Here is a 144,179-nt window from a genome sequence, read left to right on the forward strand (position 1 = left end):
TTCACAAAACACATCCCAAATTTATTGTTTTTCGTGATCAAGCAATAGTTTCAAGATCTTTCAATACTAAACTGTCTATTCTACTAACTAGTTCAAATGTACACTTGGCACAACAACAAAAAACCTGGTTGAATATAGTGGAATTCGATTGAAGTACGCAATAAATTGCATGCTTATGTTTGTAATTTCTAATGTGTAGACTTTCTGCCCTATATACATCTTTGTCACATAATCTAATTAAGAAAATAATTCACACACCAACCTAAATGGGCATTTAAATAGTCAAAATGCGAATAAGTATGCAGTCACACTATTTCAGTTCTATTTTTAGTAGTAACAAACCATAGAACTATGTCAATTGAACCTGCTCATTGCACTTGAATTTGCCCTTCACGCCCCTTCATGATAACACAATAAACAGCAGTATATTATGTCCATTTATTCTCGATAGATCTGATTTTTTTCCTCAAGATATACACTATGTACGCAGGAGTGTTACATGTACGTGTATATGAAAGTATTTAAAAAAAATGACGACTATGATGTTTTCAAAACAAATATTTTTCAGTCATTGATACATTTTCATTTGTTATGTATATAACTGTAGTAAAATACCAACTATTTACATGATATACATGTACAGTTTATAAGGCAACATCTAGGACGACGACAAAGTATATATTCATTTATTAGGACCCCTATTTTAAAAACGATTACTTTAACAATGTTCCTGTCCGAATGTATGTAATGTGAATACTGCTGTTCATTTAGAAATTAATGCATGATAAGATATTAATCTCAGTAGGATGTAGAATAATATGAAAAATCCGAAGATGGTGAGTTTTTGTAGGCTCCGATTTTTAAAATCGCCATTTAATTCTACATTACTAAAATCGTAATCCACAATTCTTAGTTATTATATATAATGAGACAAAATCCGCTTTCCTGATACTAGGGACAATACTACGGTATTTGTGTTAAAAATATGAAAGCCACACTTGATACATGTTACAGCTGACGTGAAATAATCTAAACTTGTGCTAAGGAACATAAGCACGATCGCATTACAAAAAAAGATTTACCAAAATATACACTCGGTTGTCCGACTGACAGCTTCCTTATCCTAAATTTGTTTGTGGGCAGTTATCAATTTTGTTATCTTTTTTTGATGACATAAGGTATGTGATAGCTATTTTAATAGTTTGTATATACTATAAGCTTTATATTTTGACCTTCCCGTGATTGAAATCAGTTTGCTGTTTTATAATCAAATATGTAGGACGCTGAGTTCTTTATTTGTTTGAAAACGAAGATTTTATTGTATTCTCTTACGGTAAGTTCTTAATTATATACTCGTACTACACCTGAGTTATGTAACAACTGTTCGTAGCGTTTGAACCCACCATTTATTCTTATTCAGTAAAAAAAAGCTTATTTTCTCCACACCTAAAACAAGAGATTTACATATTCATATTATGGACGAAAGATCATTTCATAAAAAGTAAAATCACAAAAATACTGAACTCAGAGGAAAATCAATTTGGAAAGTCCATAATCACATGGCAAAATCAAAAAACAAAACGCATCAAAAACGAATGGACAAGAACTGTCATATTCCTGACTTGGTACTAGCATTTTCAAATGAAGAAAATGGTGGATTAAATGACAATTGATAAAATCCATGCACTTGCCATCGCCTTGATCTCATATTATTGTTTAAAACATTACCACATGCGCCTGATACATTTACATAAAATGTTCAAGAATTTTACCATATACTTCCGATTATGAACCTGATAATTCCATTCCAAAACTGGAGCATAAGTTTCGTCTTATTTCTCTGGACATGTAACTGACTTCTCTTGTCTCAAGTTTAAATAACATTTTATATTCGCCTTTTTGTATGCACATTTACAAAAAAATATATATTATATTTCTCTATGTATTCACGATTTATCCTTTGCCTGCTCTGTTGATTATTTTTTTATCAACGTGTGGCTTGTGCGATTTCAGTTCGTCATTGGTCAAAATTCGATTAAGTCTAATTTTCTTGCTTTCTTCTGAAATTCCTATTGATAAGGTATGAAAAAGGCGACCATACTTGATGATTTCATAAAGAAAGAATACATCTTTTTGCAGATTATTTTAAAAGAAGAATTGTATTTGTTTGCATATTGTTTAAACATTATCAGAGAAACAGTTTCAATCACCGTATAGAAGATATTTATCCACTCTCGACAGTTGAATTACAAATATTTAAAACGCTTGGCAAGCTTCGCGTTTTAAAATTGAAAATAACAATTAACTGACATGAGTGGTAAAATTTCGTATCGCAGTCGAGGGGGTGACCGTGATATTAGGGAATAGAATTTCCATCGTTTCACTTTTCGTGTATTTAGAAAATAATCATATTTTTCAGTGTACATGTACATGTATCTCTTCTAAATAAATTTCTAAGTATAAAAATAAGTATGAAAACGAATGTGTAAATATAATTTATATTTTATTTGATATGATATGCACGAACCCACGTCAAATGAGATGTTTTTGTATGAGGGATTACCCGGGTGTTCATGTATTCCTAATTCTTTTACAAGCCATTCGCAGTAATAAGATTTAGATACAAAGACAATTGTATTTGTAGCAGGGTCCATAGAAACAACAATATACTTATCATGAAGAAATGAGACCAGACACAAGCGTCATGCACAGGCAATTGATGTAGTTGTTGTGATTGCAAGTTTATTAACCATATTTGTAATATAGAAGTGTTTACAGGTGTATTTTAAAGTTTATTATGAGTTGATTATGATGACTCCTCAAATTATCATTTTGAAATGTCTTAAAAACATACTTTAGACCATGTTCTCGTTAAATATCTACTCAATGATTAAAATTCTACCGTAAGTAATTACTGTGTAGTATCTCTCCATCTGATAATGGGTAACACATTTGTATGATAAAATCACATTAAAAACAACAATACCGCTTAATTATATCGAACATACATGCCATTAATGTGTACTTTACATTAATGTGTACTATTGTTTTTCTGTTTCTCTTTTTCATTTTTAGCCATGGCGTTGTCAGTTTCTTTTAGATTTGTGAGTTTGACTGTCCCTTTGGTATCTTTCGTCCCTCTTCTTTTACAGCAACTATCGCATGTTTTCTATAACACGACGTTAAAACTCTATCAATTTACACTCAAATCAAACTGGGCTTAACTGCGCATGCTTTTTTAAAACAAACTGTATGAACGATCTTCACCTTTTTACTACATACCCATTAAATCATATTTATTCATCAAATTTTGCAAGTTATAAATCTCGCAGAGAATCCAAGCTTCTCATGATATTCCCTGTTCTCTGTCCGTATACACAAATTGATATAGTGTAGATATAAAAATTCAGTAACGATATAAGTTTATTCGAAGAGTCATATTAACCTTTTTGATTTTATAAGTATTCAGGGTTTCAACGAAAGAGGGGGCGACAAAAATATTGATCCAGTGGAATCCCTAGATTTGTTATTTTAAAAAATGAACGACGAAATAAAATTAGCCCTTTCACGTTCCCATCGGTACTCCCGTACTCTCGTATCGATATGCTAGGTTTTGGGGCATGTAGCATGCGTCAAGTTTTGAATCTTTAGAATATGTTCATATACAGCATTGCTTGAGTGCTAAAATCAATACTCTTAATCCAATGTAATCACATTTTTGTGATTCATTATACCGTACACGTCTACCAAGTACATTTTCTATCAAATTGCAATTTTTTACAAGACTTTTTCCTGTGAAACCTTTTTTTTCAAAAATTTGAACACAATATTTCCATAGAGTATACTGTTGATTACCGGTGTTATATGCTTTTTTAGCTCACCTGGCCTAAAGGCCAAGTGAGCTTTTCCCATCGCTTGGCGTCCGTCGTCCGTCGTCCGTCGTCATCGTCCTGCGTCCGTCGTCGTTAACTTTTACAAAAATCTTCTCCTCTGAAACTACTGGGCCAAATTAATCCAAACTTGGCCACAATCATCATTGATGTATCTTGTTTAAAGTTTGTGTTTAATTACCCGGCCAACCATCCAAGATGGCCGCCATGGCTAAAAATAGAACATAGGGGTAAAATGCAGTATTCGGCTTATAACTCAAAAACCAAAGAATTGAGAGCAAATCTGACATGGGTAAAATTGTTTATCAGGCCAAGATCTATCTGCCCTGAAATTTTCAGATGAATCAGACAACCCATTGTTGGGTTGCTGCCCCTAAATTGGTAATTTTAAGGAAATTTTACTGTTTTTGGTTATTATCTTGAATATTATTATAGATGGAGATAAACTGTAAACAGCAATAATGTTCAGCAAAGTAAGATTTACAAATAAGTCAAATGACCAAAATGGTCAGTTGACCCCTTTAGGAGTTATTGCCCTTTATATTTAATTTTTAACCATTTTTCGTAAATATCCATGATCTTTTACAAAAATCTTCTCCTCTGAAACTACCGGGCCAAATTAATCCAAACTTGGCCACATCATCATTGATGTATTTAGTTTAAAGTTTGTGTTTAATTACCCGGCCAACCATGCAAGATGGCCGCCATGGCTAAAAATATAACATAGTGGTAAAATGCATTTTTTGGCTTATAACTCAAAAACCAAAGCATTTAGAGCAAATCTGACATGGGGTAAAATTGTTTATCAAGTTCATTATAGATAGAGATAATTGTCAGCAGCAAGAATATTTAGTAAAGTAAGATGTACAAACACATCACAATCACCTAAACACAATTTTGTCATGAACTGTCTGCTTCCTTTGTTTAATTCACATATACCAAGGTGAGCGACACAGGCTCTTTAGAGCCTCTAGTTTTTATCAACTAGGCCGTATATTTTGGGAGAATACTATTCTAATTATGGTTTAACTTGTACACAAGTTAAATAACTGATTTAAAGTGTGCCAACGCAATCATAAACTGAAAATGCAACTAAATCTGTGGTAGAATTTTACTAAATAAATTGAAAAAGTGACAAAAATCCGAAAAATAAAATGTATTTGTTTCGTAAGTGCCTGGTTATGCGGAAACACATTTGTTGAAAGAACAGGTATAAATATTAAAACGAAAGGCAGACTAAGGTTTGATTTCCTCCTACTTTTGCTTTAAAATTTCGATATGTTGTCATCTATTTCAGTGGTGCAGTTGCACGCTGTGCTAATTCTCTTACGAAAGCTGGAAGTGAATGTCACTTCGCATAACTTTACTCTCAATTTCGAAAAAAGAATCCTTTATATATGCAAAATACAAATCAAAAACAATTTGTGTTTGTTTTTAAAGAATTTTATGTCGTAACTGCACTCACTTCCCTCAGTCCTGTATGGGCCACAACATCAAGCTATGAGCGTTAATTCATGAAATCTTTATTTTTAAAGACAAGTTGATAATTGCTGCTTGAAGGCATATGATTTAGCCGATATCAGTGTCAGAGTTTAGATTTAGACGGAAAAAAACTGCTGAAATCCATTAGTTTTCATAGTTCGGGCATCAACTTTGCGGGACATATAGCACGTATTTCCTCTGCCTTTACCAAATTTGCAACTTTTATTTTTCTATCAGACTATAAGCTTAAAATGACATTTTTTTTGGAAAACGTGAAATTTTATGCCATATAAAATCAAATATCTTTCATATGGATACAAAATGACTTTTGACAGTGCTTAGATTCGAATGTAATATTCGATTTTATTTCGAAAGTGTCTTTTTTTTCTCAGTAAAGGTTTGGCGAAACGTGAAAGAATTAGTAGTTTCTGCCAGAATAGGTAAAATATGGATAAGGCTGTAGAGACACTATCATAACAAAGAAGATACTTTCTAATATTTTTTCTCTGTTTTAAAAAAAAAAATGTTATTATCCTCAACATTATAGGAGCAATGTTTGAAGCATAAAATGCAACAAATGTTAAAATTTACGTAGGATTGTTGCCTTTAAAACGTCTTGTGTCGTTTTACCATACATCTCTTTTAGGTCAAATACTATCGAGGTTATTTCACATATGCAAATTGAAAACTAAAGTATCAGGAACATATCTATCATGAATAATAACAATACACGTGAGCTGAGCATGTAAAGGTGCTAGTTTGGAGATTTGCGCTTTTGTACCAGATAAGTGCTTTCTGCATCATGATTAATTGAAATATAAGTACATTGAGTTAAGCCGTGTTCACACCAAACACCATGTACAGTAAACATGGTTACAATTATAAATTTACAGTGGTTTCACATTAAATTCGTTCACATCTATACAGCTTGTGTAATTACCTATACATAAGATTTGTTCACACTTTAAACTGTATATCATTTTAAGGTTTAATTCGTAGAACTGTATGCACATTTTTCGGACAACTTTACCTGCAGTTATGGAACGACAATTAAAAAGGGGTATCGATGATTCCTTGAAAAAATATTCTGACTCCCAGTTTGAGAAAAACAAAATGTTCTGGTTAAACTGATGAAAAAAAATATATTCGGAATCAAATGTCTCCATTCATTAAATGTGTTAAGTATTGAAAAAAAATATTTGATTGCTTACATAGAAAAAAAAGAATAAAATCGTTTGCACGAAACAAATTCTGACTCAGTTCGGAAAAAAAACTACCCCCCCCCTTTCTGAACTTAAAGTGCATTGTTGCTCCTTCATAAAAGGAATTTTGATGGTTTGCAGTAGTTTTTCAAGATTGCTAAATATGTCGCGATTACGCATTAGAAAACACAGGCTGCAACAGCGTGCTTACAGACGAAGAAAAATCATTTAGATGTTAAGGATCACTACATTTCTCGTTTTTTTTTATTTGGTTCCAATGATATTTCTTCTCTCTAAGGAGTATTTAGCAAAGGGAGGGGGTAATGTTTTTTGGTGTTTTTTTAAGTGTATTTTAATGAACTGAGATACTATCTGAGACCGGTCAGTGGCAAATATTTCCGTGTACGTGCAGTTGATTCGGGAAAACCTTTTCAAATAAATTATGTAGTCAGCAATGATGATGCTTGCTTTGAGTCTTGATAAGGGGTTAATTTAGCTATTTATAACAAATAAATATATCAAGTTTAAACAAATATTTTTGTGTAAAGAACTGTATTTATACTTGTTATAAATATCAATGTTATTGAAAATTCCTTTTTTCCCTAAATGTCTTGTTTTGTGAACACTTTACATACTCAAGGCCTACATTGACTATCGACTGCATGTAGACAAAATATGATTTACCCTGCATGTACAAATGGAGTTTTATAGTAGGAACGTAATTGTGTTTAGTTTACATGTAAATTACACTAACACAACACCGAGTTTATGTCAATGTGAACACAGCCTTATTATTGTATACTTTCAGTTAACATGTCCGCAAAAGCATTAGCCGTACCTGTTTTTGACCTCTGTGACAACCAACAAACGAAATGTCTATGGAAACACGTGTGGTTAACATTCGGAGAGTCAATTCAAAAGGATTTAACTATAAAGAAAATAAGAGTTGTAATGGAACATGCGTCTTCCGATCCGATAGCGATTTGTAACCTTAGTTATGTAATTGATGAGATGCGAACATGTATTAGACAAACATTTACTGAATTAATAAAAGAAAAGAATTTACAAATAAGACATGTTCTCTATCTCTCAAAAGAGGAGTTGGATGAAATTTCTAAACAATTTTCAGTGCAAGACGTGGGAATTTATTACAAAAAGGATTGCAAGAACTCAATATGGATAGTAGGACCCTCACTTATAACAGGTCGAGTTTTACAATCTTTTGAAGACAAATTCGAAAATTCAAAACTAACTGCTAATGGCAAAAGCAATTGTCCAGGTAAAAATGCAGAAATAAAGTTTTATGTTGATTTGTCGGAAAAAGATCTTGCTATTATTTGGATTCATGACTTATTCAAGCTAGAATGTTTCACAAATGGCAAAATTGAATTAGATCCCCATAATTGTGGATTCAAAATATCAGTACCTGATTTAATTTCAACAATATTGATTAAAATTGAGATTAGAAGTACAATTGCATCTAAAAACTTGACTGTTACAATGAAAAATCACGTCAGCAAGTCGTTGTATCATATGTTTCTCTTAGAATCGGAATTTCAAAAATCAAAATCAAAGATAAAACAAGATCTACGAAAACATAACTGTATATGGTTTAAACACAACCCGAACACAATCACCCTATATGCAGAAAACCATCATATACTTGAAATGGCAGGTTGTGTTATCAAAAAGGCTGTTACGAATAACATTGTCAAAGAAAACGGATGTTTAACCTCAATGGACGTTTTTATACCGAGAAGAAAACTGAAAATATGTAAAATGTTATTGCAGGACAGTAAGTCATCCATTGAAAATAAATACTCAGTAAAAATATACGAGAACAATTCAACAAGTAAATGGTTTAATTTATGGAGTGTTCAAGGAGAATATCCACTTATATATGCTGCTTGTTTTGAATTACTGAAGATGAAAAGGGCGATAGCTAAAGAAAAGACGTACTTAATTAATAAACCATTGGATTATTTGCGATTCCAGGTAAAGCGAATTGCTGATAAAAGAAGTTGTTCTTTCAATGTTACTTGTACGCCAACACAACAAAATACTGCAAATCATGTCGACCTGCGAACAGAAGTTAAATGTCGCAGTTTAACAGTGAATAATGGATTTACTGTGAAGCTTTACAAGTGTAGTTTATCAGAAAACCCTTCGTTAGGTCATAATACATTAATTGTTAATGTTGTACACAGAGATGGGTCCGATTACTTTCAATGTAATTGATTAAATTACAATTACTTTGTAAATTGTACGATTAAATTAAATTAATGATTACATCATTTCTGAAAGTGTCTGATTAAATTAATGATTACATTGGCAAAGTAATCATGATTACATCTGATTACAATGAATTAAAAAAAAAACATTTTGCATGATGTGAATAAATAAACGTTTAATATATAACTATAGCATTTTTAGAAAGTATTGTGTTTGCTATATATAACATGATAACTTCAAACTTCATCTATTTAATAAACCTTAAAAGTTCACTTCATACATACATGAACATTGTGTCACTGGTTACAACCCATTGCACTTTATCATCATTAATCTCTGAATTATTTTGATTTCAATTGGATATAGCTTTATAAAAAGCATTTAGTGTTTGTCTTCTGACATATTCTAGACTTTAATTTATATTTGTTTCAAGGTACAGTTTATGGGAGTTAAACTATGGGAAATGGTACCAGATTAATCAAATTTTAAACAAAATACAAGTGCTAAAAATCATTGCATTTTACATGTCCAGTCCAAATACATACAAAAATTAGCTTATTTTAAACAAGATATTTGTCCAACTTTTAATCAATTTTGTGCTAATTGGATAAATTATCACTTGTCTGATTTATCTTTTACCATATATATTGTCCTACAGCTATACTCAGTTGGTAATTGCAATAAAAACAAACCTTAATTGGTTTCCTACCTGTCAATTCAAAGATGACAAAAATCACAACATTAACAAAAGATTATAATTAAGGGTTAAAGAAAAGTATTACTTGAATATAACAGTTATTATCAAATATATATGTACATCTTTAAATTGTGAATATATGTACATTATCTTTTACTAAGGCCAGAAACATATAATTGTATTATATGTCTCTTCTTAGGCTATTGATGACGTTTCAATACTGTAACAGTTTATTGTTTACTGAAGTATACAAACCAATTGTCATGTTTTATAAAAAATATTGTAAACCAAACTATCTTAAAATGTTCAATATACATGATATAAACTGAATAAGAATAACAAAAAGTTTCCTTTATTGACCATAAACACAGTTTTAAGATTTTTTTCATTGTAATCAGAATGTAATCATAAAGTAATCAGGATTACAGGGTGTTTTGAAAAGTAATTGATTAAATTAAATTACATGTAATCAGATTTTATGTTGATTAATGATTACAATGATTACTTGAAGAATTGTAATCAATTACAGCTGATTAACGATTACAATTACAATTACCCCAACTCTGGTTGTACACAGCTCTGGTACTTGTAAGTATATGAATACAACAAAATAGTTTCCTTTTTTTGTTTCACTAATGTTACTTCTACTAAAAAAATGTTTTTGATTCACTTCGTGTTCATAAAAGTTCATAATACTACATTTATCGCAAAAGAGAATAAATATCCTTTTGACTTCATCGCTTCTCTTTTTAAATATATTGATAATTCGCCTGGTCCTTACTAATTTGTTTTTTATATTGTTTCAGCTGACAATTTTCAAAACATCAAAGTTACAAAAGAATTAGGCAAACCCTACCAAACCACAATATGCTTGCCTAACTGGCCATGGGCAAAGGCAAACGAAAAGAGATACCTGCAAAAACTAATGTCAGAAATGAAGGATCATTCATTTTCTCTTCCTGTGTCCATTGATTTGGCTGATGTTGAAAAAGTTAACTGGCCTACAAAAACGTTTCTGGGAACCATGTTGCTTTCATTTACATGTAACAGACCATCGCACGGTCCTTGTCTATCCCAAATTCATGTATTTGGTTTCATGTTATATTTGTTATTCTCTGTTGTTTTGTCTGATGCTTGGTCCGTTTCTGTGTGTGTTGCGTTTCGGTGTTGTGTTGTTGTTCTCCTCTTATATTTAATGCGTTTCCCTCGGTTTTAGTTTGTTACCCCGATTTTTGTTTTTTGTCAACGGATTTATGAGTTTTGAACAGCGGTATACTACTGTTGCCTTTGTTTATGTAGGCGGAACGCGCGTCTGGCGTATTAAATTATTATCCTGGTACCTTTGATAACTATTTACACCACTGGGTCGATGCCACTGCTGGTGAACGTTTCGTCTCAGAGGGTATCACCAGCCCAGTAGTCAGCACTTCAGTGTTGACATGAATATCAATTATATGGTCATTTTTATAAATTTTCTGTTTACAAAACGTTGAATTTTTCGAAAAACTGAGGATTTTCTTACGCCCAGGAGTAGACTACTTAAGCCGTATTTGGCACAACTGTTTGAATTTTGGGTCCTCATTGCTCTTCAACTTTGTATTTGTTTGGCTTTTTAACTGTTTTGATCTCAGCGTCACTGATGAGTCTTATGTAGACGAAACGCGCGTCTGGCGTATTGAATTATAATCCTGGTACCTTTGATAACTATTTACACCACTGGATCGATGCCACTGCTGGTGGACGTTTCGTTCCCGAGGGTATCACCAGCTCAGTAGTCAGCACTTCGGTGTTGACATGAATATCAATTATATGATCATTTTTATAAATTTTCTGTTTACAAAACTTTGAAGGTTTCGAGAAAAAAAAGGATTTTCTTCCGCCCAGGAGTAGATTACCTTAGCCGTATTTGACACAACTTTTTGGAATTTTGTGTCCTCAATGCTCTTCAACTTTGTATTTGTTCGGATTTTTAACTTTTTTGATTTAAGCGTCACTGATGAGTCTTATGTAACCGAAAAGCGCGTCTGGCGTATTAAATTATAATCCTGGTACCTTTGATAACTAATTAGAGTTAATGTAATCATATACTGCTGCTTTTGTTGATTTTTAATTTTCAGCATTATGAAGCTTTCGTCAGAAATTGCATTAAGAAGTCAGCTGAGCTAGACATTAGAAGCATTGCATTTCCTGCTATAGGGACAGGAAAACTCCGGTATCCTCCAAAGATTGCAGCCTCTAAAATGTTTCAAGCTGTAGAGGAGGTTGCTGCTAACTCTTACTTAAGATATTTGACGGAAGTTTACTTTGTCATATTTCCAACGGACGAAAATGTGTTGCAGGTATTTATTTTTCACGCAAGATATAAACTGGGTCGTATCTCATTTAATGTGTCGTACTTGTGTTAACATTACTCATCAACTAAAAATGTATGAAATAACTAAGGACAAACACAACAGTCGTGATTTAAGTAAGACTAATGACTTGGTAATTTAGACATGTTAGCTAAATAACTATTGTTCACAATTGAGAATCGAGAGTCTATAGTTGAGACATTTAAATTAAGGGCCATCTAAAAAAAAATTAGTTGTTATTGATTTACACGTTACAAAAACAACATGTTTCATTGCTATCTAAGCGCGTATCCAGCCAATTTAATCAGGGGAATCTAAAACCTGGAACACCAAGAAACGTTCACATAGTTAAATAATTTTTAACAAAAATTGGAAAAAGAGGAAGTTCTTACTACTAAAATACCCCCATCCAGGGTCCGCTAATGCTACCTCACTCGATGATAATGTCTTGCATTTCAGAAAAAAAACCTCAAAGTACATATCATTTATTTGAACGTCTGTTTTATATCTGTATATTTTTTTATGACATAGCGACATATTCACAAAAACAAACAGGTCAAATACTTGTACAAAATGTATACTTTGTCTATTTTCATTAAAATCTGAATCAGATTCTGAGTCAATGCCTTAAGTCTTTAAAATCTTTGGCACTTGCTTCCTTGTGAATCGGTCTTAAGCTAACTGTTTTTTTCCGGACAAGTTCCATGGTGCTTGTCTTCATTATTTGACGTTTCTTCATTTACTGTGTTACATATAATTGCTGGTATAGTACTGTTTTTATGGAAGATATTTTCCCCATTTGATTGGCCGTCGAATAACGAGTGGTTGTCCTTGCAAGGTGGATGGCTATGATTGCTGAACGTAGTCGAGGCACTATATGATACATCTCATGTGATTTTTCGTCCGCAAACCGAGCCACAGGAACAGTTTTATTCCGAACAGACATATGCACTGTATACACAACAAGGTTTTGATCACATACGACTAGTACACAGCGGTTTCTTTGACAACCAAAATGATGAACAAAAACTCAACTCGATGCAGATATACAATACGGACTACAACTTGATTTCCAAGAGAACTTTTCATATTAGTGGATAAAATTCATGCTTACCGCTATCCATTAATGACGCCTTACAAAAGAAAGCAACTGCGACATACAACAAAAAGAGACCGTGCAAAATGCAAGAAACTAAATTTTCGCATGGGAGAATTCAAAGTTGATGTCGAACATTCCATTCACAGACTCAAAGGTTATAAAGTACTCTATGCAATGTGACGTCATCAGGACTAGAACTTTAAAATGTTTCATTTCGGTTAACGTAATGAATTATAATAAATTATGTAATCAATAGAAAAAAATCATTACTTCTTTTGAGACGACCCCTTTGAAATGTTTACTGTCTTTGGAGTCTCGTTTGTTGTTTGTCAAAAGTATTCATATGTCTAACACGTCTATTAGAGCTTTCTTACAAATTGACGAAAGGTACGAACGAACGTAAGGGGAGCACGTATTTCATTTCCATAATAACAATTAAAAGAACTTTTGCTTTATCCAGTAAAACAGCATTCTTTTCTAAATCAAGTTTATTTTTCAAAAATAATAATATCGTAAATAATACACAATTTTAGTATAATCAAACAGAGAAAAACAGTGTCAAAAACACTTACGTCCGATACGTTACTTACGTAAACCACGAGTGCACACATTTCCGCGGGAATTTTTTAAGCACGAGTTTCACGATTAACATTTCAATGACATTATTGAAGTACGTTAGTTAAAATTTAACATTTTACATTTATTTTTATTTTCTATAGTACACTTTCAGCAAATTGTCAAAGTGGTATATCGAGATTTGCTAAAAAAAATATGATGCTACAATGTTTGTAAAAAGTAATGTTCAGTAAATCTAGAAAAAAACAGATTTTGTATATCAAGAAAATAAATCTACAATTTTGCACCATATATATTGTCGGTTTTATAATGACGATTTAACAGTACACATGTTTGGAAGATAGACGCGAAGTTGTCACTTATCATCCAGTGGCTAATATTTCATGAATGTTCAGGACTATAGGCAAAACGTAATTATACGCTTAAAAAAAACCTTCCATTGCTCTGGTGTATCATATATACACATTAAGAGGGGCAATGAATATAACCAGGGGAGTGGCGACGATTAAAAAGTTATTAAACGACCACCAGCATATGACATGTTATGAAGATCATCTTTTTTTCTTCATTTTCATTTCATCATTTTAAGCGTTGTAAATTTTTAATCAAGGAAGAATTTGTGTTTTGATTTTTCTTATTTTTCTGTAAGGGAAGAACACAATGTATTTGTTTTGACATTTGTTTAAGCAGTGCAACATTGTAATATTGAAGAGTGGGAGAGGGGTCGGTTTTAAGTCTATTACGGGATAAAAAAAAATCGTCTGACTACTGTATATTTAGGATATTTTGAAGTGTTATCTCCTCCGACCTGGTGGTATCATATTGTAACCTATCGTACGTCCCGAAATCTTAAATATATCTCAAGAAAAATCTAATTTATTAAGTGTCGTCTCATGTATGATAATTGTCCGAAGTTCCACGACTATTATTTAAATATTTCAAAATAAAGGATCCCTAAAACGATTCTTACGTATGATTCGTCAAGCATACGTACCTTTCGTCAATTTGTAAGAAAGCTCTATTAGAACAATTTCGAATAATATACTGATGTTTATAAATTAATTTCATACGATAGCTTTACGAAATCTGTTATTAGTTACTAAGGTCCGTACCTGAGATTATACTTTCGACAAATCAATATTTCGATACAAATGTTTCATTCTTCTAAGGACTTATATTGTTATGTTTCATCACATCTTATTTGTTTGCTTCCAAACTTTTGGTCCCTAGACAATCTGATAAAAGCTATTCGATACGCATGTGTTGTGCACACAAAAACATGTCAAATGATTATTTGACTTTGAACGGTATCTTTACAACTTCACATTGAGTCTTCGGTGATATCATTAGGCAACAATTGGAGTAACGGTTTACATAAATGATACAATTATACGTAAATTATAATTTTTTAACTATTCTAATGTGCTGAAAAGGGAAAACACTTACCTAGTCAATGTCAATCTGTATTTTATTTATATGGCCGATAGCTGGATTTGCGTTGAAGGATTATTCTTAAGTTGTATAAGTAGTGTTTTGTAGACGTGTTCGTCTTTTGTGCAATGACATTACCAGAATGTTTTCGACTGGGTGTTTGAACATTATTTTTCTGTGTTTTGAAAAGTTTTTGCGTAACGCCATTTGAGTCATTATGTATAAATGTGAAATGATATGTAAAATATATTATTTATAATTTTTATTATTATAATTATGTCCTAATTATTCCTGCTTTCCATTTCATTGCATGCATAATAGGCATTTAAAGCTGAAGAACAGTCCAGAAATTCATCAGGTGAGATTATATAACGCGATAACAACAAATAAACAATGCGTTTTTTTTTCCTTTACAATTATCAAAAAGGTGCTGAAAACCAAAGTACCACACATAATTCTCAAAGCGATAACCTGACAGGTTGTCATCTCTTTATCCGCAATGATAATACCCCTTCATTCCATAGGTAGTTCAACGGTCACTTCGTTAGACAAGGTTTAAACGGAATTTATTTTTATTCTGGCCCTCAGTGTCCCCATTATCCTATTTTTTTTATTTAAATGATTAACAGTATAGAGAGGTATAATTATATGTAAAATATTTATATACTTTATAGGTTTTCAAAAAAAACCCGAGTAGTTAAATTTTGAAAGCAGTCATATATATAAGTCGTCCTTTTCGTTGAAAGTTTTACCAAGATGACGATATATATATATATGTCAATAATGTACTCTCTTAAATATCCAAAATAGGAAAATCGACTAAATTATATTTCACCAAATCTCGCATATACTCATTTATATTCAATCCCCTCTAGTAAATAAACTGTATGAATTCAAGACGGGAAAGTCTTTTCGACTTCAAGTTGTAGTTGATTGATTATGACATATGATATAGCACTGGATGACGATACCATAAACATGGCAATTTTAATTTTCAGTTACCATTGATAGTGTACCTATAGCATCAACCCTAAAACTGTATGAAGATTCCTTCGTAGCTAGTCCGACTTTTAAAACATGCATTATTGAGATTGTGGGTCTAACAGATGAGGTAGTTCAAGAAACCTTCAAACAGATAGAAGAAGTAATAAAAGGGATCGACAAAAGACATGAGGTATAAATATGTCTAAATTCTGCTTATATATAAAGGGAGTGAAAATAAACATGAGGTATGCACATATGTGTCTATTCAGAAAAAAAACCACATACAGTTGTATATCCTAAACTTTCCGTAGAGCCTGTTATTCACCGGTTCTGGGTGGGTTGCTCAATCTGTAGTTTTTTGTGTTTTGTTTTGTTTACTGTCAGTCTGTCGATTTCTTTTGGGGGGTCTTTTTGTTTTTGGCCTTTACTTTGTATGTTAGTTTTCAACACATAACTTTAAGAACCCCTTACTATTCTTTTAGTTTTGTTTTGCTACATGGAAATTTAAATTTTCCATCTAAAAGCTAAAGTGCGCTTCTATCTTGTTTTTTTTTCTTTCAAAAAAAAAAACAGTGTCAAAAAATGGAATTTGATGCGACTGTCGTACAAGTGAAGGGTTAAACGCTATAAAACCATGTTCTATCTACAATTTTCTGCATTTCAAAATGTCTTTACCAAGTCAGGAATATGAAAGTTGTTTTCCATTCGTTAGAAGTATTTTATTATTTGATTTTGCCATTTGACTTGGGACTTTCCGTTTTAAATTTTCCTCGGAGTTCAGTATTTTTGTGATTTTACTGTTTACTGTCAATTACAAGATGAAAGTTAAGATATGAGATGGTCTAAACTGTTTAAATTTTATCCATTAACTATTATTAATGTAATAAAACCGTTCAACGTACTCAATAAACTAATTACGGTATTTTAAGAGAACATTATCTATATTAGTATATAGCGGATATTATAAAGATACCTAGTTTTTATCCTGCCTCTATATATATATTATGACTGCATTTTTTTAATAGAAGAGGGGCATAAAAGGTCCCATGAGTACTCTCCAACACTAACAGTCTGCTAGTAAGACATCGTATAGGAACAGTTTAATAGATGACTTTTAGTTTTGAACGGCGCCATTATTTAATGTGTTGATCGTGAAATTGTTTGTGCTAGATACCGATGAGTACCGATGATTTCCACTTGATAAGAAGGCGTAGATATAAATACATCTTATAATCCCGGAATAACTTATTCTTCCTTACCACTTTAATTTTTACTCAATTATTTACGTTATTCGTGTTGCTCTATCTTTGGGTTTGTGTGTCATGTTTTATCCTATTTATCTTTCCGACGTATTTATATAAGTCTAATTGCTGAGCTGTTCAAAGCTGTTTCTATTTTTCCCGTTGGTACTTTTTTTTTCTGATTATTATACATACTGAAGCTAACATGTACAGGTAAGATTTATTGTAACAGGGAAATAACTAGCGTGTACTTTTCTACATTGGTTAGAGGTATAGGGCGAGGGTTGAAATCTCAAAAACATGTTTAACGCCGCCGCATTTTTGCGCCTGTCCCAAGTCAGGAACCTCTGGCCTTTGTTAGTCTTGTATTATTTTAATTTTAGTTTCTTGTGTACAATTTGGAAATTATTATGACATCCAATATCACTGAACTAGTATATATTTGTTTAGGGGCCAGTTGAAGGACGACTCCGGGTGCGGGAAATTCTCGCTACATTGAAGACCTGTTGGTGACCTTCTGCTGTTGGTTTTTTTATTTGGTCGGGTTGTTATCTCTTTGACACATTCGCCATTTCCATTCTCAATTTTATTGAATTAGTGAGGAATTCTGTAACTATACTTGTTCAAAATTTTTAGAGAAATATACATTAATATAGATATTAGATAGTAGAAACAGGGCTTTTGTTATTCTTTCAATATTTTAAACACCTGATATCATCAAATACTTAAAACAAATCAACGTTATCTCATCAATTGATTCAACAAATGTCTTCGAAGTACATTTTGATGTGTCGCTTTTAACAAATCAAATATATTTTCTTTTAAGTTCGTATTTTTTTTATTATCCAAGGATTACCACAGTGAGTAACGTACAATTTCAAGGTCCTAAGTACACAAAAATGGTAATTTAATTTGTACATGTAGTTAACATGGTTAACAAAGCGATAAACATTAATAGTTTAAGCAGGTAAAATGATTGTTTATTTCAGGAAACTCAACGTGACGGATTAGATACAGCAAAATCCAATCATAAACAGAGGGGCCCAGACAATGAAGGTTCCGTAAACTACAGTATTTATATATCTGAAAACATTATCCTTTAGGAATGAGTAATATTACCTAATTTGTCGAAATATCTGAAAAAAAAACATAACATATGTCATCAAGTTTAGCTTAAAACACGTAATGTTCCCGCTTTGTCATACTTTTATATCTGCAAATAAGTTTAAATAATGACAATGTGATAACGGTTAAACACATAACCTATATGTAAACATTTTTGCAATTTTATAGTCACATTTTTTTCTTTTAAAGGGGAAATACTATATCTACAGCATATCTGGAATACAATTGAGAATTCAAATTCTGATGCATTTACTAGTCGGAAGGACGTAGGTCATTTATCAAACACGTTTCCTTTCAAAGAAAGACCACAAAATGTATCTGTTTTGGAATCTATGCAAGATAGACCACATATTCGTCACAAAACAAAAGATGAGACGGCCATCAAAGACAGTTCGAAAATTATCTTTGAACCAAACGATGACTCGTTAATCCAAAAGAAGATATATACTTTCAATGAACAGAAAGGACAGTTGATAACTCAAAATAACAGTAACGTTTTTCGCAATCAAAACAAAGACTTGACAATAACAGAGAGATCTACAGTCCTTCAAACTCAAGAAGAATCGATAACACAAGAGACGTTAAAACCGTACCCGAAACTAAATGCAGATTTGATTACCCAGGAAGTTCCTAAAATCAGTTGCAATCTCATCGAAGAAACGAAAATACAAGAGAAATATAAAGTCTGCAGCCCTCCAAACTATGACCTGATATTCAATACTAGGCTTAAAACCCCTTACAAACCAAACGAACCCGCGATAATAGACGATAATTCTAAATTCATCGACAAACCAGAAATTGATTCTATAATGCAAGACAGGACTAACATTCTCCACAAACCAAAAAAGACATATACTCCCAACATGCCCAATGAACAGAAAGAACAGTTGATAACTCAAAAGAATACTAACGTTTTCTGCAATGAAAACAAAGACTTGAAGATAACAGAGAGATCAACAATCCTTCAAACTCGGAAAAAAGAAACGATAACACAAGAGACGTTAAAATCGTACCCGAAACTAAAAGTTCCTAAAATCAAATTCAATCGCATCGAAGAAACGAAAATACAAGAGAAATATAAAGTCTGCAGCCCTCCAAACTATGACCTGATATTCGATACTAGGCCTAAAACCCCTTACAAATCAAAAGAAGCCTCGATAATCGACGATAATTCTAAATTCATCGATAGAACAGATATTGGTTCTATATTAATGCAAGACAGGACAAACATTCTCCACAAACCAAAAGATGATTCGATTAGTTTGATAACAAAAGAAGGAATTAAAGTATTTGTCTATAAAGCAAACATCTGTTATTTTAATAATATAGACTGCATAGTAAACATATCCAATAGTCAAATGATGGATATGACTGGTTCAGCGAACGTAATCGTAGAAGCTGGAGATAAAACGAAACAGGAATATTTACAATACATAAAAGATCATGGGCAATTGGGAGAAAAGTGTATATGTAGCACGACGGCTGGAAACTTATTTCATTACAAAAAAATATTTCATGTTAATTGTAATGCCCTAAGGTATCCAAGTTTTGATATAAAAAAAAATTCAGATAATCTCTCTGCAGTTATAAAGATTTGCTTAACACAAGCCAACACCGATAATATGTCTTCAATAGCTCTTCCACCCATTATCCCATTAGGTAAGTTTGTACAAAACGGGTACACATGGATGCTCGGTTGTCAACTGTTCGACAAATATTGAAAAAACACAATTTTGTATGTAAACTTATTGCAAAAAAATAAGATTATTTCGAATTATAGGCAAAAACAACATCTTTTATGCCATAAAGGAACATAAACATCAAAATCTTTTTTGTTAAATACGAAATAATTGATAGAACTTTTGTAAATATCTCTATTTTGATATTTTCTTTAAAAATGACTGTCAACGAATAGTTTTTCAAGGAATACATACTTATACTGGCGTATTGATGATACTTTTGTATTTAACATGCCATGCTATGTAAATTACCGTCTAGATGTATCATATAATACTTCTATTCAGCGTTTTTTTGTGGTGGTTACTAGAACTTTTAAACCCATTTCAAATTGTAGATTTGTCCAAGTAGACTGATTATGATAATTATTTCAATTGTAGAACTGTATGCCATTTGGAAAAGATCGTTTGTGGGGACATATCCAGAAAGCGTTATGAAATTTAGCGAAGAAGTTGGAATGAAATCAAAAGTAAAAGAAATCCACTTTGTTGATACGAACCCAGCAGTGGTCGATTGTTTACAAGTGACATTTTTGCAAACCATCTCTGATAGCCATCAATCAAAAAAAGGGAACAATTCAGGAATTGGAAAAGGATTGTCTGATTTGAAAAAGTTCCATTCTTTTAACACTTACAATCACACAATGAAATCTTTGTTTAGTGAAATAAACGAAAAGAAAATCGACAAGGCCGTGAAATGTCAGTCATTGCGAGAGTCGGGTTTGTATAGTATTAAAATGTTAAGTTTCACCCATTAATGACGTTATGTTTCGAAGTTGTGAGTACCCTAGATTTTTATGTTATGCATGGCGTGAGTAGAGAAATTGAACATCATAGTGTAAAGTTATCGTCAACCGTTTATGTCGAGGTGACTGTGACATCACAAAATTTTGAAAAGTCATTTAATGGCTGTGCATTCTCAATTTTTAGTTGATTTACTGATGACAAATGGCATAACACTATCGCGTGGTTTAGTTAATGTTTGAAATAGATGTGGACATACCAAGATTCATTCGGAGCCTATGAGTAGAAAGACATTTCAAGCTTTGTTGAAAGCAAGACATTTTTATATACAAATGTATAATAATCTGGAAATTCGAAAAATTCTCCATATTCGGCGCGATCACTGCTGGAATATTGCTACAAAGAAATGGGAAATTGAAAATAGGAAATCTTAACATATATGTGTCGTACAGTTTTGTTCTCAATTGACATGTATTGTCAACTTATTCATCAGTGACGCTCATATCAAAATATTTTTAAAGACAAACAAGTACAAAGTTGAAGAGCATTGAGGATCCAAAATTCCTAAAAAGTTGTGTCAAATACGGCTAAGGCAATCTATGCCTGGGATAAGAAAATCCTTAGTTTTTTGAAAAATTCAAAGTTTTATAAACAGGAACATTATAACAATTCCAACATTATTGATTTTTATGTCAACACCGAAGTGTAGTTAAATGTGTTATGGGACAGCTATATTTCATGTCAACACGAAAGTAGTTAAATGTGTAACTATATTTGGTATAAAGATGACTTACCCATTGTAGCAGATTTACCTGAACATATCTGGATGTTGGTATTTAGTCAAATCTTAATTTGTGATAATTTTAAAATTTCCAAGATGAGTTTTAATGTGAACAAAAAGAAAATAATTTGGCTTTTAAGAAAATAAATATTTTTGGTAAGTTGATGCAAGCAAACGAGGCCATATTGAATTTTATATTGTTATAGATTGATAATGTTTAACCCACATAATTTATCAATGTGTAAACATGTTAATTTTAAGCTATTGAAAACAAGTAGTTTGTCCATTTTTCCGAGTAGGTTTTAAAAATTGTAAACAAATGTATTTCACTGTGGGTTAGCAATTATAAGTAGTCGCTATATTATAGATTTACAACTGTTGTTCATCATGATAATTTAGAATCGTCATTGAAGGTGGCGCACGAATTCGTGTTTAATAATTATTTTGATGTATCATGTGTATGCAAGACTTGCATTCCTTTAAACCATTCAATTCCCAAAAAGTCAATGTTGATTGTCTACCTTGAACTGGTCATAATTCAATCTTTACGTCTTGCGTTGCGTGGGATGTATATCCATTCAAGGTCGTTAAACCCTTCCATTATCGAAATATATTATCTCCCCCTAATGGAAGAATGATTTGGAAAATTGAACAGAAATATCTTACATTAATTACAGAGAGGGTTTAGCAAACACATTTTTATTTTACCTTACGAAACGTTAAAACAATGTTCTACTAAAAATAAATGTTACTTTATTCCAATATAAGCACTTCGCTAGCTAAATTTACTAAATTTACTAATTTTATTAGATATTGTGATTTTTAAGACATAGATAAACATGATACACATTGTGAATCAGACGAACCAATTCACGTCGGTAAATAATTCGTCTCAGTGATCATTTGTTGAGTTTAATTATAATCTGTATTTGTCATAGGAGTAACATTATACTGGTGACATAAACAAAAGTAACAACAATAAAACAACTGAGGCCATGTTCAGATTGACCTAAACTCAGTGTTGTGTTAGTGTAACTCACATATAACCTAAACATAATCACGTTCCCATTGATAAAACTCAATGTTTACATGTAGTTTAAATCATGGTTTGTCTACATGCAGTCGATAGTCGAGGTAGGCCTTGTGTAGGTTGAGTGCACACAAAACTAGGCATTCATAACTTTAATTTTCCCATGTATATCTAAAAAAGAAACATTTTTTATATAAAATTGATACTTACAACACTTATTTATAAAGTTGTTTATAGAAATACTTGTCTAAACTTGATACATTTATTTGTTATAAAAACACTTTACGTAGCCTTATTAACCCCTAATCAAGACTCATCCATCGTCATTGCCGAACACAAATAATTTATTTGAAAATGTCTTCCCGAATCGATTGGACGTACACGCTGACAGAAACATTTGCCCTTACTCTACTTTACTTAAAAAAGGGGGGTCTGGGTAAGATTTTTTCTAGAGCGAAAGTTTATAATTAGTGATTTTTTCGATGGTACCAATTCAATATTTAACACTATAATGTATGGGGAAACTTTGTATTCAGAATAAATTGTTCATTTGAATAATCCGATTTGTTTTAAATCAATTTGTGGGAAAACCCATCCCCCTTTTTTTAAGTCAAATGGTCGTTCCTTCACTCCTAAAAAAAGCATTCCAAACGTTTGAATTCGGTTGTACGTAATGAACATTTAAATAACATATAGTATACAAGTATGAACAAATCTTATGTACAGGTAACTAAAAAAGGTGTCAAGATGTGAACAAATTTAATGTGAAACTAGTGTTCATTACACTAAACTAATTGTAAACATGTTTACTGTACACGGCGTTTGGTGTGAACACGGCCTGAGTTAAACACACATCAATATATATACAAATTATACTAACTGTCCTCAGCTCTAAAGACTATTTTATAAAGGAACCTGTGTTTGTCACTTGGTTTATATTAGAAGGATTTAGTAGGACTACTAGTTTTTCAGTATCATATAGATTTGGTCACATTGGATTATCTATTGCCATGTCATTTAAAGTTTTATACGTAAAGCATTATTAATTTGACAGTAGAGGAGAAAGTGATTTTCATCTTCAAAGGTTTTATAAGTTTGACATGTTCTATTGTCTCGATGTATTTTCATATATCTGCCCTTCTAAATGAGAAAATTATGGTCACTAATTCTTTTTTTTGTAATTAAACGTCTAGTTTCAAAATTTAGATATCTTAGATATAATTCTTGGTCTTGTTTGACTTTGATAATTTTGAAAAGAAAAAGTTTTCTATTTTCGTTTAAACTGTTTATTTCATTTTTCAGTAATTCTGACTAAAAGTTGCTTGTAATGATAAGATCAATTTTTATGAAAGGAAATAAAAATACCAGTTATGATTGGTTTACAGAACGTTTATGCATGTGACCTGCCATGTCTTATCTGAACCGAACCTAGTATCATGCTAACCGCAATCAGATTCTCAGATACACTAAATAATATATCAACTGTCATTAGATAACGATATGTTTGTCATTTCAAAACAAAACGGAGTAAAATAACATCCTACTTGGCACTTGTTAGAACCAAAATGGTAGAGACACAAAACAGACACCTTCAAAACATGATTATCGTATAAAAGTATCAATTGAAGTACGTCTGGAAATATTAATAAAACATATAAATTTCTTAAGATTTTACTTCTTTTCTGCATATAGATAGAGAAATAAATGTTCCTTCAAATTGGACACAAATGGATGCAAAAGAAATGATCACAACAGTCGTGTTACAACCAAACGATCAGGAATACAAAGATGTTGTAGATAAATTCAAACACGGATCTGGTGTAAAATGTGACATTATTCGGGTATAACATTATTACCTATTTACTATATAATAAAAGACGATATAAAATATATAAGAGACGATGTGGTGTGATTGCCAATGAGTCAACTCTTCACATGAGACAAAATGATACAAAAATTAATAGATATATGTCACCGTATGTCCTTCAACAGTGAGCAAAGTCCAAAGCGCATTGTCAGCTATAAAAGGCACAAAACAATTAACGAAAACAATACGAAAAATCACAACTAACGACAACAACCTAATTCAGGCTCCTGATTTCGACAGGCACATATATAAACGCATTTGTCGAAGAGAAATAAAAACCGAACGAAGAAAAAACAACCATTTTAGTCTACAAAAAACTACACAAAAACTAAGGATGAGCAACACGAACCCAACCAAAATTTCGAAGATCCTGTCTCATGCATTAGATGTTGTAAAGTGAACTATCAACATCAGTTTCAAGTTTCATCTTTAGGTTTTGAAACCATGTAAATTAGAAGCAAGTAATGTGTTAAACATAAATGAAATACAAGTCTTAATTATTAACTACATCAAATCCACGGTAGGTGAAATTTGTGGTGCTTCTTTGAAATCAATATCTTCGGTTAACATCATAAAGGACAATCAGATATTTTGTTTGTGCATTTTGTTCGAAGTGATACATCTAATTCAGGTGATTTTGATATTACTTAAGTTATTTAAGTACTAAAAGAGGGTCCAAACATACCAAAGGGAAGTTCAAACTCATATACTAAAAAAATAAACTGACAACGCCATGGCTAAAAATAAAAATAAATCAGATGAACACAAGAACACTAAAACATAAGACCCAACGACTGAGCATCACGAACCCAACCAATACCATAATATGTTTCTTGTTTATTTGAAAGATTGAACGAATTCAGAACAGAGCTTTGTATATGCAATACGTTGCCAGAAAGAAGTTAATGGATTCAATAAACCCATCAGGGTGCCAAAATGAACGTTTGCTATGGCATGGTACTGCATCGGAGGCCGTAGATGGTATTAACACATATGGCTTCAATAGAAGCTATTCCGGAAAAAACGGTATAGTAGTTTGACACAGAGGTTTGTCCAGATAGTTCCTAATGCATTATTTTGTCAAGCACAACAAAACAAGAAAACAAGTCGGATCTTTAAAAATATATTTGTTTACCCAACCAAAAAACTACTTATGCCTTGTGTCTCAAAAACTGAGCTTCCTGATATATGGCTACAAACCTTATAAGGGCATTATATACAAATATTCCGTATAAAAAGAATTGTTTCTTATCCTTGGCACATTTGACTTCTGTGTACCCAACCATTTTAATATGTTTTCTAAATGGCAATGTTAAAATTGTGGTTAAATTTTATTCCACACTTAAAGTAAATTTTCCCGAAGATTTGTGTCAAGTTTAAGTTAAATTAGACATGTTTGAAGGTTTAATATGTTTTATATTCATTAAGCATCGATTGCTTCTTAACTGAATACTCATACCGTATTATCAACTTGAACAAAACCTCACATTACATATTATTTCATAATGCAACTAGAAAAAAAACAAACAGAGGAGATAATACTAGTTCCAGAAACATTTGTTGTCCATTTACATCTCTATTGAATTGAATGCCTCTTTTTTTTAATTCATTGTCATGTAAAAGCGTTAATGAATTATTCGGGATTGCTGTTAGCCAATCAAAATCACGTAAAGTAATGTAATTATGTCACTGTAAATAATTAACAGCATCTCTACAGTCCTGTTGATCTTTTTTATTTCTTTGTAGCTGCACTCTATGGCAACGGAGTGTACTTTGCAGAATATCCATCGTATTCGTCCAATAAACAATACGCACAACCTGATCAAAGTAGTAATAAAAGAGTATACCTATGCAAAGTGCTTGTCGGCGAATATGTCAAAGGAGAACGAAACATGAAAGTTCCTCCACAAAAACCTGGAGCGTCAGGATCACACATTTTATACGACAGTGTTGTTGACAATCAATCATCTCCAAAGATATTTGTTATATTTCACGACACGCAAGCTTACCCTGATTATCTTATAGTGTTTAAATAGTGAATAATTGTAATCATTATAAATCATAATACAAACTTTAAAAGAGTCAACAACATCCTGGTTACTGCAAGGAAATCCGTGTACTTTGTCACCTTAATTTATCACTTAGATTGGCGTCTAGATAAATATACATTTAAAACAAAAACCAAAGTAAATGACATGAAGTATGATAACAGAAGTTAAAAGCAAGTGACGCCACAATATACGTAACGATTGGGTACATTCAAGAGACAGTGAAAGGAAAAATAAATGATAGATTATGAGTATTCCTAAATCAACAAAAACATTTACTGGTTGTTTCTTTTTCTTCTAACAAGCTTTACTCGGAAGGAGGTACTTCAAATGCGACCAAATATATTGAGATGAAGAAAAGTCTCATATTTTTTTAATAACACTAAAAAACAATATATTCATGAAGATTTATTAAAACCGCAAAATAGTTCGTCATCCATCCTAAATACTTTACCATTCTCTGCTCCTTTAGAAGGTTTTTATTTTACTCTTTAATTGAAGCAAGTGCCAACTTGCCTTTAATTTGTATGTTTCAATAATCATGTTTTGTGATAGATATAAAATACTGAATTCAATACTATATAATATATATATATGTAAATATGTTCAAACTAAAAGCATCTGATGTATATTTGATTAAAGAAAGTCATTAAAAATTAGTAATGATTGTACATGTATGTTTTACAAAGGTTAAAAAATCCAATTTATTGTCAATAAATAAAAAATCACTGGGGACGTTAGTACGCTTTCTATTTTGTTGTGTTCATTTCATTTTCACCGTCAAAAGAGTTAATAAGTCTAAGTATGATCATTTGGTATCTTGCTGGTACATGTCGTTGTCAAATTATGAATTGAAAAACCATTGAGTTTCATTTCAGTTATCGTACTTAATGTATTTGAACACCAATCGCTAACTTTATATCAGTCAAATAGAATATTCAATATGTTCTATACATGTATTTTTATTAAACGTATACTAAATGTATTGTGCTACAATTTCTCTTTCTTTTAAATGTTTTTACATTTACATCGTTGAATACAATACTATTAAAATATTTTAGACAGACATAAGTACATGTAGCAATTATTTTAAAATATAAACCACTTTTATTGATGCAAATGTAAACATAAAATCCACAAAAATCCGAGATCCCGAAAATACAAGACACTGAAGAATTTTTCTAGTTATAGACAGACACTATACATATATGTTTATATAGCCGACGTAGACTGTCGTTTTGATATCTATCTCACTGTTCACTAATAGACGAAATCGCCACAGAAATATTAAAAACAATTTTAACTAACGTATATCCTAACTCGTCGACTGTATCACAGTGAGATAATTCTATTTTCTGAATACTATTCAAGCGGTGGATATTTTGCATAGTTGTTTTGAAATATTTTTCAAATTCCTATACATGTTATTACAATAAAAAATATATTAAGAAACATATACTTGCACACACGTGCATTTTTTTTAATCTTTGTTCTATATAATCTATGTTCGAAATATTTCAACTTTAAACCTACATATACGGATTAAATTCTAATATTGAAATGTTGTAATTTGCTAGAATCTAATACTATAAATATTGTGTCAAAGAACAACCTATACTTGAAAGTAAGTGAACTACAAAACTGAAGCGTAAAAACTTCTAGTTGTATCTTGGTCTGTCTTCAAAATGCAGAATTAAGTATGGATCATGACAGTTGTTGTCTATTTTTTACACCCAAGGATCACTCTCATTCCAACTCCAAATCATTTACCCACTGTAACTCTCATTCATTCCTACTCTCATTTACCTTTTCACTCTTTCTCATTCATTCGTGCTCTATCTCCTCTCTCATTCACCCAAAATCACCCTATCACTTCCACTCACCTGTCATTTTCATTCACCCTCTCCCATTCACACACTCTCTGTCATTCTATTTCTCATTCAACCACTCTCTATCTCTCATTCACCCAGTCTCTGTCATTCTATTTCTCATTCAACTACTTTCTATCTCTCATTCACCCACTGTCTCTTACCCACTCTCTCTCACCCACCTTCTCTGTCACTCACTTTCTCATTCACCCAAAATCACCCCTTCACCTCCACTCACCTGTCATTCTCATTCACCCTCTCCCATTCATCCACTATCTCTCTCACACCAACACTCTCTCACTCTCATTCTGTCATTCAGTCTCTCATTCTCTCACACACTTTGTCTCTCATTCACTCTCTGTCTCTCATTCAGCCTTTGTCTCTCATTCACTCTCTGTCATTCTATTTTTCATTCAAACACTCTCTATCTCTCATTCACCCAGTCTCTGTCATTCAACTACTCTCTATCTCTCATTCACCCACTGTCTCTCCCCTACTTTCTCTCATCCACCTTCTCTTTCACTCACTTTTTCATTCACCCAAATTCACCCTTTCACTTCCACTCACCTGTCATTCTCATTCGCCCTCTCCCATTCATCCACTATCTCTCTCACACCAACACTCTCTCACACACTCTGCCTCTCATTCACTCTCTGTCTCTCATTCACTCTCTTTCACTCTATTTCTCATTCACCCACCCTCTCTCTCTCTCTCATTATATTTCTCATCACTCACTGTCTTTCACTCACTGTCTCTCACCCACTATCTCTCACCCACTATCTCTTCTCTTTCACTCACTTTCTCATTCACCCACATTCTCGCGTTGACCGACCCTGGCCCTTTCGCGTTAACCAACCCTCTCACGTTGACCGACCCTCTCGCGTTAACCGACCCTCTCGCGATAACCCGCGTTGACCGACCGATCCTCTCCCATTGACCGACCCTCTCGCGTTGACCCGCGTTGGCCGACCCTCTCGCATTGATCAATCTCTCGCGTTGACCCTCGTTGACCGACCGACCTGTCGCGTTCACCGACCCTTGACCGACCCTTGACCGACCCTCTCGTGTACCCTTTCGCGTTGACCGACACTCTCGCGTTAACCGACCCTCTCTCGCGTTGTCCGACCAACTCGCTTTGACTGACACTCTCGCGCTGACCCTCTCGCGTTGACCGACCCTCTCGCGTTGACCGACCCCTCTCGCGTTGACCGACCCTCTCGCGGTAGCCGACCCTCTCTCGCGTTGACCGAACAACTCGCGTTGACTGACACTCTCGCGCTGACCTTTTTGCGTTGACCGGCTCTCTGGCTCACATCGACCCACTCGCGTTGACCGACCGATTCACGTTGACCCACGCACTAGCACTCTCCCAATGAGTTCTCTTCAATGTCTTACCATCCCAGATATGAGCTCTTTGCCCGTTCGGGTGCAAGGATAGAGAATTCCAATGAATGTGACAGTATAGGGTTCTACTCCCTCGGGGCTGTGGATACCACAGTCCATTGGGGACAACTCCACTGCATTTCATTATATGGGAAAGGTTGATACCCTTACCTTCAGTTTTCCTTCATTAGGTAAGCGCACAAATTCAATAGTAAACACAGACACTATATTGTATATTTCTATAAATAACAGGTTAAACGGTGTTTTAACATTTTACATTTTGCAATTCAATTGTAAAGGAGAATCTATTTCATTTTCTTTTCGCTTAAATTTTAATTGTTGCGAATCCTATTATAATTGTTGTTCAATTTGTTATATTGTTCTCAGTATTTTGTATTATTTAAAAACATCTAACGGGGTGAAATAAAGGGTGATAACTACGATCCTCTTCTATATATACAACTCGTCAATAAAACAAATATATAGCTTCTAGCATATTAGTATAGTAAATGAGTTCACTTGTAATCGGTGAAGTGTTAAAATGTCAACATAAGGCATGCTGAAATTTATTTAACTGTTAGTAATTTCAAATAGATTTTACACAGTGATCTTCGTTTTGTGGTCTCCCTCAGTTGACGGCGAACTTCTAGACTTCCACAAAAAAGTAATTAGGGAGGAATCTTTGCCAACAAAACAGAGACAGATCATTTGATATATAATTCAAATCGGAAAATAAATAACTGAAATACTGATCAGAACTATACTGCACATTCAGGCGCGGATCCAGAGGGGGGTTCCGGGCGTTAGACTCCTTTTTTTTATGATCAATTCATTTGAATAGGGACATGAAGTTGGACCCCTCCCCCCCTTTTGTCCTGGGTAAGGAAAACCCCCTTTTTTGAATGGCTTGATCCGCCCCTGACATTGCACACAAATTGCAACTAACTTACTACTCTAGTATTCAAAATACAGCATGCAGAATTCAATTGCAAGTATAACAAAATCAACAAAAAAATTAATTCATCAAAGGCTTATTCTTTACAGGTTTCATGCACCAGTTTTTAAGGGATAACATTCCCTATTATTCTCCCACCCATCACCTCCATTTGAATCCATCATCAGTGTATGACCAAGCAAAAATAACTTCAACTGTTCTACTGTTATTTTTGTGCATTTTAATTGATCTTTGGTACGTATTAATGATACCTGAATCCCAGATCTCTGGTACGTATTAATGATACCTGAATCCCAGATCTCTGGTACGTATTTGTGATACCTGAATCCCAGATCTCTGGTACGTATTTATGATACATGACTCCCAGATCTCTGGTACGTATTAATGATACCTGAATCCCAGATCTCTGGTACGTATTTGTGATACCTGAATCCCAGATCTCTGGTACGTATTAATGATACCTGAATCCCAGGTCTCTGGTACGTATTAATGATACCTGAATCCCAGATCTCTGGTACGTATTAATGATACCTGACTCCCAGATCTCTGGTACGTATTAATGATACCTAAATCCCAGATCTCTGGTACGTATTTGTGATACCTGAATCCCAGATCTCTGGTACGTATTAATGATACCTGAATCCCAGATCTCTGGTACGTATTAATGATACCTGAATCCCAGATCTCTGGTACGTATTGATGATACCTGACTCCCAGATCTCTGGTACGTATTAATGATACCTGAATCCCAGATCTCTGGTACGTATTAATGATACCTGACTCCCAGATCTCTGGTACGTATTAATGATACCTGAATCCCAGATCTCTGATACGTATTAATGATACATGACTCCCAGATCTCTGGTACGTATTAATGATACCTGAATCCCAGATCTCTGGTACGTATTAATGATACCTGACTCCCAGATATCTGGTACGTATTAATGATACCTGAATCCCAGATCTCTGGTACGTATTAATGATACCTGACCCCAGATATCTGGTACGTATTAATGATACCTGAATCCCAGATCTCTGGTACGTATTTGTGATACCTGAATCCCAGATCTCAGCTGGTACGTATTAATGATACCTGACTCCCAGATATCTGGTACGTATTAATGATACCTGAATCCCAGATCACTGGTACGTATTTGTGATACCTGAATCCCAGATCTCTGGTACGTATTTATAATACCTGACTCCCAGATCTCTGGTACGTATTTGTGATACCTTATTGCCACCCCTTTCACGTCCTATTGTTTATAGCTAGATATGTTTGTCTTCACTTTAATGTTGATTTTGTAGATGCTGTTAGTCTCTTAGTTGTTTTTCTTTTTTTCACTGATTTTGTCTGTCTGGTACACGAGTTTGTATCGTCTCTTTTGGTATCGGCCGCCTCTAATTTATCTCAGTGTATCATTATATCACAACTTTATGCAGTGTTAACATACACAAGTGAACTTGTTTTTATATTTTGCTTGCCTTTATTGAACCTAAGTAAGCTATATATATATACCTTTGGATATACTAAAAGATATGTGTACTGTTTCTTAATGCTTTGTACCGGCAAATTCAATTCGTAGAGTGAAAATGTATTTTGTGTATTTTAATATTTATCTTGCTTTCTGTACATCTATCTCTGTCTATGAATATAAAGTTTGTATATTCGAAATATAAATGGTATGAGGGTCTGCATGGGAAGTCCTTCATTCCTGAATTCTTTTTTCTAAAAACAATTTGTCTATGTTTTATGCTCATTAATCTATTCTTCATATCTGTATGTCCCATTATACTCTATTATTTAGTTGGCTATTTTTTCACTTTAAGTCTGTTCTTTGTTCAGCCGATATGTCTGTAGATTTAGTCCATTATTCTCTTACAATTCTGTAATTCTTCTCTAGACCCTACATGTATATGGGGGTATCATATCACTACATTTGAATATAGCATTAATCATTATGCATGAACAAAATTAATGAAACAGTTGGATTTTATTTGTCTTAATAATCTAAAAGTTACAAAGGGTCGATCACGCTTCATCTGTGCATTGAACAATAGTGTGGTATTCCATATTGGGGGTAGAGGGGGGGGGGGGGGTGCAACCATTTATTTTTAGGCGGAGGTTTTCTGGGTTTTTTTGTCTGAGTTCGGAAAATATATATTTAGTTATTGAACGCTTTCAATCAATTTTTTTTTTCTGGATTCAAATAATGTTTTCATCGAATTTGCAATTGGGATTAGAATATCTTTTTATGAAAAAAACATAACACCCCCTCGCCTCTTGATGTGAGATGAGTTTGTTCCCTAAATGAAGCCGGATTTTAACAAATTTAACGGTCAAATCAAAAATAGCTATTTTTTATTTTTCATCTTTTGAAACTCCTACCTTTATCTACAATACCAAAATGCCTGTCTATACACACAAGTCAAGTATAGTGCCTGTCTGGTTGCAGTGACAAGATTATGCGGGGTAGACAAATTCTGCCGCTAGATAATATATTGAGTTTTAATTGTACCGTAATAGATAGATAGATAGATACTTTATTCTCTAAAAACTAGATACAAGTTAACAGAGAAACATACAATATAAATACAGACACAATAGATAAGGTAGACAAATACAGTTATTATGATGACATACATGTTTGGTAACATGTACATGTAATGTAAGGATATAGATAATAAAGTAAACATACATCACCAGTTATTGTAAATGTCATTTTCATGTATTTCTTCATCTGATGCAAAGTGTTCTACATAGATATAGGAAGATGTGGTGTGAGTGCCAATGAGACAACGTTCCATCCAAAAAATTGGGGGGTCACTGCACCTTTCCTAATGAATACATTACTAACTTGGCTACCCTAGAAAAAGATTATATTCATATCAAATACATTACCTGTATGTACATGTATGTAATGCCAGGAAGGCTTCGAGCCCCTTTTAAATTCCGGCCTCTTGACCCGATAATGCGACCTGCTAATTTGGAGGGTATACTGAAACTTTCAGAATAATCCTACAAAAAAAGGTATTTACTTAATATTTACAATCATGATGGTTTTGGGTTTTTCATTTCTTTAATCTTTTTAATTTTATCTCTATTATTTCGAACAGCTTCCAAATTCCATCCTGCAAAACACAGTACAAAAAAGAATCATATTTTCCAAGAACTATTACCGACTGGAACAAACTACCGGATGACATTGTAAATTGCACTTCAGTAGACTCTTTCAAATCTTCAATCTCAAAGCATCAATACTAATTACAACATCTTACTTTATTATACAATTTTTTTTTTTACATTTTTAATTTTTCTTATTTTTAAAAAAACTTGTACATTTTTTCAATCTATGTCTTGTTGTAAGTTACCTCCTGTGACATTATCTTCAATTTGTTGAAGGCGGTCACTATTTGGTAGAAGTAGAAGATTACATCTACTTTTTTATATTTATATTGAAATCAGTTCGAATTAAATGTTTGCGTGAACGAGGCATTATATTTTTATGTTCTTTCGAGTTAATAAACCGGAAATTAATGATTTTGATATACAATGTTTATAAAAAAAAAAACAATAGAAAAACGTTTACCACCTAGCTTTATATTCTATGATCTAACTAATATGCTTATTTGATATACATGTTCAGCCGGTTAAAACATCAATGGTAACGAAAATACTGCGTTTTTTCGTTGTGACAAGATGGCTATACTTTTAGAATTCATTGCAATAGAAAAATACACATTGTTTCCGGCAAAAAAACATCATAAACCAGAAGATGAGCAAAACAAAATTTCAAAATATTATATATGTTTTTCCTCTCAGCTTTTCCAATTTCACATTATAAATGCGTAAACCCAATTTATGCGCACCTTGCATATGCTTGGACCTTTTTCAGACTGTTTTCAAAAATAACATGTTCCGGTTTACGGTTTCAGTGACATAGCCATACTCTTGTGAAGTTTACGATGATCGGCAAAAAATACCGTTTTCATTATAATTACTCCTTTTTTTGTCTTTTCGTGACTTATTCCTTATTCGATACCTTTTCGTTAACTATTCCTCATTTCTTATTTTTTCCCCTTTATATAGCTTTTAATATTGCCCCCTCTTTTTTAATTCTTCTGTTCGTTTCTTTTCTTAACTGCTGTGTATGATAGGTTCGAGGAGATGAAATTCCCCTGCAGCTAGCAAGAATGTACCCATAAAGGAGTAGGTTCAGTAAGACCCCTTTTTGGCCCCAAAATATAGCAGTTTTACAAAATTGTTAAAATGTAAATTGTTAGTTATTTATTGGACAGTAGAATGCTTCTGCTACATAAATATGGACTGTTTTTAAAGTCATGCTAAATTACTGAAATCTTCACAATTCTAGCATTTTAGTTAAATTTTACACGGTTTTCGTGTGAAACGAAAGAGGCCGCATTCGTGTTCATCCTTAATATTAAAATGTAAGTTGTATTTTTTGATAATACATAACATATATAAAGATTGTGGATGAACACGGATGCGGACACTTTCATTTTTTACGAAAACCATCTGAAAAGTGACATTTTTTGGCATATTTGGTAGATTTTTCATATTTGATCTTGAATCTGGTCGTTTTTAATGACAAAATCAGTTAAAATCTTTCCCATAAAGTAATTGATTCAAATGAAATAGGCACTTAAGTGTTTAAAAAGTGGTCAAAATCTTTCGTCAGATGAACCTGAAATGTGAGGCCAAAATCGGTCCTTACCGGACCTACTCCTTTATGCGCTTGATTGATACATTGTTATCTTTTTGCTACTTATTCGTTCCTTTTAATCCTTTAATATTTTCCATCTGGTTTTGATTTCTTTTCTTTACTTTCTGTTTGTCTCTGCGCAGTTGTACTCGTTTCCGCGATCTACTGATTCTCTGTTTATTCGTTCTTTATTCGCTTTTATAAGTTCAAACTTATTAATACTTTCTTTTCTTTTAATGTCCATAGTGCTATGAGTTTGGTGAGTTGAAATTACCTTGTTAGAGCATATTGTACAGTCTTCTTGAACAACTGATCCCGTAAAATAATTTATTCGCTATATATATTTTAAAGGAATAAGAAACGAATAAGGAAAAGGGATTAAGGAATTAACTTATGTATCCATAGATATATTTCAGTCTTGCTTCTGGTTTAGAGGAGTCCCGCCCAATTTTTTTTTTTATTGGAATTATCTTTCGGCCTTTTGTTATAAATGCAGGTTTTGTGTTGAAATAATCTGTCGGCTTTGTGTAATAAAGCGGGTTTTGTGTTGAAATTATTTTTCGGTCTAGTGTAAAAGGCGGGGGTTTGTGTAATAATAATTTGTCGGCTTTGTGAAAAAAAATCTGCGGCTGTCTCAAAAAGAATTGAGAAATATAAATCTGCGGGTTGGAATAATAATAATATGCGGGCGGAATTGATAATAACCTGCGGACGAGATTGATTAAAATATTCGGGCGGGAATTAAGATAATTTGCGGGCTGGAATTTGAAGTGTGCCGAATACATTTCTAATGGGAAAATTTAAAAAATCGGGTGTTCACTGCGCGCGGCTTTCCTAATTTATAAATTTTACTAACTTGGCTACCTTAGAAATAGATTATATTTATATCAAATTACATTACCATTATGGTTATGTCCATCTTGTATGATGTAAATCAAAATCTGCATAATTTATACATATCAACACAGATTTGGGCGTCAATCCTAAATCCGTGCTACTAGCATGTAAACACTCATTAGACAAGATCGACCCCAGTTTTTTCGTGGGGTTCAAGTTATGTGTTTAGTGTTCTTTTTTATGTGTTTTAAAAGACTATTGCATGTCTTCTTGTCGTTTTTGTTATGGCGTTCTTAGTTTGTCTTAGACTATATTCCTTTAATATCTTCAGCTTTTTGTTAAAATAAACCAAATGATCTTTATTTTTTTCGACTGTTACATGTAGTATGAATTTCAGCAGGCTCTTATAAAGTTCCAATAGTTCTTATATTGAGTGCAATATTATCATGTAACGTGATCTTACTGTTAGTGACGTCAAAAGTAGCTTATCGATGACGTCAAAGTTGACTGTACTGCTTGCTTCTTCGCCGTATCCAGTACTACCTGCATGATCCTTCGATAATCAATTATGGTGAGTTTTGAACATAGAATGTTTTAAATATTTTGCAAAACAGAATATGCCTAGTGTAAAAATATTTTGCACACACACTATCAATACTTTTGAAACGACTTGTGTGCTTCTTGCGGGTTTGATGGTAGAGTGGGGCGCTCATATTCGCCGGGAACACCTTTTCGCCATTTTATGATTTCGAGGTCTAACGATAGGTAAAATAGGAGAAGTACAATGTATGCAGCTTAATTTTAATATTATAATTACATTAATGATTATTTTTTAAACTTATACAACATTTCGGCACTTACCGCAAAGAACCGAAAAACAGACAACGATTTTCGGCCAATTTCCTGAATGAAAAAATGATTTCAAAGAAGTATGTATTAGTAATGCTTTGACTGATTGCACTAAATTTTAGTTCTTTTCACCCATGAAATTTCTGCTATCTATCTATGATAAAATTGTTGCGATAAATTTTGTAAAAACGGCAAATATGTGTCCCCCTTTGACAAAACATCAGAAAATTTCAAATACTAGTAGCCTGTAATCTAACTTTGCAGATGATTTTTTTCCCAAAGAAACACATTTTCAAGCTAAAAATATTTTGTTTTTGATGTAATAAAAAAATATCAGTATACTTCAAAAACAAAAACACCTGCACATAAAAGAGGGACGAAAGATACTGTACCAAAGGGACAGTCAAACTCGTAAATCTAAAACAAACTGACAACGCCATGGCTAAAAATGAAAAAGACAAACAGAAAAACAATAGTACACATGACACAACATAGAAAACTAAAGAATAAACAACACGAACCCCACCAAAAACTAGGGGTGATCTCAGGTGCTCCGGAAAGGTAAGCAGATCCTGCTCCACATGCGGCACCCGTCGTGTTGCTTATGTGATTACAAATCCGGTAAATAGTCTAATTCGGTAGGTCAAATTCATGAAAGGGAAGGGGATTGTAGTTACGACGTAAGGAACATATCCGCTATCATTTGTGAAACGGTTATTCCATAACGGTCAACCAACTCGTGATGGCGTCCGTAAAATTTACGAAGGGATGATTTCAACTTCACCATTTGGAACTCTTGGTTTAATAGCTTCCTTGTGAGCAGTAACCCTCTATCAAGAAAATCATGATAGGAAATGCAAGCACGGGAATATCGTATCAATTGGGAGATACATACCCCGTATGCAGGTGCTGCTGGAATGTTGCTACTTAGAAATGGAAAGTTCACAATTGGAAAGCTGAAATCATCTCTTTTGTCGTAAAGTTTTGTCTTCAATAAACTGCAGAAAACATGAAAAGTTATGGGGAAAATGAGCATCCCACTTTCTATAAATATTGGGGAAACAAATCTACCTTAAAATACTTTTTAAAAGAGTTCTACTGGCGTATTGATGTTGTTTTTTTCCACATAAGTATTGTTCTAGTCTTGACTTGTATGCATTTTCAATTTTAGTTATATGTATAGCCATTTTACATATTAATTCAGTTACAAGCGAAATAATTCTCTATTCAATTTATTTTGATTCTATTGTCAATGTCTCTAACTTGTTAAATATTTATTTTATAGATTGACAAATTAACAGTGGAGCAAATAAAAGGTAAGTTACCAAAACAACTTGTTTGTACACAGATACTGGTAAATTAGTAGGTGACAAGAACTACAAAAGTCATAAAATATTTCAAACTTTCTTTTTCCATGTATAACAAAATAAATACACATTTCCTAGATATATACATTTAACTGACAATTATGAGCTAAATAAGCACCACTTTAACTGGAAATTCTCTTCACTACCAACACGTTTCTTGCATGGACTAAAATATAGCTTTTAATTTTAGACTAGCTGTCAGAGTTTGGTCTTTTTCTAGTATGTTTGGTTTTAGTTTCATTGTTATTTTACTAGCAGGTGCCCTCTACATCTCGGTATAATAGGCGAAGTGTTGAAATACATAGAGTTTTTAAATACTGTGGGCAGAAGTGACCTGAGCTTGCGAAAGCGTATATGACACGGATCAATAACTCTTCGAATTGGAATATTTGCGAATTTGGATATTTCCTTAAAATTTTGCGTTTTCTGTTGAAAGAAAAACTGTTTCAAATTTTGAAAAAAAAATTAAGGTAGTACAAAACACTGCATTTATATACGTCATATCACAAACATTTTTGACTTAGTATGGTTGTGCAGCTCAATGAAATCGATCTCTCCTTTACACTCCATATAAATATAAAATAATTTATTTTCAGTAGTTTATGCACTTTTATAATTTCCCTTACTTTCGTATTTTCAGAATGTAAGGCAGCTTTCCGTCTGTTTGATAAAGATGGTGACGGTACTATTACAACACATGAGATAGGGGTTGTCATGAGATCATTAGGGAAACATCCAACAGATGAAGAACTGAAAAAAATTGTAGATGAGATAGATATAGATGGTAAAACCTATAAAATAGATACATGTATGAGAAGGTGTGGTACATTGTATTTTGCGCCAATAAGATAAATCTCCACCCAAGTCACAATTTGTAAAAGTAAACCATTGAAGGTCAAAGTCTGGTCTCCAACTATCATGGTCCCCTTTTATTACATATAGATATAAGAAGATGTGGCATACGTGCCAATAAGGCAACTCTCCATCCATGTCACAGTTTGTGAAAGAAAAGCAATTTAGGTCAAGGTACTGCAGTCGTCAACACGGAGCATTGGTCCACACCGTGCAGCAAGCTACTCAGGGCCCAAAAAATCACTAGGCTAAGTGTAAAACCATTCAAAAGGGAACGCAAACCGTCTATTATATATATATATATATATATATATATATATAAATTTGCGAAAGCAAATTTACAGATCTAACATTGTTGGGTTGATGTTTAGACGAGTTGTATATACATTATGTACACAGCCATGTATCACCATCATTGATGGCGATCCGATGGATACATCTGTTGTAGGGTTGTCACTGACTCAGACGTACTTATGAATATAATTATTTTCTGTGACTGTATCTTACATTAATTTGTAGGATCCTTTACTATAGATAATTTAGCTGATCTGTAACAATAACATCTTCATGCCTTATATATCATGTACTGTAGTACGCCGCTAGATTAAAACTGACGTGGAATGGTAACACATGGCCAGCGAAAGCTCTTTTTTTGAGAGCCCAGGTGGTCGTGTGGTCTAGCGGGACAGCTGCAGTGCAGGCGATTTGGTGTCAAGATATCACAGTAGCATGGGTTCTAATCCCGGCGAGGGAAGAACCATAAAATTTGCGAAAGCAAATTTACAGATCTAGCATTGTTGGGTTGATGTTTAGACGAGTTGTATATATCTATAATACTAAAATTACGAAGTCCAATTTGTCAGCCGTCATCACGTAAAAACGACGAATCAAAGAATTCAACTTTATATATCACTAATATAGTACAAAGGTGTAGATTGAAAATTACACCACTCCAGGCCCTTTTGTTTTCCACGTAATTAATATTGCCAATAATTGAGAAGTTCCGGGTCGATTCTGATACCGATACCAATAGTATATTCACCTGTTACCTATTACCTAATCTGTACGTTCCGCATCTGACAGGTGCACCACCAAACGGTGTATTCAGGGTTAATATGCTATATACACGGGTCATAATCACAGGGTTGATACTACTAAATTGTCAAATAGCTACCTATTGTAGTATTTTAATCCGTAAGACTTTCTAAGATAACAAGACTAAAAATGAGGAACAGTTTTCAATTTGTTAGTGGGCATACATGACGTAAAAAAGCGAATCAAAGAATTCATCTTTATTTATAACTAATATTAGACAATGTTGTTGATTAAAAAATACTCCATTCCAGGACCTTTTGTTTTCCAAATAATTAATATTACCAATATTGATAAGTTCCAGTTCGACGGAAAGAAAGATTTGAAAGCAGAGAAATACTGTGTATCTTATAATCGGCATGACTTTATCAGATGACAATACTAATATTAAAATAAGGCTTAATTCAGTCGCGGACCGGCGATATCACGGGTGTGTTCTAGTAATATATATATATATACATATAATATAATTTTTTATAAGATAATTAAATATGTAATCGTTAATCTTTAGATGAAATTATTTTAAAACTTAGAATATATATTTTATTCTTTTTAACTTATTTCCATACTTTTTTTAACAATATTCATTTCGGATTTTTTTTTTTGCTCAAGTATATAATGCTTTTAAATGCATAAACACGTTTTAACTTTTTTGATGATAATTTTATGAATTTTACCGTTAAACTATATTAATAATGTATATAACATGTGTTAAGTGTCTCATAAGTCAAAATAATGACTGGGTATTGATTGTTTTATTGTAAACTGTGATTTGTAAATATTGTCAATCAATATGTGACACTATAATAAAATATATATTTATTTATACAAAACACACACGAGAAACACTTATGAATCACATCAACAAACTACAACTACTGAAAATCATGTTCTTCTGAAAAAAGATGTACTGAATAAAGTATTACCAAATGTATTCAAATGATGATTGTTAGTGAAAGAACAAAAAAAGAAAAGATAAATTAAAAAAAAAATGAATAATGAAGACGAGATAAAAAAAAAAGTCATTGGTAAACAACTGTAGGGACAGGAAATCAAAAGCCAGCATCTTTCAAATAAAATAAAATAATTTGACATAGTTGTAATGGTCCCGGAAAAAGAAAAGCTATTGTTGAAAGCAGATCAATTTATAGCATTTAAATGACTTTGTTATATATAATTTAAAATATATTCTGAGGGTTATTTTTCTACTTATGTATCAAAATGAAAGAGTGGTATGATTTCCATGAGAACACGCCGGTTTCTTGAAACAATAATATTTCATTATTATTTTTGATTAATTGTTCTACTTTCGCACAGTTTCAATCTCATCAAAATCATATTTTCTCTTAGCTCCATCATGTACGGACACGGAGAAAATATCTAGTTTCAAAGAGAGTGTTAAATACCATTTGCATGGTAAAAAAGTTAAAAAAAAAAATAACTGGAACATGGCTGATATTTTTCTTTCACTGTATTTGCACTTTCAAGTAAAGTCACCTGTAATTCGCTCTCATGTTGAAAACGGCATTTCTAATATTTCTGTTTATACAGGTAAAACTTTATTTTTAGTGTCCTCATTGCTGTCCGCGTTCAACTACTTAAATAAAGTCTAGTATATAGATTACTTTGAGGGGAAAAATAACTTAAACAGAAAAATATTTAAAAAAACAAATTCAACATATTTTTAAGGAGATGGAACAGCGACTTTTGAGGAATTTTTGGTTATAATGACAAAACAGTTATGCTCGAAGGAAACTGCTACAGATATTCGAGAGGCCTTTAGGGTTTTCGATAAAGAAGGAAAGGGTTATCTCACAGTATCAGAGTTTCAGCACATCATGGGAAATCTTGGAGAGAAAATGACCTGGGAAGAAACGGAGGAGATGGTAGAACTGGTTGACGGGGATGGTGATGGCAAAATCTCTTGTGACGGTACATATATGTATTTGTGTAATAGACTAGTCAAAATAGCATTCGACCTCAAAAAAATTGCAACAGAATATGCTTTTTGCATTTTTCGATTCCAAATGGCTTTCTCTGTAACATACTAAAAGTCTACTAAGATATCTGAGTGGGAACATGGATTTTTTTGGGTGAAAAATTGCATTTTTTTTCAAAAATAGCGAAAAACTGGGAAAAGCTTGTTTAACATTAATTTTTTATGATAATCATTTCAAATCAAAAGTTTTACAAAAGTTTATACAGTGTTTATGAAATTAAATAATAAAAAGTTTTTTTTTTTTAATAAACATGGAGTTTTAGGTGAAAACATCCGATTTTTGTTGGAGTTTGAGATTCACATAGCGTGAATTGATTACCAAAACAGACATGAAAAAGATTAAAAATGTTAAAAGTAGTTCATTTGATTTTTCAATAAAGACAAACACCATTATTTTAATCATTCCAAAACTTTACAGCAATTTCTTATTGTGAAAATGATGATTTTGGGTAAAATATAGCAAAATCAATCAAAAATCGTAAAAAACTGGAAATACAACAATTTGGAGTTTTAACTGCTTTTGAATTACTTCAAAATAGAAAAATGGAAATCTTGATATAATTATTATTAGATCAAACAAAATGCATTGTAAAACAAATAGTTTAATAACTGATTTTAGGTGAAAACAGCTAAATTTGTCTAATAATCGTAAAAAAAATGAAAAAACTACTATTCATATTTTTCAGAAACCATTTTTTTCGACAGACTCATGGTTTGGTGTAGTTTTGTTTATAGTTGCATCTACTAATGTTAAGAAGCTTATCAGATCTGTGGAAGTGCCATCAAAATTGAATTAAGTTTTCCATTTTCGATTTCCCAACCATAATCTGTAGGATGTATGTCAACTTCTTCAGATAATACACTCGAAGACTTTGAAATTGACCTGTATCTGATGTTGGTGGTAAACTTTTCACCTGAACCAATGTGTTTCCAGTAATTACTATGGATTTTTCTCCAGACAACAATTTCAATCCCTCCCTATAAACATGTTAGCACTTCTTCTTCTGCTTAGATGTATCTGCTTAAATGAACCTTGATCTTGATATTTGTGATTAAGTTTTTTTAATGGAAGTCCTTTGCCTATTCCAAAAAGTCTAGAAGATGAGTAACAACCTATTGTAAAATGCAAAAAGAGCAACAAATTACAAACATCCTCCCAAAGAATCCTTTAGACTGTTCTTTGTTCAATATTTTCATTATTTCATATTTAAAAGTACCTAGCCTGTTTGCACTGTTGATTAACATAGTCCAAGACAGTGTTGACAGTGGTTACTTGCCAATTAAGGAACAACAGTACTGTAGTTGAAGAGTTGCCACCGTCAATTGTAGATTCTAATGCAATTTGGATGTAACAATTTTTTTCATTGGCTAAAAGTTGCCGTCAAATCCACAGTTGACCAGGCGTAACTAAGGAGGGACCCGCCATTTTGAATTAATGAATCAATTAATGTTCGATTACTACTATATAATCGAAAATAAAACAACACCTACCTCGAATTCGCCGTTTTATTGTAATTTTATTCCAACTTTGAAGCGTACAAGAAACGTCATAACCTCCAGTTTGTAAGTTTTCATTTGTATGACGTCACGTTTGGCCATGACGTCTTTGTGCCAGAAGCATTCATGAAGTTTCGCGGATTTTTTTTATTTGTCAAATTTTGACCTTTTTTCAAGTTTTATCGGATTATTTCTTTTTGTTATGTTAGACAATGCTGTTTGCGCATTAAGAAGATATGCATCATCAATTGCATTCTTACATTTAATGTTGTTATGATTTAGCTTTGTCACAAAGCACGTTAATAAAAACTTGTTTGTTTTAACTGTTTGACATGAAAAGTTCCTTTGGATAATAGATTATCTTCTTCATCAATACTGCATAGTACATACTGCTTTCAACAGATCTGGATGAGAAGTGTCAAATCTTATGGAGGTCTAACCCGAGGCAGAGGAATGGGTAAATCCCAACGATCACAATGAATACTGTCAATGCCAGCTTGTGTAGACTAAAACAGTGCCATGCAAGATCTCACTGGTGTTGCATACTGGAATAGAAGTGATCAGCACGAAGAAGCTAACCGTACAAGGAAAGAACGAGACAGGGTAGGCACTCTTGCAATTCTTGAGTACCTTAGTGAAAGAAATCATTTTACTAATTATGTTTCACTAAGAAATATTGATACAGGTGTTAAGGCAGAGCCTGCTATTAACGTTAAAAACAGTAAGTTTTTGAAATAAAACTTTAGAATCGATGAAATGCGAAAAAATTAAGAGTTAAAGCTTCAAGAAGTCAAACAAATCAACAACATTGGCAATCAGAGCTAAGTCGCAGTCAGATTCAGACTTTCTAAAAACATATATAAATAGATGGTGAGGGTCTTCAGTATGACCTTGATGGTGGATGCATATTGCAACGACTTCATTGGACACATGCTATATCATTTGGAGACGTTCACAAACAAGACTTCTTCAAGACCCTGTAATTGTTTTTGAAAGTTACCAAGAACTTCCTTCAATTATAGATATTACACATTTGCGTAGAACAAAAGGCATTATTTTGAAGAACATCAATTTCACCTCTTCTATGACTTGCAAAACTTAAACAGAACTTTTCATGTCAAACAGTTTGAACAAACCACATCTTCCTATATCTATCTTATGAAGGTGCTTTGTGACAAGCTACAGGTTAATAACATTAAATGTAAGAATATGAGTCATGATGCAGATCTTTGGATTGTGCTTTGTCTTTAGTAGTCATTGTAAATTGTGCAGATACAGATCTATTAGTGTTACTGTACTTATTCATCGTAAATCAACAGTGCAAACAGGTTATTTTTAAATCTGAAAAAAAAGAAATACGGAACTCAGAACAGTCTAAAGGATTTCTTTGGGAGGATGTTTGTAATTTGTTGCTCTTTTTGCATTCTATAACAGGTTGTAACTCATCATCTAGGCTTTTTGGAATAGGCAAAGGACTTTCATTAAAAAATTTAACCAACAAGATCAAGTTTTCATGAATAAAGTTTCATTAAAGCAGATACCATCAAAGCACGAGAAGAAACATCCGATTCAGGTCAATTTCATAGTCTTTGAGTTTGAGTGTATACCTAATCGGTGCCTAATATGAATGTAATAAGAAGTTGACATAGATCCTACAGACCATGCAGACTATGGTTGGGAAATTTCTCGTGGAAAACTTCCAATTTTGATGGAACTTCCTCTCGCACCTGATAAAAGTTTTACCATTATAAGATGCAACTGTAAGCAAAACTGCAACACCAAATGATGTATTTAGACAAAATGGTCTTCAGAAGTGTTCAGTAGGATGCGGTGAATGTTGTGGTTTGAATCATTCGTTCTAACTCTGTTCCCATTGTTGAATCTGACTTTACTGATGACCAGATATTTGTTGTATACAGAAAACCATGGAATTATCTTTAAAAAAAATGTTTCCATGAATCTGCATTTACTTTTAAATCATGATCAGTTTTGGTCAATGAGACATTTTACCTCTCATTATGCATGGTCAACACATTGCTTAGTTACAAAATAAATAGCTTTCAAAAACACTAGTTTATATTGATAGGGGATTAATTAAGAAATCAAAATAGCAAAAATTAAAATAGGGGTCAATGTGTTATTTTTGAGACATTAGAATTTTGGCAGGAAAATGTTCTCTCTTGATTTTTCATAGCTTTATCATTGACCAGTTAAAGTTTTCAAAAACTATTAAAAAATAAATATGATTTTATAAGACTTTTACAAATGGATTATAGTTATGCATGTAAATGATTTATAAAAAGAAAGATGGGGGTTGATGGGCAATTTTTGTTAAGGCATTCAAATGGATAAAATCAGAGTATTTCGAAATCTGACAAAAATTCCAAAACATGACTAGCAAACATAATCACTAGTTGGTTAACATAGTATGAATTTAAGCATTGCTTTTTTTCATATAAAGAATATAAATTTATTTTCACTAATATATTAATTGATTTCTGAAAAACTATGAATTTTATAATTTTTTTTCCAGTTTTTGACAATTTTGGGCCAAATTTAGCTTTTTCACCCAAAATCAGCTATTTTCAAATTTGTTTAACTATGAATTTTGTTTGATCTGATTATTATTCTATTAGGATTTGAGATTTTCTATTTTTAGACGGATTTAAAAACAGTTAAAATTCCAAATTCAATTTGGTGTTTTTCCATTTTGTAACGATATTTTGATGATTTTGCTATATTTTACCCAAAATCACCATTTACCAAATTAAGTATTGCTGTAAAGTTTTGGAATTGTTAGAAAAAGTTTTTTTTCTTTTTTAAACTATCAAAAAGTAAAATCACAAAAATACTGAACTCAGAGGAAAATCAATTTGGAAAGTCCATAATCACATGGCAAAATCAAAAAACAAAACGCATCAAACGATTTATAAAAAGAAAGATTGGGGTTGATGAGCAATGAACCTCTTTTACCTAGTTTACATTTTTGCTGTCCTGTTTGTTATCAATTCACACATTGTAAATCTCAAATTCCAACAAAAATCGGATGTTTTCACCTAAAATTTCATGCTTATACAAAAAAAAACTATTTTTTTATAATTCCATTTTATAAAAACTGTATAACCTGTAGTAAAACTTTTTATTTGAAATGATTATCACCAATAATGAATGCTAAACATGCTTTTCCCAGTTTTTCTTTTTTTTTCAAATTTTGCTATTTTTCACCCAAAAAATCCATTCTCCCACTTAGATATTTTGGTAGACTTTTAGTATGCTACAGAGGAAGCCTTTTAGAATTGAAAAAATACCAAAAAAATTTCTGTTGCATTTTTTTTGAGATTGGCCACATTTTTCATCTATTTTGACTAGACTATAAGGCCACATAAAAAATGTGTGAATCCTATTTCCCTATTTACTCTATAGTTAAAGCTTAAAAATAGCCTACCTTAAATTGTTTTGGTCATTTTTCAATCAAATCAATTCAAATCAATTATCTTATTGTCATATAAAGTAAAACTTTACAGTTTGTGACCAACATATATTAACACAATAAACATATATCATGTATATACTTACATATTTAAAACATACACAATAACAACAGCGTCAAAGTTTATAACAACAAACAAGCTGTTAAGAGTCCCCTGCCCTCAGTTCTAATGACTTTTTCAAGAAGGATCCTAACTTATTTGTTTTTAAAGGCGATGATGGATTTAGTAAATAATGAATATTTATACCCCCGCTTTAAAAAAGGGGGGTACTCTGTTTTACCTCTGTCTGTCCGTCAGTCCGTCCGTCTGTCCGTCCATCAGTCCGTCCGTCAGTCAGTCCGTCCCATGAAACTTTCGTCACATTTTTCTCAAAAACTACAATACAAGGATTTCTGAAATTTGGTTTCAGGGTTTATCTAAGTCAGCTATACCGTGTCATGCGTTTTCAGATTGATCACTTGACAACTTCCTGTTTACCGAACACTTGTATGATTTTACACATGATAGCCAAGTTGAAAAGTTTCGTCACATTTTTCTCAGGAACTACAATACAAGGATTTCTGAAATTTGGTTTTAGGATTTATATAAGTCAGCTATACCGTGTGATGCGTTTTCAGATTCATCACTCAACAACTTCCTGTTTACCGAACACTTGTATGATTTTACACATGATAGCCAAGTTGAAAATTTTCGTCACATTTTTCTCAGGAACTACAATACAAGGATTTCTGAAATTTGGTTTCAGGATTTATATAAGTCAGCTATACCGTGTGATGCGTTTTCAGATTCATCACTCAACAACTTCCTGTTTACCGAACACTTGTATGATTTTACACATGATAGCCAAGTTGAAAATTTTCGTCACATTTTTCTCAGGAACTACAATTCAAGGATTTCGAAATTTGGTTTCAGGATTTATATAAGTCAGCTATACCGTGTGATGCGTTTTCAGATTCATCACTCAACAACTTCCTGTTTACCGAACACTTATATGATTTTACACAGGATAGCCAAGTTGAAAATTTTCGTCACATTTTTCTCAGAAACTACAATACAAGGATTTCTGAAATTTGGTTTCAGGATTTATATAAGTCAGCTATACCGTGTGATTTGTTTTCAGATTCATCACTCGACAACTTCCTGTTTACCGAACACTTGCATATTTTTACACTATTAATATTATCCACTTGCTGCGGGGGTATCATCAGTTAGGAGTAGCTCGCAGTTTCACTTGTTTCTTCTTCATTTATATTATTAAAGTTATTATTTTCAGTACATATGTGATGGAAAAGTCATTTCTTAGAGTTTTATTATACTCACAATAGAGTAAAACATGTTTCTCATCCTCTAGTATTTTATATTTATGGCAAAGTCGTTCCTCTCTTGGGATTTTAAAATATCTCCCCATTTCAATCAAGAGGGAGTCAGTGTTCACTTATTCTAAATTTAGTGATTAATCTCCTTATCTGAAAATTAGATGTATTTAGATAAGATTCTTGTTTGTAATCTTTTTTAAGTTTTTTATAAAGAAAAAAAATACTTTTATCATCAATGTTTTGAAATTTAGTTTGAATTAAATCTTCATATCTATTTTTCATTTGGAACTTTATATCTTTTTTTATTATCTCACCTGGCCTAAAAGGCCATGTGAGCTTTTCTCATCACTTGACGTCCGTCGTCGTCGTCGTCGTCGTCTGCCGTCGTTAACAATTTTTCAAACATCTTCTCCTCTGAAACTACTGAATGGATTTGAATGAAACTTTACATGATTGTTCTCCTTAGTATATCCTGCACAAAATGTGCGCTTCGATTTTTGTTCCGTCAAAAAACATGGCCGCCGTTACTTAAAATAGAACATAGGGGTCAAATACAGTTTTTGGCGTATATCTCAAAAACGAAAGCATTTAGAGCAAATCTGACATGGGGTAAAAATGTTCATTACAGAAGGTCAAAATATATCAGCCCTAAAATTTTCAGATGAATCAAACAAACCATTGTTGGGTTGCTGCCACTTAATTGGTAATTTTAAGGAAATTTTGCAGTTTTTGGTCATTATCTTGAATATTATGATAGATAAAGATAAACTGTAAACATCAAAAATGATCAGCAAAGTAAGATCTACAAATAAGTTAAAATGACCAAAATTGTCAATTGACCCCTTAAGGGGTTATTGTTCTTTAATGACAATTTTTAATTGTGCTTCATATTTGCTAACTTTAAAAAATCTTCTCCTCTAAAACTACTCAACTAAATTCAACCAAACTTCAACTGAATGATCAGTAGGGTGTATAAAATAAGGTTTGTGCTTTATTTTTTATTTCGTCAAAAAACATGGCCGTCATGGCTAAAAATAGATCACAATGCAGTTTTTGGCTTATATCTCAAAAACTCCAGCATTTAGAGCAAATAAGACAAGATGTTAAAGTATTTATTAGGTCAAGGTCTACCTGTCCTGAAATTTTCAGCCGAATTGGGTAACTGGTTTTTCAGGTATAATGCCCCTGAATTGATGATTTTAAAGAAATTTTGCAGTTTTTGGTTATTATCTTGAATACTATTATAGATACAGATAAACTGTTAATAGCAAAAATGTTAAGCAAAGTAAGATCTACAAATAAGTCAATTTGACCAAAATTGTCAATTGACCCCTTAAGGAGTTATTGCCCTTTAAAGACCTTTTTCACAATTTGTTCATCATGTTGACTTGCTTTAAAAAATCTTCTCCTTTGAAACTGCTGTATCAATTTCAGCCAAACTTAGGCTAAATGAGTTTCAGAGTATCTAGTATACATTTTATATTTTATTTCCTTGTATGTCAAGAAACATAGCTCCTTTGGCCATGATGGCTAAAATAGAACATAGGAGAAAATGATTTTTTTTTTGCTTTTGAAGAAAATAGGACGATTCAAAGAACATTTAAATAAATTGAAAAGCCAAAATAATCATTGATAAGAGATTTAACCAAAAAAATTAAGGTGAGCGATTCAGGCTCTTGAGAGCCTCTTGTTTTATTTACATCATTTAAGTCCTTACAAGTAGAAAGAATATTAAGGTCAACATTAGTATCTTTAACAATATTTTTTTGCATATATATACCATGAGTAAGTTCCTGTCAAATCTACTTCCTCCTGTCAAATCTAGAGACTGTGCTAGTAGTACAGCGACCGAGTAAGGAAAAGTCACTTATTTAAGGAGTTTAATTGTCATTCGGACTATATGGCTGTAAATCACAGTATTGGTAGTTTAAAGGTTAAACTTAACATTTTGACTTGTCAAAAAATCGTACGGTGAAATTTTGGTAAAATGGGCTTCGAAGTACATTAGTTACTTGGACGAAAAATCGAGTAAGAAAAGTTTTGTGGTTAACATTGTAAAATAACATCCGTTATATGATTTCTGTTATAGAGAAAAAGCTTCCATTATCAATGGATTAATGTTACTATTATTTATAGTCTAGCTAAATATAAAAGGGTTTGTGTTTTAATAGAACATGTTGTATTTCATTAATAGCCAAGTTCCCTAATTCAACTCTTGCTGCTAAATTGGATGTCTTTTTTCTTATTCCTAGAGTAGATTTACAAAATTCAAGATGCATGTTTTGTCTATAAAATCAAGTTGATTTATTTCTTTTCCTGAAGTTAAGGCTCTGCTTTTGGTTCGATGAAAAGAAATATATGTATCCAAATATGTTATTTCTGAATTATAGGACAGGTCATAATTGGTTTTACTTAAGAATCAAAAAGATTATTTGCTACTTTTAAAGGTAGAATTTCAATGATTTGAATAGTATAGGATTTTATTGCAAAAAATACTTTTTTTGCTTTTTTTGTCAATTCTAAAATACTTTGTGATAAATTTTCATTACATTTTATCAACATTCCCAAACATGAATATTCTGTTACACTCTCTATGGCTGTATTCTCATAGTAAATATGTGATGTTTTACTATTATGTTTTGACTGACTAAAAGTCATGGATTTAGTTTTGTTTATATTCAAAGAGAGTTTCCATTATTTAAACTGTTTTGTAGACACTCTTTTGATTCTGACAGGATTAAAAGATCATTCGCCCAAAGAAGGCATCCCACCTTACTATTTATAAGCTTACGGGGACTTGAATCATTTCCCTCAATTCTGTTTACAATATCATTTATAAAGACATTAAAAAAAGTCGGCCTTAGTGTGTCTCCTTATTTAACCCCTCTAGCAATATTAAAATATTCTGATACATTTATATTTTAAAGATGATTTAGTATTTAAGTAAGCAGTGTTAAGTCACACCCTCAATGAAAAAAAATATGCTACTGTTAATGGTGTTCAAGCAAATTGGAATAGTAAATGAAATAATGCCGAAAATGATAAGAATCAATACCTTCCAAAGTAGGGACAAGATGGATTTACGACACGGTGCACGAGAAAAAAGTATCCGCCAAGAAATTTTGTCCACCGTCGTGAAAAAGTTTAAAAAAAAACCAACAACAAAAAACAACACACAAATGCAAATAAAAGTTGGTAAAAGATAACCGACAAACACAAAAAAATAAGCAACACGTAACTACACACAAGTACCCAGTTTACCTGAATATGGCGGCCAAGAAAGTTTTTTAAAACAAGCTTATTTTATATTTTTTTAAAGTGTTGACCAGAAGCCAGGTATAATTTATTTTAGCGAAAAGTTTATGCTGTGTAAGGTTTGGTTTCTCTGTTTGGTAAATATAAAGTTTGAGATAGGAATATTTGAAATTTCGATGACTGTAGTATAAAACAGAAACCTTAAACTTTTATCTATCAGAATTATGCGATGTGCTTTAGATTCACGACATTTTCATCTATAATCCTATATACTGTAGTTTTAGATCTATATGGAACACACAGCAATATTTATTTAAATGATAATATGATTATTAAACTGCGTAAGTAAAACATATTTACAATTAATTGAATTATTTGTTTCTTTTCAGATTTCCTAAGAATAGTTACTTCGACAGAGTAAAGCTGATTTTCCTCAATTGATTGGTTGCGCAAATAATTAGCTTGAGTATGGTGTAGCAATATTTCTTGATTATAATGGAATAAAAAAGAGGTCAACGCACGCTGACAGTTTCAAAAGTCTTTCAATGAAATTGGAATAAAACGAATTTCGTAATTTTTTTAGAATATTTTTGGCGCGAAAATTAGCAATCCCCGAAAAAATTGAGATGGAGATAGATCATACACAAAGTATAAACTTTTGATTTCAGTTCGGTCATTGAATAAATATAAAAAAATGTTGATTTTCTGTACTCTTATATTTTTAAACACAACTAAATATTCGTTATGCCACTAATACTTTATTAAAAAATATTTACCTAGCTAACAGTATAAGATTAAGTTTTCTTGTGTTTATTATTATAAGATATCCAGGGAGAACATCTAATAAAATATATTTAAATGTTAATAATATACATGAAGGTTCTTTTATATTATATCCTAAGCATTGCACAATTTCATGCTTTTCTTACCCTTTGCACGTGTATGTCGTCTATTTCTAATCCGTTGGACGTATATTGTTTGTTAACATGGTTTATTTAATTTTAGAATCTTGGTACCTTTAATCACTTTTTACACCACTGGGTCGATGCCACTAATGGTGGACGTTTCGTCCCCGAGGGTATCACCAGTACAATAGTCAGCACTTCGGTGTTGACATGCATATCTATTACATGGTCATTCTTATAAATTTACTGTTAACAAAAGTTTGAATTTTTCGAAAAACGAAGAATTTTTTCATCACAAGAATGGATTACCTTGTCTTTAAAACTTCTTTTTGAAATTTGGGGTCTTCAATGCTCTTCAAATTTGTACTTGTTTGGCGATATAACTATTTAGATATGAGCGTCACTGATGAGTTTGATGTAGACGAAAAGTGCGTCTGGCGTACTTAATTATAACCCTGGTACCTTTGTTCACTTTTTTTTTTGTACTATCTTTAAACAAGCTTTCAATTTGTCAGTAGTATGGAATGGTTCTTTGAATCTTTTGTCTTGGTAAGCTGGAAGTTTTGTTATTTGTGTCAACCTATTTCTTAACGATTTTTATATAATTATTGATATCTTATTCTGTTACATCACGGTCGAAGGTTTAGCCAGTAGTCAGCACTTCGGTGTTGACATGAATATCAATTATATGGTCATTTTTATAAATTTTCTGTTTACAAAACTTTGAATTTTTCGAAAAACTAAGGATTTTCTTACCTCAGGAGTAGATTACCTTAGCCGTATTTGGCACAACTTTTTGGAATTTTGGATCATCAATGCTCTTCAACTTTGTATTTATTTGGCTTTTTAACTATTTCGATCTGAGCGTCACTGATGAGTCTTATGTAGACGAAACGCGCGTCTGGCGAATAAAATTATAATCCTGGTACTTTTGATAACTATTAGGGAAGGGGTAATCGGTCGTACACACGTTTAACTGGCCCACTATCTTCTTTGGGTACCTGTTCAAAAACAAACCAGGATCCTGTCATTCAGTGGTTGTCGTTGGTTGCTGTCAACTCATCTTCTGTGACATGCGCACTTTTACATGTTTTGTGTGATTGTACATAAAAATAACAAAAAACCAAGCATCAATACATATGGTACATCTACTGTACATTTAGAAATTATTGCGAGGTTTTTATAATTGCGCAAAATGCGACAGAGTTGTAAATGCAATAATTTTAACTCGCATGTTGAAGTAATTTATATGAATAAATCAGTTTTTTTTCTCAAAATCAAAAAAATGAAAATCGCATTTAAGTCTAAATTGACAAAATCGCAATAATAAATGCACGCAATAATTTCTAAATTTACAGTAATTTGTCAAAGAGTATTCAAAATCAACCTCAGTGTTATTGTCGAGCCTGCGACATAAGTATTATAATTGTGATCTGGTGGCCTCGTTACCTACTACTTGACAGCTTTATATTCTAGAAGGTGGAACACCTGGATGATTCATAGTTTAATATGAAGATGTACAGTGTCCTTGGCCTCATTTTCATGGTACAGTTTACGACTTCTTGAAAAATATTGAGATTCTGTGTAATGTTGATTTTTATCTTTTATGTAGTTTCGTAAGATAACTATATATTTAGTATATGCGTACCTTTCAAGGTCCTCGTGCCTATCAGACATTTTTCATCTCCTCGAACTCATTAATGGATCAGTAAATGAGTTACGTTAATACTTGAAAGAAAAGGTCTACTGTAGTTAGTGTTACACTAAATGGTTACAGTTTTTGTAAAAAAAATATAATACTTTATACTGCACTCGTTCTACTTGAGCAGTCAAAATGCGTTGACTGTATATTTCTATGTCATATACAATCATTGACCCGATATCACTTTTCCTCATGAATATTTAAATAGAAATTGTCGAAATTATATTTAACTATTCATACGACCTCTTCAACCTGTTCTTGTTTCCAATGTAAACAACGATGCGTTTAACGACTCAAACTTGTTTCTTTTACAATTTTAGGGAAAATATATTTCACTTATTAATATTTGTTGTTTGCAACCTATGAATCGTTATGTTTTATGTTTATTGTTGATAGTTTAGTCTTTAAACAAACGAATTCGTTCACCATTAAGTGCGGTTTTCAACATGTGTAATGATGTACATTTCATCGTGTTGTATATTTCTCCGCCTGTGTACGTGATATAAGGCCTTTTAAAAGGAGGATTTTTCCCAATATTTAAATCAAATAAATAACATTAACACAATTAACAACAATTCAAAATGTTTTTTTTTTATTGCAGTATAAAGACAATAATAGTGCATTGACTTGACATATCAACGATATAAGGATTCGGCCCGGAACGGGGAAATTCCCCGTTTCTAAGCCTCATCACATATCAGAATGTGTTTGCCATCAATTTGTATTTAAAAATCATACAGTTTCTTCGTTTATTTGTTAAGCAATGTTCGGCCCCACGATTAATTGTTAAAATGTATACATAATCAACTGATTTACCATAGACAGTATGTGTAAAGTGATATTCAAAAATCGGTAACAATCTTAAAACTAATCCGAAAGGTTCCAATTTTACTATGTGTTGTTTCCATACCTGAAGCATTGATTTAAGACGAAAATAAAAAAAAAAAAAAATTTTTCCCCAAAAAAATTGAATAAACAATATTTCAACCCATTATTTTTATGCCATATTTGTTGTTTTTATTACGTTTTAGCACGATGTAACCTTTAGGACTATCCTAAATCACTTAATTATATATCCTAACTTTATGACCAAGTTTATGACATATCTTATTTTAGGAGACTTTCGTTAACTCGACTTAGGACTAAAACGTGTCCTAAGACTATCCTAAGACATGTCTTAGTCCTAGGACAGCTTTGTTGACACGGCCCCAGATTAGTAAAGTTTTTTTTAAAACCTATTGGTTTAATTGTATGGTAAAATGTATTACCAGAACAGACATGATTTCATGTGAAACCATTGTACACCTTTATTCTTTACTATTTAGAAGAAAATAAATTGAATATGTATCGATAGAAACTTTTACAAAGCACTTTCCTTCTGAAACGTTATTCAGATGGAAGGTAACATACACTGATTTATGTAACAAATGCTTTACTGATCAGAAGAAGATTATAAACATTATTTTATGTCATGTTATTTTTTACTCGATTTTGGAGGAAAATTCATAATTTATTGCAAAAATTAAATATAGAAAAATATATCACATTGAAAGATACTGTTTTTGGCTATAAAATATCTGATAAATATTACTTTGGCTTTAACTATCTTTTTACTATTATTGGGTTTTCAACTTATAAATACTACTATGTATCTGATAAGAAAATGAAAAGACTTGATGTTTTTGTCAATTCATTAGAGAATTTAAAAAACGAATGTATTCTTCAAAGATGTTAAAAGAAGAAAAGTTTTTAGTTAATGTTAAGAAACCTTTATTAAATTAATGTTTTATTTATTAATGTAATAGAATTTAAATTTATATGTATTCTTCACCAGGAGCTTGGACTTGTTTAAGACAATGTAACAAGCAAAAAGTAAAATCACAAAAATACTGAACTTAGAGGAAAATCAATTCGGAAAGTCCATAATCACATGGCAAAATCAAATAACAAAATGCATCAAAAACGAATGGACAAGAACTGTCATATTCCTGACTTGGTATTGGCATTTTCAATTGTAGAAAATGGTGGATTAAACCTGGTTCTATAGCGCTAACCCTCTCACTTTAATGACAGTCTCATCAAATTCCGTTAAATTTACATTGATGCGTTAAATAAACAGACACAATAAATAAAATAATCAAAATATGGGTACATCAGTCACCATCGTAATTTATGTATTACTGAAAAATTATTACACCAGGGTTTTCGATATCACAAACTAGTCAAAACATTTACTAAATTTTATCATCGGTATAAAGACATCATTCGTAAATATAGCTCAACATGCAGACTTCTTATACGTTCAGGTATTTCACATCCAATTTTTTATGGAAATATTCTTTATAAAGCACAAAGATGTCAGTATTCACCTCATAAACTTACAAAACCTTTGAATAGACTTATTAAGAAGGGATATAATTACGATACTGTTGTCAAGTCATTAAAGATTGCATATTTTGGCGTTAATATTGAGTCACTGATAAGGTCTTTGCGTCGGAACTAAACACATTTATTCTAAAAACAGTTGTTGGCATGACACGGGTTATGTTCTTCTCATATATGTTATGATGGTATGATACTAAACCCCTTACGGGAAGGATTGTGCCTCGTGTTCATATGATGAAATCATAATCTTTCAGTCAGTTTAATTGAAGTCTGGAGCTGGCATGTCAGTTAACTGCTAGTAGTCTGTTGTTATTAATGTATTATTGTCATTTTGTTTATTTTCTTTGGTTACATCTTCTGACATCAGACTCGGACTTCTCTTGAACTGAATTGTAATGTGCGTATTGTTATGTTTTTACTTTTCTACATTGGTTAGAGGTATAGGGGGAGGGTTGAGATCTCACAAACATGTTTAACCCCCGCCGCATTTTTGCGCCTGTCCCAAGTCAGGAGCCTCTGGCCTTTGTTAGTCTTGTATTATTTAAATTTTAGCTTCTTGTGTACAATTTGGAAATTAGTATGGCGTTCATTATCACTGAACTAGTATATATTTGTTTAGGGGCCAACTGAAGGACGCCTCCGGGTGCGGGAATTTCTCGCTACATTGAAGACCTTTTGGTGACCTTCTGCTGTTGTTTTTTTATTTGGTCGGGTTGATGTCTCTTTGACACATTCCCCATTTCCATTCTCAATTTTAATTGTAATAAATACATAATACAAATTTAAAGCTAAAAAGTTGTTATTGTGGGCATTTGTTTTCTGTATAGACAAATGGAAGTGGGATCTTCAATCTAAGTATTGAAGACTTCATCACTTTGCAATAGGCCGCTAGTCAAAATATCACATGTGAAGATAGTCAGTAAGATAAATTTGTATCACGGTGCATGGTGTACCATTTGGTTCAAAGGGTATTTTTATCGATTAACCGCTATTTAATATACCGGTTAACCGGTATTTTATCGAATTACCGCTATATTTTTCGGTTAACCGCTATTTTTTTTCATTTTTTTTTTATTTCCGTCAGTTGTTCTGTTAAATTGTTTCTTTTTAAATTGTTATACGATGGTGACTGATGTACCCATATTTTGATTATTTTTTACTCGATTTTGGAGGAAAATTCATAATTTATTGCAAAAATTAAATATAGAAAAATATATCACATTGAAAGATACTGTTTTTGGCTATAAAATATCTGATAAATATTACTTTGGCTTTAACTATCTTTTTACTATAATTGGGTTTTCAACTTATAAATACTACTATGTATCTGATAAGAAAATGAAAAGACTTGATGTTTTTGTCAATTCATTAGAGAAGTTAAAAAACGATTGTATTCTTCAAAGATGTTAAAAGAAGAAAAGTTTTTAGTTAATGTTAAGAAACCTTTATTAAATTAATGTTTTATTTATTAATGTAATATAATTTAAATTTATATGTATTCTTCACCAGGAGCTTGGACTTGTTTAAGACAATGTAACAAGCAAAAAGTAAAATCACAAAAATACTGAACTTAGAGGAAAATCAATTCGGAAAGTCCATAATCACATGGCAAAATCAAATAACAAAATGCATCAAAAACGAATGGACAAGAACTGTCATATTCCTGACTTGGTATTGGCATTTTCAATTGTAGAAAATGGTGGATTAAACCTGGTTCTATAGCGCTAACCCTCTCACTTTAATGACAGTCTCATCAAATTCCGTTATATTTACATTGATGCGTTAAATAAACAGACACAATAAATAAAATAATCAAAATATGGGTACATCAGTCACCATCGTATAACAATTTAAAAAGAAACAATTTAACAGAACAACTGACGGAAATAAAAAAAAAATGAAAAAAAATAGCGGTTAACCGAAAAATATAGCGGTAATTCGATAAAATACCGGTTAACCGGTATATTAAATAGCGGTTAATCGATAAAAATACCCTTTGAACCAAATGGTACACCATGCACCGTGATACAAATTTATCTTACCGACTATCTTCACGTGTGATATTTTGACTAGCGGCCTATTGCAAAGTGATGAAGTCTTCAATACTTAGATTGAAGATCCCACTTCCATTTGTCTATACAGAAAACAAATGCCCACAATAACAACTTTTTAGCTTTAAATTTGTATTATGTATTTATTACAATTAAAATTGAGAATGGAAATGGGGAATGTGTCAAAGAGACATCAACCCGACCAAATAAAAAAACAACAGCAGAAGGTCACCAAAAAGTCTTCAATGTAGCGAGAAATTCCCGCACCCGGAGGCGTCCTTCAGCTGGCCCCTAAACAAATATATACTAGTTCAGTGATAATGAACGCCATACTAATTTCCAAATTGTACACAAGAAGCTAAAATTTAAATAATACAAGACTAACAAAGGCCAGAGGCTCCTGACTTGGGACAGGCGCAAAAATGCGGCGGGGTTAAACATGTTTGTGAGATCTCAACCCTCCCCCTATACCTCTAACCAATGTAGAAAAGTAAAAACATAACAATACGCACATTACAATTCAGTTCAAGAGAAGTCCGAGTCTGATGTCAGAAGATGTAACCAAAGAAAATAAACAAAATGACAATAATACATTAATAACAACAGACTACTAGCAGTTAACTGACATGCCAGCTCCATACTTCAATTAAACTGACTGAAAAATTATGATTTCATCATATGAACATCAGGCACAATCCTTCCCGTAAGGGGTTTAGTATCATACCATCATAACATATATGAGAAGAACATAACCCGTGTCATGCCAACAACTGTTTTTAGAATAAATGTGTTTAGTTCCGACGCAAAGACCTTATCAGTGACTCAATATTAACGCCAAAATATGCAATCTTTAATGACTTGACAGTATCGTAATTATATCCCTTCTTAATAAGTCTATTCAAAGGTTTTGTAAGTTTATGAGGTGAATACTGACATCTTTGTGCTTTATAAAGAATATTTCCATAAAAAATTGGATGTGAAATACCTGAACGAAAAAGAAGTCTGCATGTTGAGCTATATTTACGAATGATGTCTTTATACCGATGATAAAATTTAGTAAATGTTTTGACTAGTTTGTGATATCGAAAACCCTGGTGTAATAATTTTTCAGTAATACATAAATTTCTCTCGTTAAAATCTAAAACATTGTTACATACACGAGCGAATCGTACAAGTTGAGATATATAAACACCGTTCATTACAGGTAACAATTTCTTCGTCTGTTGAATCCTTCCAAATTTCTTTTTTTAAGGGACTTATTCTGTAATGCCAACAATAACAAGTTGTTAGCGTTAATTATGTTTTATGAATTCATTTCAACCTTTCATCACAAATTTCTTCGTCTGTTGAATCCTACAGATTATTCCTCAACACCTCGTAGTTTTTATAAATGGTTGTGTCCTCTTTTTTTGGTTTGAATTGGAATTAACTCCTTACTAACCCTATATGGTAACTAACCATGTATGGTAACTAACCCTATATATTTTTAGGACACCCTATATCAAATATACATAGTCACCACGTGTAGCCCTTTAACCAATCCTGTCTCTACAAATCTATATGAGGTATTATTATCATAGTTATATAATCCTGCCGACCGTCTCTCATAAACTAGCCTGGGGTCCTGGCTAATCTTGTCAGTATAGCCAGGCGTGTATCAATGTACTGCCTGTCAATGATTGGTTAATACTAATTTTGTCCTCAATGTTTGTTTTACATCTGTATCCAATCAATTCTTGTTTAACATCAATTAGTAAAAATTAGACTGTAATTATTTTTCTTTATGAATTGATGTATAGTGTTATCATATCTAATTAGTAGTATGATGATAATTAGTAAGCAGAAAAGGGTTAATTCTTATCAGCAATCGCCTGGTGAGAAAGTTAAAAGTTTAAGATTTCACATGTCCAAGGTGTCAATTGGATTCCAATTGTGCTGGTTTACATCAAACATCAAAATTTATGCAAATATTTATTCAGCCTCACTTTAGATTCAGAGTCAACTGGCACTGAATCGATCACATGGTATTTGTTCCCCACCTGGCCCTTACGACGCGCAGCTAGATTGGGCCGGATCCCAGGCTACTCATAAACTAGATAAGAAATGTTTACTTAAATAAATCAACTGTTTGTTTAAATTTCATACTACATGATATCTTTTGTTGATTTTTTGGTCAAATATGAAGGTATCTTTACTAAGTTGATAAAAAAAGTATAGTGCGCTACATCGTCTTATTTTGAGATCAATTTGGTGATTTATTGCAATTGTATTATATGCTTATAATATTAATAATTACTTGTTTTAATATTACTGAATATGATATCGTAGCAGATTACTACTAAATGCCGATTTGATCAAACACGATACGGTATACGATTTTAGATGATTAGGCCATGTAAGGATTTTTATTACATAAAGTAGTTGTGTAACGACTTGTGACATTTAGTTTGGCTTTTGTAAAATATTCACGATGCATGTATTTACTAGATAAAAATATTTGAAGAAATGTTATGGAACGCCATTGTGTGGCGTACGCACATTACGTGGTGTAGTATAATGTATCGGCTGTGATGCAAGTGGAAGTATACGAGACATAGGGATAACTATCTTATAAGCTTTATCAGAAGGTAGAAAACATTGATGCTTCACACATTATATCCAGATACCTCACGTTACAAAGTTTCCGTCTGTCATTTGTTTTTTAGCCTCAGCAAATGATTGAAACAAAATTAAAGTTTTTTTTTCATTTGGACATCTCTTTTATAAGTAAAAGGAAAACTATACTTAGAATAGGGTTACTTGCAAAGTCATTAATCCGTCAAACAGTGTTCAACCTGACCCATCCTGATTTCTTGGATCAAAGATCAAAGTTAAGATTATATGAATACTGTGGATTCATTTATTTTCGTGGCTATCAATTTTCGTGGATTTCGGAAAATTTACCTTTTTGTGGATAATTAATTTCGTGGTTTGCCAAAGTCTGCATACGAACTGATAGAAGATTTGTACTTCGTTGAACATTTAAATTTCTTGGTTCAACTGAACCCATGAAGACCATCCATGTTAATTGGTATCCAACAAATAATAATGAGTCCGGAGTAGGTCCGTTTCTCAGATATTATGAGCAGTAGGTCAACTATATGGGGTGTATGTAATGAATGTAACAAGTATATGTCAGTGTGGCAGGTTTCATATGACCTTGATATAATTTTCAAGTTTTTTTCGTCATTAAAATTGAGAATGGAAATTGGGAATGTGTCAAAGAGACAACAACCCGACCATAAAACAGACAACATCAGACGGTCACCAATAGGTCTTTAATGCAGCGAGAAAATCTCGAACACGGAAGCGTCCTTCAGCAGTCCCATAAACAGATATCTAAACTTGTACAGTGATAATGGACGCCATAATTACTAGTATTCATAAGAAACTAAAATTGGAAATCATACAAGACTAACCAAGAATTGAGACAGTGTGTATTTCTAGTCTTTTTGTCTGTTTTATTAATTACCATAAGCAGTAGGTCAACTACATCTGACGTATGAAATCATTGTAAGGTGAACCTGTCTGTCTGGTAGGATTTATCTGAACTTTCCCTGACTGTTATGGCTATTTAAAAATGATAAGTTGGTGTGATATATGTAGCCAAACCTTTATCTTTATGCATTTCATCATAAAAATCATGGTTAGAAATGTTGGCAAAACATACCAACTTCTGCACTTTGTATTATTTGTTTATATTTTGTCATTATATACAAATAGTAAGAGTAATTTTCACTTGTTGGTGGTCGGGATCATATATGCCACTCAAAAAGTAACTTTTTTTGTATATAATAATTTTCTGCATTTTGACAAGCTAAATATCCGTTTTGAATCAATATACTGAAAGTTAGTTGTGTTGCCTTATAAGGTGTTATACCACCATTGATTTTTCCCTATTAGTCTTTGTTAAATTGGCACTTTTAAAAAAAATGTGCAGTATTTACCTTTATTTCAACCAAAGAAATACTTTGCATGTATAAAGTTTATACCAGTGATACAGTGAAAATTTCACACTACATTTCATTGCATATAAGAAAGTAACCAACACCGGTAGTAAACAACCCAATTTTTGCACTGTTATTTACTGGTTACCTGCTTTGGTAACTATGTAACCTTAACGTTCCAAAATATTTTATAAGACCATCAAATAAAAAAAGAATGATGCTTTCAGACTTCCAACATACATATTCACGACTCAGAAAAATTTAAGTGCATTAAAATGCAGGGTTAATTTTCTACAACTGTCAAATTCAAGGGAATTGTTTTTAGGCCTACTTTCGTATGCAACCGGATGCGACGTACCATGATTGGTGGTATGACACTTAAAGAACACCTAAATGTCAAATAAACTTAATGTATTTTTCCCCTCCAATTGCAAGTTATTTCAAGCATAACTTCTTAAGTTTTGTTTCAGTCAGAGCTATAGTTTCAGAGAAAATCACTATAATGTAAGGCCATATCCTACGGCAATTTCAGTCAAATTTCTTCGAAAAATCCTAATTTCAGTGTATCTTTATAAAATGCAGTGTTGACTAATATCTGATCAAAAACTCATGATCTATGCATTCAATAAATTAAATAGAATACAAAAGACAACTTAAACAATTTAAACAAATTTATTGCACCTTTTAGAGTTCATTTGAAGGTCTGTTTAAGTCTGTTTTGGTCCATTTTTCCTCCATCCTTCCTTTTTCATCAAAGCTTAATATCTTTTGTCTAAAAAATAAAACAAATGTGATTATTTTCCCACAAAAATGAAATAAATGTAATGTTAAATCAATAACTAAAGTGTTTTAGCTGAAAGAACTGTCTCTATAAATGTTAACAGTCTACACGGAAGTTTCGATAAGCCCTTATGTGTAGCTTGAGTTTTTGGTCTGTTCTCCTAGTGTGACAAATAACAGTCCCCTTTCAGTCAATCATTTATTGTTACTGGTATCATAGTCTTTTTATTTACTCATAACAGTATATTTCTAATAGATTTACACGAAAAGTCCTCTTTCTTGTATATTACATAAGAAAATGGGTAGAAAGAGTAATAAAAAAAAACTCAGAATGTTTTTAAAAAGAATTATGTCCCTTGGAATGCTGTTACAAAAAATATAGTGGTAAGAATCATAAAGTTTAAGTATGTGACACTGGATTCTAATGTGTATAAATCCAGGGCAAATAAGTGTTTAGATGATTTATTGTCTGTGCAAAATGTATACGGCAGAATGGCAAATTGTAAACTTTTGCTGACAAAACAACAAAAAAACATGACAACAGGTGATACTTACTCTAATGCTGAAGTGTCATCTGCAGACCAATTTACATATAAGATTTTTCAACAGAATGCTCTCCAGAACATGGTTAACACTGAAATAAAAAATTCACATGTTGTATAAACAAAACTGTAAGGGTAATTTAAAATTTAACACAGTAAACTAAATACAGCTTCGTCTGTCCACCCAGTTTACTTACAAAACACCCGTAAATCCCCATTTCAAGGCAATTTTACCTCAAACATGCTTTCTGTGTCTAAATCCATTCCGAAAAGTCCATGTTTACAATGTATGAACTGGTTTATTAATAACTTTTAAAAATGAAAGTACAATAAGGTCAATAGTGCACATGTAATTTCCCTAAATAGGTGTAATACCACCATTGATTTTTCACTATTAGTCTTTGTTAAATTGGCACTTTTAAAAAAAAATGTACAGTGTTTACCTTTATTTCAACCAAAGAAATAATTTGCATGTATAAAGTTTACTCCTTTCTCGTGATTCAGTGAAAATTTCACGCTTCATTTCATTGCATATAAGAAAGTAACCAACACCGGTAGTAAACAACCCAATTTTTGCATTGTTATTTACTGGTTACCTGCTTTGGTAACTATGTAACCTTAACGTTCCAAAATATTTTATAAGACCATCAATAAAAAAAAAGAATGATGCTTTCAGACTTCCAACATACATATTTACGACTCAGAAAAATTTAAGTGCATTGAAATACAGGGTTAATTTTCTACAATTGTCAAATTCAAGGGAATATTTTTTTAGGCCTACTTTCGTATGCAACCGGATGCGACGTACCTTGATTGGGTGGTATTACACCTATAACCTCCATTGCGAAGCTCGAATATATGGAATTTACCCATATATATATATCTTATTGAGTCACTAGCACACTGTGTAACAAATTTGTACTACCTCAACATGTTGCATTTAGAGTAGTTGCTTCAAATAATTACGTTATTTCAGAGTTCCTAATTCATGACATAGGTCACCGATGACGTTCCATATCTATTATCTTCTTTCTATATCGTGATCATTACAAGGATCTAAATATAAATATAAAGAAAGAAGTAAAACAGTTTTACCACTATAAATATTGAATATAATGCCAGGCTTAAGTGCTGGATTAGCAACATTCGCTAGCTGCGACAAGGCTGGATCAATTCCACATTTTACGCGGCACCTAGAAAGCCACCCAAATGACTTTGAAGCTTTGTTGTGGAGAGCGAGAGCGTATAGTATCATTCGTCAAAAGGACAAAGCCTTAGCCGACATTCGAAGAGCAGCAATATATGGTGTTGGTCCTCAAAAGTACATAGCAGAGTCCATGTGTGCCTCCTTGGAAGGAAATGGACAAAAATCAATGGAAACATTATTAAATGGAGTCAAAGCCTATCCTAAATGCGGCGAAGTTTGGAGCTGCATTGGTTCCAACCAGTTTTATTCCAAAGCGCACGACGCTGCATTACCAACGCTCACGCAAGCTATAGATTTGGGAAGGCAGAACAGCGAGACTCAAAGACCTTGGTGCTATTGGTCAAACCAGCATGTCGGCGACATTTATTATGAAAAACGTCAAGTACCAAATGCAGAACCTTACTACAATACGGCTGTTACTTCATGCAACTCATTCACCATTGCTCACCTCGGATTAAGCAGATGCAATATTATCAACAACAATATACCCGAGGCAACGACGCGCTTTGAGAGAGCAAAAAAGTTAAACCCAATACTTGTTCAATGGGGAAACTTTGCTGAATTTAAACAAGACGTTGTTTCTGATTTTTACAAATCTGATACATCTACTGGTCAAGGTTATCGTGGTAAGTGTATATATAAGAGATTTATTAAATGAAGCTCTTAATTTGTGATTAGTTGGATATTCAGAATTTCTTAGAATGAAGAATATATGATTTTAAAAATCAATTATTTTAGTGTTGGTGATTAGAGAAATGCAAAACAAACCCGTATATGCTTGGTTAAGGTGGCTTGAGAATCTTAAGTAAAATTATTGAATTTTGTTATAATTTGTCAAAATCAATTTTATTATGCTTTTTCAAAACTACAAAAAGAAGTATGGGTCACCGGGTGTTTTTAACTCAAAACTTTGTGCAAAATTTTCAGATTGTGTGTAGATTATGCATTGAAAATCCAATTTTGTGTGATAAAAAGAAACTTCGCCATAAAAAATGGCATTATCTTTTTCGGTCGGTGCGCTTGTTGGTCCGTCTGTTCGTCCGTCTTTCTATATGTCCGCCCATCTGTCCCGTTTCAGGTTAATGTTTTTAGTAAGGAATTTTTTGATAAAGTTAAAATGTTATCAACTTGAAACTTAGTTTACATGTACCGTATGATACAACCTTCGTAATTATATTGCTAAATTATAGTTTTAACCCTTATAATTGCACGGTCCACTGAACATAGAACATGGTAGTGCGAGTGTGTCACCTGTGTACAATAGACATATTCTCATTTTTTTGTTTTCTCACAATTTTTGTTATTTTTAGAGAATTTGCATATGCATGTCTTTAATTTGTTTTTACTAATCATAATGTGATTGAAGTTATTGTCAATTTTTTAGATGAGGCAACGTCTTCCCTAGGATCACTGTTTACTAAGGTCACCCTTTCTGGACAAAATGCAGCCAGCGGATACTCAGGGTCCAACAGAGGTGTGAGTGGTCAACAAGGGGGATTTGGTAGTAATGGTGGTAGAAACAGAGGCGGTGGAGGAGGAAATGGAGGAGGCAATGATGGTAAATAAAAAGGATAATTAGTTACTACGTTGTACTTATACTAGTATCAGAGACAACGTATGTTATCTACTGAGTATTAAATTAATCTGAACGAAAGAGTACTCTCTATAGTTCAATCAACACAAAGTATGGCCATTTAAGATTCCACATGTAAAATTATTTTACATTATGTATGACAGTATGTATGTTCTAACCCTTGATTAAGTGGTTGTAGTTTATTGTTATTTACATACAGCTATTTAAATATCTACACACAATCTATGTTCTAACGGTTTTTGTTGGTTTGAATTATTTAATCTTTTACTTTAACGAAGGCTTTTGAAGTTCATTATACGCTACCGAATGGGTTAGTATTTGCAGAATAGTCAATGCACTAAGTTGACTCAAATTGTAACTATTGGTTTCAAAAGTATCATAGCTATTTCATCTATTTGCAAGACGTTCAACTGACTAGCAACAAAAAAAAAGCATGATATGTGATGAACAAATTTCAGTCGGTGTGGATATGACCATGATCGATTTTATAATACATAAAATGTTCTTGTCATTCTGTAAAACTAAACTCCAGATCTCTATACTTATAGGAGGTGACGACGACGAAGACGTGTGGAAAAAATTCAGACAGACATCAAAAATTACCAAAAAGCATGATGATGGAAGGCAATTCAAGAGAATAGGTAGCTCTAAGTATTGGCTGTCTAGAGACAAAGCTCGGCATGCGGGGTCTTTTTTCAAGGTCTTCATTGAAAAGGGGAATACATTAGATTTTATAGGATCAGTACCGATAAGAATTTTCCACGACAAGGTCATTAAAGATGAGTCATATCTATTACGCATTTTATACGAAGGTCCTAAGCTTGAGGATTTTAATCTAATTCCCAAACTAGAGTCCCACAAAGGCGAACAGATAAAGATGAAAGATCTACATGGAGTGTAAATCAAAGCAGGGGCGCACTACAAGCTTACAAGGACAACATTTATATTTAACTAGTATCAATTGCACATTATCTATGTTTTATCTTATCAGTTATACTGTTTATTATTTATACTTTAAGACATGATTGACTTTAAGTTTGCATACTCATAAATATAGATGGTGTTTTGAATTATGATTTTCAGATTATGAACTTGCAACTAACTGGGCTTATTTTTTATTATTGTATTTTTTATTGACACATATCAGTTCACTTTTTAGTTCGTGCCCTTTGCCAGATTTAGTCTGACGATCAAAGGTTTGTCAACACTCTCCTGATTAAATGTTATTCAGGAGGTCAAAATGAATTAATTGAATTTGATTACTTCTGTATTGATTTGATAAGTTTAAGAATAACTGCGACGAGAGCTTTTTACTAATTTGTAAGCTTGTATTGTAAACCAGCAAAATATTTCATTTTACAAACTGACTTTGTTATTGAAATTACATGTGTTAGCAAGGAGTATGAAGACTTAGATAATATGATTTAGTTTTGCTGCTTTATTTCCTTTTTACATAATTTCGAAAATAAAGGACATATATAACCAAGATCAATTAAATTGTATAAGGCAAAATATATACAAAATTACTGCCGCTATAAAGGATTATTATAATGTCATATCTATACAATGTAAAATAATACTTGAAATTATATATTAAAGCATATTTGTAGTTATTTTTACACTCTTATGTGTTTATCAAAACGATTGTAACATGACCTCTGATATAAAACATTATCTATATTCAAATAATTTCTGAAATTTAAGATATTGTGGACGCATCCAGAAGTTTTAGCATGTTAATATCATACTGAAAAAAACTAAAATAAGAAAGTGCTACCGAATTTGCATTTAATATTTTCGAAGAAAATATTTGTATATTAAAACTCATAATTAAATGGTGATGTGCTGAGTTAAGTACAGTTTATACAAAACAAATAATAGGAGACATTGTGTAATCGCCTTGAGACCTTATAATGAAGCTCTATATGTTTTTAGTATAATTATGTTTTAAATGCTGTTGTGTTTTGTTTATTCTTTTTCGTTATATTTTTTTATTATTTTATTTAATTATGTTAGCATGAAAAAGGCTGTTGTTCTTGTATGAACTGTTCTATTTAGTTATTGGTTGGCCTTTTATGTCTTACTAAGATTTTGCACTTCTGTGTTGACATACATTATCATTGATATAAACATAATTAAAATTTAAGTGTTTACAAATTTAGAATTTTCAAAATACTGAGGCTCTTTTATCTCCGGAAACAATAACCTTAGCTGTATTTGGCAACACTTTCAGGATTTTTTGCTCCTCAATGCTCTTTAAGTTCGTACTTTATCTGGCCTTTTTAACTTTTTTTTATTAGGGCGTCACTTTTTGTAGACGAAACGCATGTAAAGCGCAAATTACAGATTTCAATCATGGTTTCTATGATGAGTTTATTTGATCATAAGTAAATGGATTTTGGTAATTTATAGATTAAACACTCACGTCATTTTTTCTGGTAAAAACATGAAGTTGTCATAATTGCAAAATAAAAAAAAATAAATTATATCGATAAGGTTGTTACTGTCGCCTCCAAAACCAATCAGTAATTTTGCGTGATGGAATTCCTCAAATTGCATGATCAACTGAAGTATGGATTTAGGGGCCACAAGATTAAGCTTAATATTTTGTATGTAGGAAAAAAAATCTAAATTCAAGGTTGATGTTTCGATAAAAGGTATTATCAAAATTAAAATAGATCGCATCTGCTCATGACGGTGTTATTATATTCTTTATTTTTAAAATTTATTTGCAATGTAAATTATTTGTTTAGTTTCTCTTAACTTATGCTTTGAAAGAAACGAATTCGATAGGCTTCGTAAACTAAATGGTATAAGTAGTCCAACTTTCGTATCACTATTCTGTGAAAACTGAGGTCGTGATTTAAAACTTGCATGTGTCAGGTGATCTCGACTCGAATCTTATTTGACTAGGAATTTCAGTTTTCCTGCCGAAGTTCGGTGGGGGTTTTTTTCAGACACTACGGCTTCCTCAACCAATAACGTTAAATGACAGCCACGAAATAGCCGACAGCAGAAAGGGATATTTTTTAAACACTATTAATCAATCAAAACAAAGCATGTTTACAATTATTGAAAATGAAATCATATGAAAAAAGTAAAATCACAAAATCACTAGTATTAAAGAGATAATCGTAACTGGAATTACGACTATCCTAATTTGGCGACGGCAGAAACAGGTAAAATCTTTCCAGTCATTTTTCGCAAATGAAGCATGTTTTTGTCAATAGTTACTCAGCTGCAAGACTTTTCTATTCCATCACATCATATTTGAATCGTCACGGTGCACTGGAATTGTCTTAGCGCTTTGAAAATTGCCGTTAAAACATTCGGGATGATATTCGTAAATCGGAAATAGATAATCGTAATGACGGTATTAAAAAAAGGAAAGATAATCGTAACTGGAAAGTGTTTTATTGATATTGACACTAAAACGTATATCTGATAGTATATGATGAAATAACGGGTATGAATAAATTACTAAACGTATTAACATCTTATGAAATTTCTTTTTATATAAAAAAGAAGATGTGGTATAATTGCCAATGAGACAACTGTCCACAAGAGACCAAATCGACACAGACATTTACAACTATAGGTCACCGAAAGGCCTTCAACAATGAGCAAAGCCCATACCGCATAGTCAGCTATAAAAGGCCCCAATAAGACAATGTAAAGCAATTCAAACGAGAAAACTAACGGCTTTATTTATATTAAAAAAGGACGAAAAACAAATATGAAACACATAAACAAACGACAACCACTGAATTACAGGCTCCTGACTTGGGACAGGCACATACATATATAATGGGGCGGGGTTAAACATGTTAGCGAGATCCCAACCCTCCCCTAACCTGACAATTATGCATATATTAATTATATTTCTCAGGTTTTAATGAAAACAGCTATATACTAGTATATCATAAAATTGGAAGGTGAACAAGCTTCAAGAAATTTGAAAATGGGGTAAAAACGAACTATGTTAATATACAGAAATTTCCAAGAATTAGGAATGTCAAAGTATGTGGGAATGAGCGAAAAAGCAATTTCAAAGAAAGTTATGATATTTGGCAATAATTGTCAGGCAAAATGCATGTGTCACCCTACATCCAATTTCTGATTAAGACGTTAAACAAACATTAATTTATCCCGAATAAAAACATAGTGAATATAGTAAATACTGTTTAAATTCATTTATTGCAGGTGGCTATACGTGCTATTTCCGCACCCTGACCCCCTCCCCCCGGAAGACACTGCTGATTCAATTCTAGCTTATACCCTATTATGCCATAACGAAGTAGGAAAGACATTTGATAGTATTCGCCAGAGACAGTTTGACGATTAATTAGGGACTACAGTTGTCATGTCACTTCAGTTTTCTTTATTGATACCACTTAAAAGTTATGAAGTACAAGGGATAGCTTTAAAGATAAACACAACCAAAAAAAAGCGAATCCAAGGGAACAAATATGGACGGCAATATTTATTGAGATATCGGGAAAAGGGAAATACATGAAATATGAACACTCATATCTACCGATAAAAGTATTAACTGTTAAATCCTATAATGCAGTAATAAAGGTATTGATGGAAACTTTTGTTCATTTCGCACAGAATTTTAGTATAAATGTGATATTGGAGGAAAACATCTGACATATGAAAATGTGGTATACGTGACATTCATTTTGAGCAATAAATTGAAAGGATTGCACTTTTGGGTTAAGGGGTATAGCTAATCAACCCTTTTCCCCCTCCCCATGTGCATGTATATATTAAAGGGTAATGCATATTATTGCATAGCAATATAATAATTCCTTTAGAGAGTAACAAAAAGTAAGCGTGCAATAAATTCTATTATTGCATAGCAATATATTATCACCCACAGAAAGTAACCAAAAAGGTAGGGTGCAATAAATCCCAATATTGCACTAGTGCAATAAATCTTCAAAATGCATGATGTCATCAACGACAAAATCTGAGTTTAAACCAATTTTAACTTTCAAATATTATATTGCTATACAATAAAAAGGTTATTGCCTGAATAATGGGGAATATTGTCCCTCGTTGAGAAATATATTACACTCGCAAGCTCGTGCAATATAATACTCCACATGGGACAATATTCCCCTATATTCATGCCAATAAATCTTCCATATTCATGACGTAATCAACGACAAAATATTAGTTCAAACCAATGTTTACTTTCAAATATTATATTGCTATACAATAAAAGGGTTATTGCATGAATATTAGGGAATAATGTCCCTCGTGGAACACTCCTAGTTTTTGGTGGGGTTCGTGTTGTTTATTCTTTAGTTTTCTATGTCGTGTTACGTGTACTTTTGTTTCTCTGTTTGTCTTTTTCATTTTTAGCCATGGCGCTATCAGTTTGTTTTAGGTTTATGAGTTTGACTGTCCCTTTGGTATATTTCGTCCCTCTTTTGCACCCGCAAGCTCGTGCACAATAAAATTCTACTCAGGACGATATTCCCCGATATTCATGCAATAACCCTATATTATTGTCAGTTATAAATAGAGATATAGAAGTAAATTTTTCCTAGATATTAACCTGTAAGTTCCTTCATTTTTTTTAATATGCGTATATGTCATCGTTAAACTGGACATTTGTATTTTTAACACAATGCATACCATTGAAATGCTTAAAGACATATTTTCTATGTTTTAGTTACTATTATCTGATAAAGAAATTACGATTATTAAATAAAAAAATGCCATACGATTTCCATCCCGAATTTTTCAACGGCAATTTTCAAAGCTCTAAGACAATTTGTGTGCACCGTTACGATTCAAATATGATGTAATGGTATAGAAAATTGTTGCAGCTGAGTAACTATTGACAAAAACATGCTACATTTAAGAAAAATGACTGGAAAGATTTTACCTATATCTGTCGTCGCCATATTGGGATAGCCGTAATTCCAGTTACGATTATCTCTTTGATACCTATGAAAATACTGAACTTAAAGAAAAATCAATTTGGAAAGTCCATGATCGCATGAGAAAATCAAAAATTAAAACACCTAAAAAACGAATGGAAAGGAACTGTCATATTCCTGACTTGGTACAGGCATTTTCAAATGTAGAAAATGGTGGATTGAACCTGGTTTTATAGCGCTAAACCTCTTATGGGTACGACAATCGCATCAAATTCAATAATAATAATGATGCGTGAACAAAACAAACAGACACAAAAGGTAAATATATTATCAATAAAGGTAAAAAAGTCTTAAATCGGTAGGTCATATTCATGAAAAGCGGCATACAAGAGAGTATCCCAAATGATAAAGCAATGACTGTGTCCTCAAAAAGAGAGACGTTGTACAAAAAAAGAAATACTTTAAACATTTAATATTAAAAGAAAGCTTACTCTTAAAACAGAGGTTGTTTGTTTGTGGTTTCAAAGTTATGTAAATTGCCATTTGCTCACTCAGTCGACTTAATGCCCGCGAAATTAAATCAAAGTATTGTTTTACACACTTGCCCAATTTTAACGCGCTTTCGCGGAATCTTCTTATGGAGTATATATCTCCAAATGGATACAATATTACAGAGCTTGCATTTACTTTCACGATTTTCTTCGATGTGCGTATCTTCTCACAATGAAGATATTAAATAAATTCAACTATAGTAAACCGCTATTCAATAGTCATCATTCGATTTACTAGTAAATGAAATAAGTCCGGGTCACAAACCAAGACTGAGAAAAACGCATCAAATATAGGAGGAACACTACGATGTTGCAGAAACAGTGATCTGCTACAAAAACAAAAGCCAACATACAAATAAACAGATTATTCTATACCAACTGCCATATACCTGACTTGGTACAGGACATTTGAAGAACAATGGTGGTTTGAACATGGTTTTAAACCTCAGTTCAAATACAAAGTCGTAATCATCCCTTTGAAAATTTTATGGACAACACTACGAGGCAGCACTCGCACCCGCAAATTGGAAAGGGATTAATATAAGTTGAGTCACCAAAACATTTTTGTGGGGATTGTGTTACTCATTCTGTAGTTTTACATGTTGTGTTTTGTATACTGTTGCTTGTCCTGTTCGTTTTTTGCCCTGTTTTGTCAATTCGCTTTCAATTATGAGTTTGATGTCCCTTTGATATATTTCGTTGCTATTTAAGTAGCAAAACGTTTAAAAATTGTAAATCAGTGTAGCTAAAAGTATCATGATAACGATTTGGTTGTATACAGATATCATCTTGAGCCAATTAAGTTATTTTTCGGATATTTGTATTATTACGTTAATATTCTTTACTTTATTTTGAGGCGATTTTTGGCCGATATTCGTTACTGCAAGTTAATGTCTTTAAAGTTAAATGATACCAAAGGGAGAACCAACATCTCCTACCATGAATCAAATAAACGTATTTAAAACCATGAACAAAATAAAATTAAAGTCCAAAAAGACGAACAACAGTCCACAGCACACCATGAAAACGACCACTGCCTTAAACAGTGAATGATCTTATGAGGTCAGGGTATTCAACTTTTTCATTTTGTTATTTCACAACTGCTTACAGTGTTTTACATACACAACGACCTTGATTTGTATTCTAAAAGCTTATGTTGAAAATACTCAAAGCATCTTCTTGTCCATTCGTTTTTGATACGTTTTGTTATTTGTTTTTGCCTTGTGATTATGGACTTTCCGAATTGATTTTTCTCTAAGTTCAGTATTTTTGGGATTTTACTTTTAATTCAAATAATTTCAGCGATTAAACTTCTAAACCATTAAATATGACTTACCAGATTTAAAACTAAATTAGAAGCAGCATTATATTTAGTTCGTTTACATCCCGCTTTATTCAACCAAGTGTTTGTAAACAAGGTTACTAATTTCAATGTTGCCTACGATTTAGTTGCAAGTCATGTTTGCATTTAAACATGATTACAAAAAGTAAATAAGTTAAAAAAACAATGTTTACCTCAATTAGCTAGATATTCTTTTCTAACTTTAAATACCACTTTTTCATTATTGAAAATCATTCTCCTGTCTAATATTGACAATTAGCGATATGCTATCTGAACATAGAATAACAAAATAATCGCTATTTGCAGATGGCATATTTTTGGGCAACTGCAACTGCAAACACTTCCATAGAAGACTGTTCTTAAAATAATAAAACAAATATACTTTGCCCTAAAACATTTACATTTATCGAATTTTTTAGCATACAAGTATCGATTACCCAAGATATATTTTGCTTTTGGAACACATTTTCAACAGACGCAGAAATTGATGATTAAGATTTAAAAACGTTCATTAAACACATTCATTAGATATTAAATTATAATCCTGGTACCTTTGATAACTATTTACACCACTGGGTCGATGCCACTGCTGGTGGACGTTTCGTCCCCGAGGGTATCACCAGCCCAGTAGTCAGCACTTCGGTGTTGACATGAATATCAATTATATGGTCATTTTTATAAATTTTCTGTTTACAAAACTTGGAATTTTTCGAAAATCTAAGGATTTTCTTACGCCAAGGAGTAGATTACCTCAGCCGTATTTGGCACAACTTTTTAGAATTTTGGGTCCTCAATGCTCTTCAACTTTGTATTTGTTTGGCTTTTTAATTGTTTTGATCTGAGCGTCACTGATGAGTCTTATGTAGACGAAACGTGCGTCTGGCGTATTAAATTATAATCCTGGTACCTTCGATAACTAATTAAACCTAACAAGTTTTTATCGTTGGCTATTGTTCTTGTAGGATCAATGCAATGGAAGTAGTTTTTTAATTCTTACAGTATTAACGACTGGCTTGCGCATTTTTATAGATCACAAGTCTAAATTTTACACGTTAAAATAGTCGGTAAGATAAACTCGTTACATGGTGTGCTAGTGACGTAATACGGTATATATGGGGTCAGTAAGTTCCATATGGGGAGTCGAGCTTCGCTCTCACTTTAAACAATGATATGTGTATATCAATACCACTAGGTGTTCATTTCACTTTATTAAAGATTAATACTAATATTGATACTTTATTGTTTTAATTTCATGTAACAAATGTAGTTATTTATCAATTAGGAAAGAGCGAGCAAGGATACTTGTTAATGCTTAAGTTTAATGCACATTCGGCATTTATCACATAATTAGCATATTTACGAAACCTAAATAGAGGTTAAAGTATTTACATCATTTCTCATGTGGTAATTACATTCATTGTATTATCCAGTCAGGTCTTTCTTTTTAATAACAGTGTCTTCTTTTGATTTATGCTTTGAAAAAATATCAAAATCTGTAAGGTATGGTTTACAAAAAGCATCTTCTAAGCGTGACTCACTTTTAATAACTTCACCTTTAAAAATCTGTTTGGATAAAGATCCTTTAAAATCCAACGAACTTCCTTTTTCTTCAAAAAGTTTGCAAAATGAAGTACCATGCCAGCCATATCCCCCGACAAAAAATATTTGCTCTTGCCAACTTTGATAAACTTCCTTTTTATCTACATGCTTATATGTTTTACTTGATTCTTGCTTTCTCTTTTCAAAATTTTCACCTAAAGATAACAAAACAAAAAACGAACATACATTCATTTTTATATTAATTCTAGTTCTTTAAGCGGATAATGATGCAAACATTATAAAGATAACAGTAACTATGCATTTTGAAAATCGTATAATGTCTTGTTTAATTTTTTCCCTGTTAACTTGATATTGACAATGACTCCACTACTCTTTAGTCGGATTTGTGTTTCCTTGGCACATTCCCTATTCCAGTCTTATAATTTAAGACGTATAACTTTCGTCTCCTTTATGTTCAGTAACTTCACCAGAGGCGTTCAAATTAATACAATTGCAATGCCAAACAAAAAAGTTTTCGATATTGTGTGTGGTGTACTATTATTTTTCTGTTGGTCTCTTTCTATTTTCACCATGGGGTTGACAGTTTTTTCTCAATCTATGAGTTTGAATGTCCCTCTAGTATCTACCGTCCCTTTTTGATACTTACTTGACATTTTTTTTTTTTTTTCTTCTTTATTTTAAGAATCTAAAACAAAATACAAAGTAATTTTATATTTTGTCTATCTTCAGGCTTCTTACTTGACATCCATTTTAAAAAGAAACAAGAATGTGTCCCAAGTACACGGATATCTATCCGCACTATCATTTTCTATGTTCAGCGGACCGTGAAAATGGGATATAATCTCTGATTAAATTAGAAAGATCCTATCATAAGGAACATGTTTACTATTTTTCAAGTTGATTGGACTTCAACTTCATAAAACTCTACCTTCTACCAAAAACTTTAACCTAAAGCGGGACAGACGAACGGACGAACGGATGGACGAACGAATGGACGGACGAACGAACAGACGAGCAGACCAGAAAACATAATGCACATAAATGGGGCATTTAAAACCCCAACATTTACAACCTGCCAAAGTGTATTGGTAAAGATTTCTACTTCAATAACAAAAAAAGTTGGAATACGGATATAGGGAGGTATTTTGTTCTTGTAATTTGTTCAAAATGATACCATAAAAAGTCTCATTTTAAAGTATAATTACGAAGGTTTTTAGAAAATCTTAATATTGGTAAATTCTTTTTAACTCGATTTTAATGTGCCGTCATTAAAGTTGTGTCGTTAAAAGATGTGTTATATTGTATCTGTACATTGAATAAGAAGAGACAAGTCAAGGTTAAACACAACAACTGGAAGAATAGAATCTATATTCCAAAAAGGAGCGATATCGAGTGTGTTGACAGGGTCGAAATAGACAATTTTTTCCCAAAATTCGTGTACTTATCGTTACTTTAACCATGCAACTGGATGCTTAAATTCATTTGTTGATGTGCAAATCATTTGAAGATAGAAACCATTTCTTTCTTAATTGTCCCCTTAAACACCTCATATGTGTAGCTAGGAATGATTATCTCTAGTATACACATGTAATTTGACCTGATATGTCTATCACATATTTATCATTATTGAATGGGAAGAAAGATATTAAAACAAGAAAAAGAGGTATGATTACTGATGAGACAATTCCTTCCAAAAAACCAATTCAGCATCTATTGTTTTACTCAAACGTCTCTAATGAGACTTTTGTGAGGACAAAAAAAGGTATTATTTAGTAAAAGAGTATATGTTCATAAAAATATAATGATAATAATAAGTACTATGATAGCAAATAAGACAAATTTCTACTAGATTTTTTCTTCTATCGCAAAAACATACCCCACAAAGAGGAAAATCCGCTTTTCTAAACCAAGTTAACAAAAACGTTTGTACTTGAGCAACGCTTATTAGCCTTATATGAGTATTCTTTAGAAAAAGAGTATAAAAATAAAAAGATGTGTAATAGCAATTGAGACAAATATCTACTAGACTACATGTATTTCTTCTATCTGAAAAAATACCACACACACTGAATCAGCTTTTCTAAAGTTACTTTTGTATTGATAAAATATTACATGATTACCACGAAACATTGATACAACGAACATTCAAACATTCAATGATTACGTTGTATGTATGTAAAAAAAAAATTCTCTTTTACATCCCAGCTCCTTTGCTATAACAGGGTCGATATGAGCCGGGTCACACCTACCAGAACACCCAAGCTTGATTTCTTTGTTTTGCATGCCGTACGGTGACCTATATTTGGTAATGTTTGTGTCAGTTTGGTCTTTTGTGGATAGTTGTCTCATTGACAATCATACCACATCTTCTTTTTTATATTTGCTTTGTTCTGTAACATTGTGGCGGGAATGTCAAATCCACTATAAAACTTATGATTAATTATACGGAAAAGACTATCTACAAAATTGACATAGAAAAAATCAAGTGTATATGATGGGTTTCGAACTCAAGACCTTTCACATATCAACCCATGAAACATACCACTACACTAGGAAGACTGGATACCGGCTATCAGTGTTTAACCTACTTGAAGGAAGCAATATATTTTTATAAGTGGGACGAGTTGGCTGAACTTTATTCAGTGGGGTTCAAATCCTTTTCGTTAATAAGTGAATTGTTAGACTGATTATTCAATTTGATTTTACACTTTTTCAAAAGTTAGGCGAGTCGGTAAACAAAAGTGGGGCGATTTTTTAATAAAGTGGCGATCGTACTAGTGTGAGTCGATTGGTCAGTGGGGCGAGTTGAAATTGTTTTATATCTACAAATCGTGTTCGGGAGTCATAAAGGGTATATTTTATATAATAATATATAAAATATATTCTAATGATTGTGTGGCGTTCTAAACTAGATTTTATGAATTGTAAATGGTTGTTCGTCTAAACTACAACAGCTGGGATGTAAAATAGTTATCCCATTCGGACTTGGTTTGTCAGTGTAAGATCACCCTCTGGTCTCCTTTCGAAAGAATAAATACGGCCACAAATTCGAATTTCGAGCAAATATATAAGTTTCGACCTCATTTTACTCAAAAAGTAGCATATGCTGGTTTATTTTTTATTACATATATGATTTGATAAGGTAAAAATTAGTCTATATGGAAATTTTATCAAAATGTAAATACGGGATCAAAACTGTACCGTATGCCCTTAAATTAAATTTTCAGTATAAATTAGTCTCTATTTCAATACTACGAGACAACATAATGAAATGCTTTGTGTGTGTCTGAAATAAGTGCTTTGATTTTCTTATTTGACGACACAAAATATGCATTCCTTGTTGAACCAATGATGGAATTCGCTTTTTTAAAATGCATTAATGCATTTTTGATCATATTTTTAAAAAGCATACATCAAAATGCTGAGATATGTCTTATTTCCAATCATACTCCATCGCCTTATTTTCATACCGTTTTGTTTTACTATATACTATATACTATTTACTATTGCTTTGTTGTTTCTTAAAACAAAACGACTTTCACTATGTTTTATGCAGCCAAACATACAGTAGGACACTAGATACATGTCAGCATGATTAACTTTGAAAACTCTCTGGAGTGTATATTTTGTAGTTTAAAACCATACAGTATTTATAACAAAACTTTCGTATTTATTGATACATATCCATCGTCATATGGTAAACGTATATTACATAACGTTTAACAAACTCATAATAACGTTTGTAAAATTTGATAAGTCATCACTTCTACACTTGGAATCTTCGAAAATGATTGTAAATGCAACATCTGGAATATCGTACTAGTTGAAACTAAACATATTAAAGCAGAATATTAATAATATACTTGAACACACCCTTGATATTTCGGGTCCGTGACTGAACTCAAGACTTATTTTTGTATTAGTATTGTCATCTGATAAAGTCATACCGATTATAAGATAGTTATCACAGTTGTCTCTGCTTTCAAATCTTTCTGTTTGAACTCGTCTAACTGGAACTTATCAATTATTGGTAATATTAATTATTTAGAAAACAAAAGTTCCTGGGATGGAGTATTTTTTAATCAACAGCATTGTCCTATATTAGTTATAAATAAAGTTGATTTCTTTGATTCGCTGTTTTACGTCATGCCCGCCAAAAAAATGAAAACTGTACATATACGCCTTATTTTTAGTATTCGTATTGTTGTCTTATAAAGTCTTACTGATTAAAATACTACAATAGTAACAATTTGACAATTTAGTAGCGTCAACCCTGTGATTATGACCCGTGTATATAGCATATCCTGAATACACCGTTTGGTGGTGCGCCTGTCAAATGCGGAACGTACAGATAAGGTAATAGGTTACAGATGAATATACTATTGGTATCGGTATCGGACTCGACCCGGAACTTCTTAATTATTGGCAATTGTTATTACGTTGAAAACAAAAGGGCCTGGAGTGGTGTAATTTTTAATCTACACATTTGTACTATATAAGTTATATATAAAGTTGAATTCTTTGATTCGTCGTTTTTACGTGATGACGGCTGACAAATTGGACCTCGTAATTTTAGTATTATAGATAAGTTTTTTGATAAAAGCAGTTATATTGACTTTATTTTACTACACTATTTTGAAAAACACTAAACATGCCCGAAGAATAATAAAACTATAAAAACAAGTATTCTTTATTTGTCGTTCAATGCTATATAGAATAAGTGATTTTTGGGCAATTAAAAAAACTTAATAAAATACACATATTAGACGATTATATTATATTGCTGTGTCTGCATACAATGATTCACCTAAAAACTTAACATTTTGAAGTAAATTACACTTAAACACTGTTCTCTTGTCTTTCAACAAAATCTTTTAAAATCCACACATGCCTTATGTTTCCCCTTATGTATCCGTTCCTATTCCATACACAAAACACAACGATTTATTTTATTAACATACGACCAGGGCACAAAAAGAACGCCCTAATCAGGAAAGGATTAAAAATTAAAACGATTGCTTAATTTATAAAATTTACATTTTGCATCTCTGTTCAGGATAATACTTTTTTATTGCAGTATATAGTTATAGTGAAATGAAAACAGTATCTATATTAGAACGTCAAATGGTTGTTGACGTTTGAAAAGTAAAAAATAGTGAACTCCGAGGATAATTCAAAATGGAAATTCCCTAAAAGAAAGGCAAAACCAAGTGGTAAAACATATCAAGCGAATAAACAACAACTGTCATATTCATGATTTGTTATAGGCATTTTCAAATGTAGAAAAAAGTGGATTGAACCTGGTTTTATAGCGCTAGACATCTCACTAGTATGATAGCCGAATCAAGTTCCGTTAATGACAACACCACTAAAAAAAATCAAGTATTAGTTACTATAAACACAAGTAGTTAAATGTAATAATTAGTGACTAAAATCACATCACACTATTATTAAAAATAGGTTCACTGTAGAGTTTTATGAAATTAAGGAAGTTTTGAAGAAAATAAATGACACATATTGGAAGGAATTTATAAGTAGGGATAATTTTAAAACGACGTAGAATAGCTGACCAAAAACAAAACACAATAGCAAAATTTACAATTAATATAAGATAAGAGATATTAAGATGATAACACAATATTGACTGTTGTACCCCTATTTTTGACATTTTTACTCTTTGAGTATGTTTGTTTTGTTCATGCATCGTTGACAATTTAATGGAATTTGATGCGACTGTCATATAAGTGAGAGGTTAAGCTAGCTATAAAACCAGGTTCAATCCACCATTTTCTACATTAGAAAATGCCTGTACCAAGTCAGGAATATGACAGTTGTTACCCATTCGTTTGATGTGTTTGGACTTTTGATTTTGCCTTTTGATTTTTGATTTTCCTTTTTGAATTTTCCTCGGAGTTCGGTATTTTTGTGTTTTTACTTTATATTATGATGTGTTATTATATTGTCACACAAAATAAACACATTATTGAAAAAAAAACTACGAGAGTATCAATATCCAGTATATTCAAACAAAACTATATGTATGTACACTTAAACGCAGTACTTTAACACTATAAAAATACCCATTTAGAAATAGAGATACGCATGCCCGTAGTTGTTTCTACTATCGTTATCATTACTGTGTACGTATTCAAGGTAAGCGCTCAAAGACGTATATATTTTAAACTTTTCTTATTTGCAGATTAAATTATTTTTTATTAAGAATCACGACTATTCCATCGAAACCTTTAAAAAAATACTTATCACAATTACCTGAACTACAAAAACAAACTATTTATGGATCGATAACTGTGTCAACTGTGTATACAATCAAATACAAGCAAATATTATAGTAATGTGCTTGAAAGAAAAATAACAACATTTCATTTTATTTCTATTAATAATTTCGTGAACTAATATTATCTTATTTTCATAAGATTATTATAATTAAGTCAGAAATAAAAGTTACAGACATATTTACTCACTTTTGACAAACAAAAACAAATAAGGTAGAATGATTTATAATATAATTTAACGAATAATCATTTTAAAACAAATCGACCTAAAGAATAATTGATAAAAACGCTCTCGTTTTGTTTTTTTAATGATTATGTCCTTGACTTGACCTATTTAACATTGCATCAATACAAATATTGATTTTCTTAATTTAAATCTTACAAGATATTAATCGTGAGTAATGTTACGTTAAGGTATATTCACAACGATGAGGTTGACAAATTACACTTTAAATGTAGGGACTGTGTCAAAACACAAAAGAGATTATCTGTGTTTACATCGTATATTGTTTTAAAACTGCATTGATCCTTTTGGAGGCTATTCCGTATGAAAAAAATAATCAATAACTTTTTTTACAATAAAAAAAGAAGGAATAGATATTATAAATTTCCATATTTTTTTAAGAAACTTTACTGCAAAATATTGGTGGGAAAAGAGGGGGTGGTCATGTTAACGAAGTAAATGTGCGAGGCAACGGAGAAACAGGGTACATGATTGTGTATAAATGACCAAAATGACACAGACATTAACAACTATAGGTCACCGTACGGCATCAACAATGAGCAAAACCGTATAGTCAGCTGTAAAAGGCCCCTATAAGACAATGTAAAACAATTCAAACGAGAAAACTAACAGCCTTATTTATGTAAAAAAAAAAGAAAAAGAAAGATGAACAAAAACAAATATGTAACACATAAACAAACGACAATCACTTAATTTACAGGCTCCTGACTTTGGACACGCACATACAAAAATAATGTGGCGGGGTTAAACATGTCAGCGGGATCACAACCCTCCCCCTAACCTGGCACAGTGGAAGAACAGTACAACATAAGAACGAACGATAAAAATCAGTTGAAAAAGGCTTAATTCATCGGATGACAAATATACAAGTGGGCATGGCAGGGTACTGATAAAACCCGACACAAAAAGACACAATGAACAGATCTGAGGGTACTCGCAGTTATCTGAGAGCTATTTTAAAGCCACTTACAACTAATAAAAAAAACATGCATCTAAGACTAAACTATCAATCCGTACACATCCAACATCCAATGGATTTAGTTTGAAGGTCTCATAAACAGCCAGGGTAAACATGACCTTGTGCATTGCCAAGTTACAGGTATCTACAGATTGTAGATCCATGAATATGTATATGTAAATAACATACTAGTAATATTTAGTTAGCTTTTAATTTACTGATAACAAAATCAATATTTATACCAATAAAAACAATATTCAATGACTTTATTACAGTGTTGAATAGGTAACCTTTTAGAATAAGTTTATTTAAAAGAGCGACACGTTTACATGGATCATTTCTAAATTTCCGGGCACGGGTAACAACATTTCCGTAAAAATGAGGATGTGCTTTCCCGTTTGAAACCAAACAACCAAACTTCAAAACCAAAATTTTATATCTATGGAAAAATTTAGTAAAGGTTTTAAGTAATTTATGGTAACGATATCCCTGGTTTAATAATTTACAAGTAATACATAAGTTGCGTTCGTTAAAATCAAAAACGTCACAACAGACACGGGCATAGCGAACACGTTGTAAAATATAAACAGCGTAAAATGGTGATAAAGGAACATCACCATCTAAAAATTGAAAATTAACAATAAGGAACGAGAAATCGTCTCTTTTGTCGTAAATTTTAGTGTCGAGTTTCCCGTTTGAAACCGAAATATTTTTTTAAAATCCAGGACAGGACAGTTATTACCGAATAAATTTGATTTATTTACAGTAAGTTCCTTGGGTAAATTTCAGCAGTATATTTAGAAAATTCTTGATTATTTAACGAAAAAACATCATCAAGATAACGGTAAGAGTTGTTGAATTTTTCAATTAAATGCAATTTAAACGGGTCTTAACTGAGTTTAGTCATAAACTGTGATTTGTAACAGTACAAAAACAAGTCTGCTATTAAAGGGGCACATTGAGTGCCCATGGGGATAACTACAACATGTCGATAAACATTGTTGCCGAAACGTACATAAATATTATTAAGGAGAAAATTAACAGCTTCAATCATATCATCACTCCTCCAGTAAGAATATCTAGCATGTTTACCTTTCTCATTAGAGAAGGAGGCTTTAATCGATTTGCAGGAAATATATCTACATTCAGCTTTACCAAACCACCATTCAATTAAATAGGAAAACTTTTGTGTAATAAGATAGTGTTGAAGTGTAGTATAAAGAGTAGAAAAATCAAAACTATTAACAGAATCACAAGGACCATAAAAAGCACGTAATTTATCTAAAACATCCAAAGATTTTTTACACTCCAAAAAAGGTTTATACCACTATATGTTCATATATTTTATTACAATAGTTTATGATAAGCTATTTAATAGTAGTTAATGAACTGGTTAAGAGCACTGAAAGATAAGTTGTAGAACACTTACTAGAGGCCAAGATGAAACGATATTTAATTTTTTTTGTATAGTGTATGTAGCCAATACATAGTAGGGACCTTTAAATGTTCAGAAGAAGCCTTAAGCTTTGATGCGGTTGTGATATGCTTGTTAACTATATGACTCGCTGTGACGCGAATGGACTTGAATTTATTTAATTGAATATGTCAAAAAAATTGCATCATATGGCTTTATCTAAGATAAAATAGTATTTCTTGTTTTAAGTACAGTAGTTTATTCTTTAATTTTATTTATAATTTTCAGAAAACATGTCAGTAAGAATTGCTGTACATGTTCTTGATCTCTGTAATGACCAGCAAACAAAATGTCTGTGGAAACACGTTTGGGTGAATTTTGGAGATACTATTGAAAAGGATTTGCATCATAGGAATATCAGTATTTCAAGCGATTATGCAAGTTCTGACCCTATGGCCATTAGTTACGGAAGTGATGATATTAGCACTACTGATATGCAAACACGTATTAGAGGAACTTTTGTTGGATTGATTCAAGTCAATAGTTTACAAATCAGACCAATAATTGAACTTTCGATGAAACAAGACCAGATAGACGCTATTTCTAAACAATTCGCACAAGATAAAGTGGGAATTTATATTAATGATAATTGCAAAAATTCTGTGTGGGTTGTCGGACATACACTGGTTTTAGACGAAGTTGTTAAATGTTTAAAGGAAAAACTTCATCCTTGTAGTATAAGAACGAGTGCTTATGCTAAACTTGACACGTTGAAAAGTTCACGAGAAAAGGAAGAAACACAGGTTTTCGTCCAACTATCAGAAGAGGACCAAGCAATTGTGTGGATTTATGACTTATTAAATTTAAAAAGTTTCAAGCAAGACAATGTTGCCATTAGTCATCATCATTTCGGATTAGAGATATTAGTTCCTGATATTAATACAAAACAGATAATTGAGAATGAGTTAAAGAGTACAATAACAAATGCCAACCTTGCTGTGTCCAATAAGACGTATTCATTCAGTGATTGTCTGTATCAGTTGATTCAAAGGGATACTATACATGCATTTCTGCAATTTAGATTACGGAAACATAAATGTGTATGGTTTAAAAACAGTCAAAATACTGTGACATTGTATGCAGAAAACCAATCAAAAATTAATGTAGCATACGGAGTGATTAAAGGATCGTTCAAGGTAGACATCATCGCTGTGCCGTCTCGTTTTTTTAGTAGCGAAAACGCGATACAGAAAATAACCAATTTAGAAGAAAAGGCAAATGGAAAACTGTTAATCAAACTGAGCACAGACTTTTCAACAGTAAATGTCTCACGAACGGATGATTACTGGTTCAATCTAACTCAAATTGAATATATGTATACATCGAAGAGACTTTTAATTCCAAAACAAAAACAGGAAACCATGAAAAAGCTATTAAGTTACTACAAATCCTCCATTGAGAATCAATTTTCAGTAAATATATATGAGCAAGACGACCCATTATGTAAATGGACTGTTAAAGGAGAAGACTCAGCGGTTGAAGCTGCTTATCAAGAACTGTTGAAACTACAACAAATGCCTGGTCAAGACAAGACGTACATTATTGACGATAAAGTAACAGATTTGCAATTAGGGGTGACGAACATCGCAGATAGCTGCTGGTGTTGTGTTTCTCTTTCATCAGTTAAAGTACATGTAGCGCCATCAGAATTACGCACAAAACCAGTTGACCTTAGACAACATATAAGATGTCGAAGTATAACAGTAGATGATGGTTTCACTGTGAAGCTTTATAAGTGTAGTCTGCAAAATAAAGATTGGCTAGGACAGAATACATTAATTTTGAATGTTGGACATAGTGCTGGTAAATATAAAATAGCAACATGTTTTTAAGCTCACCTAGTAGGCCAAGTGTGCTTTTCTCGTCACCTGACGTCCGTCGTCCGTTAACTTTAACAAAAATCTTTACCCCTGAATTTAAAGGACCGAATAATCATTGATGTATCTAGTTATAAAAAATTGTGTCCGATGATCCCGCTCACCAATAAAAAATTGCAGACATGGCTAGAAATATAACAAAGGGGTCAAATGTTTATGGCTTGTTTCTCTAAAACTAAAATATTAAGGGCAAATATAAAAAACCTGGTTAAAATATATTCATTAATCAGGTTAAGGTCTATCTTTCCTAATCTTCTCAGACGAATCAAACATCAATGTTTTGTAACTTCTTATTTGATTTAGCTAGTTTATTGGATCGGATTATTCTAAGTCGTATATATACGAAAAGCTTTTCTGACATTACGGAGCAAACACCTGTTTTCCTTGCATGGTTTGAATAAACAAAAATCATTATTACTGTTGATATCATATCTAAGAGCAAATCTAGAAAATAATGAAAAATGGAAGATGTAAAAGGCAAAAACTGTTGTATATTCAAATCTACTTCTGTTTTTATTGGGGGAATTGTGTATAGTGTACTATATTAAGGTGCAATGTTTTGCATGCTATAAAACCAGGTTATATTCATCATTTTATATTTTAAAAAAATCCTGTACCAAGTCAGGAGTATTACAATTGGTTTTGTTTTCGTTTTATGAGCCTTTCGTTTAAACATGTGAAGGGTTATTGTATCCGAAATGCATTCTGCATATTTTATTTTGATTTGTTTTGGTTTGCATATTTTATTTTAACCATTTAAAGTGGCAAAATTAAGGTTTAGTAGCAAAGGACATATTTTTTTTTAAGTTTCTGCAGCCTATAATTCTAAGTGAGCTATTCGGGATGCATGAAGACTCTTGTTCTCTACATTAACTTTGATTATTTCAAATTAAAAAAGATACAATAAATATAATTTAATTCACAATGAATATAATTCATATTCACTAGTAATATAATTATATTATATTTACAGTTTAGCTTATGTATCTTTATCTACTCTTTTTCTTGTCAAGGTGGTGATACATCCACTATCAAATGTATGGTAAATGCATTTCAACAGGACCATGCTTGTATATGCCTACCTATCTGGAAGATAGCCAAACAAAATGATAACCTGCGTAAATTGATGACAGAAATGACAGATTATTTTAAATCAGCAAAACTACAAGGACATACTGTTATGTCGTTGGATTTGACTTTAGTTGAAAAAGTTGGATGGCCTGTCGTTCAATTTCTAGGGGCTATTTTATTATCTCTAAATTGTAGCAGACCAACATGTTTTCAGTTCTTTGCACCATCAGACAACATATTTGAGCCAAGTTCCGATATTATAAATCAATGGTGTCAGTTGAAAAAAGGTATATTGTTACTATTAAGACATATGTCAATTAATACATGTATTCCAACATTCAAATGATATTGTTTGCTAATTTATTTAGTTTACTTCAATTTATCTGTTTTATATTTACAAACACTATTTAAAACATGTGACATATTGCTGAAAGAAAGAGCCTGATGCTTACATGTATAACGTCAATTGAAATGAACCAAAATCTATCTAATGGCGATACTGTCTGTAAGATATGTTTGTTGTGTCACCACTTCGTATACATGTTGTAAGTTGAAACACTTCAAAAGTCTAAAAGTCTGAAAGACCAGTTTCTGTCTGAATTTGCATGAACTTTTACTCGACATTCTTCAAAAGTATGATTTGTGTCTTAACTTTTCTTGACAAATTCTCATTTATATAAAATATTAAATATGAAATTTACTCGACATATTCTCGACATTCTGAATATGGTTTATATTAAATTTGTATGAAATTCACTCGACATATTCTCGACATTCTGAATATGGTTTTAAAATTTCTTGACAAATTCTTGACATTTGAATACTGTTTTGAAATTTTTCGACATTCTTATTTTTTCTCAGTATGGCTTGACATATTTTGAACATTTTGTGTCTTAAATTTACTTGACAGTTCTGAACGCTACAAAAATAGGGACGAAAGACACCAAAGGGACAATCAAACTCGTAAATCTAAAACAAACTGACAACGCCATGGCTAAAAATGAAAAAGACAAACAGAAAAACAATAGTACACATGACACAACATAGAAAACTAAAGAATAAACAACACGAACCCCACCAAAAACAAGGGGTGATCTCAGGTGCTCCGGAAGGGTAAGCAGATCCTGCGCCACATGCGGCACCCGTCGTGTTGCTTATGTGATTACAAATCCGGTAAATAGTCTAATTCGGTATGTCAAATTCATGAAAGGGAAGGGGATTGTAGTTACGACGTAAGGAACATATCCGATATCATTTGTGAAACGGTTATTCCATAACGGTCAACCAACTCGTGATGGCGTCCGTAAAATTTACGAAGGGGTGATTTCAACTTCACCATTTGGAACTCATGGTTTAATAGCTTCCTTGTGAGCAGTAACCCTCTATCAAGAAAATCATGATAGGAAATGCAAGCACGGGAATATCGTATCAATTGGGAGATATATACCCCGTATGCAGGTGCTGCTGGAATGTTGCTACTTAGAAATGGAAAGTTCACAATTGGAAAGCTGAAATCATCTCTTTTGTCGTAAAGTTTTGTCTTCAACCGACCCTCATTGTCAATTTCTAGATGTAAGTCAAGATATGAAGCCGACTTAACTGTATCTGTAGTATCCTTTATCTACAAATCATGACCAATACTCCTGATGTAACTTTAATCTTTATTTCTATTATATACTACTTCTGTTGTTTCAAGTTACACTTCTTACAACAAAAATAAAAGTTGAGCATTTAAAGTAATTGAAAATTTGGGGGTATAAATATATTCACAAATGCAGATACAGTTGGGTGCAGACCAAGCATTACATGTAGACGGGCCGAAAAAGTTAACGCGGCGTTTACTCGCGTGCACTTCATGTAAACGCCGCATTAACTGTGCGTTAACTCCGAAATTGCAGTAGACATTAAAAGTAAACGGGCGTTTACTTTTGCGTTTACCTCCGCGTTAACGCAAAAACGGCGCGTCTTCTAATTTTGTAAAGAGTAAACGGGCGTTTACTTTCCCGTTTACCTCCGCGTTAACGTGGAAAAATGCGCGTCTTCTATTTTCGTAATAAGTAAACGCGCGTTTACTGTTTTTAGTAAACGCCCGTTAACGCAGTTTGTCATCGTAACCTGGATACAATACACTGACCTAAAATATGAAATGATAAGGAACATCAAAATTAATTGACCAACTGGTCATTTCTGCTTGACATATTGACGATTAAAGTTATTTAAAAATGTCAAACATTTGTATTCAATTGAACAATAATTATAGTAAATTTCTTGTTCTTCGCAAATAATAGTTTAAGTATGTTTATTCAAATACATGTAATTTAATCTTCACCAAAAATAAACAGTTTTCTCATCTTAGACAGACTGACTCGTAAAACAAAATTATTTGATATCATTAACCAAAACTGACAATATTTACCTCTTAACAAGTTATCTTATTCTATATAGAAGTAATTCAGTTATATTGTATGCCATAATTGACCCTATAATACAATTGACAGCAATTGTTGTACCAGCCTGACGGCCATGAACTCTTTTTTATATAAAATATTGAATAGTTAACAAAATTCAGTAGTTTTAATACATCAGACTAACTCGTAATATATAATAATTTGTTCGCAACAACAAAAACTGACCATATAAGCAATTTATTAAGTAAATCTATATAGCCCGCATAGTAAATGAGTTATATTTTGATATAAAGATTGATTGTATAATAAAAAAGGAAGCAATATTTGAATATTATGACATAAAAATTTTGTTTGCATCAATTTAGAGTGACAGCATGTCCTTTTTTATTCAAAATGTTGAATCGCAAATAAAAATCAACAGTTTTTTTACCTTAGACTGACTCATATAATAAAATTATTTGTCCACAACAACCAAAATTTACCATATAAGCATTTCATCATATAAATCTATATAGCTGCATAGTAAATGAGTTATATTTTCATGTAAGAATTGATTGTATAATGAAAAAGATAGTAGTATTTGAATATTATGATTTAAAAAATTTACTCTCATCCATTTAGAGTGTTAGCATGTCTTTTTTTTATTCAATATATTGAATCGTAAACAAATCTCAGTAGTTTTCATACCTCAGACTGACTTGTATTATTAAATTATTTGTCCGCAACACTCAAAACTGACCATATAAGCATTTTATTATGTAAATCTATATAGCTGCATAGTAAATGAGTTATATTTTCATGTAAGGATTGATTGTATAATAAAATAGGTAGCAATATTTGCATATTATGACTAAAAAAATTTGTTTGCATCAATTGAGAGTGCCAGCATGTCCTTTTTGTATTCAAAATATTGATTCGTAAACAAAATTCAATAGTTTTTTTTAACATTAGACTGACTCATATAATAAAATTATTTGTCCGCAACACTCAAAACTGACCATATTAGCATTTCATTATGTAAATCTATATAGCCACATAGTAAATGAGTATATTTTCATGTGAGAATTGATTGTACAATGAAAAAGATAGCAGTATTTGAATATTATGACTAAAAATTTTTACTCGCATCCATTTAGAGTGTTAGCATGTCTTTTTTTTATTCAATATATTGAATTGTTAACAAATTTCAGTAGTTTCATACCTCAGACTGACTCGTATTATAAAATTATTTGTCGGCAACACTCAAAACTGACCATATAAGCATTTTATTATGTAAATCTATATAGCTGCATAGTAAATGAGTTAAATTTTCTTGTAAGGATTGATTGTATAATAATAAAGGTACTAATAATTGAATAGTATGACTAGTAACAAATTTTGTTTGCATCAATTCAGAGTGCCAGCATGTCCTTTTTGTATTCAAAATATTGAATCGTAAACAAAATGCAATAGTTTTCATATCTCAGACTGACTCATATAATAAAATTATTTGTCCGCAACAACCAAAACTGACCATATTAGCATTTTATTATGTAAATCTATATAGTCACATAGTAAATGAGTTATATTTTCATGTAAGAATTGATTTTATAATGAAAAAGATAGCAGTATTTGAATATTATGATTAAAAAAATTTACTCGCATCCATTTAGAGTGTTAGCATGTCCTTTTTTTATTCAATATATTGAATCGTAATCAAATTTCAGTAGTTTTCATACCGCAGACTGACTGGTTTTATAAAATTTTTTGTACGCAACAACCAAAACTGACCCTATAAACATTCTATTATGTAAATCTATATAGCAGCATTGTAAATGAGTTATATTTTCATGTAAGGATTGATTGTATAATAAAATAGATAGCAATATTTGAATATTATGACTGAAAAAATTTGTTCGCATCAATTTAGAGTGGCAGCATGTCCTTTTTTTATTCAACATATTGAATTGTAAACAAAATTCAGTAGTTTTCATAACTCAGACTGACTCATGTAATAAAATTATTTGTCCGCAACAACCAAAACTGACCATATAAGCATTTTAGTATGTAAATCTATATAGCGGCATAGTAAATGAGTTATATTTTCATGTAAGGAGTGACTGTATAATAAAATAAGTAGCAATATTGAAATATCATGGCTAAAAAATTTTGTTCGCATCAATTTAGAGTGACAGCATGTCCTTTTTTTATTCAAAATATTGAATCGTTAACAAAATTTAGTAGTTTCATACCTCAGACTGACTAATATAATAAAATTATTTATCTGCAACCACCAAAACTGATTATATTAGCATTTTATTATGTAAATCTCTATAGTCACATAGTAAATGAACTATATTTTCATGTAAGAATTGATTGTATAATATAAAAGGTAGCAATATTTGAATATTATGACTAAAAAAAAATGGTTCGCATCAATTTAGAGGGCCAGCATGTCTTTTTTTTATTCGAAGTATTGAATTGTAAACAAAAGTCAGTAGTTTTCGTACCTTAGACAGACTAGTGTAATAAAATTATGTGTCCACAACAACCAAAATTTACCATATAAGCACTTTATTATATAAGTCTATATTGCCATATAGTAAATGAGTTATATTTTCATGTATGGTTTGATTGTATTATATAAAAGGTAGCAAAATTTGCATATTATGACTAAATAAAATTGGTTCGCATCAGTTTATAGTACCAGCATGTCCTTTTTTATACAAATTATTGAATCCTAAACCAATTTAAGTAGTTTTCATACCTCAGACTGACTCTTATTATAAAATGATTTGTTTCACAACAACCAAAACTGACCATATTAGCATTTTATTATGTAAATCTATATAGTCACATAGTAAATGAGTTATATTTTCATGTAAGAATTGATTGTACAATATAAAAGGTAGCAATATTTTAATATTATGACTAAAAAAAATGGTTCGCATCAATTAAGAGTGCCCACATGTACTTTTTTATACCAATTATTGAATCCTAAACCAATTAAAGAAGTTTTCATACCTCAGACTGACTCGTATTATAAAATTATTTGTTTCGCAACAACCAAAACTGACCATATTAGCATTTTATTATGTAAATCTATATAGTCACATAGTAAATGAGTTATATTTTCATGTAAGAATTGATTGTATAATATAAAAGGTAGCAATATTTGAATATTATGACCAACAAATTTTGTTCCCATCAATTTAGAATGCCAGCATGTCTTTTTTTTCTTCAAAATATTGAATCATAAACAAAATTCAGTAGTTTTCATAACTCAGACTGACTCGTATTATAAAATTATTTGTTTCGCAACAACCAAAACTGATCATATTAGCATTTTATTATGTAAATCTATATAGTCACAAAGTAAATGAGTTATATTTTTATGCAAGAATTGATTGTGTAGTATAAAAGGTAGCAAAAAAATTGGTTTTGCATCAATTTCGAGTGCCACAATGTCCTTTTTTTATTCAAAATATTGAATCGTAAACAAAATTCAGTAGTTTTCATAACTCAGACTGACTCATATAATAAAATTATTTGTCCGCAACAACCATAACTGACCATAATAGCACTTTTTTATGTAAATCTATATAGCTGCATAGTAAATGAGTTATATTTTCATTTAAGGATTGATTGTATTATATAAAACTGGAAGGTAGCAATATTTGAATATTATGACTAAAAACAATTGTTCGCATCAATCATGTCAATTTAGAGTTCCACCATGGTTTTTTTTATTCAAAATATTGAATTGAAACAAATTTCAGTAGTTTTCATACGACTGACTCGTATTATAAAAATATTTGTCCAACAACCAACACAGACCATATTGGCACTCTTTATAGCTGAATAGTAAATGAGTTATATATCCATGTAAAGGATAGCAATATTTGAACATTTAAATTGACGGAATAGTACAAACGACGTTCATACTTATGTTACACTTTATAAATATCCCCGTAAAATTTACGTTTGATAATTTGTCAAAACAGAAGCTGAAATCATGTTTATCCAAGACAAACGAGGGGAATTTCGATTAAAAACTATATATTAAATGCACCGAGTTATAGAATTCAAAGAGACAATTAAAAATAGGGAAAGAAACAACGTAAACCTTGTTTATATCCTATCATATAAAAATATTTTTCCGATGTCTCGGATAACCTTTCTTTCCGTATAGATATTTGTACATGTAATTTTTGAAAAGAAAATATAGAAAATCTGCTAATCAGTAAAATAATGGACTTAATGGAACTGATTGTGTGTAATTGAATAACATTAATATTCGAATTAAAAGAGTTTATGAATTGTTCTGGTTTAAAACACATATACGTAAAATACAAAGACTAAAGGTCGTTTTTATAAAATAAATGTACAAATGAACTTGAAGTTAACTTATCAATTAATCCAATCAGTTAACGCGAAAAGTAAACGCGCGTTTACTTTCAAGTGCACGTAAAGATACACTTTTAAAATCTGTAGTAAACGGGCGTTTACTTTTAAGTGCACGTAAAATAAAGTTAACGAATTCTGAATTAAACGCCCGTTTACTACTGACTAAACGGAAACAAAGTAAACGCCCGTTTACTCGGGTAGACATTAGAAATTTCCATTTCGACCGCGTTAACGTAATTATAGTAAACGGGCGTTTACTTGTAAACGGGAAATTTGAAGTTAACTAACGAAATATGTGCACGCGGCGTTAACTTGCGTTTACTTTATGTAATGCTTGGTCTGCACCCAACTGTATGGCTATAACATTTTAAAATAATTTAAATGTTGGTTTTTAAATAATTAAAAATTTTGATTCCCCCAAAAAATTAAATGATTCAATCATACTGTAGACATATTTCATTCAAAGTTCATAATTATATATTCAATGTTTATCATGTTTATATGGTAAATATTTATTGTACCAAAGTGTGGTTTATATAAATAGCAAATCATGATAATATACAACAAAAGAAATATTTGTGTCATGTCATCTGTAAATTTAGGTATTACACCCCCCAGAATACACGCATTAGTCAAATAGAAATTACTGCTTTACTTGTGATCAGTCATACAACTTATCAGTTGACTGACCATGCCACTTCAATTTAAAAAGTTTGTTAATAGATGAAAATAAAAATTATCATTTTGATGATCAAGGAAATTTGAATTGAAATGGATTTTCTTCCTCAAAATTATGAAGTTGCTTATTTAAACATAAACACAAATTGACCCAAAGATTAAAAGAAAATTATTATCTACTCCAGGAATAATAAGTCTGTTCACATTTTTGGCAAAATTTATATCATTGAGATAGTGTCAAGACATATTTTAGAATCTCAATAATGTGTTCATATTCAGACATTATTAATAAAATTGAGAATGGAAATGGGGAATGTGTCAAAAAGCCAACAACCCGACCATAGATAAAAACAACAGCAGAAGGTCACCAACAGGTCTTCAAAGTAGCGAGAAATTCCCACACTCGGATGCGTCCTTCAGCTGGCCCCTAAACATTATATACTAGTTCAGTGATAATAAACGCCATACTAATTTCCAAATTGTAAACAAGAAACTAAAATTAAAATGATACAAGACTATCAAAGGCCAGAGGCTCCTGACTTGGGACAGGAGCATAAATTAAGAATATGTCTAGACAGATCAAGATAAATTCAAGACAGTCAAGAATTGGTCGAGACTAATCCAGACTCTCATCAGATGATTCAGGAAGTGTCGAGAAATTTTAATACAATGTTCATACTGTCAAGACATTTTTCAAGAAAAACCAAGAACCTTATTAGACATATTCATACTATGTCAAGAATTTTTAAAAATTATTCAGGCAGAAAAAGAATGTGGAGTAAAAATTCATGCAAATTCAGACAAAAAATGGTCTTTTCAGACTTTTGGACTTTTGTAGTGAAAGGCATCATTTATACTCCTCCACTATTCTTTAATATATCTTTTATAATTATCATGAGAAAAAGTACAGCATATTGTCTTTGTTACAGATTTATTATTTCAAATAGGCATTGACTTTTTCATTTAATATCAGCTCATGATAGAAACGTACCTATGTTAATATACCGAGTTACTGTTTACTTCTGTGCAAGCCCGTATTGCCTTTTAGTAAAAACATATACTAGCATGTAATTACAAAAATGAAGAGCCGTAGGTAAATTTCAAAAAAGGCAAGTCAATAAAATAGGCAAAATTTAACTATATATTATATCAAACAATGCAACCACCAGGAACAATTTTTATATCCCTGACAACATACAGGCATATTACGACAAAAATGATGCGTTGAATCTGCTTGTATAGCTAGCGTTACTCCGAAACCTTACTCATCTTTTTCATCTTATTTTAGGATCTTCGAAGCAAAAACTGAAGATAAATATAGTGAAAGGCGAACTGGCCCTAATGAAAGTAAGTTTGTTTGTTTTATCATAGAATGAACGAGGGTTTAAGGACTATATCACTGTTATAAGCTTATTACAATAAGGGATCTAATATAGACATTAACCACGGAAATCTAGATGTGAGGAGCATGTAGATATATCGATATTTCTTTAGTTTGTGTGAGGTTGTGTACAGTTGCGACATCTACAACTTCGCTTTGTGATGAAAACTGTTACCCAATTTAGTCTTTGCATAAAGAGAAAACATACTGTCAAGCATTTGTTATTTAGCCATCTGAAATACATAATATGGTTCCTTGTTGTTATTGGAATTATGTTGCACAAACGTTTGTTCTCTATTGTACTTTTTGTCTTGGGGTCGTCTGTTCTACGTCATATGAGTTTGAAATAGGAGCGTGATACGTGTACCATTAAAAAAACGTTAGTGTACTAAAATCTTTTAACGATAATAAAGATTTAAACAAGATAAAAGTTACAAGCATAAAGGAAATATAAAAACAGCTGAATTAATTTGTGTTTCAAACATGTTTGTACTTCCATGATAATACTCAAGAAATGACAATGGATGCAAACATTTTTATAAGATAAAGAGTATGAAAACAAATAATGTTGATCCCTTGTTATCGAAGTACTTTGTATGTAAGGAATAAGTCACTCTAGTTCAATACTTAAAAACTAAAAGTATGTTTTCATTATATACTTCAAACAGTGTGACGTCCTTGTGAATGCCACTAATCGTGAATTTGATTTATCAAGAGGAATGGTTTCTAAGGCATTACTAAAAGCTGCTGGTATTGAACTACAGCATGATTGCAACAGTACCTTAAAATGTAAACAGATAGAGTTCTCTGAAGTAGTTGTAACAGGAGGATACAATTTAACAGCGAAAAAGATTTTTCATGGGGTTCTTCCAAGATATAAATCAGAGAGCAGTATGCAGGTACTACAAATATATCTTTCAACTTTAGTTTTTGTAATCTGCGTACCTATTTTAGTAAAGTATTATCTCGTTAATGAAATTAAAATTTCAGGATAGCTGAAAAACGTAGTTTTTATTTACATATCATTCGCCAAAAATTGTTTGAACGACATCACCATTATTAGTTGTTAACATACAATTTCTGTAGAGTACCGAAAATGGAACATGTAGGTCTACTTCATATAGGTTGTTCTGATCCTTGAATTTTTTTTTCGATATAAAATTATAACATAGAACAAACACAAACTGTTCAAATATTAACTTCCCATTACCTCTGCCCTAACATGCCTAACGTATATGTATATTTGGAGTAGACGTTACTAAGTTGTAAATCTTGTGTCTAATCCTTTTGTCATTTTGAACAATAAAATATGTTTAAACTAAACTAACGTATATGTTAATCTCAATTGAGCTTGCTTCTGATGATTTCACGAATTAGTAGGCAGATAAATGTGTCGGTATATCAACTCACGCGCGTCATGTTTGAGTGGTCGAAAATCTCCAGATACTAGTTTAGACATATGATCTACAATTTAACAGATGTTTCCTTATGTCGATTTGGGACTTTTTACTTAATAAAGATTCGGTAGACGCGATGAATATATATCAGCAGACTCTTGCATTTTTTAGCAAACCTGACCCTGCTCTTGTGTGGGTTCATAGTTTCTCCAATGTTTGTTTGTCTCTTCCTTATCGATTTATGAGGTGTGAATATCGAATACAATGATGCCTTTGTCTAGGATAATTTCATATATCTATTTATAACTTGCATATCAAAAAACAAGACGTGGTAGTGCCAATGACACAACTCTCCACTAAAGAACAAATGACAAACATACAAGTTTAAAGATAATCATTTTCCGTTTATTCAATACAAGCTATAGTATACCAGATCCTGATGTTTCTCGACAAACAACACATTGATAAATAATACACAACTCTCAAATGTATTCATTCAATTTTTATTTCAGCAGTTTGAATATTTTATCAAGAATTGCCTAAACACAGCAGTTGACTTAAACATGAGAAGCATCGCATTTCCTGCACTTGGAACAGGAAATCTTCTTTATCCATCAAACCTTGTGGCCTCTTCAATGTTTCTGGTAGCGAACAAATTTATCTCTGCTTACAACGTTGGATCTCTTACTGAAATAAATTTTGTCATATATCCAGCGGATATAGGTGTATTACAGGTAAGTAGCATTGAAGATTATAACTTATTTTTATAATAACTTCCTTTTTGTTACATCAGGAAGATAGCTTTCATCAACTGGAAAAAGTTCAGATCTGAAAAGAGACACTGTACAGCCTAGACCCTTAGTGGAATCAAAATAATTGCCAAATACAATAAGGAGTTATATTTTCTTAATGCATGTACTAACATAAGAAACACGACGCATGCCACGTATGGAACAGGATATGTTTACCTTTCTGGGGCACCTGATACCCCCTAAGTTTTCGATGTGGTTCATTTTACTCAGTCTTTAGTTTGTGTACAATTGTTTGTCTGTTCTTCGTCTTCCATTTTAGCTATGTCATTGACAGTTGGTTTTTTTTCGAATATTGAATTTTCATTTCCCTCTATTATCTTTCGTCTTTCTTTAAATACGGAGTTTCTATTTACAATATTCTTTAGTGTATGTTTTATTTGACGTCAATTCATATGATGAACTTGACGGATTATTTCGAGAACACTTTTCCAAATGTGTTAAGCATATAACACTCGTGGCAAGACGACAAACGATGAGTATACTTGCAACAAGCATGCCTTTGTTGTGTAATTTCAACATTTTAGTACATGTAGAATGATTTTCTTGCAACATATAATCATATAATACGTAAACATACGAACATAATTGTACCTGTATACGTTAGTTTTTTACCCTTTTTTCTATTTTGTGTGAAAGGTATTTGAAGCAGAAGAAAAACACAGAAATAAAACAGGTGAGATATTATGACATAAAGATAAACATCTTCATATTGCCATTTTGCTCCAATTTCAATAAAGAATTAAGAGAAATCAAGAAATCAAGAAAATTTTTAACGATAGTTTTTGTATTAAATAAATACGACACTACTGTCTTTACTAAACCAATCATTTTGAAACGAGCGGTCATGTTGATATGACCAGACTAAAAAAGATATTATCAAGTTCTCTTTCGTCTTTTTTGTCAATTTTTAGGTGTATCCTCTGTGCTACATTTAGTATCGTTAAGTCAATTGTGTAAGCATTTACGAAGCAATTTTTCAGATAGAGATGATCGACTGTTTGAGTTGTTGCTATTTAAGCACATTTCCCTATGGGCAGCAGTACTGCTTATAAAAAACAAGAATTCATTTGACGAATAATTGGTACAATATAGCATCACATTTTTCAACAGCTCGCTCAACATGCGATCAAGTTTTAACGGAAGTGTTTCGATGGTTTTTTTTAATTACCACGAATATCGTACTAGGAATCACAAACATTCTTTACCTAATAACGTATAGAACACAATTATTGGTTTTTCAAGAAACAATCTCTTATTGTATACTTTTTGCTTCAGTGGGTAATATGTTTGTTGATTCTGTTGTTGCTTGTCCTGACTTTACAACATGCACTGTGCAGGTAATTGGTCCAAGTGATGAATTGATACTCGACACTTTTAAACAGATAGAAGAGTCATTTAATACGAATGGAATAACGGACGAGGTATATACTTCCAGAAGGTTATTCATTATAATAGTAATGAGTAAAAAATTATTTTTAATTGTGTTTGAGGATTTATGTTTTCATTCTTTTTCATGCATCAGATTAAATATTTGAAAATTATTGAAATTTGAAAGAGATTTCCTGTTTCATTTACAATTGAAAGAAAAGAGTGCTGTTATATAGAATAATTGCTAAAGCCTCGGCCACACCTTACCGGATAAGACGAACGGACGCCTAACGGATGAAAATAAAAGTTGTCCGTTGACAAAATTGTTATCCGTTGGGCGTCCGTTGATGTACTGACCAACTAAAACGGACGCCTAACGAATGCATAACGGACATGCAACGGATATGCAACGGACGAGAAACGGAGACGTAACGGACAGAACGGATGTCGAACGTACATCCAACGGACGAGTACCGCATAAAACGGACACCTAAAGGAAACGTACCGGATAAAACTGATAAACAAGATATAGAAAATATTAAAGGCGACAATAATAATACGTGTAAATATCATTAATATTGAAAATGTTCTAGTTAAGTAATTAAGTAAGTAGATTTTATTTCGAGTCGGCATATATATATACATAATAAAAGACAAAAAATGAGCTCTGATGAACTTTTTAACCGACTATCACATAAAAATCATGCAAATACTACCAAACAAAACTGAAAAAACATGCAATATAATGAAAGCAAATCTTTTTGATTTGTGAGCCTCCAGAGTCAAAGTTCTGTGTAACTGGTTTTCGTTTGTTCTTCAAAATGCCGCTAAAGGGCAGTGTCTGACCTGAATAAGTTTAACAGCTGCTTGATTGTGAAGAAGTGCCCTTACTCTAAGATCGATTATGAATAATAACCTTAAGAAATATTTTTGGCATTTCTGACGAGAAGTTTTCAATTGGCATCAATTTTATCCGTTTCAGATCCGTTCATCATCCGTTATGTCCGTTATACGTCCGGTAGAAGTCCGTTTCTCATCCGTTTTATCCGTAAGACGTCCGTTAGAAGTCCGTTGGTGAATTTATCTGCCAGACCTCCAACGGATGTATAACGGACACGTAACGGATACAAAACGGAAACGAAATGGACGAGTACCGTAGAAAACGGACGCCTATCCGTGTGACGTCCGTTCAAAGTTTTGAACATGCTCAAAATTTTCCACCGGACAGAACGGACGTCGACGGATAAAACGGACGCTTAACGGACATGCAACGGATAAAACGGACGCTTAACGGACATGCAACGGCTATGGACGGACGTCTAACGGACTTGAACGGATTGAAAAAAAGTTATCCGTTAGGCGTCCGTTCGAGCTATCCGGTAAGGTGTGACCGAGGCTTAATACAGTGAACTATAGCTAGCTGCATTTAATTCAATCAATGAGTTGTATGCTACACCGAAAAGATGGAAGTCATTCAATAGTATGAAGAAATAACTCAGAAAGACGATGTCGTATAAAATCTGTTATTGATTTAATTTTGCTACTTTCCATGTTTTATTAAGCAGGCTTAAAAAAAAGACTTGTTACATACTCACAGTATAGCCTTTTAGATAAAAAAGATACTATTCGGTGTTATTTCCTCATTGTTTGACCAGTTGATTCACTGTCACTTAATATGCAAATATAATTTCTAAAGACGTTGTAGACGTGATTCCACTAGTGATATTAACGGGCAAAATATTTTTTGTTTCAGGGAGTTCAAACTAACAGATTAGCCCAGCTGATAGCAAATGACAAGCAAGATAGCAAATATCCTAAAGGTTTAATATCTTATATATGATTTAAAAACATATGCTTCGTACAATTGAGGTGATTGAAGTGTTATATGTATGTCGTTACATATCTCTATCTTTCGGTTATGAAATCCTTATGATAATACCTTACGATTGTATAGTCACATTTGAACATTAGAATAGATTCAAATTTTGTAAACTTATCTCAAAAGTTACTCAACACGCGGTATCTACTGCACATCATGTTATGCTTGGTTTACCACCAGCTGTGTTAAAGAAATCAATTGACTATTTTCTTAATGTCACATTGACTATATTTCTAATGTAAATCCTTGGTAGGACACACTGTATCCCTGCCTGCACGATATCAAAAGAACATATCAAGAAGATAAGATTCGAATACGTTGTGATTTTGTCACACTTTTTAACGATCTTAAACGTTTTTTTTAAGGTGATATACAATATCTACAGTATCTTTTGAACGCAACAGAAGATATAAGTTCTGATTCGTTTGATAAAAGACAAAGCATGGCTTATAATTCATCAAACAATTTTTCGAAGCCTGACACATTATGGATCAATGACAAAAAGTTACCAATTCCTCAGTTGACACCAATGGGATCACCAATCCTGTACAGACCAAAACAAGACTCAATAGTCATGATTACAAAAGAAGGAGTTAAAGTATTTGTGTATAAGGCGGATATATGTTATCTAAGTAAGGTAGACTGCATAGTACACCCATTCATAAGGAGAATGTATGAAATCGATGGTTTAACGAACATTGTTGCAAGAGCTGGAGAACAAATGAAAAAAGAATGCTCACAGTTTGTCGCAAAACATGGAGATTTACGTGCAAAGCGTGTATGGATTACGACTGCTGGCAATTTGACCAACTGCAAGAAAATACTTCACGTAAAGGCACCTCTGCGGAATGAATATTCGACAATTGATGCATTTTCAGAAAGTATTTCGGAAACAATAAGGATTTGTTTATCTCGAGCCAACACCAATGGTATTACATCAATAGCTTTTTCACCCTTTACTTCACTAGGTAGGTTAAAAAATAAGAAATCACATCTTGTCTTAACCAAGAGTAGTATCGAACGTCACTGATGAGCCTTTTGTAGACTAATTGCACGTCTGGCGTATATACTAAATGTATTCCTGGTATCTATGATGAGTTTATTTTACATGACATTATGAGTAGAACATATGCGTAATTAGATTTACTGTGGATTCATTAATATTCGTTGGATACCAATTTTCGTGGATTTCGTGGGTACAGGAGAACCACGAATTCAAATATTCAACGAAATACAAATTTTGTAAAGGAATAAGTGTAGACTTTGCCAAAACCACGAAATTAAATATCCACGAATATGTAAGGTTTCCTCAAACCACGAAAATTGGTACCCACGAAAATAAATGAATCCACAGTAATATAAATAAGGAGATGTACATGTTATAGCTTGCCAATCTAAGCAAAATTACTTTGATGCTGGCAACTATAAGTTGACATCATCCAAGTCATTCCAAAATAATGAGTAAAACAATATAATGAATAAAAAAGCCTTCCAATATAATGAGTAAAACGAAATCAGCATGGCAACCTGTAAACATTTCAGCATACAATGTTTTATTTAGAAGACATTAGATGTTTTAATCTTGTATATTTTGTTAAAAAAAAGAGCCTAATTTATGAAACAAAACATTGTATATGGATATATAGAATAACCATACATTATCTCGAAATATCAATGTTATTTGTACAAGGCTTAGAAACAGGTAGAAAACGAGGCTGGGCCGAGCATTTCTACCTGTTTCGAGCCGAGTACAAATAACAAATTGATATTTCGAGACAATGTATGGTTATTCTTTATATACTGCAACACTAAAAAAAATTCTAAATGATGTATTTGGGTAAAAAGATAATTTCTTAATTTGAAGCGGACGACGTTAAATTTCCGCGAACCTGTATGTTTTATTGACGTCATAAATAAAACTCTACTGAAACCCATTGTCAACGTCATAAACAAGTTGATATACTGTCATTGACTGTATATGACATATGAATATACAGTCAATGCAATTTGACTGCTCAAATAGCACAGCTGCAGTATATAAAAAATTCTACGGTCATTATCTAGATTAATTTGTGAGTTTTATTTCAATTTTTAAATGAGCAGTAGGAATTATTGAAATCTGAACGCATTAGAAAGAAATATCCCACTTTAGTGTGGTCGGTTGGTAGATTTTGCTAAAAAATAATTTATTACGATATATATGTCAGATAATGCATATTTTCAGTTTGTTCTTGTCTTAGTCGGTCCGTCGTTTATTTGATCAATTCTGGCAACCCGCGGTGTTCTACGACAATAAAAACCTTAAAATATGCATAATCTATAACTTACATGTATCACGTTGTTATAATTATGATCAGATTCATAAACTACCGTCATTTTATGAAAGGAGATCTTTTAGGAACAGTTACATATAATTTAAATTTGAAAATGAGCTTTGCTTTATTATATCATTATGAAGTATTGTTTATGTTGGCGTCAGAGTTTAAAGTTGCACTTATTTTGTTTTTTAATTGTAGGATTAGATAAAGCTTGTACAACAGATATGGTTAAAACATACCCAGAAAGCGTTATGAAATACAGTACAGAAGCTGGCGTGAAATCAAATATAAAAGAAATACATTTTGTTCATACCGATCAGTCAGAAGTAGAGGCGATTCATTCGGTATTTTTGCAAACAATTCCCGATAGGTATGATAATAAATACATCAAACAGAAAGATAGAGCAACTGAACTTTTGGGAAATGTAGAAATGAATGAATTTAATTACAAACCAAGCGAAAACCTTATTGACGGGATCAAGAACATCAAAATGTGTCGATATAGGCCTGGTTTAATATCAGGTTGGTATGACATATAATACTTTTCTGTTTTGATTTCACATTATAAAATTGCAATAAGGTTGCCTGGCCACGTGTAGTTCACAGTTTGTGTTTATTGAAAAAAGAAAGGAGTTGGTATATCAATTGCTCTCATATAATATTACAATATAGCAAAATGAATTGTACAAATGTTTTTAAACTCCTTAATGCGCTGTATTTATCAGCACTCAATTCTTGAAGATATTTCTAATAGAAAGTGAGTCGTGTATGCACAGTTTTCTATGATAAAAAGACACGTTTTCATGAACCATCATCTCTGTTTTACATTGCATTGAATCCATATCTTAAGATTTTACAAATATTTGCATTCATACTGAAGTGGCAAGTCTCTTGCTATATATAGTGCTTAAAAAATGATGAAGCTGACAATAATTTTCTTCTTTTTTCGAATATATTTCTAATGTAAGTTTTTGTTAACCTTGGTAGTACACTCTGTACCCAAACTTAAGGTTATCTTAAGAATATGTCAAGAGGATAAACGAAAACAATGTTTCCCTTGTCTAATGCGGTAGACTGTAAGTTAAATTTGAATAAATTGAAAATTGTCTTCTGCTATTATCTAACCATTTATACATTTCAATGAATATCATTGGTTCAAACCAAACGCGTGGATACCGTGTTTAGTTAAGAAATAATTGATGCATAGAAATAACCTTAATTGTTCTTATTGATGCAAGCTATACTTTATTGTAGTTTTATCATGGGTAGGCATTAAATTCATGATTATTTTGCATAGTCAGCATGAATGGTTGTCGTATCTAGGTCAAATATATCAATTTCGGAATGCAACACATTACAAGTCATAATAAATACGTTTTTCGTTGTATTAACCAATAATGGAAGAAGGTAACTTATCCTAACATTATTGAAAACTTGATCACCTTTATATGCTTCTAGTCTTAATGCCATATCTTAAGATATTCGGTAGGATAAATTCGTTACATAGTGTACTAATGAACTAATACGATACACGTAGAGTGTACATTGTATATATGGGGTCAGTTAATTCCATATGAAATTTTCTGTATGTCACTAATTATGCAATGTTAATAAACAACAGAGGGTGTGGTTGGATTTAGCAACTATTGATTAGTAAATTAATCATGATTTAAGATGGCGGTTTATATTCATATTTTTGGCAATACGCACACATTTGAAATTCGTAGCTCCGCCCCTTATCTAGAATGGACGTCAGAAGGAGATAGTATGAAGTAATATAAGAGTGTTTTAAGTATTTCTGTTTTTCTCATATTGTGTGATGTCGTGACAACCAATCTGCAAGGTTCGACCAGTATTACCAAACGGAAACTAAAAAACAAAATACGACACATACAGCAATATTATAAAAGAAAACACATCAAAGATATTTGGCTTATCATTTGTTTATTCTTGACGAGCTTTTCATCTCCAGTCTTCATTAACCTGACTCAACAGTGACGCTCCAATAAAAATGTAAAGGCCAAAAAAGTACGAAGTTAAAGAGAATTCAAAGCTTGAACTAAACATTTCAAAACATTTTGCAAAATACAACTTAGATAATATATCCTTTAGGGTAGATAATCATCTTGTTATAATATTCATAGAAAAAGAAACAGTTCTGTTACATGTAAATATGTCATGTTCTACTGGTTACATTAAACGAATAATAATATTTTCAAAATCAAATAGAAGTTGATAGGATTGCCTTACTGAACTTTACCTTTCTAACGATAGGATAAGATGAATTTCGGGATGTTGGCATAATGGATAAAACAAAACGGAAAACAGTAAACACGAATTACCCGTCGAGAATAAAGACTTGAACATATAAGCATGGTTTCTTTAACGCATCAATTTAAATATAACGGAATTTGATGAGACTGTCATCAAAGTGGGAGGGTTAGCGCTATAGAACCAGATTTAATCCACAATTTTATACATTTGAAAATGCCTGTACCAAGTCAGGAATATGACAGTTGTTGTCCATTCGTTTTTGATGCGTTTTGTTATTTGATTCTGCAATGTGATTATGAACTTTCCGAATTGATTTTCCTCTAAGTTCAGTATTGTTGTGATTTTACTTTTTTCTTTTCAAGGTGATATACAATATCAACAGTGTCGTGTGAATGCAACTGAAGATTTACGTGCTGATTCGTTCAATAAAAGTAAAAGCTTAGCTCCTGCGTCAAAGTATTTGTTGCCGAATGGCAGATTACGCATCAACGACAACAAGATAAAGTCTTGTCAGTCCTCACTAAGGTCGACAAACCTCTACAGACCCAGACAAGACTCGGTTATAATGATTACAAAAGAAGGAATTAATGTTTTTGTCTATAAAGCAAATATATGTTATCTTCGAAATGTAGACTGCATAGTTAATCCGTCAAGTAGTAAACTAAATGAAACTGTTGGTTTAACGAACATTATTTTAGAAGCTGGAGAAAAAGTAAAAACAGAATGCACACGATACATTCAAGAGTATGGATCATTACGCGAAAAGTGTGTTTGCATTACGACAGCTGGAAATTTGACACACTACAAGAAAATACTTCACGTAATGGCATCTGTACGGAATGAATATGTGCCAATTGAGCTAATTTCCGAAAATATTTCGGCAGCAATACATGTTTGCTTGTCACAAGCCAACATTGATAATATGACCTCAATAGCTCTGCCGCCACTTATCACATTAGGTGAGTAAACAGATAAATGGGTTACCTTCTGCCTTCCACAATTATAATTGGTAATGTCATCCGTTAAATCACTACATTTGTATGTATGGCATTTTGTCCTCCAACAAATATAAGCAAAACCAATTCAGTAAAACCACCTCATCTTTGTCAGCATATATTTTATAGAGAAGACTATCGATTCTCAAACCACAAAGATCTGTTTAAACATGACAAACAAAAGCGCTTTCTTTATGGAATTAAAACTTGCTGACATTATTTAAATAAATTGTCTTAAATAGTTATCAAAAGTACCAGGATTATAATTAAGTACGTCAGACGCGCGTTTCGTCTACATAAGACTCACCAGTGACGCTCAAATCGAAATATTTATAAAGCCAAACAAGTACAAAGTTGAAGAGCATTGAGGATCCAAAATTCCCCAAAGTTGTGTCAAATACGGCTAAGGTAACCTATGCCTGGAAAAAGAAAATCCTTAGTCTTAAGGTGTGGACAGTAAAAAAAACGTAGATAAATAAAAAGATTTAAAAACAAGATAAACATGTATTATATAATTAGTCAGATATTTGAAAGTGACCTACACTTAATTGTCATTTAAGAGTAATACACAGAAACCTTCATTATCATTTAATTTGTTTTTCTATTGGAATTTAGGAGATATATAAATGTAAACACTAGTTTAATTTAATTTAATTGCAGGATGTGATACCGTTTGGAATACAAGTATAGTTAAGACATACCTAGAAAGCGTTATTAAATACAGCGCAAAAGCTGGTTTGCGATCAAGTATTAAAGAAATACATTTTGTACATACCGATCAGTCAGAAGTGGAGGCGATTCATTCGGCTTTTTTACAAACAATTCCCGATAGCTACGCTGATGAACACGTTAAAAGAAAAGAAAGAACAAGAGAAACTTTGAAATATGCAGATAGAAATGAGTTTCAGACATTTCAGACTAACACGGATACTTTACAATTTCCAATAAGCGGTACCATAAGTGACAAGACTGGCAAATGCAAAATGTACCAATCGATGCCTGATTTGTTTTCAGGTTTGTATTTTACAATTTAAACACTACTTTCCCTACATCACTACAGGATCAGGACATTGTATTTACTTGGGCTTGTAAAACGTACATAGAACAGTAAAATCATGTTAATAGTAAATTCATCATAAATACCCAAGGCTAAATTTTGTTTATACGCGAGACGCGCGTTTCGTCTACAAAAGACTCATCAGTGACGCTCGAATCCAAAAAAAAGTTTAAAATGCCAAATAAAGCACGAAGTCGAAGACTACTTCTATTGACGCAAAACCTAAATACATACTTTCATAAGTGACCAAAATTTTATTTGTGGTTTGTTTATGGGATACATTAGCAAAATTGCTTCATGAATGTTTCCTTTTTTTTTCGAGGAATAAATTATTTTTTAGATTGGAAAAAAAATCGATGCAATAAAAATAGGTAGTGCTTAAATTTTGGCGGACTGTACATTTTGTCTGGCGTAAATAAAACATTTTGGTCCCGGTATCTATGATAAGTTATTAACATTAAGTAGATATTTGTTAATAAGTTCCTATAGCAAAAAATGTGTTGGTCAAGAATTGGTCCATACCTAAATACAAACGATATTATCTTGAAACCAATCAATATCTGCAGATTTTGCAAATCTCTAATAATTCAACAACTTTGAATCCCGAGGACAACATTTAAAGATAAAAGTACTAATGGCAGACGGTCTATCGTGTCATTTCTAAAAATGTGTTATTTAATAATGCATTTTGATACGACCTAGATTTTTTTTTGTCAAGCCTATGATGACCTCATACACATCAATAACTTTAATGCAATAGTAAAGAGACATTATATAGTTTATTCACTTCGTATGTGCTTCTAGAATATTGTTTTAATATAAGAGAAAATACTGACGTTTTGTTTCATAGATAGTTCCGAGAATGTTCCGTCAAACTGGACAGGCATGGATGCTAATGATATGATTACAACAGTTATTTTACAACCACATGACCAGGAGTATAAAGATGTTGTAGACGAATTTAAACAAACATCTGGAAGACATTACGACATTATCAAGGTATGAAAGTTGATCAAATTGTTCATTTAATATATATGATCATAATATTTGAATATATTGTTTTTTCGTTACTGCTTTAACCCGTGTTATTTCAGAAACTAAATATATATACATTTGTAAATAACAAATACACTTTTCATTCCGTTTGTTCTGCAAGTTCTTTAATTTGTGAATATGTTCTTTATGCGCAAAATACGCAAATGGAAACAATTGAACACTAATTGAATACAACACGTTATATAAACTTTCTGCGTCTTACGCGCTTTTCATGATTAATCTTCATTCTCAACGCTGATATTCATATACTTGAAAGCCAAGGGTGTTTAAGAACCGAAACAATTGTAGAGCTACATGTATATGAAAAACAAAATAGCTAAGCTGCTTATATCGTTGTTGTACCGGTCAAATACTTTTAACTTTTAATGTTTTAGTTCATTTGCCTCTAGATGCAACATAAAGTAAAAGCAGGATTTTGATATTATTATAATAAATCATAATCATAAATCTCGATTACCTCTTTATCATTCTGAGTTACTATATTTATTGATTTTAACAAACACTTGTTGCTTATATCATGGCAGGTTCAAAGAATACAGAACAAAGCTTTGCATCAACAATACATATCCAGAAAGAAGCTAATGGACTCTATAAACCCCTCCTGCTTTAACAATGAACGTAAACTATGGCATGGCACTACACTGGAAGCAGTCAATGGTATAAATACCTATGGTTTCAACAGAGGTTATTGTGGAAAAAATGGTAAAATCATTTTTACTTGCTTTTTGGACAACTTAATTTATGATGTTATCAGAAATATGTTTGACTTACTTTTTACAAAATACAGATTAAAGGGGTGAAAACAGGTTATCAAAAATAAAACATGGGGCCTGGGCACAAAATACCGAAACACAACTAAAATATAATATATCTCACACAAAGCCAAACAAACTTCGGGTCATGTAAACTCAAAGTTAAGACATGTTGTAAAGAACAACTTAAGGTGGTACTTAACACTACAGGGAGATAACTATGTAAATTCAACTAAACGTTTTAATCAAGTTGTAATGGTAATGCAAAACTAAGCTTCTCAATTATCAAAATTAATTTTTGTCCAAATAAATATTTTGTCGAAACTTTACACGTTTTATGTAAATTAAACGATTCAAATTAATTTTAGTCAAGTTGTTGGGTACCATCTTAATACATAAAAATCATAAATTGCTTGGCAGCTTTAATAAATGAAAAGTATGCAAATATTTCCCAACGAGTCAATATAATGTTAACATGGATAATGAAATTCGAAAACCAGATGGATATTTTTCATTAAAGTCAATGAACGGTACTTGAAAAGATGATGATTCAACAACAACTGGAATATATATAAAATTTCAAAAGCGACTACATAATATAATATATCTCTCCCATGTGAAACGACATTTAAGAGCTTGAAATTTATATTGTAACAGTTTTCATGAAAATATCTTTTGATTTTAATATAATATGTTAAAAAAACACGATATATATATATATATATAATTCGTGAAAAAGTTGTTATTTGTACATATTTCATTTATTATAACATGCACACAAATAATATACACGATATAAAAAGCAATATTTTTTAAATGTTATACCAAATACAAGGAACGTTTGTACATGTTATGACTTGCATTTTAGCATGAAACAAGTTAAAATATGTTCAATATGTTTTTAAATGTTATCACATGCACACGATTGGAACATGTTCACGACATACATAAATATTGTATATTAATCGATATATGGCGGGTTGTTGATAAGGTACTTTGAGCAGCTTGTCCTATGCAAACTGTATAAAAGAGGAGAATCTTGTCCTAAATGAAGGATCTGCTTGCCCTTCCGGAGCACCTGAGATCACCCCTAGTTTTTGATGGGGTTCGTGTTGTTTATTCTTTGGTTTTCTATGTTGTGTCATGTGTACTATTGTTTGTCTGTTTGTCTTTTTAATTTTTAGCCATGGCGTTATCAGTTTGTTTTAGATTTATGAGTTTGACTGTCCCTTTGGTATCTTTCGTCCCTCTTTTATCACACCTATACATATATTTATAAAATCATGGGTTTATTCTTAGTAAAATTTCTTTTCAGCTGCTTCATATGGCAATGGAGTATACTTTGCAGTCAATTCATCATATTCTTCGAAGTCTCAATACTCGACCCCTGATAATGACAACATAAAAAGAATATATCTGTGTAAAGTTCTCGTCGGGGAGTATGCTAAAGGACAACAGGACATGAGAGTTCCTCCACAAAAATATGGAGCGTCAGGATCACATATTTTATATGATAGCGTTGTTGACAATCCCTCATCACCAAGAATATTCGTCATATTTCACGATGCTCAAGCTTATCCTGAGTATCTCATTGTGTTTAGATAATCAAACATTATTGCATTTGATGTAAGAATAATAAGGCACATCAAATTTGGAACAGTATCACTCTGCATGTATTATAATTGTGTGACATAAGGCTAGAGACTTTATAAGAGATTGTTTGTTTAATCAAGAAGTTAATGTTACTGAGAAGTATTTAGAATCAGTTAAAATTCATATACTTTTTTCATAATGGCTACTACATCCATGCCTGTTACAGCTTTGTAGATAATTATATATATTATTTAATCTATCGTTAAAGAAAATAATACACGAATTTTGTTTGCACAGAACTTATTAGTACCATAAGGTTTATGAGAATTGAAATGTTAGAAAATATAAAATAATGTCCACTTAGTGAGAGATTGTTTTGTTTCAATATTTTTGTCACTTGCAAATTATTGACGATTTGCGATATTTTTAAAGATTAAACTGTAAGCAATTTGCACATCAGACTTGTATTCTTAGATATATCTATTTGACTTCAATAAACATTACCAATAATATCTGATTTTCCCCTGCATTTCAAGACTTATAACATCTACATGTAAAACCTACATTGCTTAAACATACCAAATTATCTTTAGAGATACTATCTTTTGTTCAAGTTTCATTCAACAATATGGACTTAAATACATTGATAGCAGTTCATATAAACGCAAATTTTAGGTATACTTCGAGATTATAGCAGACCAACGACAAACAAACAATAGATAGGCGCCATCAAATATGGAAAATGAAAAAGCACCAGGGTCAAAAGTCACAGTTATACATAAGATATGCAAATACCACAAAAATCCGAGATCCCGAAAATACAAGACACTGAAGATTTTTCTGGTTGTAGTCAGACATTATACACATACATGTATGTTCATATAGCCGACGTAGGCTGTCGTTTTGATATCTATATCACCGTTCACTAACAGACGAAATCGCCCCAGAAATATGAGGAAAAAAAATTTAACTTACCAATATCCTTACTCGTCGACTGTATTACTCAATTTATTTCACTTGACTGGGCGGAGTTTAACCGGTTCGCTCATAATAAACCAGTCCATCTGTAGTTAGGGGTTTTAGGATAAACTCAAAAATGAAGTGTCCAGTCATTGTTTTGTAAGTTCCTTTGATGACACTCACAGGTGATTATAACGGCAATCATCTTTATCACACACATCTTCACATAGACTGTCCTTATGCAAATTAAAACGTAAGCACCGCCCGATCAGTTGAAATAACATTGGTAATATCACAGTTAGATAATTCCATTTTCTGAATACCATTCAAGCGCTTGATATTTTGCATAGTTGTTTTGAAATATGTGTTAAATTCCTTTACATTTTATAAAAAAAAAATATATATTAAGATCTCTCTCTCTCTCTCTCTCTCTCTCTCTCTCTCTCTCTCTCTCTCTCTCTCTCTCTCTCTCTCTCTCACACCCACTATCTCTCTCACACCCACTATCTCTCTCACACCCACTATCCCACTAACCCACTATCACAATCCCACTTCACACACTATCTCTCATCTCTCACACTATCTCTCATCTCTCACCCACTATCTCATCTCTCACCCACTATCTCTCATCTCTCACCCACTATCTCTCATCTCTCACCCCTTCTCTCTCACCCACCTTCTCTCTCACCCACCTTCTTCTCTCTCACCCACCTTCTCTCTCACCCACCTTCTCTCTCACCGAACCTTCTCTCTCACCCACCCACCTTCTCTCTCACCCACCCACCTTCTCTCTCACCCACCGTCTCTCTCACCCACCTTCTATTTCAATGAATTCTCTTCAATATCTTACCATCCCAGATATGAGCTATTTGCCCGTTCGGGTGCAAGGATAGAGAATTCCAATGAATGTTGACAGTATAGGGTTTCTACTCCCTCGGGGCTGTGGATACCACAGTCCATTGGGGACAACTCCACTGCATTCCATTATATGGGAAAGGTTGATACCCTTACCTTCAGTTTTCCTTCATTAGGTAAGAGCACAAATTCACTGGTAAACACAGACACTATATTGTATATATTTATAAATAACAGGTAAAACGGTGTTTTAACATTTTACGTTTTGCAATTAAATTGTAAAGGAGAATCTATTTCATTTTCTTTTCGCTTAAATTTTAATTGTTGAGATTCCTATCATAATTGTTGTTCAATTTGATATATTGTTTGCAGTATTTTGTATTATTTAAAAATATGTAACGGGGTGAAATAAAGGGTGATAACTACGATCCTCTTCTATATATACAACTCGTCAATAAAACAAATGTATATAGCTCCTAGCATATTAGTATAGTAAATGAGTTCACTTGTAATCGGTGAAGTGTTAAAATGTCAACATAAGGCATGCTGAAATTTATTTAACTGTTAGTATTTTCAAATAGATTTTACACAGTGATCTTCCTCTTGAGATCTGCCCCAGTTGACGGCGAACTTCTAGACTTCCGCAAAAAGAATTAGGGAGGAATCTTTGCCAACAAAACAGAGTAAGATCATTTGCTATGTAATTCAAAACGAAAAAAAAATAACTAAAATACTGATCAGAACTATACTGCACATTGCACACAAATTGCAACTAACTTACTACTCTAGTATTCAAAATACAGCATGCAGAATTCAATTGCAAGAATAACAAAATCAACACAAAATATAATTCATCAAAGGCTTATTCTTAACAGGTTTTACGCACCAGATTTTACGGGATAACATTTCCTATTATTCTCCCACCCATCACCTCCATCTCAATCTATCATCATTGTATGATGAAGCAAAAATAACTTCAACTGTTCTACTGTTATTTTTGTGCATTTTAATTGATCTCTGGTACGTATTATGATACCTGACTTCCAGATCTCTGGTACGTATTATGATACCTGACTTCCAGATCTCTGGTACGTATTTATGATAACTAACTTCCAGATCTCTGGTACGTATTTATGATACCTGACTTCCAGATCTCTGGTACGTATTTATGATACCTGACTTCCAGATCTCTGGTACGTATTAATGATACCTGACTTCCAGATCTCTGGTACGTATTATGATACGTGACTTCCAGATCTCTGGTACGTATTATGATACCCGACTTCCAGATCTCTGGTACGTATTATGATACCTGACTTCCAGATCTCTGGTACGTATTTATGATACCTGACTTCCAGATCTCTGGTACGTATTATGATACCTGACTTCCAGATCTTTTTTTTATCTTTTGAAACTAACTTTATCTACAATACCAAAATGCCGGTCTATACACACACGTCAAGTATAGTGTCTGACAAGATTATACGGGGTAGACAAATTCTGCCGCTAGATAATATAATTTAGTTTTAATTATACCGTTATGATATAGATAATAAAGTAAACTTACATCACCAGTTATTGTAAATGTCATTTCTTCATCTGATGCATAGTGATCTACATAGATATAGGAAGATGTGGTGTGAGTGCCAATGAGACAACTCTCCATCCAAACAATTGGGGGTTCACTGCGGCTTTCCTAATGAATACATTACTAACTTGGCTACCCTAGAAATAGATTATATTTATTCATATCAAATACATTACCTGTATGTACATGTATGTAATGCCAGGAAGGTTTCGATACCCTTTTATATTCCGGCCTCTTGATCCGATAGTGTGGCCTGCTAATTTGGAGAGTATACTGAAACTTTCAGAGTAATCCTACAAAAAAATGTATTTACTTCATATTTACAATCATGATGGTATGGTTTTGGGTCCTTCATTTTTTTAATTTTTATCTTTATTTCATCTATCGTCGCTGGGCTTCCAAAATGTTGTAAATTACAAAATTTTCAAGAAAAAAATATCTCACAGACAGGCTTCGAAAATTTTTACAAAATGCATGCTTTCCAAAATGTCGTATGTGAACTTGACCATTTTATGTAAATATCAGTGAAATAAAAACTTTGACATTTCTGGATTATGCGAGAACTTCAAATACTTTCACAGAAGTAAAGAAATGCATGTAATTATTTTGTTCTTAAATTCATTATACAACGATTTTCAAGTTTTCATACAACATTTTGGAAGCAAACTTAACAAACAACTGACATTGACAATTTTGTAAAATGTCTCATTTCAAACGTAATGGTCTAACGTTATGCTATTTTGTAATACCAAAGATTTCCTCCCGCCTAGACCATTGACATCAAAAGGTATTTTTAGCCAAAAAAGTCAAATATGACATTTTTGAAGCCCAGCGACGCTATACCTTTTGAAACGATCGAAAAACCTTGTTGCCTAAAGCTTAACTTAAAAAAGTTAAACACTCTATTGTTTAAAAAGAAAAACAGAAAAACTTTCACTTTTTTGTTATTGATAGCAATACTGTTGTGAAGTTTTACGGTGATCGGAAAAAAATACTGTTTTCATAAAAATTATTCCTTATTGTTTGCCTTTTCGTTACTTATTCCTTATACGATACCTTTTCGTTAATTATGATTCCTTTCAGTTTTTTCCCTTTATATATAGCTTTTAATATTGCCCCCTCTTTTTTAATTATTCTTTTCGTTTCTTTTCTTAACTGTTGTGTATGATATAGGTTCGAGGAGATGAGTTTACACTGCAGGTAGTGTGAATGTACCGATAAATACGCTTGATTGATACAATGTTATCTATTTTCTACTACATGGCAATTCGTTCCTTCTCACTCTTAAATATTTTCCTTCTGGTTATGATTTCTTTTCTTTACTTTTTGTTTGTCTCTGCGCAGATGTTTCCGTTTCCGCGATCTACCGATTCTCTGTTTATTCGCTTTTATAGGTTCAACCTTATTAGTACTTTCTTTTCTTTTCATATCTACAGTGGAGATCACTTCTAACCTTTCATTAGAACTGTCAGAATAATCTGTCATAGAACTGTTCTAACCTGTCCTAGAACAGTTCTAGCTAGAACTGTTCTACCCTAGAACTGTTCTAGGTAGAACTGTCAGGATCAGTTCTAGGTAGAACTGACTAAATCAGTTCTAGGTAGAACTGTCAGGATCAGTTCTAGGGTAGAACTGTCTAAAACTGTTCTAGGTAGAACTGTCCAAATCAGTTCTAACCGTAGAACTGTCAGCAGAACTGACTAAATCAGTCAGGACTGTAGAACAGTTCTAAATGACGTGACTACAGTAAAGGCACTTTAGAATTTAGAAGAAATAAATCACTTCCAGTTACTTTGCTTTTTAATAGCAGATTTTCTATATTTTTTACTAATCAAACGTTACATGTACAAATATCGAAGTGAATTGAAGGTTATCCAACTCATCGGAGAAACATTTTTATAAGATTGCATAGAAAACATCATTGTTTACGTTTCTTCGTTCCCCGTCTTTAACAGTCTCCTCATAAAACTCTAGGCCACAGACCACAATTAATTTCTCTATCAGTTCTTTAGAACGTTTTGTATCATTAAAAAAATTGCACCATGCACTTTTGTCAATTTTTTTGTGTGTGTAATGTATAGTACTAGTCCAAATATATATCCAAAATTCAGAAAGATTGAAGCAATCACTTTTACAAATTTAGCCAATACACATCCATACCCCTATGGACTAGTCAAGAGATGTTCCGAAAACTGTAAATACTACCTTTTTGCACTTGGCCTAATCACTCATTCCATATCAAAATCAGTTTAAATACAACATCCAAAAAATTATTTCATCTCTCTTCTTTCATTTCCACCCAAAATAATCTAAGAAATGAGTGAGGAAGGGAAAGAAAAAAAATTAAGGAAAAATACACTCTATTTAAAAGGAACTATATTCGTGAACAACGAAAAGCGGGGTCATTAATTGTGGTCTTGGGCCTATTAGGGGCTTAAAACTTGACCAATTCTAATAAAACTTGGCATGATTTAAGCTTAGTGTATTATAAAACAGTTCACCAAGTTTCAAAGCCATATGATACCAAATAAAAAAAATGTGGCATTTTTTATATCTGAACTTTGGGTGCTGAATTGTGGCGTTGAATTAGAAAAATTTCAACTATCAAATTTGAGCTTCTAAAAACCAAAAAATACCAAAACTTACACTTTTTGATGTCTCTATGTATAAGTTATTATCTATTAAAAGCAACAGATAGCATACTTCATGTATCAGACTTATAAAAAATGCCCAGAAGTCAATTTTATATGAGCCTGTGCCAAAAAAAAAGAGGTTTTCAAATGAAGTGAGGCCTTATATGAAATGTAATATTTTTCACTTACCTCAATTTTCTAAAGTTGTTAAGTTATCAAACAAACTTTAACATGTTATAAATGTACTTTTAAGGGAAATATAAGTTTTAAAAAGCATAACACATGTGGATAAAATGGTCTTCAGTAATGTCAAGCTTAAAAACACAGGTTGTCAATTTAGGCCGTTCCCCACATTTGCATATTAAAAAGCACATAAATGATATGGGAGATGGAGATATGCTTCTTTTTGCTCAAATCTTTGCTTAGATATGATAAAACATGGAGCCTGGGTGTAACAAGACTGTCACTTTCAACTATATATGAAGACAGTATGGTCTGATGCAAAGTTTATTAACTTCACTGTTTAAAACCTGAATGAAATTTCAGCCTCAAAAGGCCAATATTTTAACCACTAGCTATCCAACAGAAGAAAATAAAAGTAGTCTGTGAAATAGAAAAGGTTAAACAACTAGTAATAAGTGTTTTTGATATAGATACAGTGCAATCTGTTTAAAGGAATACCACTTTTATGTGCCCAGAACTTCATATTTCACCTGTTGCATACTGACCGTTAGACTTAAGACTATTAAACAGCACATTGTGCACTCTTTTTATGTTTTAATTTACTTTTTTTTGTGTTGAGAGTTCACAAATGAGTAAAACAACTGAAACAAATACCACAAACACATATAGATATCAGAAAAAACCTATCAGAGAGAAAGTAAGCATGCTGTTTTAGCCAAAATATTGAAAAAAGGAAAAAAGCTACATTTTGGGCATATAAGCTGAAAAGTGACATTTTAACAAAATTTCTATCAAATAAAAGTGAAAATCATTTATTCTCATGTAGTTTGACAAATTAATACCAATAGATCATTCAGAGAAGTTGTCAAAGTAAAATATCAAAATTTGCTGAAATGCACCTCTTAGGCCACAGACCACAATTAATTTCTCTATCAGTTCTTTAGAACGTTTTGTATCATTAAAAAAATTGCACCATGCACTTTTGTCAATTTTTTTGTGTGTGTAATGTATAGTACTAGTCCAAATATATATCCAAAATTCAGAAAGATTGAAGCAATCACTTTTACAAATTTAGCCAATACACATCCATACCCCTATGGACTAGTCAAGAGATGTTCCGAAAACTGTAAATACTACCTTTTTGCACTTGGCCTAATCACTCATTCCATATCAAAATCAGTTTAAATACAACATCCAAAAAATTATTTCATCTCTCTTCTTTCATTTCCACCCAAAATAATCTAAGAAATGAGTGAGGAAGGGAAAGAAAAAAAATTAAGGAAAAATACACTCTATTTAAAAGGAACTATATTCGTGAACAACGAAAAGCGGGGTCATTAATTGTGGTCTTGGGCCTATTAGGGGCTTAAAACTTGACCAATTCTAATAAAACTTGGCATGATTTAAGCTTAGTGTATTATAAAACAGTTCACCAAGTTTCAAAGCCATATGATACCAAATAAAAAAAATGTGGCATTTTTTATATCTGAACTTTGGGTGCTGAATTGTGGCGTTGAATTAGAAAAATTTCAACTATCAAATTTGAGCTTCTAAAAACCAAAAAATACCAAAACTTACACTTTTTGATGTCTCTATGTATAAGTTATTATCTATTAAAAGCAACAGATAGCATACTTCATGTATCAGACTTATAAAAAATGCCCAGAAGTCAATTTTATATGAGCCTGTGCCAAAAAAAAAGAGGTTTTCAAATGAAGTGAGGCCTTATATGAAATGTAATATTTTTCACTTACCTCAATTTTCTAAAGTTGTTAAGTTATCAAACAAACTTTAACATGTTATAAATGTACTTTTAAGGGAAATATAAGTTTTAAAAAGCATAACACATGTGGATAAAATGGTCTTCAGTAATGTCAAGCTTAAAAACACAGGTTGTCAATTTAGGCCGTTCCCCACATTTGCATATTAAAAAGCACATAAATGATATGGGAGATGGAGATATGCTTCTTTTTGCTCAAATCTTTGCTTAGATATGATAAAACATGGAGCCTGGGTGTAACAAGACTGTCACTTTCAACTATATATGAAGACAGTATGGTCTGATGCAAAGTTTATTAACTTCACTGTTTAAAACCTGAATGAAATTTCAGCCTCAAAAGGCCAATATTTTAACCACTAGCTATCCAACAGAAGAAAATAAAAGTAGTCTGTGAAATAGAAAAGGTTAAACAACTAGTAATAAGTGTTTTTGATATAGATACAGTGCAATCTGTTTAAAGGAATACCACTTTTATGTGCCCAGAACTTCATATTTCACCTGTTGCATACTGACCGTTAGACTTAAGACTATTAAACAGCACATTGTGCACTCTTTTTATGTTTTAATTTACTTTTTTTTGTGTTGAGAGTTCACAAATGAGTAAAACAACTGAAACAAATACCACAAACACATATAGATATCAGAAAAAACCTATCAGAGAGAAAGTAAGCATGCTGTTTTAGCCAAAATATTGAAAAAAGGAAAAAAGCTACATTTTGGGCATATAAGCTGAAAAGTGACATTTTAACAAAATTTCTATCAAATAAAAGTGAAAATCATTTATTCTCATGTAGTTTGACAAATTAATACCAATAGATCATTCAGAGAAGTTGTCAAAGTAAAATATCAAAATTTGCTGAAATGCACCTCTTAGGGGCTTAAAACTTGACCAATTCTAATAAAACTTGGCATGATTTAAGCTTAGTGTATTATAAAACAGTTCACCAAGTTTCAAAGCCATATGATACCAAATAAAAAAAATGTGGCATTTTTTATATCTGAACTTTGGGTGCTGAATTGTGGCGTTGAATTAGAAAAATTTCAACTATCAAATTTGAGCTTCTAAAAACCAAAAAATACCAAAACTTACACTTTTTGATGTCTCTATGTATAAGTTATTATCTATTAAAAGCAACAGATAGCATACTTCATGTATCAGACTTATAAAAAATGCCCAGAAGTCAATTTTATATGAGCCTGTGCCAAAAAAAAAGAGGTTTTCAAATGAAGTGAGGCCTTATATGAAATGTAATATTTTTCACTTACCTCAATTTTCTAAAGTTGTTAAGTTATCAAACAAACTTTAACATGTTATAAATGTACTTTTAAGGGAAATATAAGTTTTAAAAAGCATAACACATGTGGATAAAATGGTCTTCAGTAATGTCAAGCTTAAAAACACAGGTTGTCAATTTAGGCCGTTCCCCACATTTGCATATTAAAAAGCACATAAATGATATGGGAGATGGAGATATGCTTCTTTTTGCTCAAATCTTTGCTTAGATATGATAAAACATGGAGCCTGGGTGTAACAAGACTGTCACTTTCAACTATATATGAAGACAGTATGGTCTGATGCAAAGTTTATTAACTTCACTGTTTAAAACCTGAATGAAATTTCAGCCTCAAAAGGCCAATATTTTAACCACTAGCTATCCAACAGAAGAAAATAAAAGTAGTCTGTGAAATAGAAAAGGTTAAACAACTAGTAATAAGTGTTTTTGATATAGATACAGTGCAATCTGTTTAAAGGAATACCACTTTTATGTGCCCAGAACTTCATATTTCACCTGTTGCATACTGACCGTTAGACTTAAGACTATTAAACAGCACATTGTGCACTCTTTTTATGTTTTAATTTACTTTTTTTTGTGTTGAGAGTTCACAAATGAGTAAAACAACTGAAACAAATACCACAAACACATATAGATATCAGAAAAAACCTATCAGAGAGAAAGTAAGCATGCTGTTTTAGCCAAAATATTGAAAAAAGGAAAAAAGCTACATTTTGGGCATATAAGCTGAAAAGTGACATTTTAACAAAATTTCTATCAAATAAAAGTGAAAATCATTTATTCTCATGTAGTTTGACAAATTAATACCAATAGATCATTCAGAGAAGTTGTCAAAGTAAAATATCAAAATTTGCTGAAATGCACCTCTTAGGCCACAGACCACAATTAATTTCTCTATCAGTTCTTTAGAACGTTTTGTATCATTAAAAAAATTGCACCATGCACTTTTGTCAATTTTTTTGTGTGTGTAATGTATAGTACTAGTCCAAATATATATCCAAAATTCAGAAAGATTGAAGCAATCACTTTTACAAATTTAGCCAATACACATCCATACCCCTATGGACTAGTCAAGAGATGTTCCGAAAACTGTAAATACTACCTTTTTGCACTTGGCCTAATCACTCATTCCATATCAAAATCAGTTTAAATACAACATCCAAAAAATTATTTCATCTCTCTTCTTTCATTTCCACCCAAAATAATCTAAGAAATGAGTGAGGAAGGGAAAGAAAAAAAATTAAGGAAAAATACACTCTATTTAAAAGGAACTATATTCGTGAACAACGAAAAGCGGGGTCATTAATTGTGGTCTTGGGCCTATTAGGGGCTTAAAACTTGACCAATTCTAATAAAACTTGGCATGATTTAAGCTTAGTGTATTATAAAACAGTTCACCAAGTTTCAAAGCCATATGATACCAAATAAAAAAAATGTGGCATTTTTTATATCTGAACTTTGGGTGCTGAATTGTGGCGTTGAATTAGAAAAATTTCAACTATCAAATTTGAGCTTCTAAAAACCAAAAAATACCAAAACTTACACTTTTTGATGTCTCTATGTATAAGTTATTATCTATTAAAAGCAACAGATAGCATACTTCATGTATCAGACTTATAAAAAATGCCCAGAAGTCAATTTTATATGAGCCTGTGCCAAAAAAAAAGAGGTTTTCAAATGAAGTGAGGCCTTATATGAAATGTAATATTTTTCACTTACCTCAATTTTCTAAAGTTGTTAAGTTATCAAACAAACTTTAACATGTTATAAATGTACTTTTAAGGGAAATATAAGTTTTAAAAAGCATAACACATGTGGATAAAATGGTCTTCAGTAATGTCAAGCTTAAAAACACAGGTTGTCAATTTAGGCCGTTCCCCACATTTGCATATTAAAAAGCACATAAATGATATGGGAGATGGAGATATGCTTCTTTTTGCTCAAATCTTTGCTTAGATATGATAAAACATGGAGCCTGGGTGTAACAAGACTGTCACTTTCAACTATATATGAAGACAGTATGGTCTGATGCAAAGTTTATTAACTTCACTGTTTAAAACCTGAATGAAATTTCAGCCTCAAAAGGCCAATATTTTAACCACTAGCTATCCAACAGAAGAAAATAAAAGTAGTCTGTGAAATAGAAAAGGTTAAACAACTAGTAATAAGTGTTTTTGATATAGATACAGTGCAATCTGTTTAAAGGAATACCACTTTTATGTGCCCAGAACTTCATATTTCACCTGTTGCATACTGACCGTTAGACTTAAGACTATTAAACAGCACATTGTGCACTCTTTTTATGTTTTAATTTACTTTTTTTTGTGTTGAGAGTTCACAAATGAGTAAAACAACTGAAACAAATACCACAAACACATATAGATATCAGAAAAAACCTATCAGAGAGAAAGTAAGCATGCTGTTTTAGCCAAAATATTGAAAAAAGGAAAAAAGCTACATTTTGGGCATATAAGCTGAAAAGTGACATTTTAACAAAATTTCTATCAAATAAAAGTGAAAATCATTTATTCTCATGTAGTTTGACAAATTAATACCAATAGATCATTCAGAGAAGTTGTCAAAGTAAAATATCAAAATTTGCTGAAATGCACCTCTTAGGCCACAGACCACAATTAATTTCTCTATCAGTTCTTTAGAACGTTTTGTATCATTAAAAAAATTGCACCATGCACTTTTGTCAATTTTTTTGTGTGTGTAATGTATAGTACTAGTCCAAATATATATCCAAAATTCAGAAAGATTGAAGCAATCACTTTTACAAATTTAGCCAATACACATCCATACCCCTATGGACTAGTCAAGAGATGTTCCGAAAACTGTAAATACTACCTTTTTGCACTTGGCCTAATCACTCATTCCATATCAAAATCAGTTTAAATACAACATCCAAAAAATTATTTCATCTCTCTTCTTTCATTTCCACCCAAAATAATCTAAGAAATGAGTGAGGAAGGGAAAGAAAAAAAATTAAGGAAAAATACACTCTATTTAAAAGGAACTATATTCGTGAACAACGAAAAGCGGGGTCATTAATTGTGGTCTTGGGCCTATTAGGGGCTTAAAACTTGACCAATTCTAATAAAACTTGGCATGATTTAAGCTTAGTGTATTATAAAACAGTTCACCAAGTTTCAAAGCCATATGATACCAAATAAAAAAAATGTGGCATTTTTTATATCTGAACTTTGGGTGCTGAATTGTGGCGTTGAATTAGAAAAATTTCAACTATCAAATTTGAGCTTCTAAAAACCAAAAAATACCAAAACTTACACTTTTTGATGTCTCTATGTATAAGTTATTATCTATTAAAAGCAACAGATAGCATACTTCATGTATCAGACTTATAAAAAATGCCCAGAAGTCAATTTTATATGAGCCTGTGCCAAAAAAAAAGAGGTTTTCAAATGAAGTGAGGCCTTATATGAAATGTAATATTTTTCACTTACCTCAATTTTCTAAAGTTGTTAAGTTATCAAACAAACTTTAACATGTTATAAATGTACTTTTAAGGGAAATATAAGTTTTAAAAAGCATAACACATGTGGATAAAATGGTCTTCAGTAATGTCAAGCTTAAAAACACAGGTTGTCAATTTAGGCCGTTCCCCACATTTGCATATTAAAAAGCACATAAATGATATGGGAGATGGAGATATGCTTCTTTTTGCTCAAATCTTTGCTTAGATATGATAAAACATGGAGCCTGGGTGTAACAAGACTGTCACTTTCAACTATATATGAAGACAGTATGGTCTGATGCAAAGTTTATTAACTTCACTGTTTAAAACCTGAATGAAATTTCAGCCTCAAAAGGCCAATATTTTAACCACTAGCTATCCAACAGAAGAAAATAAAAGTAGTCTGTGAAATAGAAAAGGTTAAACAACTAGTAATAAGTGTTTTTGATATAGATACAGTGCAATCTGTTTAAAGGAATACCACTTTTATGTGCCCAGAACTTCATATTTCACCTGTTGCATACTGACCGTTAGACTTAAGACTATTAAACAGCACATTGTGCACTCTTTTTATGTTTTAATTTACTTTTTTTTGTGTTGAGAGTTCACAAATGAGTAAAACAACTGAAACAAATACCACAAACACATATAGATATCAGAAAAAACCTATCAGAGAGAAAGTAAGCATGCTGTTTTAGCCAAAATATTGAAAAAAGGAAAAAAGCTACATTTTGGGCATATAAGCTGAAAAGTGACATTTTAACAAAATTTCTATCAAATAAAAGTGAAAATCATTTATTCTCATGTAGTTTGACAAATTAATACCAATAGATCATTCAGAGAAGTTGTCAAAGTAAAATATCAAAATTTGCTGAAATGCACCTCTTAGGCCACAGACCACAATTAATTTCTCTATCAGTTCTTTAGAACGTTTTGTATCATTAAAAAAATTGCACCATGCACTTTTGTCAATTTTTTTGTGTGTGTAATGTATAGTACTAGTCCAAATATATATCCAAAATTCAGAAAGATTGAAGCAATCACTTTTACAAATTTAGCCAATACACATCCATACCCCTATGGACTAGTCAAGAGATGTTCCGAAAACTGTAAATACTACCTTTTTGCACTTGGCCTAATCACTCATTCCATATCAAAATCAGTTTAAATACAACATCCAAAAAATTATTTCATCTCTCTTCTTTCATTTCCACCCAAAATAATCTAAGAAATGAGTGAGGAAGGGAAAGAAAAAAAATTAAGGAAAAATACACTCTATTTAAAAGGAACTATATTCGTGAACAACGAAAAGCGGGGTCATTAATTGTGGTCTTGGGCCTATTAGGGGCTTAAAACTTGACCAATTCTAATAAAACTTGGCATGATTTAAGCTTAGTGTATTATAAAACAGTTCACCAAGTTTCAAAGCCATATGATACCAAATAAAAAAAATGTGGCATTTTTTATATCTGAACTTTGGGTGCTGAATTGTGGCGTTGAATTAGAAAAATTTCAACTATCAAATTTGAGCTTCTAAAAACCAAAAAATACCAAAACTTACACTTTTTGATGTCTCTATGTATAAGTTATTATCTATTAAAAGCAACAGATAGCATACTTCATGTATCAGACTTATAAAAAATGCCCAGAAGTCAATTTTATATGAGCCTGTGCCAAAAAAAAAGAGGTTTTCAAATGAAGTGAGGCCTTATATGAAATGTAATATTTTTCACTTACCTCAATTTTCTAAAGTTGTTAAGTTATCAAACAAACTTTAACATGTTATAAATGTACTTTTAAGGGAAATATAAGTTTTAAAAAGCATAACACATGTGGATAAAATGGTCTTCAGTAATGTCAAGCTTAAAAACACAGGTTGTCAATTTAGGCCGTTCCCCACATTTGCATATTAAAAAGCACATAAATGATATGGGAGATGGAGATATGCTTCTTTTTGCTCAAATCTTTGCTTAGATATGATAAAACATGGAGCCTGGGTGTAACAAGACTGTCACTTTCAACTATATATGAAGACAGTATGGTCTGATGCAAAGTTTATTAACTTCACTGTTTAAAACCTGAATGAAATTTCAGCCTCAAAAGGCCAATATTTTAACCACTAGCTATCCAACAGAAGAAAATAAAAGTAGTCTGTGAAATAGAAAAGGTTAAACAACTAGTAATAAGTGTTTTTGATATAGATACAGTGCAATCTGTTTAAAGGAATACCACTTTTATGTGCCCAGAACTTCATATTTCACCTGTTGCATACTGACCGTTAGACTTAAGACTATTAAACAGCACATTGTGCACTCTTTTTATGTTTTAATTTACTTTTTTTTGTGTTGAGAGTTCACAAATGAGTAAAACAACTGAAACAAATACCACAAACACATATAGATATCAGAAAAAACCTATCAGAGAGAAAGTAAGCATGCTGTTTTAGCCAAAATATTGAAAAAAGGAAAAAAGCTACATTTTGGGCATATAAGCTGAAAAGTGACATTTTAACAAAATTTCTATCAAATAAAAGTGAAAATCATTTATTCTCATGTAGTTTGACAAATTAATACCAATAGATCATTCAGAGAAGTTGTCAAAGTAAAATATCAAAATTTGCTGAAATGCACCTCTTAGGCCACAGACCACAATTAATTTCTCTATCAGTTCTTTAGAACGTTTTGTATCATTAAAAAAATTGCACCATGCACTTTTGTCAATTTTTTTGTGTGTGTAATGTATAGTACTAGTCCAAATATATATCCAAAATTCAGAAAGATTGAAGCAATCACTTTTACAAATTTAGCCAATACACATCCATACCCCTATGGACTAGTCAAGAGATGTTCCGAAAACTGTAAATACTACCTTTTTGCACTTGGCCTAATCACTCATTCCATATCAAAATCAGTTTAAATACAACATCCAAAAAATTATTTCATCTCTCTTCTTTCATTTCCACCCAAAATAATCTAAGAAATGAGTGAGGAAGGGAAAGAAAAAAAATTAAGGAAAAATACACTCTATTTAAAAGGAACTATATTCGTGAACAACGAAAAGCGGGGTCATTAATTGTGGTCTTGGGCCTATTAGGGGCTTAAAACTTGACCAATTCTAATAAAACTTGGCATGATTTAAGCTTAGTGTATTATAAAACAGTTCACCAAGTTTCAAAGCCATATGATACCAAATAAAAAAAATGTGGCATTTTTTATATCTGAACTTTGGGTGCTGAATTGTGGCGTTGAATTAGAAAAATTTCAACTATCAAATTTGAGCTTCTAAAAACCAAAAAATACCAAAACTTACACTTTTTGATGTCTCTATGTATAAGTTATTATCTATTAAAAGCAACAGATAGCATACTTCATGTATCAGACTTATAAAAAATGCCCAGAAGTCAATTTTATATGAGCCTGTGCCAAAAAAAAAGAGGTTTTCAAATGAAGTGAGGCCTTATATGAAATGTAATATTTTTCACTTACCTCAATTTTCTAAAGTTGTTAAGTTATCAAACAAACTTTAACATGTTATAAATGTACTTTTAAGGGAAATATAAGTTTTAAAAAGCATAACACATGTGGATAAAATGGTCTTCAGTAATGTCAAGCTTAAAAACACAGGTTGTCAATTTAGGCCGTTCCCCACATTTGCATATTAAAAAGCACATAAATGATATGGGAGATGGAGATATGCTTCTTTTTGCTCAAATCTTTGCTTAGATATGATAAAACATGGAGCCTGGGTGTAACAAGACTGTCACTTTCAACTATATATGAAGACAGTATGGTCTGATGCAAAGTTTATTAACTTCACTGTTTAAAACCTGAATGAAATTTCAGCCTCAAAAGGCCAATATTTTAACCACTAGCTATCCAACAGAAGAAAATAAAAGTAGTCTGTGAAATAGAAAAGGTTAAACAACTAGTAATAAGTGTTTTTGATATAGATACAGTGCAATCTGTTTAAAGGAATACCACTTTTATGTGCCCAGAACTTCATATTTCACCTGTTGCATACTGACCGTTAGACTTAAGACTATTAAACAGCACATTGTGCACTCTTTTTATGTTTTAATTTACTTTTTTTTGTGTTGAGAGTTCACAAATGAGTAAAACAACTGAAACAAATACCACAAACACATATAGATATCAGAAAAAACCTATCAGAGAGAAAGTAAGCATGCTGTTTTAGCCAAAATATTGAAAAAAGGAAAAAAGCTACATTTTGGGCATATAAGCTGAAAAGTGACATTTTAACAAAATTTCTATCAAATAAAAGTGAAAATCATTTATTCTCATGTAGTTTGACAAATTAATACCAATAGATCATTCAGAGAAGTTGTCAAAGTAAAATATCAAAATTTGCTGAAATGCACCTCTTAGGCCACAGACCACAATTAATTTCTCTATCAGTTCTTTAGAACGTTTTGTATCATTAAAAAAATTGCACCATGCACTTTTGTCAATTTTTTTGTGTGTGTAATGTATAGTACTAGTCCAAATATATATCCAAAATTCAGAAAGATTGAAGCAATCACTTTTACAAATTTAGCCAATACACATCCATACCCCTATGGACTAGTCAAGAGATGTTCCGAAAACTGTAAATACTACCTTTTTGCACTTGGCCTAATCACTCATTCCATATCAAAATCAGTTTAAATACAACATCCAAAAAATTATTTCATCTCTCTTCTTTCATTTCCACCCAAAATAATCTAAGAAATGAGTGAGGAAGGGAAAGAAAAAAAATTAAGGAAAAATACACTCTATTTAAAAGGAACTATATTCGTGAACAACGAAAAGCGGGGTCATTAATTGTGGTCTTGGGCCTCTACATTTGATTCATGGAAGTTTAATCTTAATTTACCTTGTTTACCCTGGGAACAGTATAGTTAATATCTGGGAACAGTATATCTAGTTAATATATGACATATATATGTTCCTGGTTTACCTTGGATTTACATTCATGATTTAAGATTCTGTTTTGACAAATGTTCAAACGAAAATTGTACAGTGTCAGTGGATGAATTATGGGATATTTTAACGATTATCTCGTAAATAATCTGGGAGTGTGGAAGTTGGAACGTCAGAAAAATATACTCATGAACATGAATGAAACATTTGCCACTGGACGTAATGCTACAAACAAAACCAATCATTTTCCTCCTTCAAATTATTCCAAGAAGAGAACTTCTCATACATGTACTTTCATTTTAAAATAAAGTATAAGAATCAGTGATGTAGTGTTGGATGATACCTTTAAATAGTTTTGTTTAAAAAAAAAACCATCATGAACTACACTGACTTCAAAAGTCACTTTTGTGACGATTCATTATTTGATAATTTAATTTTGGATGTAACGGGTCTCTGATTGGCTGACGTTATTTTGTTATCAGCCCATAGATAAAAGTTAGTCATGTGACCCGTATCGTCATCAACGTTTTTTCATGGTTTGCCAAGGTTTAATTTGGAAGTTAGAATTAAATTATAACATGTATAAGGAATGACTAATATTTTTTTCTGTCTATTTGAAATAACATAAAATAATGTGGTGCATGCACACTGTTAAAAAAAACTGCTACCCGCGTTATTCAGTGTGCACCAAATTTTTTATGTTATTTCTTCATAGACATAAATAATAATATTATCGATACAGAGAGGAAATAAGGGCGCGCTAAATCGATTTTGAAATTTGGTATTGTCTTTATCATGCAGTATCTATCCTGACATAGAAATATTATTGGTTTACAATGAGGCCATACATGTATATATATTTACATGATAAAGTATATATATGTTCAGTTTTGGTTGATGTGGTCAAATAATTTTGTTATTAAAACAACTCCGTCTGATATATATCGAAACTACTGAAATTTGTTAGCAATTCAATATTCTGAATATAAAGAGGACATGCTGTCATTTGACTGTCCCTTTGGTATCTTTTGTCCCTCTTTTGAATTATACTATCCATCGTGATTGGTTGTTGTCTGCTCTTTGGTCGGGTTGTTGTCGCTTTGACACCTTTCGCCATTTCCTTTCTCAATTTTATAAGTGATTTACTATGCAGCTATATAATTATCTATATATTAAGATTTACATAATAAAGTGTAAATATGGTCAGTTTTGGTTGCTGCAGACACACAATTTCAGATATGAAATCTAACGATGTTTGTTTCTGATGCGATATTTTGAATAAAAGTAGGAAATGCTGGCACTCTCAATCGATGATTTTTTTTTTTTTTGTGGTCTTTAATTTCCAATATTGCAGTTATTTATATACATTGTACTACAGTCCATCTTGACCTAAATTTATAACTGAAGTACTGTGCAGCTATAAAGACTTGCATAAAAAAAGCAGATATGGTCAGTTTTAGTTGATGCGGTCAGTAGATTTTATTACACAACTCAATCTAAAGTATGAAAACTACTGATATTTGTTTACAATTGAATACTTTGAATAAAAAGAGGACATGCTGGCACTATAAATTCATGCGAACAAAGTTTTGAGGTCATTGTTTTCCAATTGCTGTAACTTGTATATTCCAGTCCCTCTTGACCTAAAATTATATCTGAATTACTGTGCAGCTATATAGATTTGCAGAAAAAAAGAGCAAATAAGGTCAGTTTAGATTGATGTGGTCAAAAGATTTTATTACATGACTCAGTCTGAAGTATGAAAACTACTGATATTTGTTTACGATTCAATACTTTGAATAAAAAGAGGACATGCTGGCACTTTAAATTCATGCGAACAAAATTTTGAGGTCATTGTTTTCCAATATTGCTGTAACATGTATATTACAGTCCCTCTTGACCTAAAATTATAACTGAATTACTGTGCAGCTATATACATGTAGCTTTGCAGAAAGAAAGAGCAAATAAGGTCAATTTATATATAAAAAAGAAGATTTAGTATGATTGCCAATGAGACAACTATCCACAAAAGACCAAAATGACACAAACATTAACAACTTTAGGTCACTGTACGGCCTTCAACAATGAGCAGAGCCCATACCGCATAGTCAGCTTAGATTGATGCGGTCAAAAGATTTTGTAACCCAACTGAGTCTGAAGTATGAAAACTACTGATATTTGTTAACGATTCAATACTTTGAATAAAAAGAGGACATGCTGGCACTTTAAATTTATGCGAACAAAAATTTGAAGTCATTTTTTTTCCAATATTGCTGTAACTTGTATATTACAGTCCCTCTTGACCTAAAATAATTATAACTGAATTGCTGTGCAGCTATATAGATTTGCAGATAGAAAGAGCAAATAAGGTCAGTTTAGATTGATGCGGTCAAAAGATTTTTGTATAACAGGTCCATCCGAGGTAAGAAAACTACTCGTAAACAGATATCACATTTGTTTAAGATTCAATATGTAAAATTAAAAGAGGACATGCTAGTATTATAAATTGATTGCAAATAAAATTTTGAAATCATTAATGTTTGCCAATATAATTGGTATCGATCCTTGCCTAAAAATAAACTGGATTCCTGCAGTGTGCAGCTAAAAGTGTATAGATTTATATGAAGAAATCAAATATGGTCAGTTTAAGTTTATAGTGGATCGATGGCAGATCCAGAGGGGGTGACCCCTTTTTTGGACGATCAATGCATTTGAATGAGGACATATAGTTGGACCCCCCTTTTTTCCTGGGTTGGGACCCCCAACACCCACCCCCTTTTAAAACTGCTGGATCCGCCAGTACAACGTATTACATTATAGATGGTCATCCTGACTCCCGGAATGACAAATGTAAAACAATTGAATTAATAATGCCCCCTCCCCCATATTAACGGCCTAATTTATGTTCAAAAAATGAAAGAAAAACAAATAATTTATGTAATACATCATTAAAAGAAAATCACTGAATTACAGGCTCCTGACTTGGAACAGTCACATACATGCAGAATATGGCGGGGTTAAACATGTTCTCTTGCCGACGAAAAATTTGAAATAAAACCGGCAAAATAGCAAAACTCTTTATAATATTAATCGCTATTTTGTCGAAGCCTTTATAGTTAGTCAAAGATTTCTTTAAAATTATAAATCAATTCTAGCCGTAGAATTTATAAATCAATTTTAGCAGTAGGATTTATAAATCGATTCTAGCCGTAGAATTTATAAATCAATTCTAGCCGTAGAATTTGTAATCAATTCTAACCGCAGAACTGTTCTAGAAGTAGAACTGACCAAATATTTGGTCAGTTCTAGGTAGAACTGTCAGGATCAGTTCTAGGGTAGAACTGTCAGGATCAGTTCTAGGTAGAACTGTCCAAATCAGTTCTAGCTAGAACTGACCAAGTCAGTTCTAGCTAGAACAGTTCTAACCTAGAACTGACTAAAAGGTGTCAGGCTGACAGTTCTACGTACTGTTCTAGAACAGTTCTCCTGACAGATTCTGACAGATTTAATGAGAGGTTAGAACTGATCTCCACTGTATAGTGCTAGCTATGAGTTTCGGTGATTTGAAATTACCATGTTAGAGCATATGGTCCCGTCTTCTTGAAAAACTGATCCCCTGTAATAATTTATTCGCTAAGGAATAAGAAACAAATAAGGGAAAAGGAATAAGGAATTAACTAAATAAATGTATCCATACATTTTGTAGATATATTTCGGCCTTGCTTTTGGTTTAGAGGAGTCCCGCCCGATTTTTTTTTATTGGCTATGAATTATCTTTCGGCCTTTTGTTACAAATGCGGGTTTTGTGTTGAAATAATCTGTCGGCCTTGTCTAATAAAGCGGGTTTTGTGTTGAAATAATTTTTCGGCCTAGTGTAAAAAGGCGGGGGTTTGTGTTATAATAATCTGTCGGCTTTGTGAAAAAAAAATTTGCGGCTGGCTCAAAAAAGTTGGGAAATATGAATCTGCGCACGGGAATGATAATAACCTGCGGGCGAGATTGATAAAAAATCTTTGGGCAGGAATCAAGATATTTTGCAGGCTGGAATTTGAAGTGCGCCGATTAATTATTTTTAATGCATTTCTAGTGGGAAAATAAAAAAAATCGGGGTTCACTGCGGCTTTCCTAATGAATACATTACTATATGGTCTTATACTATTTAGCTAACCTAGAAATAGATTATATTCATATCAAATATATTACCATTATGGTAATGTCCATCTTGTATCATGATATAATTCCAAATCTGCATTTATCAACACATATTTGGGCGTAAATCCCTGTTACTGGCATTTAACACTTTTAAAAGTGTTCTACTTTATTTGTTTTAAAAAGACTACTGCATGTCTTCTTGTCGTTTTTGTGATGGCGTTCTTAGCTTTTCTTAGACTATATTTCTGTGATATATTCAGCTTCTTGTTAAAATAAACAAAATGATCTATATTTGTTCGACTGTTACATGTAGTAAAAATGAATTTTAGCGGGCTCTTATAAAGTTCCAATAGTTCTTATATTGAGTGCAAATATTCACTCTGCAATATTCAAATGTAACGTGATCTTACTGTTAGTGACGTCAAAAGTAGCTTTTTGATGACGTCAAAGTTGACTGTACTGCTTGCTTCTTCACCGTATCCAGTACTACCTGCATGATCATTCGATAATCAGTTATGGTGAGTTTTGAACATAGAATGTTTTAAATATCTTGCAAAACAGGATATGCCTAGTGTAGTCCAAATAATCATGACGTCTTGAAAGGCTATTATATTTTTTTCTTTGACGTCATAATTATTTGGACTATGCCTAGTGTAAAAATATTTTGCACACACACTAACAATACTTTTGAAACGACTTGCGTGCTTCTTGCGGATTTGATGGTAGAGCGGGGCGCTCATATTCGCCGGGAACACAATTTCGCCGTTTTATGATTTTGAGGTGTAAAAACTTCAAAGGATGGGTAAAATGGAAGAAATATGCAGCTTAATTATATTATTATAATAACATAATTATATGATTTTTTTTTAAACTGAGACAACATTTCGGCAAGTGCCGCAAAGAACCCCAAAAAGACAGACATGCAACGATTTGCGGCCAATTTCCTGAATGAAAAAATGATTTCAAAGAAGTATTTCTTAGTAATTCTTTGACTGATTGCACTAAATTTCTTTATCCCATTGAAATGTCTATCTATCATAAAATTGATTTGTTAAATGTTGTAAAAACGGCAAATATGTGTCCCCCTTTGACAAAACATCAGAAAATTTCAAATAAGTAGCCTAACACATTTAACCACACCAAATTATTTATGTATGTGCCTGTCCAAAGTCAGGAGCCTGTAATTCAGTGGTTGTCGTTTGTTTATGTGTTAAATATTTGTTTTTCGTTCATTTTTTAACATAAATAAGGACGTTAGTTTTCTCGTTTGAATTATTTTACATTGTCTTATCGGGGCCTTTTATAGCTTTTCATTGTTGAAGGCTGTACGGTGACATAGTTGTATCAAGTTGTCTTCTCTTTTGGATTTCTTGAGAAGTATTTGTTTAACCTGTTCAGTCACTATAAAGTGTTACAATTCTTATTTAGAAGCAACACATTAATAGTGACCAAAAAGGTACTGCTTTCACATGAGAGAAGCTAGAAAAAAATTAAATGTACACATTTTCAATATTTTTCTAGGACTTACTATCATATGAAATTAAGGAGATATGTAGTTAGAGACTTCTGCTGAATAGAAATATGTGGGTCTACCTGCTACCTGTTTTCAAATTAGTCCATATTGAAGTTTAAAGGATCCAAAATTAAAATATGTTTGATTTCAACTGACAAAAAAAATTGTGTTATTTATATGCTCAATATACATCTGCGGTCGTATCAGGCTGTGCATGGCAAAGCATTTTATTGCCTTTAGGTTTATACTTTTTTGTTTGTTTTGGTCATGAAAATAAATTTGTAGTTCTGTTGTGAAGTTGCTAACATGAGAGTACACAAATTGCACCTATATTGTGAGTTTTTTTCACCAACTTTTTCTATGAACCAGACAAAAGTTTATTCTGTGCTTATTTTTTAGACTATCCTTGTTTACAATATAGTTACATGGTCACCAATTTAATTTTGAGTTCATCCAGAGTCATAGAAAAATAGGTTTCAACTGACCTCCAAACAATCCATGATTCTGTAATGAGGTCAGTACCCAAATTTCATACATCATTACATTGTATTTCAAATCCTTAAAACTGGAATTAAACAAATGTTTTGTTTTATTTCTTCAAATATTTCAATAAATTTGACATTATACCATGCTTAAACTTTATGTTTTGAAGAAAAGGATGCTGGTAACAAATTTAATTTACTCATTTTAAAAAGATGTATAATAAGATAACTTCACATGGTGAAAGAAAACTTGTAAGATTTCCAGGTTATTTTGTTGAATAGGTGCAATTTTAGTTACTGCGACAGAGTACAGATTTGGTACTGCAATGTTATATAACCATATTAGTGTGTATTGCTAAATAGGTTCAAAAGTGAACCTGATAGTGATATAGTGATAAAGTACTTGGTGGAGTGAAAATGTTTTTTGATCAGGTTTAAACTGATGCATAAAATATACAGGTGACTGTTGCAGCTTGAATGTTTAAGGATGTAGCCCACACATATGATGATCTCCCAAGTAATGTATGTCCAGTACATGTATATACCTATCAAAGTCATGGTATTATCATTGGTTATATTATGAAATTAACTCCCATCTTCCCATAAATCCAATTTTGGACAATATGGGAGCATACAATATATAGTTTGTACTTAAATGTACTACTCAGACTCAAGTCCCCAAGTCTCCTTTTATGATTGAACTTAGAGAGAGAAAACAAAACAGTTCCCATCTCCTGGGACTATTAAAGGGATCTATGTGACATAATCAGTGAAAAGATTTGTTGAGAGTTTGCCAAAGGAAGTCATGAAAATAAATTTGTAGCTGTGAAGTTGCTAACATGAGAGTACTCAAATTGCACATTTATTGTCAGTTTTTCAACCAACTTTAAAAAAAAAACCCAGACAGATTGTAAATTACGAGGGGGGGGGTTGAATTAGTCTGTGGGTTTCATGACTCACCGTGATCACATTCAACAGTATAACCAATGTCATTATCACTGTTCGTTGGTATTGGGAATTACGTGGCAGGTGAACATAAGTAGTCATGGTCAACCACAACCGGTGCACCGGAGTTTACCCCGCATGCCGCATGGCCATTATAAAAATAATCCGAAATGTATTACTTGCAGAGTTTTTTACTGTGTTCCTATGACTGGACGGAACTTTTACACTAAATATGTTATCGTTTACTATGATTTTGTGACTTTTAAATGCAGTACCTGTGATTATTTAGGTGATTTGTTTTGACCTCACTGATAATGGAATGTTGTAGCAGACGAAACATGGCGTCAGATGTTGTCCTAACTTCGGTAATTTCCGTGGTACGATAAAATTTAAATAAACTACACAAGTTACCAAAATTTTTGAATTCTTGTTTTTGCAAACAAATAAAAATTCATGACGTATTTAACATCGAAATTATTCCGATCTGTCCCGTTTTTTCAGGATCGCGTTGAAACGAGAATTTTGACAGCCATTAAAAAAAAATCGTACGAGATTTAACGAGAGTGACGAAACTTTTCAGATCAATCGGAACAACTCGGCCTTTCTGGTTGCACGAAGAAATGGCTATTGTACTGCGTAGCGAGAATGGCCGAGTAGTTACGATTGTTTTCAGATGGGTCGTCTAGCAAGAGTTATCGTTCTTTGTCCCAAAACGATGCTTCTACCATAAGTGCCAGCATAGCTGGCATATTATTATATATAGCCATTTTACAAGTAATTAATTCAGTTACAAGCGAAATAATTATCTATTAAAATGTTGTTTCTATTGTCAATGTCTCTAACTTGTTGAATATTTATTTTACAGATTGGCAAATTAACAGAGGAGCAAATTATAGGTAAGTTACTAAAATAACTTGTTTGTACACGGATACTAGTAAATAAGTAGGTGACAAGAACTACATAAAATATTTGAAAATTACTTTTTCCATGTATAACAAAATAAATACAAATTTCCTAGATATATAACATGTAGCTGACAATTATGAGCTAAATAAAGCCAACTTTAACTTGAAATTCTCTTCTATACCAACACGTTGCTTGCATGGATTAAAATATAGCTTTTAACTTTAGACTTGCTGAGTTTGGTCTTTTTTCTAGTATTTGGTTTTAGTTTCATTGTTATTTTACTGACAGGTGCCCTCGAAATTTCGGTATAATAGGCGAAGTGTTGAAATACATAGAGTTTTTAAATACTGCGGGCAGTACGTGGACTGAGCTTGTGCGAAAGCGTATATAACACGGATCAATAACTCCTCGAATTTGAATATTGCGAATTTGGATATTTCTTCAAAGTTTTGTGTTTTCTGTTGAAAAATACACAGTTTCAAAGACAAATTAAGGGATTACAAATCACTGCGTTTAAATACGTCATATCACAAACATTTTCGACTTAGTATGGTTTTGCAGCTCAATGAAATCGATTCCTCCTTTCGACTCAGTATACATATAAAATAATTTATTTTCAGTAGTTTATGAACTTTTATAATTTCAATTACTTTCGTATTTTCAGAATGTAAGGCAGCTTTCCGTCTGTTTGATAAAGATGGTGACGGTACTATTACAACACATGAGATAGGCGTTGTCATGAGATCATTAGGGAAACACCCAACAGATGAAGAACTGAAGAAAATTGTAGATGAGATTGATATAGATGGTAAAACCTATAAAATAGATAGATGTATAAGAAGGTGTGGTACATTGTATTAGCGCCAATGAGACCACTCTCCACCCAAGTCACAATTTGTAAAAGTAAACCATTAATAGGTCAAAGTCTGGTCTCCAACTAACATGGTCCCCTTTTATTAATACATATAGATATAAGAAGATGTGGCATACGTGCCAATAAGGCAACTCTCCATCCATGTAACAGTTTGTGAAAGAAAAACAATTTAGGTTAAGGTACAGTCTCCAACACAGATCATTGGCTCACACCGTGCAGCAAGCTACTTAGGGCCTCAAAAATGATTAGTGTAAAACCATTCAAACGGGAATGCAAACCTTCCATTATATATATAAGACAAGACCGTTTATGTATATTTTGTGATAGTAGCCAAATTAAAGATGAAAAACACTTTCTTTTTAATTGTTATTTTCACTCTGATATCAGCCTGTCTTTTAAATGTTGATTTTGAGAATTTACATCTATATGTGATGTTAAAAAACTTCGTTATCTTATGTGTAATGAGAATATGGTTCCTCTTTTAGCTAGTTCACTTTATCATATGTTTTATCGACGAAAACATGTCATCTAGAAATTATATATGTTTTGTTTCTTTTTTTTTTATTTACGAAATACATTTTAAATGTATCAAAGCTGTCCTTTTATGTATGTATTAGATGTTTGTTTTAATGATAGTGTCTCATAAGTCGTAGTCGTTTGACATAAATGTTGGGTTCTTATGACTTTATGTGTATATATATATATATATATAAACGAGTCTAAATTGAAAACTACGTTCAAACCTATGACTGCGTTGGATAAAAACCGCAATCTTTATACGTGTGCATGTCAAACAAATTTCGTTGTAGAAGGGTCTAAAAACAGCACAAACAACATTTTCCAAAAGACCAAAAGAGTGAAAAAGTATATTTAAACAAAACGCATTTGACTAACAGGTCGAACAACTGATGTTCTTTAACCCTGCTGACTGCCATTGGCGATTGATATATATATATTGACATTGTAATGGATGGTGACACTTTAATAAAATAAATCTTATCTTATCTTATCTATATATATATAAACACAAACGAGAAACACTTAATATGAATCACATCAACAAACTACAACTTCTAAAAATCAGGTTCTTCTGAAAAGAAATAAACAGAAAAAAGTAATACCAAATGTATTTACATGATCATTGTTAGTGAAAGAACAAAAACGAAAAGATGAATTTAAAAAAATAAAGTAGAAATAATGAAGACGAGATTAAAAAAAAAAAGTCATTGGTAAACAACTGTAGGGACAAGAAATCAAAAGCCAGCATCTTTTAAATAAAATGAAAATAATTTGACATAGTTGTAATGGTCCCGGAAAAAGATAGCTGTTGTTGAAAGCAGATCAATTTATAGCATTTACATGACTTTGTTATATATAATTTAAAATATATTCTGAGGGTTATTTTTCTACTTATGTATCAAAATGAAAGAGTGGTATGATTTTCAAGAGAACACGCCGGTTTCTTGAAAGAATAATATTTCATTATTATTTTTGATTAACTGTTCAACTTTCGCACAATTTCAATCTCGACATCAAAACCATATATTTTCTCTTAGCTCCATCATGTACGCACACGGAGAAAATATCTAGTTTCAAAGAGATGGTTAAATATCATTTGCATGGTTAGAAAGTTAAAAATAACTAGAACATGGCTGATATTTTTCTTTCACTGTATTTGCACTTTCAAGTACAGTCACCTGTAATTCGCTCCCATGTTGAGCAAACGGCATTGCTAAATAATATTTCTGTTTATACAGGTAAAACTTTATTTTTAGTTTCCTCATTGCTGTGCATGATTAACTACTAGTATATCGATTACTTTGAGGGGGAAAATAACAGTTACTATAACAAAAATATATATTTAAAAAACGAATTCAACATATTTTTAAGGAGATGGAACAGCGACTTTTGAGGAATTTTTGGTCATAATGACAAAACAGCTATGCTCGAAGGAAACTGCTACAGATATTCGAGAGGCCTTTAGGGTTTTCGATAAAGAAGGAAAAGGTTATCTCACAGTATCAGAGTTTCAGCACATCATGGGAAATCTTGGAGAGAAAATGACCTGGGAAGAAACGGAGGAGATGGTAGAACTGGTTGACGGGGATAGTGATGGCAAAATCTCTTGTGACGGTACATATATGTATTTGTGTAAGCACCCTGTATAACCCCGATACAGATGAAACCGGACGTTGACGCGTTCGAATCGAACACACCGTGTGACACTGAGTTCTGACAATAAAAGAATAATACTTTTAAAGAAAATCCAATATTCATTCTTCGGATATTTGGCTCCAATATATTCTTTGCCATAATACTCATAAGTTACTTAAATGTTTTTCAAAAATGTGACATTTTTATATACAAACAAAAAAAAAACGCACGACGATATCAATGATAAAACGTGCTTGGTATTTTTAAACATTCAAAACTTAATGTTTCTCGTACCTCATAGTTTTTAAAACATACATTTTTGAAAACTTTATAGTATAAATTAACAAACTTATACAGATCGATTGTTTATGTTGTGTCTAGAAAGAAAAAAATGCATGTTTTAAAATGTCTTTATTTTCATGTTGTGTACGCTTCGTTGTCATTACATCTTTTTATACTGTACGCTTCATTGACACACTATTACGTTTGTCAATGAATTTTGCATGTATTAAATTATGCTTTTATATGATTATAACCAATATGCATGTTTGAAAATAATAATTTACCACCATAACATGCAGACAGCAACCCACTATGTCCGTTGTTTTGTCGAAAAACTCTTGGAGTAAATTTTTACGTGTACAAAAATCCTCATGTATACGAAAGTGTGAATTGGTAGGAAAATACAATAACTCGACAGATGCGACTATGACTAATCATACAGATACACAAGTCCGATTTCGAATTTGATGCATTTTAAAAAGTGTTTACCATACAACAGTCAATGTACGGTTAGGTGGTGGGTTGGGTGCCCGCTAACATGATTAATCCCGATATATTCTGTATGTGCCTGTCCAAAGCCAGGAACGTGTTATTCAGTAATAATATTATATATTTTTTGTTCACTATTTTGTGCATCAATTGGGCCGTTAGTTTTCTCGTATGAATTGTACTACATTTGTCATTTCGGTGTGTTTTATAGCGGTGTGGGCTTTGTTCATTTTTAATGGCCGTACGGTGACCTATAGTTGTTTATTTTTGTTTCGTTTAGTCTCTTGCGAAGACCACATCTTCTTTTTGATATAGAAAGCAATCAAAAACAATCAATGGATTATCGGTTAAGCCTTTTGGCCTGAATCTCAGAGGCGGGTCCTAGGGGATCATACATTGCCATAGAGTTACATTACGACTAAAGAATAAGTGTATGCAAGGAACGTGTAACTGATAGCCATCAATAGTAATACAGTGACTTTAATGTGAATATATAAAGACGAAGAGACAATTCTTATTAATATTAACTGGTTTGCTTTCTTCAATTATGTTTTTGTGTTTGTTTAATTATTAAGGTATAAAGATTATACTTAAATTCCTCGAACATTACAGTCTTTCTACTGTGGTATAAAAAATCTAAATGATTGGTCAGGTCATTCTGGTTCTTATAAGCACCTTAAAGTCTATACCCATCCAAATGCATTTCATTCAAATTTTGATTCATTTCGCAGAAGACAACAGGGACCATATCTATATTCCCCAATTTCTATTGGCTTCATTGGTAAATTATGGGTTGAGCAAAGCATCAATCACCAACCTAACCTTAGACATTTGCTGTGTTTCTTCTTTACTGTTGGTACTTAACAATTTATGGACCCTTTTACTAGTATTTGTTTATGACACGCGTACGTAATGGCTGATTGTTGGTTGTTTAACGTTCACTTGCAAATACAATGTATGTCATGCATGTTTAGGATAAGCACAAAGTAACAACACATACTACATGTAAGTCCTGGTAGGAGGCCCTCCGCAATTACGTCAATGACGTTTGACTGCCACTGGATAAAATGATGTATATTTTATAAGGACACAAAATTTTTAATGTTGCCTTTCAACAGGCTATTTATGACCTCTCATGAAGTTTTTGCAGGGGTTCGTACAGTGTAGTTAGCGTGGTACTCTCTTTACACCTTTACACGAGACATTAGATTTTATATTCCCATTCGGACTGGACGTGACTGTGTACTTTTACATCCCACACAACTGAACGGGTGGTCAACTTCGGTCAGTTTATACTGCCGGTCGGGAAAAGACCAAAGTGATCATATATAATAGTATATTTCCCAGTCACCCTTCACCAAATTCTATCATAAATAAAAAAAAATTGGCCACAATATAGAAAGTTTTGCTGTACCTGTTAAATCAAAACTTCACTTAACATTATTACAATTTATGCACAGTTATGAGAACTCATAATACCGTACATCCTCTCGATACTGTTTATATTTGGCATTGCACAAGTTCGTGCGTTTTATTACATCTTTACATGTACCTAAAATTGTAGGATATACTGATTAACACTTTAGATACATGATTTACTTCTTACTTGTAATTCGCTTTGAAATAACCATCAGTTACTACAATTACTCCTGTGTCGATATTTTATGTATATGGTTTTTGTGCCTTGTACCGACATTTTGAGTTTGGTCAATTGCAACTGAATTTTTTTTATCATGTTGTGCTGCTACACCAGTGTTCTATGTTAAGGAGAGGGTTGGGGGCTCACATGTTTAATCCCGCTGCACTTTTGTTTTTGTCGGTCCAACGTCAGGATCCTGTAGTACATTGGTTATATAGAGTTGTCCTTTTTTTTTTCTTTAAAACATAATTCATAAGTTATAAATTAATAACCGTTAG

At 32.1% G+C, this 144,179-nt stretch overlaps 5 protein-coding genes and 1 long non-coding RNA gene across 7 annotated transcripts in view; 5 read left to right on the forward strand and 1 right to left on the reverse strand.

Annotated features, from left to right (window-relative positions):
* Window positions 1-24,328: 24,328 nt before the first annotated feature.
* On the forward strand, window positions 24,329-26,976 carry LOC134693855 (protein mono-ADP-ribosyltransferase PARP15-like). The gene is made up of 3 exons (XM_063554796.1): window positions 24,329-24,442; window positions 25,317-25,494; window positions 26,215-26,976. The coding sequence occupies exons 1-3, from the start codon at window positions 24,329-24,331 to the stop codon at window positions 26,502-26,504; spliced, it is 582 nt and encodes a 193-aa protein (XP_063410866.1). The 3' UTR covers window positions 26,505-26,976.
* Window positions 26,977-35,696: 8,720 nt separating this feature from the next.
* Window positions 35,697-52,572, forward strand: LOC134692382 (calmodulin-A-like). Its single transcript, XM_063552830.1, has 5 exons — window positions 35,697-35,705; window positions 38,418-38,448; window positions 39,140-39,283; window positions 42,133-42,375; window positions 52,391-52,572. Exons 1-5 carry the CDS (start codon window positions 35,697-35,699, stop codon window positions 52,420-52,422), a joined length of 459 nt encoding a protein of 152 aa, XP_063408900.1. The 3' UTR covers window positions 52,423-52,572.
* Window positions 52,573-63,706: 11,134 nt separating this feature from the next.
* LOC134693862 (uncharacterized) lies at window positions 63,707-64,918 on the reverse strand. 2 transcript variants are annotated; one of them, XR_010102495.1, is made up of 3 exons: window positions 64,796-64,918; window positions 64,366-64,444; window positions 63,707-63,802 (listed from the first exon to the last, which is right to left on the reverse strand). It is a non-coding gene; the product is annotated as an uncharacterized LOC134693862 (long non-coding RNA). The 2 variants fall into 2 exon arrangements; XR_010102496.1 differs by lacking the exon at window positions 64,796-64,918 and adding an exon at window positions 64,587-64,681.
* Window positions 64,919-65,289: 371 nt separating this feature from the next.
* Window positions 65,290-69,556, forward strand: LOC134693844 (uncharacterized). The gene is made up of 3 exons (XM_063554785.1): window positions 65,290-66,185; window positions 66,944-67,117; window positions 67,702-69,556. Exons 1-3 carry the CDS (start codon window positions 65,468-65,470, stop codon window positions 68,052-68,054), a joined length of 1,245 nt encoding a protein of 414 aa, XP_063410855.1. The 5' UTR covers window positions 65,290-65,467; the 3' UTR covers window positions 68,055-69,556.
* Window positions 69,557-85,704: 16,148 nt separating this feature from the next.
* On the forward strand, window positions 85,705-113,278 carry LOC134693839 (uncharacterized). Its single transcript, XM_063554772.1, has 15 exons — window positions 85,705-87,275; window positions 88,363-88,707; window positions 97,181-97,239; window positions 97,942-98,172; window positions 99,183-99,404; window positions 100,119-100,155; window positions 100,758-100,903; window positions 102,604-102,670; window positions 103,095-103,697; window positions 105,246-105,569; window positions 107,684-108,280; window positions 108,977-109,330; window positions 110,224-110,372; window positions 110,954-111,131; window positions 112,497-113,278. The coding sequence occupies exons 1-15, from the start codon at window positions 85,706-85,708 to the stop codon at window positions 112,784-112,786; spliced, it is 5,172 nt and encodes a 1,723-aa protein (XP_063410842.1). The 5' UTR covers window position 85,705; the 3' UTR covers window positions 112,787-113,278.
* A 24,617-nt stretch (window positions 113,279-137,895) lies between these two features.
* The window catches only part of LOC134692383 (calmodulin-A-like), a 13,576-nt gene continuing 7,292 nt past the window's right edge, over window positions 137,896-144,179 (forward strand). Inside the window, exons 1-4 of the mRNA XM_063552831.1 lie at window positions 137,896-137,922; window positions 138,423-138,453; window positions 139,128-139,271; window positions 141,228-141,470. Of these exons, the coding sequence (XP_063408901.1) occupies window positions 137,896-137,922; window positions 138,423-138,453; window positions 139,128-139,271; window positions 141,228-141,470 (445 nt within the window). The remainder of the gene's footprint in view (window positions 137,923-138,422; window positions 138,454-139,127; window positions 139,272-141,227; window positions 141,471-144,179) is intronic.

The sequence above is a fragment of the Mytilus trossulus genome, chromosome 12 (assembly GCF_036588685.1).
Source record: "Mytilus trossulus isolate FHL-02 chromosome 12, PNRI_Mtr1.1.1.hap1, whole genome shotgun sequence".
NCBI classification, from domain to species: Eukaryota; Metazoa; Mollusca; class Bivalvia; order Mytilida; family Mytilidae; genus Mytilus; species Mytilus trossulus.

Coding starts and splice junctions, on each gene's coding strand:
- LOC134693839 (XM_063554772.1), top strand. CDS start 85,706: ATGTCAGTAAGAATTGCTGTACATGTTCTTGATCTCTGTAATGACCAG. Junction 105,570..107,683: donor TAGGCCTGGTTTAATATCAG/GTTGGTATGACA, acceptor TTTCTTTTCAAG/GTGATATACAATATCAACAG. Junction 108,281..108,976: donor GCCGCCACTTATCACATTAG/GTGAGTAAACAG, acceptor ATTTAATTGCAG/GATGTGATACCGTTTGGAAT.
- LOC134693844 (XM_063554785.1), top strand. CDS start 65,468: ATGCCAGGCTTAAGTGCTGGATTAGCAACATTCGCTAGCTGCGACAAG. Junction 66,186..66,943: donor TACTGGTCAAGGTTATCGTG/GTAAGTGTATAT, acceptor TCAATTTTTTAG/ATGAGGCAACGTCTTCCCTA. Junction 67,118..67,701: donor AAATGGAGGAGGCAATGATG/GTAAATAAAAAG, acceptor CTATACTTATAG/GAGGTGACGACGACGAAGAC.
- LOC134693855 (XM_063554796.1), top strand. CDS start 24,329: ATGGATGCAAAAGAAATGATCACAACAGTCGTGTTACAACCAAACGAT. Junction 24,443..25,316: donor TAAAATGTGACATTATTCGG/GTATAACATTAT, acceptor TTTATTTGAAAG/ATTGAACGAATTCAGAACAG. Junction 25,495..26,214: donor AAGCTATTCCGGAAAAAACG/GTATAGTAGTTT, acceptor ATTTCTTTGTAG/CTGCACTCTATGGCAACGGA.
- LOC134692382 (XM_063552830.1), top strand. Junction 38,449..39,139: donor AACAGTGGAGCAAATAAAAG/GTAAGTTACCAA, acceptor TCGTATTTTCAG/AATGTAAGGCAGCTTTCCGT. Junction 42,376..52,390: donor TGGCAAAATCTCTTGTGACG/GTACATATATGT, acceptor GTTTCTTTTCAG/ATTTCCTAAGAATAGTTACT.